This window comes from Sarcophilus harrisii, chromosome 2 (genome assembly GCF_902635505.1).
Source record: "Sarcophilus harrisii chromosome 2, mSarHar1.11, whole genome shotgun sequence".
NCBI lineage: Eukaryota > Metazoa > Chordata > Mammalia > Dasyuromorphia > Dasyuridae > Sarcophilus > Sarcophilus harrisii.
In genome coordinates this window covers 97,714,934-97,834,047 of record NC_045427.1, presented here as the reverse complement: position 1 = coordinate 97,834,047, position 119,114 = coordinate 97,714,934, and the positions used below count along the sequence as shown (strand labels likewise).

General features: G+C 34.4%; 3 protein-coding genes across 7 annotated transcripts; 2 read left to right on the top strand and 1 right to left on the bottom strand.

The window, feature by feature from the left end:
- The first annotated feature begins 735 nt into the window (after positions 1-735).
- On the top strand, positions 736-46,268 carry MTIF2 (mitochondrial translational initiation factor 2). 2 transcript variants are annotated; one of them, XM_003758272.4, is made up of 14 exons: positions 736-1,084; positions 3,132-3,363; positions 3,988-4,108; positions 11,378-11,549; positions 12,384-12,544; positions 13,420-13,596; positions 17,254-17,393; positions 20,870-20,994; positions 24,645-24,849; positions 25,687-25,939; positions 26,341-26,481; positions 28,026-28,190; positions 44,351-44,491; positions 45,749-46,268. In XM_003758272.4, exons 2-14 carry the CDS (start codon positions 3,139-3,141, stop codon positions 45,919-45,921), a joined length of 2,199 nt encoding a protein of 732 aa, XP_003758320.1. In that variant the 5' UTR covers positions 736-1,084; positions 3,132-3,138; the 3' UTR covers positions 45,922-46,268. The 2 variants fall into 2 exon arrangements, with proteins under 2 accessions (XP_003758320.1, XP_012395665.1); XM_012540211.3 differs by lacking the exon at positions 3,132-3,363 and having other exon boundaries at positions 740-1,084.
- Positions 46,269-47,336: 1,068 nt separating this feature from the next.
- RPS27A (ribosomal protein S27a) lies at positions 47,337-49,657 on the bottom strand. Its single transcript, XM_012540209.3, has 6 exons — positions 49,567-49,657; positions 49,408-49,472; positions 48,845-48,899; positions 48,160-48,245; positions 47,849-47,980; positions 47,337-47,521 (listed from the first exon to the last, which is right to left on the bottom strand). Exons 2-6 carry the CDS (start codon positions 49,453-49,455, stop codon positions 47,372-47,374), a joined length of 471 nt encoding a protein of 156 aa, XP_012395663.1. The 5' UTR covers positions 49,456-49,472; positions 49,567-49,657; the 3' UTR covers positions 47,337-47,371.
- A 119-nt stretch (positions 49,658-49,776) lies between these two features.
- Positions 49,777-105,020, top strand: CLHC1 (clathrin heavy chain linker domain containing 1). 4 transcript variants are annotated; one of them, XM_031950485.1, is made up of 13 exons: positions 49,777-50,266; positions 61,043-61,271; positions 61,489-61,756; positions 64,257-64,444; positions 67,239-67,372; positions 68,581-68,782; positions 68,882-68,997; positions 69,410-69,494; positions 79,951-80,057; positions 81,613-81,787; positions 90,512-90,714; positions 95,944-96,123; positions 104,896-105,020. In XM_031950485.1, the coding sequence occupies exons 3-13, from the start codon at positions 61,574-61,576 to the stop codon at positions 105,003-105,005; spliced, it is 1,683 nt and encodes a 560-aa protein (XP_031806345.1). In that variant the 5' UTR covers positions 49,777-50,266; positions 61,043-61,271; positions 61,489-61,573; the 3' UTR covers positions 105,006-105,020. The 4 variants fall into 4 exon arrangements, with proteins under 4 accessions (XP_031806345.1, XP_031806343.1, XP_031806344.1 ...); XM_031950483.1 differs by lacking the exon at positions 104,896-105,020 and adding an exon at positions 100,129-100,449; XM_031950484.1 differs by lacking the exons at positions 61,043-61,271; positions 104,896-105,020 and adding an exon at positions 100,129-100,319.
- Positions 105,021-119,114: the final 14,094 nt, after the last annotated feature.

Below are 119,114 nucleotides of genomic sequence, written 5' to 3'. Positions count from 1 at the left end.
GTCCAACTCACAGTTTGCAAAATTAGAATCTCTTTGTATTCTGGTCCGCTTTTGGAGCACCGAGTTCAATTCTGGTTGTCATATTTTAGGAAAAGCATTGAAAACCCGGTCAAATCACTTCAAGTGAGGGGAATCTCTGAGATTGCCTCCTGCTCATTCATGCATAGAATCGAGGAAAGTACACAGAAGAAAGCAACTGGAGCTCCTACATTATACGTGGGCTCCAGGAACTGGGAATATTTAACTTGTAGAGGAGAAGCAATATTTCTTTAAAAAAAAAAAAAAGAAAGAAAAAAAAAAGAATTTTTTTTTTTTTAAAGACCTGTCACTTAAGGATTAGAAGTTCCATTCGGCCCCAGGAACCTCTGTTCAATTTCAATTCAATCAAAATCAATTTTCCGGGAGGAAATTGCGAGTCAGTAAATAAAGATTTATTCGACGTCTATTGCTAGCCTTGGGAGATGCCCAAAAAAGGGAGATACCAAAAAAAGGTTCCCGGGTGAGAACGATGGTGAAGGATAGATTTATGATTCTCAGAGAGGGGAGAGGCGTTAACAGAGCGGGTAAGGGTTACTCCGCACCAGCACGCGCACGCGCGCGCTCCTGGTCCAGAATCCTGCAGCGGCTTCCTGAGTGGCCCGCCGCTGGGTGGCGCCCATTCCGTGTGGCCCACGGAGGAAGGCCATCTGGCTTTGAGGCGGCGGAACTTCCGCCGGAAACCGGAAGAGACCTTGGGGGGGTCCCAATAAAGGACGGACTGATATCCTGTTCGGGCGCCGGAAGAGGATCTCTGGAGTTTCTTCTGCCGGTAGTGAAACTTCTCTGTTCACCTCTGTCAGAAAGTAGGTTCAGCTCAGCCTCCGCTTCCCAGGCTGGAACACCATGCTCATTTCCTGAGATCCAGAGACATCGATCTGCCTCTCGCGTGTGTTCGCGTCTCCGCGAACGTGGTCTCACGGTCACTGTCACCTTGCATCATGGACTCTGATCCCCGGGGGGGCCTCTGATCCAACCTGGACGTCAGTGCCGATGAACACGCCTGCACACACGTCCCAAACCGCACGAGCTTCCCTTTGACTTGAAGGTCAGGCGAGAATGCTTCGGACTGATCCCTCTTTTCATGAATAACAACGATCATGAGAGTAGCATTTCTGTCGCACCTTAAGATTTTCAAAAAGCTTTGCCTACCTATGTGATCTCGTATTTGGGCCTTAAAACAAATTTGGGAAATAGATTCTGTTTTGTTCCCATTTTACAGATTGGGAAACGGGCTGAGAGAGAAGTTATGACTTGTACAGGCGAGATTTGAACTTGGTTCTCCCTGACTTCCAAGACCAACACTAACCACATGTTTTGCTGCTCCTGTTTTCCCAACCAAATTGCCCTTAAAATGTGTTTTAAGTGAACACAATTGTGTGTAAAGGGCCACGGAGTTTTATTCTATTATTTATTTTATTTATATATTATTATATATTATATTTATTATATTATATTTAGTCAAGGTTTTATTCTGTTTGGTCACTAGCTTAGTAACCATGTAGGACCTGGGTTTTCCATCTGCAAAATGAAGCAGTTGGACTAAATTAGCTTCTTATTTTCTTTTTCTGTCATGAGGACACTCCTTGACTACATTCTGGTGAAGGCTACAGACACCTCGGGGTAACTTAAAAAACAAACAAACAAACGAACAAAGCACACAGGATTACAGTGGGAAAGGGTTATATTGAAATACAGTTATCCAAATAATAAAACAAAAAACCACCAAGTTTGAAGATTCTCCAGGTTAAGAAACTGGACTATGCAAAAATTCCAAAGGGCTTATGACGAAAAATGCTGTCTACCTCGAGAGAGACTGATGAAGTCTGAGGGCAGATAGAAGCAGTTTTTAAGAAATATATATATATATTTTTCATGCATTTGTTTCTTCGGTTTCATAATGGATTTCATGTTTCTTGCCTTCTTAATGGATGGGGGAGGGAGTGAAAGGAGAAGCATTTGGAACGAAAAATAACAAAACAAAAATTCCTGAATTAGTTGATTTTTCAAGTGCCTTCCTAACGATAGATTTGTGGTGACAGCCATGTTATGATGCTTATTGAGTTTTGCACCTGAAATCCAGAAGACCTAAATGAAAATCCAACCCTAGACACTTAGTAGTCCAAGACAAAACCTTGGACAAAACATTTATCTTCGCCTCAAGTTTAGTTATTTGTAAGCTGAAGCTAATAATAACATTTAACTTTCCAAAGTCTTTGAAGGCAAAATGAGATATTTGAAAAGTACCTGGGCAGCTAAGTGGCACAGTAGTACCAGCCCTGAAGTTAGGAGGACCTGAGTTCAAATGTGATCTCAGACACAACACTTTCTAGCTGTGTGACACTGGGCAAGTCACTTAACCCCAATTGCCTCAGCCAAAAAAAAAAAAAAAAAAAAAAGAGAGAAAGAAAAAGAGTCTATGTAAATGTTAGCTGTTATTCTAGAACATGTTTTCTAGTTTCTACCTGCATTTAAAAATTTTTTTTCTTGATTAAAATGTCTTCCTTCTCTGCTAATCTGTGACAATTTCTTCTCTCAAGAATTGCCTCACAATGTGTCATTTAAAAGGAAAGCTTCTTCAGCTAGCTCTGTCCTATTCTGATAACTCAGAAATATGCCCACAGTTCTTTGGCTCTTCCATTTTCTATTCTTACCTAGTTATTTTTCTTGTAATTAATTTTTTTGTTCTTTTGTTTTGTGTTCTCATGTACTTAATGAATAAATCTTAATGGATTTATTTATTAGGTTTTAAGGAATATAGTTCTTGCTAGTTTCCTGGGTTGGGGACAGTGTGGGAGATTCTTGAGAACCTAGGTTTTTTTTGTATTAAAACAAACAAACAAAAAAATAAATGGGGTGGTAAGTTCTGATTATTTTAGAATGGGCCTAGAAAGAGGTGAATTTGTTTAGTGTGAAGAGCCATGAGATTAAAAGATACTTGTTAGAAATATATTTTCAAAATGATTATGCATAAATATCTACTGTAGTTGATATGACAAATGTTTTTTGTTTATAAGATATTTCAGATTTGGGTTGACTATCTTTTTAAGTTGAAGTTTTCAGTATTAAAATATTTTGATTTTTTTTTTTAATAGGAGAAAAATGAACATAGGAATAATACTGAAGTTGGAAAGTCTGATGCTGTTTCCCAATGCTTATAGACAGCTGCATACTCTGTGTCGAAGAAGAGCTTGTTTGTTACAGTGGAAGCTTATGCCCTCCTTTACTTATCCTGTGTGTACTACCCTGTGTATACCACCATCCTGGCAAACAGACACATTCATTAGTGTTGCTTTATCACAATATAGACTTTTAAGTGTCAAGAAGGTACTCAGCGTTTTTTTAGTAGTTATTTTATTATAATGTTAAGATGAAAGTACCAGTGCCATTCTTAAAAATTAATTTTGAATATTTTGTTAAAGACTCCTTATTTTTAAATGCTGGATTCTAGGTAACCTTTTTTTTTGATTGGGTGGGAAGAAAAGAGAAATTTCAGTTGGCCAGAAATACTGATAATAATTGGATAGTGTTTTAAAGTTTACAAAGTATTACAAAATAATACATTATTTCATTTGATTCTCTCAATAACCTCTTATTATCAGTGTCATTATCCTCATTTTGCAGATGAAAATAATAGGCCTCAAAAAGTTAACTTTCTTGTGGTCATGCAACTAGTAATTTTCAAAAACAAGGTTTGAACCCAGGTTTCTCCTGATTCCAAGTCTAGTGCTCTATGCTTCCAGGATGCCATTTTATTACATTAAAAACAGTGCATATTGTCCTAAATTAATAATGTCACAAGTCACTTCCAGCCTGAAAGATGAAATTATTTGTGAGAATGTATGTTTGAAAAGAATTTAGTAGCTACTGTATAAAAAAAGATTACCCACAAATAATGTAATTGTGCCACTTGGATTTCTTTCTTCCTATGTACATTTTTTTTTTAAATAGAGAGAAAGACCACAGAAATCTAAATTACCTTGGAAGAACTCTAAAAACGAAAAACAGGAGGTAGAAGTGTGGAATGGAATGACTGTTGAAGACCTTGCCAGATCTATGAATAAAGATATAGGTGAGCCAGATGTTTTTGTAGGAAAAGAAGACCAAGCATACTGAAGAGCTAGTGTTTCACTTATCATTAGATTGAGACACTCAAGGATGAAAAATGGAGTATCATTTAAAGAATAATATGTTTAAGTGTTTTTCAGACTTCTACAGATTATGGGGTCATAATCCTGGGACAGATTGCCACACATAGTTTTCTATCTTTAGCAAAATCAAAACAAATACTTTTACTCATTTAACCTTTTTCAGAAATTGGTGTAGAGTATTGGAATGAGGCAAAGCCCGTCTTTGATATTCCCATATGATTGTTTTTAATCATTTGTTTTCCTTCATTGATTTAACATTCCGTAAACATTTATTAAACATGTACCATGTGCAATAAACTGTGTTACATTCTGGGGATAAAAATTTAAAAGATAAAATAATCTTTTCCCCCAAGTTGCTAATGTTGTAGGGATAAGAGGTATGCACAAATAATTGTGTAATATAGTTAAGGATATGGTAAGTACATAAGAGAAATTCATTGATCATAGCAATGAGAGATTGAGGACAGTGGGGTAGCTGTTTACTGAGAGTGATGGAGGATCAAAAAGGGCTTTATAGAGGAGGTGGGACTTGAAGGAAAAATATATCAATATATGGAGATAATATAGGAGAAATTGTTTCAGATGTAGGTAGAAAGACTACCTTTACAAATATGTATGGAGATGGAAAAGGGCAGGATGGGAATGGCAGTTCTTTATAGAATGTATGAAATAAGACTTGAGTGGTTGACGATCTTGACTAACTGGACAGGGAACTAATTTGAACAATTAAGGTAGTCAGATTTGCATATTTGGATGATGACTTAGTCAACTGCATAAAGGATAAATTGGAAAGAGATTAAAGGTCAGGGATATCAATTTAGTTCAGGTTACAGGAAATGACAACTTGTCCAATTGTGGTAGCATTGTGAGTATAAAAGAGGGGATGAATGAAGGAATATTTCAGAGATAGAATTGATAGGATTTGTCAGCTGACTTAGGAATGGACCTTGAGGGAAAGGAAAGATCAAGATGAGTGTACCTTTAAGCCAGATGCCTAGGAATATGGTGATATCCACAATAATTTTTTTTTTTTTTTTTTTTTTAAGCTTTAAATCTAAGATTCTAAGTGGAGGAGTTAAGAGAAAGGGCTAGTTTGTGGAATAAAATAAAAAGTTTAGTTGTGAGAATATTGAATTTTAACTGGTGACAGGACAAATCCAGTTGGAGATGTTGAGGTTAGCTTGATGCTTATGAAGTAAGAGGTGAAGTTGTATATTTGGAAGTCAATTGAAAGATAATTTTGAAATCATTCAAGGAAGTAGAGGAGATCAGTAAAGGATAAAAATAGAGGGCTGTGGAGAGACACTTGTATAATATTCATGTTTAAGGAGTTAATGATGAAGAGATGGGAAAGAAAAAGAAGTTAGAAAGAGAACTGGAATAGCATAGTATAATGGAGACCAAATGAGAAAAAAGTTAAACTGTATCATATCTTTGTGAGAGAAGGGTCTAAGAAGATCTGAAAAAAAGCCTATTGTCTTTGACAATTAGGAGTTGATAGACCTTTAAGAAATCCATTTCAATGGAGGACCTGGGACTGTAGCGTTTGCAAGGATAGAGGAATATGCATGTAGGAACTGGGTATTTGGACTCTAGGTTTATTGACTCCCACTGTATTGAGACATTTGTTGGTGAAGAAAAGGGGAAAAGATGGTGGTTAGAAAGGGTAGCAGAGTTTAAGGAAGGTTTTTTTTTTTTTTTTTTTTTTTTTTTTTTTTTTAAATAAAAAGGATACTGGACAATATTTTTAGACAGTAATTAAAGAAGAAAGACAGCAGATACTTGCTGGATCAAGTCCTTTGAGAATCAGAAAGAGGTGAGACCAAGAGCATAAGAGAGGAGTTAGCATTCAAAAGGTGAAAGAATATTTCTTTTAAGACAGTAAAAGATTTGTTTTTGGAAATCTGAAAAAATTTAAAATAAAATTTCACCTATAACATAATTTTGTAATTTTTTTCTGGGTAAGGACAGCATTTGAGCCAGATTCCTTGTTAGAAATGTTGCATTGCAATTTTTTCCTCTTCTGTCATGTACATTAACATATTTTAGTCATCCAGTTGGAATGATAAAATAAGTTAGGAAATGAAATTGTACAGTGTTTCAATGTTATGTTTCTGACTTAAATAATTTATAGAAAAAACAATAACTCATAATGTAGATTATTGAAACAGGAAGAAACAAAGCCTAAACCTTAAAACAACAGTTTTTTAATAAAAATAATTTAATGTGAGTCAATATTTTGTTTAACAGTGAAATTGGTAGAGTTGAAATAATAAAGAAATGGAGTTGTATGTTCTCCATCTCAGTGCATATGGTTTAAAAAAAAAAAAAAAGCTCTTTTATTTATTAATTCAGTATTTTTTTGTTTTTCTTTTTCAGATTTGTTAATCTTTGATTTCCAGAATTTCTATTTTGGTGGTGAATTAGGGTTTTAGGATTTATTGATTTTTCTAGTTTTTTAAGTTGCATGGCTAATTGATTGATTTTTTTTTTTTCCTGTCTCCTGTTGACCAAAAAAAAAAATTTTCCCCTAATCAAAAGCCTTCGATACATCCTGAAAATTCTGGTATATTGTCCCATTGTTGTCATAATATTTAGTGAAATTATCTCTTGTTTTTATGGTTTATTTTTTGACCCACAATTTTTTAGGTTTGTTAGTCTCAAATTAATCTTTAACCCTTTCCTTAATAGCTCTTTTTTTAGTTAGCTTTTTTGGGTTAGATTTGTTAGAGTCTGAAAGAACTACAATGGGTGTCCTGCAATTATGATTTTACTTTTTATTTTCCCCTATAATTCATTTAGAATTTACTTTTAGTTAAATATTTGTTGATTTTTTAGTATTTAAGTGCTATGCTATTTTGAACATTCAATTTAAGTAAGTATTGATATTAATTCACAATTAATTAATATCAATACTGTTAACTTCCAGTAAAATGTAATTTTACTATTTATCTGTGACAGTTAGATGGTGTAGTGGATAGAATGTCAGACCTGGAGTCAGAAAGACTCATCTTTTTTGAGTTAAATCCAGCCTCAAATACTTATTAGTATCTGTGTCACAGAGCTGTGTGACTTTGGGCAAGTCTCTTAGCCTCTATTTACCTTAGTTAACTTACTTAGTTATCTCAAAGTTTTTGTAAGGATCAAATGAGATGCTTGTAAAGGGCTTAGCATGGTACCTTCATAAATAGGCTGTTGTGTCCTGCTTTCTAGAGCCCCCAAGTTGGGGTGACAAAATGTACCATGCTTTCAAGAGCCCCAAGTTGGGGTGATTAAAATATACTGTCTTAGTGGAGAAGTGATGAAATGGGATAGTGAGGATGGTGGAAATGTGGAATCCATTTATTCCAAGGGCTTTTCCCTTAATTTTATACTCTCATACCCTTCTGTAACAAAAACAATACTAGGCATGTGGTAAGTATATACTGTGCACGTGGGACCACAAACAACTTACTGTTGTATGTAGTTTGCCACCTGGTATCACTCTTGCACCTGGTCTTACTCTGCTTCACTCGCAACACAGGTTGTCACCTTCCCTGACTTCTCAGGAAAGTTGAGAGCCTTTAGGGGAGATGGGGAGCCTAAATCAGACATTGTTAGCAGGTTCCCTCTAGGCTGAAGGATCTTATACCTCACCCAGAGTTCCCCCACCATCTGTGACCCTCTGCAATAGGTTTATATGTGTGTGTGTATATATATATATATATATATATATATATATATATATATATATAATAAAATGTGTAATATATTACACATTTTATTTTATATATACTTATTTAAGAAATATAGTTATATATTGCAATGATGATGTATTATGTGAACATATACTATATATGTAAATATTATATAAAAATGATAGTACTACTACTATTACTTCTTTTAAAACCTTACTAAATATTTTCTTTCTTTTCTCCAAAGTTAGTTTGTTAAACTTAGGACTAACCCCTTCCTCAGTCTACATTCTTATGCCCCTTTCTTGTTTCCTCCTGTTTCTCTGTTCAATAAAATGTTATTTTGTGCCCCTTTCTGTGGGGTGTGTGTGTGTGTGTGTATTCACTACTTTTTTAATCAATTTGGATAAAAGTGAGGTCCAGGTGTCACCTGCCTCTCTCAGTCCTAGTTGCTTGTTTGTATGGTCTTCTGTAGTTTACTCTAATTATATAGGATAAATTCTCCCACCATTTTATTCCCATTTTATCTCTATTGTATTCTTTCTCCTTCCTTTCCTTTCTTCAAGAGCATCAAAACATAACAAAACATTCCAAGGCATTCTGTCTTAATTTAATGACATTAGGATTCTGGGAGGGTAGTTGCATCCTGTTTCCTCTTAGAATGTAAGCACTTCATCCTTGTTTAATTCCTTCCAGTTGCTCACTTATGTTTATCTTTTGTTATTTCTCTTGACTTATTTTTATGTCAGAATTTCTACTTTGCTCTTATCTTTTCATTCAGAATGCTTGGAAGTTTTCTATTTCGTTGAAGATCCTGCAGGATTATACTTAATTTTCTTAGGTAGTTTATTCACATAAACTTATAACATGCTTCCTGTAATATCATATTCCAAATACTCCACTCTTTTATCGTACAGCTGCTAAATTCTGTGTGAGCCTACCTGTGTTTCTTGCACTTGTTCTTTTTGTTACTTGTAGTATTTTTTTTTTTTTTTTTATTTGAAAGCTCTGGATTTTGCGCTGTGGCATTGTTATGAGTGTTTATTTTGGATTTTCTGTCAAGAGGTGACTAATGAATTCTTTCTATTTTAACTTTGTCCTCTTGATCTGTTATGTCTGTTCAAGTTTCATTTATGATTTCTTGAAATTTTATATCTAAGATCTTTTTATGATTATTATTTTCAGATAACCCAGTGATTCTTAAATTATTTCTCCTTTATCTGTTTACCAGGTCATTAGTTTTTGACATGAGATTTTTTTTTTTCTTTTTTTGATGTTTTGATTTTGCTTTAATATTTCTTGTCTTATGGAGCCATTAATTTCTATTTTAACTATTTTAATTTTCAAAAAAGTCTACTGCATAGATAAGATTACCTCTATCATTAAGGTATTAATTTTCAGAATTTTTCCTTGAAAGCTCTAATTTTTTCCAATTCTTTTCTAAAACTCTTATATTATAAGATCATTTAAAAAAAAAAATTTTTCTTTTAGCAATTCTAACTGAACTTGTGTCCAAGCTGTGTTTTACCTTGAAGTTTTATTTGTAAATGTTTTTGAATTATTCTCTTCAAGTTTTGAGTCTTGAGATTTGCTGTCATACCATTTTAAGGTGAGATTCTTTTTTTGCTTGTTTATTCATTTTTTCACCCTTGCTCTTGAAGTTGGGGCTTTAATTAGCACCAGGCTCTTTAAAATTCTGGGGAGAATGTCTGGACTTTGTTTTTTTCCCCGATTTGTATTCTCAGGAATTTTGCTTCTCTTTTCGGGTAGTGAGTACTATTTTCTTTAAGGATCTTTGGAATAACTTAGCCTGGTGATTTGCAAGCTTTCAGTGTGCTTAAGGTGGTCTCATCTAATGAAGACTTATTGTTGTACTCCTAGTCTCTGCTTTGCAAGCTTCTTACTCATTTGGCTTGTCTGTGGTTGAAGCTTCTGTCAGCTGTTCCTGGCCCCAACCCCGTCAGCTAATTGGAAGGTTTTGCATATTCAGATAGCCAGATTTGTTTGCTCTTCCTTGGTCTGAGCTCCTTGCTCTTGTTAGATGCAAGATTCAGGCCCAGCTTTGGTATAGATTTAATACTCTATTCCAGGCCCATGCCTAACACACAGTCTGTAACTATTCTCTGAAATATTGTGGCTACAGGTCTCTTGGAAATCCTGCAGGATCTTTGATGCACTTCTAGGGTATTCAGAACAGACCTTCCCGTTGGCTTCCCTTCCTGTTTCCTACCATACCCATTGTGCAAAGAACATGGTATCAGAACTACTTTATTCTTGTAGAAAGCTGCAGGTCCTACTTATGTTTTTTCACTTCAGTGAAGGCGCAGCTGATGTCTTCCTTGTTAGACTGAGTACCTTTATCTGTTTCATGTTGCCTGGGAAAATTATGACTGTGATGCTTCTTTTGGTTTCCTGGCCACTGCTTGGTCTGGTTTCATTTTATAGTTTTTTTGTTGGAATACTTTTGGGAGTAAAGCTGGACTGTACTGCTTTCTTCTCCAGCATATTTACTGTTCTCTCATCTTAGGGCTCTTGTACCCATAGTATCATGTTAGTGGTTAGAAAATCAGCACTCTTAATTGTGGTTTACAGATGTTCAGTTTAGAGTGTTTTTATAAATTTTTACATGCAAATCTTAGGTTAGTAGAGAAAACATTTTATTGATTCTGTAATCAATAAAAGAAAATTATGCAGACTGTTTTTTAAATAAAGCTCTATGTGTAGTAGAGCTATAATTAATTTTGGTGGATCAGGTCTGAAAACTTCTCTAAGTCCAGTGGAACACTATCATCTCATACTTGGTTTATATTATTTTATTTTTTCCAGGTTTTTTAAAAAAAATTTTATTTAAAGTTTTGAGTTCCAAATTCTATCCTTTTCTCGCTCCATCTTCCTGTTCCCTGAGATGGTAAAGCAATCTGATATAGATTATGAATGTGCAATTATGTAAAACATTTGCATAATAGTAATTTTGTTCAAAAAGATTAGAATAAAAGGAAAAAAGTGAAAGAAAATAAAAAACAGTATTCTTTAGTCTGTATTCAGACAACTTCAGTTTTTTTTTTCAGCCAAATCAAAATACTAACTCTTGAATGTACTCCAAAGTTTTTCTCTATATTTTTTTGCTCAAATTTTCCATGCTTGGAATTTTCCTCTTTTCCTTTTTTGATTGTTGAATTCCTCTGTCCATCCCTTAAGGCTCATCTCAAATGCCATCTCATCCTTAAAGCTTTCCCTTATATTTTTATTAGTAGTGACATGACACTTTTTTGGTGTATTTCTAATGCACTTAACAAATAGCTCTGTGTATTATAGTAGTCTTTTTTCATGTTTTATCTCCCATTTGAACCTTAAGCTTCTTCTGAGTAGGGACCTTGTCTTGTTAAACTTTTCCTCCTCTCCAATGCCTACCTAGCCCAGTGCTATTGTGTCTATAGATTTTTAAAATAAATATTGCTGAAATTGAACGTAGCAGTAATCTATTCTTTAAAAAATTCTTATCATCTCTTTCCCTAGATCATGTGTATGAGGCCCTATTGAACACTGCTCTTGACATTGACTTACTGGAGCCTAAGTCTCCCTTAGATTATGTTTGGATTAAGGAAGTTTTAAAAAAATCTGGAATGAAGTGCAAAAGAGCCCAGCTAAAACCAGAAGTAGTCAGAGAAAACAGAGATGCTGTGAGAAGGTAAAACTCAAGTTTACTATTTTTCTATAATAGAAATACCATTCGATCATCAAGGATTTATTGAGTATTTACTATATCGGTTTTCTATGCTACATGTTGGGGATATAGGATTAGTTTCTTCTCTCAAAGAGTTTACATGTTCTAAGAGGACACATCATGTACATAGAAAAATAAACAATGCTAATAAATAGGTAATTCTGGTAAATGTTAGCTAGTTAAGGGAGGATCAAGAAAAACCCATGTAGAGATGGTCTTTGAGCTGACTTTTGAAGAAGACTAGATATTCTAAAAATTAGAGCTGATAGTGCATTCTAGGTTTGGGTATTTAAAATATGCTTTTGGAATTGCTTTATATCTTGAAAATGTGAATATGCTGAGGTAAATTTTTGCTTTTTTAAAGTATCCAAAGCATTTAAAAATAATATTGTTACTTTGGAGATGTGTTTGACTGTTAAAAATGAATGAGGGGGAAAAAAAGGAAAAAAAAATAAATGAGGATTATGTTTCTCAGCTTGCCATGTGTGACTAATAATTCTTAAATTAAAAATTTGTTTCAACAAATATATATTGAATATCTATTTGCCACTGTGTTAGAAATTGTAAGGATGTGAACTATAAGTGAATAAATTAAATAATAAAACTTTCATATATATTTTGATAATGAATAATTTAATATTTAGAAGGAAGTATAATGATGTTTATATGAATGATGATTATGCTGGGATTCATTATTAATTTAAAAGAGCAGATTGAGAATCAGTCTGTGTGATATAACCAAGGCTATATAATGTTTGTAACATTTTTGGAATGAAAATTCTTTCCTATTAATTGTAGACCTGAGGCAGATCCAGCTTTTTTAATCCCAAGGTTCCCAGTTGTTACCATCATGGGTCATGTTGATCATGGTAAAACAACTTTACTTGACAAACTGCGAAAAACTCAAGTAGCAGCATTGGAAGCTGGAGGCATAACTCAGCATATTGGTGCCTTTCTTGGTATGAATATAAATTATTTTTAATGTGCTTAGGAGTGCTATTTGTAACTTTCACATATCAATAACGTGAAATGCAGTGTTTTGATCTAAAAGTATTAAGAGGACAGACTGAAGCACAAACCTACCACTGATTTGGATGAAATATACTTAGATACTTTGATAAATACATGATTCCTTTAATATGGGAACTGCCCCCCCTTCATCTGTGCAGAACACTACTACTTCAATACCTTCTTATCATTGGTGACTTTTAAATTCTTTATGATTTAAGTATTGCAATAACTACAACAATAGTTGTTATCCTCATCACTATTTCCATAGCAGTATAGTATTTGGACTGTTCAGCTGATATCCTTTTTTCTAGCTACCTATAATATGGGTACATTTAGCATTCAAATCCTCTTTCTATTTTAGGTAAATGTATAATAAACTTTGAATTTAAAATCATTCCATAGTTCTAGTTGGATCATGTATTTGTAACCTTTCCTAAATGTTATAGTAAATTGATGTAGTCTCTTTCCCCCTCCTCCTAAAATGGAGAGGCATACAAATATAAAACATAGGTTCTTCCTATTATTGGTTATTCAGATTTTTTTCTCTTCAAATATACAGAGGAATGTTTTTGAATTTTGTTGTGAGCTTGAAATATAAAGAATGCTTTATGAAGGAAGATACTTCATGTGCAGTTTAAAGATGATATGGATATTTCATAATTAAAAAAATTTAATTTATCATTTATACTCTGAATTTTAATTGTTTGCTAAAACAAAAGTATTATTTTAGAGTAAAATACATTCAGTAATGGTACTTATGTTTGTTTAAATTAAAGATGATACATTTTAAATTTCTTGTGTCTTTGGAATTCTGTTTTTATAGTTTCTTTACCAACTGGAGAAAAGATAACCTTTCTTGATACTCCTGGACATGCTGCCTTTTCAGCAATGAGGTCTAGGGGTGCTCATCTCACTGATATTATCATATTAGTTGTAGCAGCAGAAGATGGAGTAATGAAGCAAACTGTGGAATCTATCCAACATGCCCAAAATGCTCAAGGTACTTATATGACTAACCATTTTTCCTTTAGTATCTGATTAATTGTAGTAGTGTTCATGGACCTAGCACAATGTATTAAAACTGTTCTGGTCACAAATATTTTCTTCTAAATTCTAAACAGGAATTTTCATACCACATCAGAGAGACTGCTTACTACTAAATATGTTAAGTTTCAGAAATAACTTGACCTTATTCTTCCTTGATAAAATTGGAATGGTACTTGCCTCTCCCTTTTGAGAGTTAGTTTTGGGAAAATACTGTATACTTTTTTCAGGGGAAGGTGTTTGAGCAATATTGATTTATAGTGCTTGCTTTATTGTCCCTAGAGGGATTTATCCCCTATGTAGTCACAAATCTTGTTTTCAAATTTAGAGGCAATTCTTTCCCTAGTATTTATGAATTTACTTGGTTGACATCTCAGGCACATAATGCTCCTTGCATTTCCTTTATTTTTTTTTTTCCCTTTTAAATATATTTTCATCTATTGACATGTTATACAAGAAAAATCAAATCAGAAGTGGGGGGGTGGGAAACGCAAGGAAGAAAAGAACAAACAAGCACAAAGGTGAAAATACTGTGCTTTGATTCACATTTGATCTCTCTGGATAGGAGTGGCATTTTCAATCTCAAGTCTATTGGAATTGCTTTGAATCACTATATTGTTGAGAAGAGCCAAATCCATCACAGTTGATCATCACATAATCTTGTTGCTACTGTGTACAATGTTCTCCTAGTTCTGTTCACTTCACTTACCTACTTTTACTTTATATGAAAAAAATCTTTCCCTGATAATCAGATCTAGGTTCTTTTAAATCAGACCTTTATAGTAGGACATAATTTTCTTCTGACACAGGTATATTAAAATGTAAGGTGCCAGATATATTTCAATGCCAGATATTTGGATTATTCAGTTTTGTATTTTAAAAATTTGTTTCCCTTCATTATTATAATTGAGAATTCATTGTTCCACATAAATGAGAATGAGTATTAGTATTATTGATGATAATAAATGGACATATTAAACCAGTGGCCAAACTAAACAGGTCCTTTGTCCTAAAGTGGTCCTTTGGTTTGCTAATCTGAAATTTATATTTTTAAAATTCTTAAGAGCATTTACAATGTATTTTAGGTCCATACTTTCAGTAGGAATAATAAGATTGACCATAGATCCATGAAAGCTTTTTAAAGATTTCAGATTATGGTTGCCTAAAACATTTGAAGATCTTCATATTCTTCGGTCTAAATGGACTTAATTATGTGTGTATATATATATATATATATATATATATATATATATATATATATATATGCATTTATGTGAAGGTATACATACACGTACATGTTATGGATATATTTTTGTGTACACATACATATATATGTTTATATGTGTTTTTTACTTATGTGGCTCTCAGGTAATGACAAATTATACATTATATGTGAATAGATCTTTAAATTTCACAATATTTTTTCCAAGATAATGACAAATGTTGGAGGGGATGTGGGAAAACTAGAATGCCTAATACCTTGTTGGTGGAATTATGAACACATCCAGTCATTCTGGAAAGCAATTTGGAACTATGCCCAAAGGGTTATCATACTATACTATAGTATACTATACTATATATATGTATATATATAATACACTATAGTATACTATACCCTTTGATGCAGCAGTATTTCTAATGGGCTTAAGAGATCTGGGCAGAGATCTTAAAAGAGGGAAAGGGACCCACATGTACAAAAATGTTTGTGGCAGCCCTTTTTGTAGTGGTAAGGAACTGGAAAACTGAGTGGATGCTCATCAGTTGGGAAATGGCTGAATAAGTAATGGTATGTGAATGCTGTGGAATATTATTATTCTGTAAGAAATGACCAATAGGATGATTTCAGAGAGGCCTGGAGAGACTTACATGAACTGATGCTTAGTGAAGTGAATAGAACCAGGTGAACATTGTACATGGCAACAGCAAGATTATATAATGATCAATTCTGATGGATGTGGTTCTCTTCAACAATGAGATGATTCAGGCCAATTCTAATGATCTGTGATGATGAAAGCCATCTACACCCAGAGAGAGACTGTGGGGACTGAGGGTAGATCATACCATAGTATTTTTATTCTTTTTGTTGTGATTTGCTTGAATTTTATTTTCTTTTTCTTTTTTACTTTTTGATCTGATTTTTCTTGTGCAGCAAGATAATTGTATAAATATGTATGCCTATATTGGATTTAACATTTTTTACCATGTTTAACATATATTGGATTACATGCCATCTAGGGGAGGAGGAGAAGGAAGGGGGAGAAAAATTGGAATGTAAGTTTTTTCAAGAGTCAGTATTGAAAAATTATCCTTGCATATGTTTTAAAAATAAAAAAACTTCTATAAAAAATGAATTAAAAATATTTTTTCCACATGGCTCATTTCATTTGATCTTTTATTGGGTCTTATGGTAGTAAGTAAGATAGTGAGGAAGAGAGGAAGAATGAAATAATTTTTAAAGACGTATAAGGTGTGTATCTAAGTTATATTTTAATATATTTAACATCTACTGGTCATCCTGCCAGCTAGGGGAGGGGGTGGGGGGGGGGGGAAGAGGTGAAAAATTGGAACAAGAGGTTTGGCAATTGTTAATCCTGTAAAGTTACCCATGTATATATCCTGTAAATAAAAGGCTATTAAATAAAAAAAAAAAAGAAAAAAAAAATAAAGACGTATAAGGAAATACTCAGTGATTAGATTGTACTTAAATGCATTGCCAAAAATTATTTCTGTTTTAGTCCTGTAAGAATTATTTATATTCTTCCATTGTGAAGTTGTATTATTTAGTAAAAAAATACACAGGACCAGGAAATGTGCCACCTATACTTTTGACCTGACTCTGTCTATTAGGAACTCAAGGACCTTGATCAAGCTGGGTGGTAATGGTGATGCAGGACCCTAATGTCTGCTACTAGGGGAGGCTGAGTGAGATTTGAGGATTTTGGTTCTGAATTGCAGAAGACCTAATGTCCATTAGGTGTTCACACTAAGTTTTTCATTAATGTGGTGAGTCCCTGGGGGTGAAAGGCTGACAATCCGTCTATAAAAGAAGAAAAAGTTACTCAAGAACAGGTCAAAGATTATATAACTTTAAACACTGGAACCCACCTAGGAGTGGACTCATATATATTAAGTTTGTCTGAGAGAGAGAGAGAGACCCAGTCTCCAAAAAAAGAAAAAAAAGACCTTGGTGACCGTGTTTATCTATAAAATTAGAGGGATCCCTAAAATTTAATGCTTCTCTATTTCTAATTAGAGCATTTGCATGATTTATCATTTTATGAAAACTCAAGATCCCTAGCAAGTTTTCAGTGAAGTAATCAGAGACTAAATTAAATTAGTGAACTGCAGATGATATAGTTCATATTTTCACTGTTTCCTACTGAAAACCTAGCTCTAGTTTACATCTTTGTATAATATAATAGAAACAATAACTGAAGTCAGTAAAGAATTTCTCACTTTTATACTTATCACTATTAGACCCCAGAGTGAATGTTGTAAAGCCACTGAGTAAAAGAAAATCAGTATGAGGTATTATCATTGTAAGTGAGAGAGGAGGAAGTTGTACTGTAAACTCACTTATCGTTTCATCTTTTTTGAAACTTTTTTTTTTAAGTTCCAATCATTCTTGCTATAAACAAGTGTGACAAACCAGAGGCTGATCCTGAAAGAGTGAAGAAAGAGTTGTTAACTTATAATGTAGTTTGTGAAGAGTATGGAGGTGATGTTCAGGCAATACATATCTCTGCACTTAAGGTAAGTTGTCAATAACTCAGAGATAATAATATTCAAGTGATGAAGATACTACACTAAATTTACATATTTCATTTTTATATTTAAATTTAATTAAATATATTTAAATATTTAAATTTCAAGGTTATCAAGCCCTACCCCCTGGAGTTCAAATCTGATCTGATGGCTGTCAGAACTTGGGCAAATCATTTCACCTCAATTTAACTCAGTTTCCTGAATGGTAAAATGGGGATTGTAATAGCAGCTTTGTCCCAGGGTTGTTGTGAGGATCAAACAAAATAACATTTGTAAATGTCTGGCCTATAGTAGGTACTTAGTAGATGTTGATTTCCTTCCTTGAAAATGCTTTAATATATGTATTTTATGATTCTCTATAACTGATCTGAAAAATAGGCAAAGCTGATAACTGTTTTTTAAAGGTTGTATGGAGCAGGAGATAGAATACTGGCATTGGGCTTCATATTTAAAATAAGAGGTTTGAATTTGATTCCTGCTGAGGTCTTTTCTGATGCTACATATAGAATCTTAAGATCTTATTTTCCCCATTTTGCAGATGAGGAAACTGAGCTTCAGAAATATTAAATGACATACCTGAAGTCCTACTGCTTAGTTCTGGAACTAAAATTAAAGGCCAGTTATCGTAATGGTTTAGTGAAGAGTATAATAAACATTTGAAATTGGAAATATTATAAATAAAATTTTATGAAATTCTAGGAAGATTGAAACAAATCAGGGAAAATACTGGGCTTTGCTTCATGAATTATTGATAGGTAGCACAGTGAACCATACCCTGTGCTTGGACTCAGGAAGAACTGAGTTCAAAATGTAACCTTAGATACTTAGTAGCCATGTGATCCTGGGCAAGCCACTTGATGCTATGCTTTAGTTTCCTCATCTGTTAAATAAGCTGGAATATCTTTACCAAGAAAACCCTAAATGGGGTCACAGAGAGTCAAACTGAAGCAACTGAATGACAAAGTTTGCCCACAGTTTGGGGTGATGACACTCAGACCTAAAGGGACTGATAATTCTGGTTATAAAAAATAACTGGGCAAAATTATGGGTAAATGAAAAATAGAAAGATCAAAGTATTCAGAGTCAAAAAACCTGTGAGCACATCCTGGCTTTACACTTACTAGCTATGTTTTCATATTCAAGTTGTTTTTTTGGTCGTCTGGGCCCCATTTTCTTCATATATAAAATAAAGAGACTGAATTAGATAACATCAAAGTCCCCTCCACCCCAACCACTTTGATTCTCATTCAATACAGACAGTAAAGTAACTACTTCTGTAATACTTCTTTAATCAGGGAACTGTAATGTTCTTTTTTTTCTGTTCGGCCCCACATTGGGCGCCAAAATGTAATGTTCTCTCTAAAATGTAATGTTCTCTGTTTCAGTTTCCTTGGAGGTCTCTGGGAGCAGCCTTCTTTTCAGTTCAGTAATCACCACAGGAGTAGCCAGGGATTAAAGTCCAAATCCTTTATTATCTCTTTCAAAGTCTTGTCTCCTTCACTTGGGGCTTGGCTAGTTTTCTTAGAGGCCTATCTCTCTCCTTGGTTCCGAGAGTTTGAGCTCCTGCAGCTAGTCCTTTGTGTTCTTTGCCACTGCCAGCTACTTGAGGTCCTCCTGAATGTGTCTTGGTTTCTGTGGGGGAGGCAGGAGAACCACTACCACCGTATCTGTCTTCCAGTTCTGATTCTGGCTGAGTTTGTCCAAGTTTATATGCTCTCTTATCTTATGTGTGAATCTTGTGGAACTATATTAAGAACTAAGTACATGTACTGAACTAGAGAACTGTTAAGCACTATGCTAAACTACCATTGTCTCTTATCAATTCCACTGACTTAGCACCTTGTAAGAATCCTTTGTTTCAAGTTCAGAGTTCTGGCATAACAAGGAACTATTACTTTTCTTCTATAAATGAGGTACTGCTACTTACTATAGAAAAACCAAATCTTGGTGCCAATCCTCATTGAAAGCTATCTTTGCCATTTCCTGAGCAGATTCATACTTCTGCTGAACTTACCTAATGTTATCACAAAAAAGAAGTCTCATATTTGTAGCTGTCCAAGGCTTAAAAGCCTCTTCACCTCATTATCCTAAGCATAAATGTTGTACTTCGTGAAGATCTAAAATGTAAATCAAGAAATGAAATAGGAAAATTAAACATACATTTTAGATATGAAAGCTTCTGGAACTGAGAGACAGTTTTTAATATTAAAATAAGAAACTTTCTAAATACTTGAGATCCCAACAAATGAAGGGCAGGTAAAGACAAAATGATAATTTAACTGTAGAAATATAACTATGTATGTGTAAATATGTTTAGTGTTAGCTGATGATTTTGAAAAAGGATGTGTTTGCTATGGGTATTGCAGAAGGTCTTAAATATGAATTTAAAAAACAGCTTAATGTTACTTAGAAGTAGTATCTGATGGGTGGAAGAGCTATCTTTCACTGTATATTAAGTGGCAGGAAAAGACTAGTTAATTAGATGAAAGGAAAACCATGGCATGCTACAGACCTAACAACAGCTATAGTTATTGAAAGTAATAATAGGGGCAGTTACTGCATGTAGTGAGCATCAGATTAGGATTTGTGAAATTTATTATAGTTCTACACTAATTGGTGACTTTTGGTAAGCCAATCAATCTCTCTGAACCTGTTTCCACATATATTAAATGAATAAAATAACGAAATTCTTAAGAGAGATATGTGAAAAGTTTGACAACTTTGAAAGATTTAACTTTGATCAACACAATGACCAAATAGGTTCCAGAAGACCCATGATGGAACATGCATCCTGTGTCCTGATAGAGAGATGATGGTCTTAAAGCAGATAGAGACATATTTTGGGAATGGCCAGTGCCTCGATTTGCTTTGCTTGATTATACATATTTCTTATAAGCATTTTGTTTTTCTTTCTTATTCAAGGGACCGGGGGAGGAAGAAGAGATAGATTTTTCTTGACTTAAAAAATAAATTATAAAAAATACTTTGAAATGCATAAAATTCCATACAGGTGTAAAGTAACATTGTTAGGAGAATGATCAGGGAAAAAAATAATTCAACATACATTGATTATTAAATATCTACTTACTGTTAGGCATTGGGAATATAAAAATAAAAAAAGATGATTAAACACAGGTTTTGGAGAATAAAAACTAATGAAGATAAAAAAATAGAGAAAAATAAAAGGTGGGATATATGTTGGTAACTGATAGAGCTCTATTTAACCGTGACTAACTTTGGCATAGGTTACTTGCTTCCTTTTAGAACTTTTAATCTTGGGCTAACTTATTTTCCTAAAAATTTTCTTTCTAATTGGTTCTTATAATTAATACTTTAAGAGAAAAAATATAATGTGTATTAAAGATTAGCATACTTTCTGTCTTAAGTACAGATATTTCGTGAGTAATTACATCACAGATAATTTTCTGTAATACTTTTTTTATTTTTTTTTTTTGCTTTTTAAGGGTGACAATCTGATGGCTCTGGCAGAGGCAACAGTTGCTCTTGCAGAGATATTGGAGCTGAAAGGAGATCCCACTGGTCTTGTGGAAGCAATAGTGGTAGAATCTCGAACTGATAAAGGAAAAGGGTAGGATTGCCAAATGTATATGTATATATACACATGTACACAAATACATACAAATATATAGTTATTTATGGGTTATTCTTTCTAATTAAGGCAATACTTGGTAGTAATTGTATTGTGCAGCTCTGTTTTTATATTGTCTATTTCCTGTTACTGTGTTTAGTTAGGGTACTATTTTTTTTTTATGGACTAAAAAATTTATTTGTATCTTTGTTTTTTATGTCAAATCAATTTTTTATTTATCCCTGCCTTACCAACAAGTTATCCTTTGTAATAAAAAATAAAAAGGAGGGGGGAAAAAGCAATTCTTTAAACTTCAAAATCAGTTTTAATAGTATATGCAATGCTGCACTTCTATAATCCCCCATTTGTTCAAAAGAGGGAGGAGGTATATTTTCTTAGCTCTTTACTTGGGACCAAGCTTAGTCATTGCTATTACTCAGTTTTCAAGTGGTTTTCTTTTTTTTTTTATTGTTATTATTTTTGGTGGTAGTGGTCTTTTCATTTAGACAGGCATATCACAACTGGTTTTGTTTACTTCATTTTCCTTGATTCATAAATCTTCCTATGCTTTCATTGAATTCTTTGTAGTCATCATTTTTTATGCTGTAATAATAGTGCATTACATTTGTTTATACAGTTTGAGTAAACATTCCCTAATCAATAAACATCTTCTTTGTTTCCTGTTCATTCTTACCACAGATAATGCTTCTATGAACATTTTGGTGTATAAATGTTGTTGACTTTCCCTTCTTCCCTCTTTTTCTTCCTCTTCTCCCTTTCTCCCTTCCACCCTCCTTCCTTTCTTCTCTTCCCCCTTTTTGCAAATCATTCTCTGTATTAGAGTTGAGTTTGTCTTCCCAAGGATGAATTCCTCTATTTCTCTTTTCCCCTTTCCTTCTTGCTTCCCAGTTGAATGAAATGTATTCATATACCCAGTTGTGTGTCTCTCTTTTAATCAGTTCAGGTGAAAGTGAGGTTAAAGTATTCCCAAACCCTTTTTTCTTATTTGTATGGACTTCTGCCTGGTGCCCTGTATTATAATGTAAATCTTTTATCCTTGTTTAGTCTCTTATGATTTCTTGCTCATATTTGTCTTTTTATTTTATTTGACTCCTGTGTTTGTATTTCAGACTTTGTACTCAACTCTGGGCTTTTCCAGAGTGTTTGGAAAGTTTTCTATTTCATTAAAGATATATTTTTTTCTCCCTACAGGATTATACTTAGTTTTTTTCTGGGCAAATTATTCTTGATTATAAGCCTATGTCCTTTGCCTCCTAGAATATTATATTTTGTATTAAATAATTTTTCATTGATGTTTTCTATTTTTTACATTATTGTAGTATCCCTTGTATCCTTTCCTCTTCCTCACCTTGAAACCAATCTGATATCACACACAGTTTTTGTTTTTGAGAAAAGAAAAAAAAATCAGTATAATTGATCAATACTGGAATATTATATTTTTAAGTTTTCATCTTTTTTATTATGGTGGCTGCCAAATCTCATGTGTATTCTTCAGTACTTGAATTCTTTCTTTTTGGCTGCTTGCAATATTTTTTCTTTGACCTGAAAACTTAGGATTTTGTCTATAATGTTTCTGAGAGTTTTCATTTCATTTCTTTAGTTCTTAGCGATCTAAGCAGGTTTTTTTAAATGATGCCTTGAAATAGGATATTGAGGCTCATTTATTTTGGTTATATCTTTCAGGTAGTCCAGTGATATGTCAGCCAGACCAGAACCGACCTCTAACCTGTGGGTTGGCTAGAACCAAAACAAAGCAGGTCAGAGACAGAAGAGTCAGGCCACAAACAGAAGTTTAATTTCAGAGTAAGGAAAGTGATGTTTGCAAAAAGAACCCTCACCCAAGAAGGAGGCCTTAACATTGCTAAGGCTGGAATCAGGAAGGTCTGAATTCAAATGCATTCTTGACTTTTAGCTGTATAACTGGACAAGTCACTTAATCTTGGTCTGTTTTGGTTTCCTCATTTTCAGAAATGAGGAGAGTAACAGCACCTGCCTCTCAAGTTTGTTGAAATGAAATAATTGTAAAGCCCTTAGCACAGTGCCTGGCACATGGCAGGTACTCTATAAGGCTTATTCTCTTCTATATAAATGCTTGTTCTCTTTGTTTCTCTTTCCCTTCCTTTGATTTTGACAACAGCCTTGGGAGATAAGTACTGTTACTCTCCTCATATTTACAGATGAGGAAACAAGCCTACAATGGTTCTATCTTACCCAGGGTCACACAGCTAGTAAGTATCTTGGGCTAGATTTGAACTTAGATCTTCCTGACTGCAGGCCCAGCTCTCTGTGCCACAATACACAATATAGGGCCAATGATTGCTTCCTGCCAACCAGGCCTCATTAAGGTCAGGTTTCCTTCTCTTCCCCTATGGACCTATGACCCCAATTGGTAGTCAGTGACGGAGCTGAAAATTGGCATCTGTTTCTGTTCCCTACATAAAGTTAAGTCTCTTTGTGCTAGATATGAGACTTTTTCTGGCTCTAGTACAGCCCCAGGAATGCCCTTGTTCAATTTAGTCCTGTTGCTAGAAGATCCTGCAGTGCTACTCCTGGCCAGACCCCATCCTCAGTGTCTGCAAATAGAGGCTTGGAAAGTCCCAAACATTCAGAATTGCCAGTATTCTCAAAAGTCATAATGAGTAACCTTTCTATTCCTCTGTTCCCAGCTGTGGGTGAAATCCCAGGACTGACTCCCTATGAGTCTAAAAAATACAGCTTGAAAAATGACTCACTATGGTTTTTTCTTGGATTTCTTTATCAGGACTTGAATATTTTCCAGATTTGGTGGGGAGTAGTTGTTGAGGACAACTTGGATGTATTATTTCTTTCTATTTGCCATCTTGGCTGATCTTTGTTCAAACTGGTTTTCTGATGCTGCTTCCTAAAGATGAAGATTTTCTTTCTATATCCAATTCTCTTCCCATTTCCAACCTTTTTAATCCTTTCATCCAAACTCTTTGACGTCAAGATATTTGCATTAATTGCCCTTTTCCAGGATAGTGAAGAGAAGGGGGCCTAATGTTTGTGGTCATGTCACTGGAAGAATTCAGGAATGGAAGATTGGAAAGTCCTAAACATTTCAGGATTATCATCGATTATCTCAAAAGTTGTAACAATTAAATTTCCATTTCCCTGTTCTGACCTGTATAAAATCCATAGGAGTAGTAAGAGAAAATGATTCAAACTTAAATGATTTCCAGAAATATCATATCTGAGGTTAGCAAGGAAGTCTATGACAGTCACTTCTTATGCTGTATATTTTGGTTTTGTGCTGAGTAAAACTGGAACATTAGATTATTTGGCAGGAACTCCTTTTTAAAAAAAAATTATTGTTGTTGACATTTTAAAAGCAGTTTTATTTATTATTCTGATGTGGTTTCTTATTATAAATAGTTTTGAAATATAGAGAAACAGTTTAGGTTAGAATAGTAAACTTCATTGTATAATCCTAAACTCATTTAAAAATGTCTCAATGGCAATTGAACATCTTGAAATTTGCGTTTTGAAATCATGGAAACATAAATGTGTACAAACATAGTGACATCATCCTAGGGTACAATAAAAAGTCTTGATTATATATGGATTCTGACAATAGGAGTTTTCCTTACAAAACACTTTTTTCTCTTTAGTCCAGTAACTACAGCTATAATTAAAAGAGGAACTTTGAGAAAAGGTGCAGTACTGGTTGCTGGTAAGAGTTGGGCAAAAGTCCGTTTGCTCTTGGACGAGAATGGAAAAACCATCAGTGATGCTTGTCCCAGCATGCCAGTGGAAATTATAGGTTGGAAGGACCTTCCTTCTGCAGGAGATGAAGTTCTTGAAGTAGAATCTGAGGTATATTAAATTTGATACCTAAATATACCTAAATATGTTGCAAATTTATAAAATGCTTTAAATTTTAATTTCTTTACTTTCTTCTCAGTAATACTGTTAAATATATATATATATATATATATATATATGTTTTTTATTCCCATCAGTATTAAAAAGTGAGAGGAATGAAGACTAATAGGTGGACAGGCTGAATCTTGTATTTCTGACTGGCTAATGGTAGGAAATTGAAAGAAAAGAAAGCTATCTAGACTTGAATAGAGCTTCTTTTCAAGGATTTATGGAAAAACATGCAAGAATTGCACAGAATGCGAAGGACGGGCTAGATTGGTGACTATAGCAATTAATGGAGCATCCTCATTGACAATATATCATAAGAAATTTTATCCCTTTTTAGATTTATGGAAGATTTATAAAGGAATTTTATAAATTGTTTAAGGAAGTAACCTTTACATGGTTTCACAATCAGAAGTTCACTAACAGCATATATGATTTCACAATATACAAAGTGCTTTCCTCATAACAATCTTATGAATTCTGTATTTTATTTTAAAAAACCTAGCTTCAAATATTTGTTCTTTTTACTGCCATGATTTTGGCCAAGTCACTTAACTTTTCTAGGCCTTTGTTTTCTAAACTATAAAATGTAAGGAGGAAGGCACACTGTGATCTATAAAGTTACTACCAGGTCTGAATCTGTGCTTCTTGGAGGTTTAAGGATAGGTCTTCTGACAGGGTATTCTTTTTTAGGACACTGGTCTAATTTTCATTGAAACTTTTCCATATAGCAGACACCAACTTCTGCTTCAGTAAATAACACCACCATCTTTTTTTGCAAAGCAAAGAGCACGCGAAGTTGTTGATTGGAGGAAGTATGTGGAAGAACAAGAGAAAATGAAAGAGGATTTTAAAGCAATTGAAACAAAACGAAAGGAACACCAAGATTCACATCGGAGAGAACGTGAGAAGTTAGGATCTCTGAATTGGAAAGAAAGAGGATATATCAAGTATCAAGAAATTAAAAAACTACAAAACATAAAACCTAAAGAGAAAACAGAAGAAGATTTGAATATTCTTCCTATAATTGTTAAAGGTGCTAGTTTGCTAATGTGTTTTGCTTTTGAACTCATTTTTTAGTCCATCAACAAACATTCATTAAGTACTTACTATGTGCCAGGCACTGTGAAAAACTGTGCTTTTTTATTATTTGTTGCACAAATTATTTATGACATTTAATTCTCATGAAGATTTTCCTAGTACAAATATTTGTGTTTATAGTTGTGGTATAAAATACAACTTAGTGACTTACTTAAACCCTTAATCAGATATATTTGTTCTGTTTTTACAGTTGAATGAGTGTTATGTATATAGTCAAAATAAAGAAAAATGAATATAGTTGGCACTTAGCAGATTTTTTGAATTAGATTATTCTAACTTAAATATTTTTGAGTTTCAGCCTTTTAAGATTAATAAATTTTTTTTTTTTTTTTTTAGGTGATGTAGATGGTTCAGTTGAGGCTATTTTGAACATTATCGAAACCTATGATGCTGCAGATGAATGTAAACTGGAATTATTACATTTTGGTGTAGGTGATATTAATGAAAATGACATTAACCTTGCTGAAACATTTAATGGTAAAGTTTCCATCTTTTAATTCACTTTTTTTATTTTGCTAAATAAATTGTTTAGCTATCTGGTTGATATATAAGCTTTTGTCAACTTTTGTTTTTAGTTGTAGGCTTTCTGTTGCCATTTAAGACCTTACCTGCTAGAGTATAAGGGAGCCTCAGGTATCCATGAAGTAGAGTCATGACTCTATTTCTGTTTTTCTTGCTGTCCTCCCTGGAGAGTTCTTCCCAGAACTCACAGGTGTCTAGTAATTTTTTTTTTTTTGGGGGGGGGTTGGGGGAAGAAGAGGGGAGAGAATAATTTCTTCTACCATAGTAGCCCATTTAAGACCTTAGTTTAACAGTTGCCTACTGTGCTTTTTTAATTGATTTGGAAAAGCTTTCTTTTTATCTTAAGATCTACCCTGGTATTTTCCCATCTTTTAGTCCTGATGAACCACTTTGGTGTGAACAGTTTTTAATCTCAAGAAGACAAGGGCCATTATATTATATATATATATATATATATTTTTTTTTTTTTCTGGTTATACATGCACATTAAAAAAAAACACATTCCCTTTTGAATCATGTTAGAAGAGAAAAATCAGAACAAAAAGGAAAAACTACAAGAGAAAAAATGAAAAGTGAACATACTATGTGTTGATTTATATTCAGTCTCCAGCTATATGTCCTTTTAAGTTAATATACTGTGTCGTACAAATTTAACTTGAGATTGCCTTGCCCACTTTACATAGTACTAACATTACATCCCTATACACCAACAAGTGTTTTGGGTAACATTTTCCTTGCTCCCTCCAAATAAGGGGTATGTAGAACATGGAAAAATTATTTTCAATAGTGCTGTCTGATCACTAGGCAAGGATAATTATGGCAAGCCTACTGTGTGCCACCATTATGTTGGATAAGGTAGATAATTTATGTTTTTGATCTGTGTACATATTGATGAACAGCCTTTCTTTTCTTTCTGAGAGACCTTTCTAAATGCTGGAGATATTATTAAAAGAAAGAGGATTTTATTTAATGATAGTTATACATACTTAGATCATGAGGAAATATTTAATTTCAAGAAACTTTTGAACTCCTTAGAAAACTCTTGGATCAATAAGCCATTTCATCTTTGAGCATTTTATGGCAGATTTATATTCAATAGCTTAATAAAGGGGTGGCCAAACAGATTTTAATTTATTAATACATTACTGTTTCTGAAATCACACCAGTAACATTTGCGATTAATTTCTTCCCTTAGGATTCTATAATTTTCCTATCATCAAATGCAAAATTTTGCCTACAGTCTACATTGTTAAGTTTTATGAAGAATTCTTCATTGGGATACCCAGGGAATAAAATTTCTTTCAATTTCTCCAATCACTTGAGAACCTAATAATTATTGTAAAAAGAGTTACAGAATTTCTTACCTCTTCACATCATTTTTTTGCTCACATATGAAGTCAATAATGTGATTAGGAGCTTATTTTCCATGTGAAAGGCAAACAAATATCCCAGTATTTGTGTTAACTAATCCTTGTGTTCTTCTAATTTCTTCCTGTCAGGTGTTGTATATGGCTTCAGTGTGAATGCAAACAAAGTTATCCAACAGTTAGCTGTGAAAAAAGGAGTCAGAATTAAACTCCATAATATTATCTACCGACTTGTTGAAGACTTGCAGGAAGAACTGAGCAGTAAACTCCCTCCCTCTCTAGAAGAAAATGTAATAGGCAAGTATTTTTAATAGCCTTAAAGTTTGCAAAATGCTTTATAAATATTATCTTATTATCCTGGGAAGTAGATACTGCTATTAACTTCATTTTGAAGATAAAGCTAAGTGACTTGCCTGAGGTCACTTAGTTAGTTTCTGAGGCTAAATTTGAACTCGGGTCTTCCTGACATTAGGTCTAGTGTTCTATCTACTATGCCATCCAACTATAATCACTTGCCGTTTCCAAAATTTTAAATATAAGGTCTTTATAAAATCTTTGGGCATTTAAAAATGTTCACAACTTTGAATTATCTGTGAATAGTACATTTGTAAACATTTAGGTCAATTGCATTTACATTATAGGCATAAGATATTACCAATTTTTTATCTGATAAATGAAAAATGACCACCCTGGCATTTATTATTTGATTTTAAATGATATTTACAATTGTTTCCCTCATTGTACACACCCCTTAAATTGTTTAAAAGCTATACAGAAACTTTATGAAAATTTTAGGATCCTAGAACTTGAGATTCAGAAGGGACCATAGTAACTTTCTAATTGAACCCATACCCTAAACGAATTTCCAGGATAGCATAGGTTGTCTAAGCTCTGCTCAAAGACTTACAGGGAGGGTAAAAATACCAGAAATAGAACAGAATCTGTACACACTGTTCATTGATCTCACCAAGGCCTTTGATACTGTCACTTGTGAGGACTTATGGAAAATTATTGTAAAATTTGGTTACCTGGAGTTCATCAATTTCATACATCAGTTTCATGATATCATGCTCATGTCCAGATAATGGACAGTGCTCTTATACTTTCTCAGTCTGGAGTAAAGAAAGCCTGTATGTTTGCATACATGCTTTTTAGTGTGATGTTTTCAGTAGTATTGTCAGATGCCTTCGACAAGGACAAAAAATAGCATCAAAGTCAGTTATTTCATTGCTGTTAAATTATTTAACTCAAAAAAGCTACAGGCCAAGAAAGTGAAGGGAAAGCTTGTGTGTAATTTTTTGTTTGCAGATATGCACTTAGTACAGCTTCTGAGTTGAAATGCAACAAAGTATGGATTGATCTCTGCTGCTTATGCTAATTTTGGCCTAACACAAAAAAACCCACAGCTTCTTCACTAGCCAACACCACACCATTCACATTATGGAACCACTGGTTATAGCAAATGTAGAAATTTTGAATGAAAGTGACAATTTCACTTTCCTTGGCGGTATACATTCCTGGAATGTGCAAATAGATAATAGGTTGCTAATCCTAGCTCAATGTTTGGAAGACTTCAAAGGAAAGTGTAGTAGAGAAGAGGTAACAGACTGCCTCCCAAACTGAAGGTCTAAAAAGCCATTGTGCTTACCTCATTGTTGTATGGCAGTGAAACCTGAATTGCATATCAGTGACATGCCAAGAAACTGAATCATTTCCATTTGAATTATCTTAGGAAAATTCTGAAAATCACTTGGCAATTTAAGATGCCAGGCACTGAGATCTTCTCTTGAGCTAAACTGCCAAGTATTCAAACACTGCTGCAGAGAATACAACTGTAATAGGTAGGTTATATTGTTCAAATACCAAACATATGCTTGCCTAAAAGACTATTTTACAAAGAATCCAACAAAACAGGTGCTCACATGAAGAGCAGAAAAAGTAATACAAGGACACTCTCAAAGTCTCTCTGAAGAACTTTGGAGTTTGTTTGCATGACACTGGCAAAGAACTGCCCACCATGGCATATCTACCTCAAAGAAGGTATTATGCTTTATGAGTGAAGCAGAATTGCAGTAGCTCAAAAGAAATGTAAGATATACAAATTTAGAGATATCTCCACTCCAGATGTTTATGTGGACTATTTGTACCATACTTATGGTAATTTTCAAAGCTGTATTGATCTGTTGAGCCACAGCCACACATGCTGTACCTTGGCTCCAACATAGTGATGTCATTTTGAATCCTCTTCAAAAATGAAGGACAACAATTTAGACAAAATGGAAGATAAATCTGCCACTTCTCTAGCCTATTTCATTTTCAACAGTTAATTTTTAAAAAAATTTTTGCTATTATAGCTTTTTATTTACAAAACATATGCATGGGTAATTTTTCAACATTGATCCTTGCAAAACCTTCTGTTCCAACTTTTCCCTTCCTCCTCTCCCAGATGGAAGGTAGTCCAATACATGTTAAATATGTTAAATTATATGTTAAATCCAATATATGTATATGTATTTATACAGTTATCTTGCTGCACAAGAAAAATCAGATTTAGAAAGAAAGAAAAAAAACCTGAGAAGGAAAACAAAAATGCAAGCAAACAATACAATAACAGAGTGGAAATGCTATTCAACAGTTAGTTTTTAAGAAGCCTTTCTTGACATCAAGTCTAAGCTGTTCTCATGGCAACTTTCATCTGTTACCTCTGCTTCTGTACAACTAGAACAATTTAGAATCTTTTTTTCATGATAGACCTTCAGATATTTGATTATAGCTATCATGATTTTCCCGAGTCTTCTCCAATATTAAACATCTCCACTTCCTTTAAACAAGCTTCATATTACCTGAATTTAAGACTTTTACTATCCCTGATTGCCCTTTGAGACAGCTAACTTATCAATATACTTCTTAAACTGTGGCATCTAAACCTGAACACAATATTCCAAATGAAGTTGGACAGAACAGAGAATGTATGGCTGTCATCTCTCTATTCTTAGGAATTGGTACTTTTCATTTTGGTATTCTTTGCAGATTTGATTTATATCTTTATATAGGGATGGGGATAGGGATTTTATTTGTGTAGGTAAATCTTGGGGGAGAGATCTCTCAGTACAGCTTGTCACTTCTGAAACGTTAAAAACTTTAAGAGAGTTTCCTAGAACACAGAGAGGTTAGGTGACTTGCCCAGAGTCAGACAACTTAATATGTGTCAAGGGGAAGGACTTGAACTCAGATTGTCTTAGTTTTCAACTCAGCACTTTATTAACTCTTTGTCCACATAGAAGAGCTTATCTCTCAGTAGAGACTTTTTGCCACATGATTTTTGAACTATTAATTACTTTTTGAGTTTAGCCATTCCACAGTTGTATTTTTGTCTAATCCATCTCTTTCCATATTCTTTCCAAGAATAATATAAGATGTCTTGTTGCAAATTTGCCAGAATGTAGCTAAACTATGTTTAGTGATCACATCAGAAACAACAATAACAAAAGAAATAGTTGACATGTCCTGTTCTTAAGGAAGCCATGTTAGCTTTTTCTAATCAACTATTCCCTTTCTAAAGGTTCTTGAAGTATCTCTTTCATGACCTAGAATTACCTCTAAATCAAAGTCAAACTCACTAATGTATAGTTTTGGATAGAATTGGGATATTTATTTGCCTTTCCCTATCTTGTGGCAACTCTCCTATTTTTCTTTATCTTTAAAAGATCATTGAATCTAGTTTAGCAATCTAATTCTTTCAATCTGCTAATTCTTTCAATATTAGAGGATTATCTTTATCTGTTCAAGGGAACTTGCATTCATCAAGGGAAATTTAGATATTCTTTTAACTTTTTCCTGACTTAGCTTGTATACCAATTCCCTATCAGTCATTTTTATTCTGTTACCTCCAGTATGAGGGTCATTTTCTTTGGCAAACAAAATAAAAGAAATAAGAATTTATTTCTGACTAATGTCTCCCCTAATCTACTCTCTCTTTTACTCTTTTCCTTCCTATTTTCTTGTTGGGTAAGATGTATTGCCATATACAATTGTTTGTGAACTACTTCAGATGTGAGGTTCTCAAATATTGCCTTTCCCTCTTCAATGCTTTCTCCTAACTTGCTGTATAAACTCTGCACATTCCATTTTTGTGAGATAGTTTTTTCTATTCTCCCTCTCCTTTTCTTTCTCTTTTTTACCTATTTGAAATTATTAATGAATTGTTTTCTTTCAATGAATTTTTGTGCTTCCTTTTCTAAACTGTTGTTCCTTTTTCCATCATTTTCCTGCATAATTCTTTTTTCTTAATTTTTCTTCTACCTCTCTTCCTTGATTTTTAAAAAACTTTTGGAGCTTTTCTAAGAGGACTTTTTGTACTTGATCATGATCCATAATCTAGTTATGATTTTTATCCCCCCAAGTCTCAATGATTTTGGTTAGTTCAAATTTGTATCCTTGCATTAAATCTTCTAGTTCCTCTAGTTCAGGACTTAATAAATTTTTTCACTCATGATTCCTTTTCGCCTGAGAAATTTTTATGCAACTATAGATATGTAGGTAAATAAAATCAAATATTTGCTGATAATAAATCATAATTACATTTAGATTACAAGAGTTACATTTAATTAATGACCCTATGTGGGTTATGGCCCACAATTTAAGAAGCTTTGCTCTGGTTTGTTGCTTAAACTTTGGGCATTTATTTATAAACAGTTGAGACCTTTTCCCCCTAGTGTTTTAGCTGTTCTCTGTGGTATTTAACTTGGGGGATATATATAGGTAGCCTCCCTCCCCCATCTTTCTTAGTTTAAACTCCTTTTGATTAGATTTTTGATACTTGTCAAACATATTTGACAAGCTTTTGGTTTATTTCATCTCTGGCCAGGAATGTGTCATTTTTTTATTTAAAGCTGTAGTACTGAAATCCAAATTCCAATTTTAGACACTATCTTAACCAGCTATTCACTTCCCATTTTCATTTTCTCATCTGCCTTTCTTGCCTTTAGTGGGCAACAATAAGGAAAACACAGCTTGAATCTCTTATGAACTTTAGTTTCTTTCCTGATACTTCGTTAGCAATACTATTTAGGTTTCTTTTGGCAGCGTGTCCATATAAATTACCAGAAATTGTGAGTTGCCATTCATTTTACCAAGGCTTAGGAGGTTCTGTATTAGGTCTTGAATAAATGTCCAAGGAAGACGTTTCATTTGTGTTGTTGTTATTAGGTTGTACATAGTGATCTCAGTACACTTGAGCAGGGAATTATTTTCTTTTTCCTGAAGTCTTTGCTGAATGATAGCTTTTATAGCTTTCTATTATGTAACTTTTTGGAGGATAAGCAACATCTTCAGCTTCCTTTTTCCAGAAGTCTTGATTTCTTTCAAAATGTAATTGTACAAGTGCCTGTTTCATTCTCTTTCTTTCTCTGTCACTCTTTTGACTTCTGAACAAAAGTCAAGATCCCTCTTATTGTTCATATCTCATTTTTTTCCTCTATTAAAACCTTAAATTCTGTTTTCTTGGAATGTGTAGAGTTTTCATTTTTCATCACCTTCTTCAAGCCTGCATTTGGAACAAAGATAACAGTCACTCAACTTTGGCAAGAGATATTATTGCACACTTAGTCCACATCATTGCAATTTCCCCTAATCTTCATAACTTAATAATAATAATAATATCAAAAATTTTAGCCTTAAAAAAATCTTCTTGTAGGTATTTATATCTTAATCTTAAAAACCTAGTTAAACTTTTTATAACCAGTTATAATTTTTAATTAACTTTTGCCTTTTAATTATATGACATTTCTACTCAACTTTCTTCCTTAGTCTCATAACCACCCCCCATCTACCCTTCAGCTTAAGACAACCCTATCTGTTAAAATAAATAGGAAATGATTTCTGATTATATTTCTAAAATAAATAGAATGGTTGAGTAAGGTAGGAACTTCTTGGAGTCCTCCCATATCATTCTCTCCAAATAACTTCAAAATCACCTCAGAACATATTTAGGAGTGGGAAGCAGCTTACCCGCTCATCAGGAAAGATCTGTCTCATTGGGATGGGAGGACAACACAGCAGCTTGACTCATAGCAGGAAGCCTGCAGCAAAGCTCCAAGCCCTGGGACAATCTACCAAAGGTGCCCTATTCCCCAGCAAACCTGCAAAGGCCCTGAAGGCAATTTAGCAGTCTGCACTTTACTGCAAGATCTTATTCTAGTGACCTTATCCACAGTTCAGACTTATCAGCAGGGGCTTCGTCCTATTGCTAACAAGTTGTGAGACCCTGCCTTTGGTTAGCAAGCCGTGATATTTCACATGGGGAGGCCAACAGAGAGGCTTTATCCTTCAATGCAAGCTAGCAGCAAGGCTTTGAGCCCCAGCACAAGAAACTTGGGACAGTGCAAGAGCAGAGCCAAACTCTCACTTAAAAATATCAAATTACAATATAATAAAAAAATATGTAAGAATGAAAAAAATGAAAACAGAAAAACAAAAAAATTTGACTATGTAGTCTACATTTTATACATATTGTTAATATGTATATATAATCAATATGTACTCTGTCTCTGTGTGTGTTACTATGGTGACAACACCAAAGCACAAATTTAGAACAGTGGACAACAGTGTCAAAATGGCTACACATAAAGTCTCTGTAATTTGGTTTTAGGCCCAGAAAGAACTCCTGGCAGAGCTTTAAAGATTTAAATTAATAGAAGTGGAAGAAAAATTGGGAAAAGAAAAAGAATAATGCAAGAGAATCATGAAAAAAAAGAATGACTAGCTTAGTAAAATAAATACCCCAAAAAAGATAGAAAATCTATAAAAATTCACTAAAGAAAATAATTCCTTAAAAAATAGAATTGGCCAAATGAAAAAAAGAAGTACAAAAGTACACTGAAGAGAAAATAAGTACTTAAGAACTCGACCTGGGCAAGTAGAAGCTAGTGACTCTGTGAAACATCAAGATACAATAAAACAAAGTCAAAAGAATAAAAACAAATTAAAAATATGAAATTTCTTAATGGAAAAATGGACTTGAAAAATAGATCCATGAAGGATAATTTTAATTACTGGGCCATCTGAAAGCCATGGTGTTTTTTTTTGTTTTTTTTTGTTTTTTGTTTTTTTCCTTAAAGAGTATGATTTAATCTATATTTGGACACAATTAGTTCTTTCTCTAGGTATGGATAGCATTTTTCATCCACAGCCCTTCAAAGTAGTTGTGATTGTTGTATTGCTGAAAATAGCCATTCATAGTTAAACATTCCACAACATTGCTATTATTTTGCATACGATACATTTCACTTTGCTTGAGTTCAAGAACTTTCTAGGTATTTCTGAGAGCTTCCTGCTCAGTATTTCCCAAAGAACAATACTGTTTCATCATAATCATATATTACAGTTTATTTAGCCATTTCACAGTTAACAGGCATCTCCTCATTTTCTAATTCTTTGCCCTGAGTAAAGGGTTGCTATAAATATTTTTGAACATATAGGGCCTTTACCTTTTTAAAATTTCTTTTGGGATTCATGCCTAGTAGTGAATAGTTAGATTAAAGGATATACATGATTTTATAGTCCTTTGGGCATCTTTTGATAAAAAACATTTATCATTTAGGGAAAAAAAGCCATGATTTAAAAAAAAAAAAAGGCAGGAACAATATCTTGTAAGAAATTAGTAAGGAAAACTGCCCTGATCTTCTAGAACCAGGGGGCAAAAGATAAATTGAAAGAATCCAGTGATCACCTCCTCAAAGAGATATCAAAATGAAAACTCCAGCGAACATAATAGTCAAATTCCAAAGCTCCCAGGTCAAGAAGAAAGTACTGTAAGCAGCCAAAAAAGAAACAATTCAAATATCTTGGTGCTACAGTCAGAGTTACACAAAATTTGGCAGCTTCCACATTAAAGAACTGGAGGACTTGGAATATTTTATTTCATAAAGCCAGGGAGTTAGAATTACAACCCAAACTATCTAGTCAGCTAAACTGAATATAATCTTTCAAGGGATAAAATGTAAAAATATTTTCAAAAAAATATAAAAATTATTTTACAAAATGTAGAACTTTCAAGCATTCCTAATGAAAAGATCAGAGCTGAATAAAAAAAATTTGATCTTCAAATACAAGACTCAAGGGAAACAAAAAGGTAAAAAAGAAACAAGGAAAACAAAACATTCAGTAAGATTAAACTATATTTTTATATGGCAAAATAATATTTATATCTCTTAAGAACTTTATTACCATAAGGATCACTAAAAGTAATATACACAGAGATTGTGTATATAAGGTGACTTTCTTTGATGGGATCACCTCAACAAATAAATAAAATAAAGGGTTTGAAAGACGATTGAAAAGAATGAGGGGAGAGATAGAATGGATAAATTATCTCACATAAAAGAGCTGAAGGGGATGATGGGGTGATGATAGCTTAATCATTAAAATTGACTCAAAGAGGAAATAACATATATACTCAGATACAGAAATCTAGTTTATCCTATAAAGAAGTTTAAAAGTAATAGGGATAAAAGGAGGAGGATGGGGACTGAAAGGAGATGGATTAGGGGAGGCAGAGTGATTAGAAGTAAAACTCATCTGAATAGGGACAGTGTGAAGGTAAAAGAGAGAGAGGGATAGACAAGTTAAAAATAGGATAGAGGGAAATACACAGTTATCATAAATGTGAAAGGGATGAACTTATATATAAAACAGAAGCAGATATCAGAATGAATTAAAAACCAGAATCCTACAGTGTAAGTAGTTTGCAAGAAATAAATTTGAAGCACAGAGACACGCAGAGAGTAAAAGTTAAGGGGCTGGGAATCTATTGTGCTTCAGCTGAAACAAAAAATCCCACCTAGGGATAGCAATCCTGATCTCAGACAAAGCAAAAGCAAAAATATACTTAAAGAGAGAGACAAGGAAGGAAACTATCTGAAAGGTACCATAGACAATGAAGTCAACAATATTAAACATATGCACCAAATGATATAACATCTAAATTTTTGAAGAAGTTGAATGAATTTCAGGAGGAAATAGACAATAAAACCATACTAGTGGAGCACCTCAGCTTTCCCCTTTCAGAAATAGGTAAATCTAACCAAAAAATAAAGAAGTTAAGAAGGAGGTGAGTAGAATTCTGGAAAAGTTAAATATGATAGATCTTGGAGAAAACTGAATGGGAATAGAAAGGAATGTATCTTTTTTTCAGGGTATATGATGCTTACACAAAAATTGCCTATGTATTAGGGCATAAAATCCCTACTACCAAAAGCAGAAACGCAGAAATTAAGTGCATCCTTTTGAATTTATAATGCAATAAAAATTATATTTGGCAGTAGGCAGTAGAGAGATTAAAATTAATGGGAAACTAATCATCTAAAAATGAATGGTTCAAAGAATAATAGAAACATCAGTAATTTCATTAAAGAGAATGACAACAATGAAACAGCATACAAAAATTTATGGGATGCAGCCCAAGTGGTACTTAGAGGAAAATCTGTCTTTAATTGCTTACATCAATAAAATGGAGAAAAAACAGATCCATGAATTAGGCATGAAACATAAGAAAAAACAGAAGTAATTTTAAAATCCTGAATTAAACACCAGATTGGAAATCTGGAAAATCAGAGATTAAAAAAAATTGAAAGTAAGAAAACCAATAAACTAATAAAATTAGAAGCAAGTTTTGTGAAAAAAATGAAAACCTAATAAACCATTAGTCATTTTGAAAAAATGAAAGGGGTGAATTTGCTACAAGTGAAGAGGAAATTAAAACAATTATTAGGAGTTATTTTGCCCAATTATATGTTAATAAATTTGACAATCTAAATGAAATAAAAACCTACAAAAACAGCCCAAATTAAGAAAAAATAGAATACTTAAATAACCCAGTTTTTGAAAAAAATTGAACAAGCCATCCATGAACCTTCTAAGAAAAAATCCCTGAGGCCAAATGGATTCACAAATGAATTCTACCAAGCATTTGCTTTTTTTTTTTAATCAGTTTTTTTTTTATGTGAAACATTTCCATATTAAATCATTTAATACAAGAAGACCTGAATAGGAGAAAGAAAAACAAATTGTGGAAAAATAGCATGCTTTATTCTGTATTTAGTCAAGCAGTTAGTTCTCTGATGGCAGAGAGCATTTTTCGCTGTGAGATTTTGAGATTGTCTTGAATCATTGCATTGCTGATAATAGTTAAATCATTCACAGTTCTTTTAATAATATTGTTATTGTATACGATAGTCTCCTGATTTTGTTCATTTCATGAACTATGCATAAGTTCAGTTTTTTCTTAAATCATCCTGCTTGTCATTTCTTAAAGCACAATAATATTCCATCACAATCACATAACAAAGCTTGTTTAGCCATTTCTCAGCTGATGATCATCCTTTCAATTTTCAATTCTTAGTCACCACAGAAAAGATCTAGTAAATATATTTATGCAAATAGACCCATTTCCTTTTTTTTTTTTTTTTGGATGTCTTTGGATATAGATGTGGGAGTAGTATCTTTGGGTAAAAAGTATAGCAATTTGGGCATAGTTCCAAATTATACTCCAGAATGGTTGGATCAGTTCACAACTTCACCAACAGTACATTAGTGTTCCAGTTTTCCTGAATTCCCTATATTATTTTCCTTTTTTATTGTATTAACCATTCTGATGAGAACATGTGAGATTATATATCAGAATGTTTTAATTTGCACTTCTCTAATCAATAGTGATTTAAAGCATTTTTCATATGACTACAGACAGCTTTGATTTCTTCATCTGACTTAAATTTTGTACATTTAACTCAGTTGAGAAATGAGACCTTTATCAGTTATTTGTTGCAAAATTTTTTCCCTCAATTTTCTGCTTGTCTTTTAATATTGGATACATCTTTCATCCTAAATTCTTTCCTTGTTCATAAATCTGACAAGCTCCCTTAATTTGTTTATAGTATCAACTATTTTGACCATATCTTAGTATGCAGTATGCTATGTTGGCCTACACCGAGTTTCTTCCATATAGTTTCTCAGTTTTCTTAGCAGTAGTCAAATGAATTTTTGTTCCAAATGCTTAGATTTTTGGCTTTATCATATGCTAAATTACTATGGTTATTTACTGTATAATTTTAATCTATTCCACTGATTCACCACTCATTTCTTAGCCAGTACCAGATTGTGTTCATAATTAGCATTTTATAATACAGTTTGATGACCATTTATTAGGGAACAAAAAGCTCAAAGCAAAAGCACCTTCCTCCATGACTTTTATTTTAATTGATTTCTTGACCTTTTCTTCTTCCAGATGAATTTTATTTTTTGTAGTTCTAAAAATTTTTTTGATAATTTGATTGGTATGGCACTGAATAAACAGATTAATTTAGGTAGAATTGTCATCTTTATTATATTGGCTCAGCCTACCTCTGAGCAATTAATATTTTTCCAATTATTTAGCTCTGACTTTATTTGTATGAAGTATTTTATAGTTGTGTTCATATAATTCCTGGGTTTGTTTTGGTAGGTAGATTCTCAAGTATTTTATATTGTCCATAGTCATTTCAAGTGGAATTTCTCTATCTCTTTCTGCTGGACTTTATTGGAAATAAAAATGCTGATGATTTATATAAGTTTATTTTGTATCCCTCAACTTTGCTAAAGTTGTTAATTTCAAATAGTTTTTTAGTTAAATCTCTAGGATTTTCTAAATATAACATCATAATATCTGCAAAGAGTGATGATCTTGTTTCCTCATTGTTCTAATTCCTTAAATTTATTTTTCTCTTCTATTTTTATAGCTAATATTTCTAATATAATCTTATATAATAGAGGTGATAATGGGCATCCTTGCTTCATCCTGACTATTGAGAAGGCTTCCCCCATTACAGCTAATGCTACAGACAAATATTATCATTTTAAGGTCAGCTCTATTTATTCCCATGCTTTCTAATGTTTTTTAACAAAAATGGATACTGTATTTTGTCAAAGACTTTTTCTGCATCTATTGAGATAATCATGATTTCTGTTGATTTGATTATTAATATGGCCAACTATGCTAATGGTTTTTCTAATATTGAACTAGTCCTTCATTCCTGGTATAAATCCCATTTGGTCATAGTGTATGATCCTTATGATATTTACTGTAATCTCTTTGCTAATACTTTATTTAAAATTTTTGCATCAATATTCATTAGGAAATTGATCTCTAATTTTCTTTCTCTGTTTTGGCTTTTTCTGGTTTGGATATTAGCATCATATCTGTGTCATAAAATGAATTTGATGGAATTCTTCCTTTACCTATTTCTCCAAATAGTTTGTATAATATTGTGATTGTTCTTTAAATGTTTGGTAGAATTTGGTTGTGAATTTATCTGCTCTTATAGTTTTTCTTAGGAAATTCACTGATGACTTTTTTTCAGTTTCTTTTTCAAAGATTGGTTTATTTAAATATTTTATTTTCTTTTTTCTCCTAATCTGGGTAATTTGTTTTTGTAATTGTTCTCCATTTTATTTAGATTGCCTATTTTATTGGCATATAATTGGGCAAAAGTATATTCTTTATTGGTTGGAATTCACCATTTTCATTTTTAATAGTAATTTGGTTTTCTTTTTTCAATCATATGAATATATTTCTTTTTCCTTTCATAAAACCAGCTTCTAATTTGATTTTTTTAGCTTTTTTTTTTTTAAAATAATGTCTTCGATTTTCAGAATTTTCAATTTAGTGTTAATTTGGGGTATTTGTTCATTTTTTTAGTTTTTTTTTTTTTAGTTGCATGTCACACTCATTAATCTGTTCTTTATTTTATTGATGTAAGCAATTGGAAATATAAATGTTCATCTAACTACTGCTTTGTGTTACATAAATTGTGGCATGTTTTCTCATTGCCATTTTGATGAAATTATCAATTGTTTCTCTGATTTGTTTTGTGACCCATTTAGGTCAAAAGATTAGATTAATTGGCAATTAATTTTAATGTCTCTCCATTGTTTATTATTGAAGGTAATTTTTATTGTATTATGATCTGAAAATGATACATTTATTCTTTTTGTTTTCACGTTTTGGATCCTTAATCTTTTTTTGTGTGTGGGGGGGTGCTGAGAAAAAAAAAAAAGATATATTCCTTTCTATTCCCATCTAATTTTCTTTAGACACCTGTCATATCTAACTTTTCCCTGAGTTTTATTCAGCTCTTCAACTTCTTGTTTATTTTTGTGGTTAGATTTATCTAATTCTGAGAGGGAGAGGTTGAGCCACATTCCTCCCCACCCCAATCCCCAGTATAGTTTTGCTGTATTATTTATATCTATAATTCACTTAAGTTCTCTAAGAATTTGGATGTTTTACCATTTGGTGCATATATATTTAGTATTGATATTGCTCCATTGTCTATGGTATTTTCAGCAAGATAGGGTGTCCTTTATCTTTTAGATCTGTTTTTGCTTTTGCTTTATCTGAGATCATATTTCCTGTTTTTTTGTTTTTTGCTTCATTTGAAGCATAATAGATTCTGTTCTAGCCCTTTACCTTTACCTTATATGTATGTCTTTGCTTCACATGTGTTTTTTGTAAAGAACATATTATAGGAGTCTGCTTTTTAACCCATTCTGCTGTCTGTTTCTGTTTTATGGGTGAATTCATCTCATTCACATTTATGGCATGATTAAGTGTCTATTTCCTTCCATGCTGTTTTCACTTTTTTATTCCCCTCTTTCTTCCCCACATCCTTTCCCTCTTCACAAGTGTTTTACTTCTGATCGTTGCTTTCCCCAATATACCCTTCCTTATGTCCATTTCCATTTTTTCTTATCTTATCCCTGTCCCTTTTTTCCTTCTTTATAGCATAAACTAGATTTTTTTTTATCTAATTGAGTATGTATCTTATTCCCTTCTTTGAGCCAGTTTTGATGAGAATAGAGTTTAAGCTTTGGCCATCATTCCCCACTCCCTATCTTTCTTTCCATTATAAGAGCTTTTTTCATGCCTCTTAACATGGAATAATTTATCCCATTCAATATCCCCTTTTCTTTTTCCAGTGCAGTTGTCTTTCTCATCCCTTTATTTTTTGCAGATAACATTCCATTAGTCATCTTATATCCACAGCCTCTATATATACCTTCTAATTGCTTATAAGTTACAAATATTATCTTGCCATATAGAAATATAGTTTAACCTTATTGAATCTCTTCTGTTTTCTTGTTTCTATGTTTCCCTTGAATCCTGTATTTGAAGTCCTGTATGGTCAAATATTTTTATTTAGCTCTAATCTTTTCATTAGGAATGCTTAAAAGTCTTCTTTTTTGTTAAATGTCCATTATTTTCTCTTAAAGATTATATTCTATTGCAATAGGTGTGTGATTCTTGGTAGTAATCCTAACTCCTTTGCCTTCTGTTATATCACATTACAAGTCTTCAGCTTCTTTTTTTTTTTTTTTTTTTTTGGCTGAAGCATTTGGATTTAAGTGATTTGCCCAGGGTCAGTTAGGAAGTGTTGTGTCTGAGGGCAGATTTGAACTCAGGTCTTCCTGACTTCAGGGCTGGTGCTTTATCCACTGCACCACCTAGCTACCCTCTTCAGTTTCTTTAATATAGAAGTTGCCAAGTCTTGTGTAGTACTAGTGTATATCTTATGCTATTGCCTTTTTTTCCCCACTATGATTCTCTTCCATTACTCATTTCTTTTTCCTAATTTTTCTTATATTTCTCTAAATGGCTTTAAAAAAAATCCTTTTTAAGCTTTTCCAGGAATTCTTTTTGGGTCTAAGAACAAATTACATTTTTCTTTGAGGCTTCACATGTGCTATTTGACCAAAACAGAGAGGGAAAATTATAGACCAGTTTTTCTAGTGAATGTTGATGTAAAAAATTAAAAAAAAAAATACTATCAAGGATATTACATCAATATATAACAGTAATGATGACCAAGTGTGATTTTTATCTGGAATGTAGAACAGATTCATTATTAGGAAAATTAGCACAATTGACCACATCCACACAAAACCAACAGAAATTATGATTATCTCAATAGATGCAGAAAAAGCCTTTGACAAAGTAATACACCCATTCCAATTAAAAAGCTAAGAGTATACGGATATGTGGAGCTTACCTTAAAATGATAAGTAGTGTTTATCTAATACCATCAGCAAGCATAATCTGTAATGGGGATACGTTTAGAAACCTTCCAAATACAATTGGGGTGAAGCAAGCATACCCATTATCATCACTATTATTCAATATGGTACTAGAAATGTTAGCTTTAGAACTAAAAGAAATGGAAGGAATTAAGAAACAAAACTGTCACTCTTTGCAGATAATATTAAATGTAGAGAATCCCAGAGAATCTATTTAAAAAGTAGCAGAAGTAAAACTTTAGCAAAATTGCAGGATACAAAATAAACCCACAGAAATCATTGTCTCTCTGTTACCAACAAAGTTCAGTAGGAAAAAAATAGTCTATTTTAAATAACTATAGGTAATATAAAATTCTTGGGAGTCTGCTTGCCAAGACAAACCCATATTTGAACATATTTGAACATAATCACAAAATATTCTTTACAAAAATAAAGTCAGATCTAAACAATTGAAAAAATATTAATTTCTCATGGATAGATTGAGCCAATATAAAAATAATCTACCTAAACTAACATTTATTTAATGCCATGCCAAACTACCACAAAATTATTTTATACAGCTAGAAAATATATTAACGGAATCCATCTGGAAGAACAAAAGGTCAAGGATATCGAAGGAATAGATGAGGAATTTAGAGAAGCATGGAAGGATTTGTATGAACTGATGCAGAGTGAAGTAAATAGTATAAAAGAATATACACAATAATAATAAAAACAAACAAAAAACATTAAAACTGAACATTGTGTGGTTATAATGACCAATCTTACTTCTGGAGAAGACATGAAAAAATTTATTTTATTGCTTGGAGAAGTAAAAAACTATGTATAAAATCAGTTTCAATTGGTTTTCCTTGTTTTTTTGTTGAAAAGGAAAGCTAATTGTTGTTAGGGGATACTGAGGAAGAAAGGCAGATGATCTTAAATGAAGAGAAAGCCATGAAACCTAGATACTAATTGAGATTATAAATATCTGAAATTATCATAATGGTACTATTGTTTAAAAAAGATAACTCATTTTTTGAAATTATCATAATGGTACTATTGTTTAAAAAAGATAACTCACTTTTTAGAATTTAAACAAAATTTGAGCTATAATTTTTTTTTTTTTTGGATAATCTAAATATGGTTCTTTTTTCTTCCAAGAGCATAAGAATCCTTTGGTATTATTTAATCCTCACATTAATCAATTATAAAAATCAGTGAAGCCCAAGAATTTAAGATTTGTTTTTTGTACTAGTTAATAATCTTTATATGCCTTATTAGGAAATACAGCAGAATAGCAATGCAAGAATCCCAACATATCAGCCCTTTTAGATTTTGGTACAGTAAATTCTTTTTTTTCCCCTCCTAAGGTGAAGCATCTGTACTGGCTACCTTCTTTGTGACAGTAGGAAAAAAACAAATTCCAGTAGCAGGCTGCAGAGTCCAAAAGGGACAATTAGAAAAAAAAAAGAAATTTAAATTAATTCGTAATGGATGTGTTATTTGGAAGGGTAAGTAAAAAATTGAGTTTCCTTTTTATTATGCAAGATTTTCCTTTTGATTGACTGCAATATTTAGCAAAAGTGGCAATAGAACCAATTGTTAATTGAACAGAATTCTTTTTATGACCCATATTATTCTATCTTCTAATTATTCAAGCAATTGACTTCTTTTTTCATTTGCAATAAAATCTTGGATTTAACAGTCTCTTCTCCTGGGACTTGGAGATCTTGTTATAAATTTCTTATAATTATTTCCTTTGTAATTACTGTTTCCAGTATGAAATGCCCAGTGCTATGTTGCTCTTTACTAACCATCAAAAATATTTCTTATTGTAATCATTACAAGACTAGTATTGGGTTTCAGAATTGCCTTCACTCAACATTTAAATAACCTAAGGTATAGAGGTTTATTGACTTTGAGAGGTTATACATATTAGGAGTTTGAGAAGATAATAAAATTCACTTCCTGGCTTCTAGATTAGAAGTGTTTCTACTATGTCTACTGTTGACCAACAACAAAGGGTAAAACATTTAAATGATATAATCATTTGATGCAAGTTGAATAAAAGCATGTTTATTCAGTGTGCAGGGAACAAAGCAAAGAAAGAGTAATAGATTGTATTTGATTTTGGGATTCCCCCAAAATCTCCAACTGGAACAAATTGGAATTTTATGAAATTTAATAGGGATGAAATCTTAACAAAACTAGAATGATCTGGGAATTATATGGCCAGGAAGTTGTGAGAATAAAGTGCACAGAATGATGGATGTTACATTCCTGGTATCCATGCATATTGTTTTCAATCATGGATATTGCATGGAGGAGCTCTGACTGGAGCTGGAATGGGACCAGGATCATAAAAGAAACTGTAGGGAAGATGAGGAAGATAAGGAAGGGAAGATAAATCCCAAACTTACCTTACCTCTAGTCTTGCTTTATCACTTTTATTGTCATCTGCATGTTTCCCCCATTAGACTGACTTGCATTATATTAACTGTGTTCAGCAGTATCTAGCACAAAGTATCTGTATTTGCTGTTTGCTGGAAGTAGGATTAGACTTGCTCTACTTAGCCTTTGCCCTGATCAAAACAGCAAATTTAAGCTTAGCAAAAATTTGCTATTAGAGCTAGCCCTGAGTGAGAAAGATGTCTTTGGAAGGCGATTTCTTTTTCACAGAAAGCGGAACTGAGTTGGGGGTAAGTCAAACTATCATACTGTTTTAAATCAATTCTAATGGCTAGCATGTTTTTTTGTTTTTATTTTAGGATTGTTAACTTCACTGAAACATCATAAAGATGATGTTTCAGTCATAAAAACTGGAATGGATTGCGGTCTAAGTTTGGATGAAGCAAAAATCGAGTTTATGACTGGAGATGAAATTATTTGCTTTGAAGAGAAAGAAGTTTTACATAAAATTTCTTGGGATCCAGGATTTTGATTGTTACATTAAAAATGTAATTGAACCTAATATTTTGCTTTATTTATCAGAACATCTTTATGTATAAATCTTTTAAGGCTTTTGGGGAAAAAAGTGCTGGAAATTACTAAGTAGTTTATATCTGTAATTGCCATTTTAACATTTATTGGATACTTTTTCAAACCATCCCTTCTGTTGTCCCAAAATTACAGGCACTTAAAGGGCACTGTGGAAATCCTTTGGTGTATAAGTCTTTTTTTTCCTGTTATTTGTGTTCTGGACTGGACTTGTGACCAGGTCTGTATAAAGCTAGCACTTTCTCTGCAGGCCAGGATCACATAACTAGGTTCCTTTTGAGAGGTTTTTAATGGAAGGGAAAAAAGACAAGATTATCCTAATGTAGTTTAAGATCGGATAGCCTTAGGACATTAAAAAGTCTGTGTGGTGCAGTGTGCCTACATGTAAGGTCTCATCTGGTCGCAAACCTATTTGCTTCATCTATAAAAATGAGCTTGAGAAGGAAATAGCCAATCACTCCAGTTCTTTGTTGAGTGCATTTGGGATTTTCTGGGCAAAGTCTAACCTTGTTATAGGTAGTCCCAGAGTAGTTAGCTCTGGGACAAATCAATTGACAATGAAGACAGAATTAAGACTCACATCTTTTGATTTACTTCAGTTGCCTCTCCAATATTGTGACTGTACCTTTCAGATACTTCAAGAGATAGCCAAGTATAATTAAGGTGTAAATTGTTCATTCTTTGAAGGGTATACTTAGAAAATAAAAAAAATTCTTTTTAACAGTGACCCAGACTGAACTTCACCATGAAATCTGAAGCATGCCCTTAGATATAGCAGAAATTAAGCTACTAAACTGAATTAAGAAAAAAAAGTAATTGCAACATTATAAATATATCACCAAATCCTAAAAAATCCCTTACTAACCTTATACACCAAAGTATATTGGCATACTTCCAGACTTGTTGCAGTTCAACAAATTTATTTTCCTTTCCTCCTCTTTGAAAAACACAACCCTTTTAAGAAATATATAGTCAAGCAAAACAAGATTGGCCACATGCAGAAATATCCATCCAAGTCTGCCTGTTAAGACATAGGTAGCATGTTTATCATGGCCTCTTTAGATATAATAGCTTTAAAACTGGGGTATTCAGTTCTATCTAAATATTTTCATATGGCACTAACATAAAGACAGTGATAAATCTATACAAGCAACTATCCTTTGATTAAAGTCTCTTCAAATAAGAATGAGCCAACCTCTGAATGCTATCACCCATAGTATGTTTACCAGATTCATCACAGGACTATTATCACTCTTAAGACACATAAAAGTAAATCTTAAGCATAATGCTTAGGACGATTTAAATGAACAGGAATCTATTGAACATGCAAATATGGAATAAACTTAAGGACGCCAAAAAAATAGTTGACTTTTTTTAATTAACACATATACAATTTACTTGTCTTCTGGTTTGTTGAAGCAGTAGGTTAGGCAGCACTTCCCACAATAATGTCTGTCAAAATGGCTAGCCATAAAGACTCCAGCACCACATTCATCAGAAGGGCACTCTCGTCGAAGGCGGCTAATTTTGCCATTCTCATCGACCTACAAGTCAGAAAAATATTTTAAATTACTTTAAAAAAACACACATTATAGAACAGTTCTACCAACCTACAAAACATTTTTAAGAGCCTGTGCTCAATTTTCTCATACTTGAATTCCCCAAATGCCACCCCAAACTTCAGAAATTCCATGCTATTATGAAGCTTGTTTTTATGGCCTTCATCTCAGAAACCCAATTTGCAAATTATGGCTAAATGGAGCTGAAACAAATGGCCAAAAACAGCAGTACTTCTACTCTAAAAGACAGTAGGCTTAAAAGTTTAAAAAATAAAATTTGGCCAAAAACACCATTTGTAAATGCTTATTTACCTTATAGTATTTGAGAACAGCAAGCTTAACCTTCTTTCTCTTATGCTTGTTCTTTTTGGGAGTGGTGTAAGACTTCTTCTTTCTCTTCTTAGCACCACCCCGAAGCCTCAGAACAAGATGAAGAGTGGACTCCTAAACAAACAAAACAAGCACACTCTTAAGTGCCCAGACCTTCACTAGAAATCATTTATTCCTACATTTTATAAACCCCCCAAACACTGTATAAATATGAATACAATTATCTGTTGACAAAGCCGAGTTGCTGAAGGCTGAGAAAACACTTAGAATTGAATCTATTTGCTATTTTTTACCTTCTGAATGTTGTAGTCAGACAAAGTTCGTCCATCTTCCAGTTGTTTGCCAGCAAAAATCAATCTTTGTTGATCAGGGGGAATACCTAATAAAGACAACCCCAGAAATTATTTTTAGAAAGGCACCTTAAACAAAAAAATTTTTAAAAGCCTTTAACAACCACTTTTATCCCCCCAAAACTTCCAGATATCTTCCTTTATCACTCCCAGATTCGACCACTTACACATGCTCCTTTTATTAAAAACCCAAGATCAGACAAGCTTTTAACCCTTTCTAATTTTCAAAGAAGATCCAAGACCCCTTTGCTATTCCTCAAAGAAGATACTGACCTTTTAGAATTCTCCCTCCTGGTTTCCTTTATATCCCAGATAAAAAAATCCTAATTAATGCATTTCCTAACACCACCCTTCACACTAGTACATTCACATTCCTCTGGGATCGTTTCTAATTCATCTCATCTTTGCTTTGTTTACATATAATAGTTTACTGGTCTCTCCCAACTTAGAATGGAAAGGTCCTTTTTAAAGCAAGCATGTCCCCTCCCATCTTTTAATATTCTTAAATGTTTTAAACAGTAGTTGGTGCATACTAGAAGCTCAAAAAAAAAATGCTTGCTGGCTTGTATTCAATACTCGGATACAATTTAACAGCGGTGGACAGATGCAAAGTATTAAGACAACTTGCCTTCCTTATCTTGTATCTTGGCCTTGACATTTTCGATCGTATCGGACGGTTCGACCTAAGAACAGAACGATTTCTCGGTTTACAATCACTTCCCCCAGAAAATGGGTCTCCCTTTCAAAGCTGCGGGTCTTTCAGTTAAGCAAACACCCACCACGAGTAGAAGGCTTAACAGCGTGAACCATGTCTGCAGGTTTCGCCGCTTATCAAGAGGCCCGAGCAGGAAACGCCTGCCCTCAGTCCCGCTCCGGCCAGAGCTCCCAACCGGCCAGTCCCACGTGCTCCGAGTCCCGGAATCCCTAAGATATCCGTCCCCGCGCCAGCCCCGGGGAGCCAAGATCCGGCGAGTGAGGTCCGAGTCTCAGAGCCGGGGCTTCCCACTTCAGTCCTGGAGAAAAAGCCTGGCGCCCGGAATTAACCGCACTCCTCGGCTTCAAGAAAGGGCCTCAAAATACCTCGGGCTCAAGAGCAAGGTTCAGAACCCGGACCCAGGCCGGAAAACGCGGCTCCGGGTCCTCACCTCCTCTCCGCCCCTCCCCGCGCGTTCAGGCCAAGGAGGTCCGTACCTCAAGGGTGATGGTCTTCCCCGTCAAAGTCTTCACGAAAATCTGCATTGTGGTACCGGGTCCACCTGAGGAGAAAGGAAAGGTAAGAGGAAGGGTCGGAGGAAACGGATGGGAATGAGGTCGGCTCCGCCGCAGAGAGCAAAGCGTGGACACACTCACCCGCTGATGGCGGATCCGAAAGAGAGACCGCCCCGCCAACTCACGGGGTTTCCTACAGCCCCGGCCAAGGACCCTCGGGCGTAGGTGGCGCTACTAAATGCCTAACTAAAATGCCAGCTCGTGTTTTACCTCCCTTCTCCCTTTACTTCCCCTCTAGACATACTTTTTCTGACCTATACCTTCTAAAATTTCTTGAATTAGTAGATTTTAAAAAATATTTCTATAAGAAAACATCTCCAAAAGCTATGATCATAATTAAAGACCCATGGGTTGAGATGGAGCCGGCAGAAGAAAAGGGCCCTTGACAGGTCCCGAAAGAGGTGCATTCTGGGCATTGTAGTTTTTCCTGCTCTTCCCACGACGCAGTTCAAGCAAGTCGGGATTCTAGGTTACCAACTCCTTCCGCTTGCAGTTTACTGGCTATCAGGGTGGGGAGCCTTAGTTCTAAGGTCAGGAAAAGCCGGAAGGGGAAGAGTAGAAGGCAGGAAGAGGAAAAGCAAAGGTGATAGGAGAGAGGAGAAGAACAGGATTTGGGGAAGGGAGTCGAGAGGAAAAAAGAAGGAAGGGCTAGCGCGGTTCCTGACGGGGTCCCATCCCTAGTTTGTCGGGCCCCAGGATCCCGAGCCTACCGAGGGAGCGGGCCCGGAATAGACAAAAAAGACCCGTGGTTGGAAAGGTTTCTCCTGTGTCCAGATTCTAGGTAACACTATGAAAATATCTGAAAATTCAGCCATCTCTGGACCCTTTGCATTTTGTGACTTTTTCAGGCCTGCAGCTCCATGCATTACTCCCGTCAAAAAAAAAAAAAAAAAAAAAAAAAAACGTGTGATAAATGAATAAAACCTTAAAGTGAGTTATTTCTGGTAGCATGCTAGCTCCAAGTTTTAGGCTTCCCGAAGTCGCACGGAATAGTGGGTGAGGTAAAATTGGGGAAAATTCAGTTTTGTTCAGTCTTCATTTGACAATGTTATTATTTTTGTTATCGACGACCATTGCTCTATTTGTGTGTTTTTAAAAATTTGATCTTCACCACAACTCTGCAAGGTGGGAGCAAGATGAGGAAACTGAGGCAGAGAGCGTTTTAAGTGACTTGCCTAGGGTCTCGAAAATGACTTCAGGTCTTAGAGGCAGGGTTGGGACTTGGCATTTTCTCATTCCTGAGTCCAGCACGGTGTGCTACGGACCGCTTAGTCGCTGTCTCTTTTATATATGATTTGAAGGCAAATTTGAAAAGAAAATTGAAGCAAGGATTTCATAGAATTTGGGTGTCACGGTTACATCTGTCAAAGACCTTCGTTTAAAAAGACCAAGGTCTCCCACTCCATCCAAGTTCAACTCCATTCATCCTGATCTATATCTGGCCAATGGACATAGAAGGCTTCAGAGGAGAAAGTGAGGCAGCCCTCCCTCCCTGAAATCCAATTCACTTGCAAGTCATAGCATCACCTCCCTGATAGCATCTCTCTTGGGGTCAAACAAGGACAAACAACAAGAGTTGAAAGAGACCCCAGTGGCCATCTACTCTTACCCAGAAGTGGTCATCTAGCCCTACCTTGAAGTTCTCTGGTTAAAGAACACCATAGTTTTAATTATTAAGTAATTATTAAAATGCTTTTCCTAACATCGACCAAATCAGCTTTTTTTTTTTTTTTTAAACACAGAACATATCAAATCTATCTTAAATCTTTTCCTTTCTCATTCTTTTTATCTTCTGGCTCTCATTAAAACTTGAAAGTGCTAGCCCTGGAGTCAGGATGGCCCGAGTTCAAATTTGGTCTCAGACATTCAGTAGTTGTGTGGTTCTGAGCAAATTTAACTTAGCCTCTGTTTGCCTTAGTTTCCTCAACGGTATTAAATGGGGATAATTGCACCAAACTTACAGGGTTATTGTGAGGATCAAATGACATAATATTTGTAAAATGCTTGGCATTTTTTACCATGTAATAGGTACTCTATTAATGCCAATTTCTCTTGCCCCACTCAGTCAAAATTGTGGTAACTGTTATATAGTGACCTCCAGGATCCACTCCTTAAATGAGTCCATTGCTTGGCTCATAATATTTTTCTCCTGTACTACTCTTGCCTTCATACTAAGGCAATTCAAAAATATATATCGATCCTCTCTCAAATACCTTACTTAACCTCCCGGTTCTTCAACTTATTATTTTATATAGCCTATTCCACTGGACCATAGCTACAATATAAAATATGGTTATATCCTTGGTCTTGCCATTACCCACAAGTGTTCCAGTTTCCATGTTTATGAACTCTACCCTTGTCACCTCAAGCCCGGACTATTGCAAAGCATGTGATGTGTTTATATGGCTCAAGTTTCTTCTCACTCCAGTCTATCCTCCATTCAACCACCAATGTTCTTAAAGCACACTTCTATGTCACTGTTCTAATTCACTAAACTCCAATGGCCCCCTTTCTCCTACAAAATCAAACGTAAAATCCTTTGTTTGGTATTTAAAGTACTTCATAATGTCGTTCCTTTCTACCTTTTTACAATATATCCCCAAAGATTTTTCAAAGAAATTGACCTTGTTTCATGAAAAAAGAAATTCTTATCTTTCTACTCAGCATTTTCACAGGTCTTTCCCCTTTTTTGAAATGACCTTATCATTGCCTTCTAGCTTCTCTTGCTTCCTTCAAGTCTTAGCTAAAATCCTACCTTCTATGGGAAGCCTTTTCACATATTAGTTCTTTTGCCTTTTGTCTGCTAATTATTTCCAGTTTATTTTATCACTTGTTTGTACATAATTATTTGCATATTGCCTCCCCCATTAGATTGTGAGCTTCTTAGGAAGAGACTATTGTTCACTTTTCTTTGTATCCTCAGTGCTTAGCACAGTTCCTGGGCACATTGTAGCCCACTTAGCAAAAGTTTATTCGTTGATTTATCAAATAACCTTTCAGTTTTTCACAGATAAAACTTTCAAATATACTGAGTCTCCTCAGTCAGTAAGCATTTATTAAAGTTAAACCTATCACTTTCTTCAGCTGTACTTCTTACATCTTGGACTAGAAACTATTCTCTTGGTGGTTCTCTTGTGGTTGATTTCTTTCTCAATGTTCTTTCTTAAATGTGATGTTCAAAACTGAATAGCTTTCGTCTAACTAGAGCAGACTACAAAGGAACTTCTATCTTCCTATTCCTGGAAGCTATGCTTCTTAAAGCAGCCCAAGATTGAATTAGCTTTTTCAGCTGTCATCCCATGTTACGATTTCAATCCAGTAAAACTTATGTTTTCAGATGAATTGCTATCTGACCATACTTCCTCCATCTTCTATTTAATAAAGTCAGTTTTTTAAACTTTAGTGTAAGATTTTATATCAGTATTCATTAAAGTTTATCTTAACTCCATCAAAATCTTTTTGGATCTTGACTCTGTCATTCAAAGTGTTACCTACCCTTGGCTTTGTGTCATCTATAAATTTGGTAAGAATGTCACTTGTACCTTTAAGTCATTGATGAAACTATTAAATAGCATCAACTCAAGCACAAATCCCTTTCCAAGTTGACATCAAAGTATATTTCAGTCTGGCCGTTCAACCAATAATTAATCTATCCAGTTATATTATTATTTAGTTTACATCTCTCCATTTTTCAAAACAAATTGCTTTTCTAGGAATATTTGTTTTTTTAAAAAAAAGAAAAATAAATTTTTTAAACGTTTTATTCAAAGTACAGTGCTGTAGTTCTGGTCTTTAAGTTATATGTAGAGATGGAAAAAATGATAGCTGGGATTTTTACTCCTTTTTATATTACAAGTAATTATTATTATTTTTTTTACTCCTATTTGGTAAGAACTGGTTTAAGCCATGTTATTTAGACACAATCCCATGTTGATGCTTAAGAACTCACTGGGATTATTTACAAAATTAAATGAGAGATTTCTGGATATCATAATCCATTATAATATTAAAACACAATATGGGTCATGTGAAAATTTCTTGGACGAAAAGTGGTTGCAAATGGAAAAATACTAAATATATATATAAATTGATGGTCATACAATATAAAATATGACCAGGTTTAGTATGTCAAATATATATACCAGTCACATTTTTATATAGCCTGGTCACAAACATAAATTGTAATACTAAAACCTGTAAACTAAAATCTGTTATGGACCAGAACTCTGAACTTGAAACAAAGGATTTTTATAAGGTACTAAGTCAGTGGAATTGACAGAGACAATAGTTAATCTAATTTAGCATGGTCTAGTATGATTGATTTAATCCTACAAGGAGATGTTATGGGCCAGAACTTGAAACAAGGTACTAAATGAAATTGAGGAGACAATGAATGATTAAATTTAGTTTAGCATTGATTTAATACTACAACAAATACAACAAATTTCCTAGTGATATAATGATTGGTTTATACTCAGTGTGGGGCATATAAACTAGGAGCCTCAGCCAGGATTCTGTCGGGGAGATTCAGAAGCCAGAGAAGGCAGGCGAGAGCTCAAGCTCTTGGAACGAAGGCCAGACTGAAAGGCTCTCCAGAAAGCTGCCCAGCCCCAGGAAGAAGATAATAGAGAATCAGGACTATAAGAAAGCTAACCAGGCCCCAGGAAAGGAGACAAGACTTGGAAAGAGACAATAAAGGATTTGGACCTTAATCCTTAGCTGCACTTTTGGTGATTACCGAACTGAAAGGAAGGCTGCCTCCAGAGACCCCAAGAAAACCTCAACAGAGAATATTACATTTTAGAGAGAATATTACAAAAACCATTCAGGAAGAGGAGAGCTTTATGTTGCTTGCAGTTATAGAGGAAATAGATTTATGCATCTTTGAAGAACAAGATGGGATTTTAATAAGTAGGGAGGAAAGAGGAAAGATATTCCAGGAAGGGAAACAGTATTTTGTTTAAATCCCAACAAACTTTTAAAAAATTAAGTACTTTATTTTGTGAACATTATACTAGGTTTTGGGTGCTATATGAAATTTGGGTAAGATAGTCTCTATACGCATAGAATATGTAATGTAGGAGGATATGATGCTTATACTTCAACAGAACTATAAATGATCTCATCAATGTGGGTCCTTTTACAATTGTGAGCATTACAATCCAACCCTGCTTTCTTATTCAAGTTTCTTAGAATCCTAGATTGAGATGGAGATGTAGTTCATCTAATGCAACACCTCTTTAAAAAATAAAAATTAAAAAAACCTAAAATGAAGAAACTGAGGTGCAGAATGTTCAAGTCATATATGCAGAAAATTAAAGGTCATACTAGGTAATAAGTGGGAGAGCTGGAATTTGGACTTATTTTATTCTGATATCAAATCCAATGTGCTTTTTCTTATACCGCAGTGAATTCCTGTCTGTCTCTTTTTGTAAATCCTTCATGAGGAGTTCCCTTAATTCCAAGACCTTCCTCTAGATCTCTTGACATTATGGATTTATTAGTAGAGTACATAAAAACTGTTCATGGGCCTATTTCTTTTCTATTTGTACCTAGTACACCTTGTCATGTTGTAATGGGCTGAAGCTCGAATTGATGCACAGAAGTCCCAAGCCGTGAGGCTAAATAGTAATTGGACCATACTCTATTAATATATATGCTTGGAGAAAGAATGACCCCCTTCCACTCTTTGTGCAAGTCCTGATGTGTTGTAAAGGAAATGATGATTTTGGTGGGTGGAGGCAGAGGGGTGGAGAGAGGAGCGGAAAGAGACAGCTGGCTGGCTTCTTGTTGCAGCTGCTATCGCGATCCCCCTTCACCTCTGCTGGCTGGGTTCTGTCACGGCTGTCCATATTTCTATCGCAATCCCCTTCACCTCAAAAAGAATAAAAATTGAAGATTTTCCCTTAACCTGAATTCCTGACTCCGGCTGATTTTAAAATATGCGGTCATCACATCATGTAATCCATCTTTTGTGGTGTTATATAACTTTAATTTTTTTCAAGTTGTAATATTCCATGACTTGCAGCCATCCAATATCACCAGAAGAATATGAATGTTAAAAAGATAAGCCTTGGTTTCAGGAAGGAACTTGAAGCCACTTAAAGTGCTGTATAATTTTCTATATGCAGTATTGTTTGGGTCTTTTCCCTACATGGCATTTTCTATTCCAACTCTATTAGAATTTCCTTGAATCACTGCATTGTTGAGAGCAGCCAAGTCCTTCACAGTTAGTCACATAATTTTCTTGTTACTGTGTACAGTGTTCTCTTGGTTCTGTTCACTTCACTCAGCATTAGTTCATATAAGTCTTTATAGGGTATTCTGAAATCAGCTTGCTGATTATTATAGAACAATAATATTCCATATATACCATATATATATATATGAATAATGAATATATATATATATACCATATATACCATAACTTATTCAGCCATTCCCCAATTGATGGTCATCCACTCAGTTTCTAATTCCTTGCCTACAAAAAAGAGCTGCTTCAAATATTTTTGCATATGTGGGCCCTTTCTCCTCTTTTATGATGTGTACATACTACTACAGATCTAGTAGTGAGATTGCTGGATCAAAGAGTATGCACAGGGGCAGCTAGGTGGCACAGCTCTAAAGTCAGGAAGACCTGAGTTCAAATCTAGCCTTAGACACTTAACGTTTCCTAGCTGTGTCCCTGGGCAAGTCACTTAACCCCAATTGCCTCAGCAAAAAAAAAAAAAAAAAAAAAAAAGTTTGAAAGCCTGGTGTAATGTCTGGCCTAGCTCTCTGGAGGATCTCTGGGATTCTTGGTCTTAGTGGAGAAATGATGGAGGGAGGAGACTCACGAGGATGGATGGTCAAAGATGAAGTCCAGAGTCTTTGTGTCTGTGTCTGTGGCTGAGAGACTTCTGTGTCTGTGGTTGAGAGCCTCGTTCCCAACCCTTAAATACTTTAGTATGATTACATTACTACAGCAGCTGAGCATATACAACCAATTCATCACCATATCACATTAAGTATATGTTTAGAGAACATCTCACACTGAATAAGTGCTTAACTATAAGCACCCTGCTGTCCTTGATTCAAGTATACCTTTTCAGAGTTCTGGTCCTCTAAAGACTGGTGGGCGTAATTTCAAATTGCTCTCCAGAATGGTTGGGTCACAGCTCCACCAACAATGCATTCGTGTCTTTTCCCACATCTCCTCCAACATTTATCATTATTTTTTCTTGTCATCTTAGCCAATCTAAGAATTTTCTCAATTTGTTTTTCTCTAATCAATAATGATTTAGAACATTTTTTCCATATGACTAGAAATGGCTTTAAATTCTTCATCTGAAAATTATCTGTTCCTATCCTTTGACCATTTATCAATTGGGGAATAACTTGTATTCTTATAAATTTTAGTCAGTTCTCTATATATTTTAGAAATGAAGCCTTTATCAGAAATACTGCTAAAAATGTTTCCCAGCTTTCTGCTTCCTGTCTAATCTTGGCTGCATTGGTTTTGTTTGTGCAAAAACTTTTAAATTTAATCAAAATAATCCACTTTGCATTTCATAATATTCTCTAAGTTCTTCTTTGGCCATAAATTCCTCTCTTCTTCACAAGTCTGACAGGTAAACTATCCCTTGTTGTATTAATTTGCTCATATTATCACCCTTTATATCTAAATCATGACCCCATTTCTATTTTATCTTGGTATAAGGTGTTAGGTGTTGGTTAGTACCTAGTTTTTGCCATACTATTTTCCAATTTTCCCAGGAATTTTTGTCAAATAGTAAGTTTTTATCCCGGAAGCTACAGTCTTGGGTTTATCAATACTATATTACCATGTTATTGACTAGAAATTTGTCTTTTAAAAGAAAAAAAATAAGGATATTTCCATGTACACAGCAAAACATAAGAAAAGATTGTTATAAAACAATAAATTTCCATTTCAAGAAAAACTATATAATAAATACTATACATTGTTTCCAAAGATAACCAACTTTTCTTTGCTCCTTCTAGGTTTCCTTTTGTTCTCTGTTGTATACTTTTTACTGTATTTTTTCCCCTCTTCTCCCTACCCTAGCCTAAAGAAATCTATGTTAAACTCATAAAAATATAGATTTACATATATCTACATATACTATAAACATATACATACACACACATATATATATATATATATGCTATCCATAATTACACCTATCATTTCTTTCTCTGGAGATGGATAATATCTTACTTTCTAGTAGTAATACTAGATAGTATCAGTGCTCTTGCGTTTTCCCAGTCACCAGTGGAAGGCTATGTGCTAGATCCTATGCATTTTAGCATGGTATTTCCAGCAATTTTGTCAGATGATGTCAGCAGGGATGAAAATAACATCAAGATTACTACTGCAGTGATGGTAAGTCATTTAATTTGAAAAGTCTACAAGCCAAGAGTGAAGCGGTGAGAGAGTTGGTGCATGATGAGTGTGCACTTGTAGAGCCTCTGAAGCTAAGGCACAACAAAGTATTTTCTGCTAATTTTTCATATTTTCATACTAACTTTGGTCTGTCAATTAACACTAAGAAAACAAAGGCTCTCCACCAGTCAGCAACATACCATCCACATAAGGGACTGTTGGTTACAGCAAATAGAGACATTTTGAATGCTGTGGGGTATGCTTTGCACCCAGGGATGTCCACATAGCTGATGAGGTTGACTCTGCATTGCCAGAGCTAGTTCAGTGTGTGAGAGGCTCTGAAGTTTGAGATTGCCTACCAGACTGAAGGCCTGCAGAGCCGTTGTGCTGGCGTCATCAGATGCCTCTGAAACTGGACTGTGTACTGCTGTCAAGCCAGGAGACTGAACTGCCTCCATTGGAATTGGCTTATAGAAATTCTGAAGATCACCGGACAAGATGAGGAGCCAGACCCTGAGGTTGATCTTCAGCTAAACTGCTGGCTAGGTTGTTCAGATGTTTGCCCCAAAGACTCTTTTTAAGAGAGCTCACACAAAGCAAGTGTTCACGTGAATGTCAGAAGAAAGGATACAAGGACACTTCCAAGGTCTCTGGAGCACTAGGGACCTGGAAGACCCTGACACAGGACCACCCTGCGTGGCGTGCCTTCATCAAAGGAGGTGCTGTGCTCTGTGATCCAAGCAGAGGAGCAATAGCTCAGAAGAAACATGAGATGCACAAGTTTAGAGACACTCCAAATGTTCATGAGAATTATTCATGTCTTACCTGAACTTGTATTGGTCTGATCAGCTACAGTTGGATACACTATGGTTTGACCCAAGTATACTGATGTCATTATGGTCCTCTTCAAGAACTAAGGGCAATAACTAATTTTATATACATGTTGATATATGTGTGTGTATTTATATGCATGTGTGAGTATGTATATATGTATACATACTCACACATGCATATAAATATATATATATATATACATACACACATACATGCACAAATGTATGTATGTATACACACATAGATGCAACTTTTCTGTCTTATACTTGTCAGTTTAAGGTCCTTTTGATTATATGTTCAAGTCACTGGGAAACTGTATTTTCTATCATGAGATGTTTCCTGTTAAGAAATCTCAGCTCCAAATTACCTTTCTATATATTTTATATTTGCTTGAATGTGTACATATTAGGTTCTCTTATTCATAAGCTCCTTGAGAAATTTTTGCCCCACTCTTCTGATTGGTGAGTATTTCTCCTGGCTTACAATTTAGCACCGTGGTTTTACCATTCAACTTGATCTTGTTCCTGTTTGATTGTTTACCTTAGTCACCTTGTCACCCTCCTGTATCCTGTGTTTTCCCTTCCCATCTTCTTTCCTATACTCCAACTTGAACTACTGTTGGAATCCAGCTCCTGTAGTGAGATGAAGAGTGTGATAATCAGGGGGACAGGTGAAAGAATTCCGTTAGAACTCTTCAATTTTTATTGATTAGGACCACGAATATACATACCTTAAATGCTTATAGGTTTAATACAAAGTACATTCTATTAAAATTCTTATAGCCTAGCAAAATCTACTATGATATAAATGATTAAATCCCTTAAGTCCCAAATCTTGATAACTTAGAGATGTAAATAGTTGAGATACACATCAGTGTAAAATTTATTATACCATTATCTCAGGTACTCTTCTCCCAAATGCTTTTAGTCTCCTTGTGAACATTCTTCCCTGCCTGAAGTTCAAAGGTTTATCTTTAGTCTGTTGAGTAGTATTTGGATTTTGTTTCACTTACTAGAATCACAATTTATAGTATTACCAAGCATGTCTTTGCTATTAAAAAAGAAAAGAGATATTGGTGAGCCAAGTTTTTTCTTTTTTTTTTTAATTTAATAGCCTTTTATTTACAGGATATATACATGGGTAACTTTACAGCATTAACAATTGCCAAACCTCTTGTTCCAATTTTTCACCTCTTACCCCCCCACCCCCTCCCCTAGATGGCAGGATGACCAGTAGATGTTAAATATATTAAAATATAACTTAGATACACAATAAGTATACATGACCAAAACGTTATTTTGCTGTACAAAAAGAATCAGACTCTGAAATATTGTACAATTAGCTTGTGAAGGAAATCAAAAATGCAGGTGTGCATAAATATAGGGATTGGGAATTCAATGTAATGGCTTTTAGTCTTCTCCCAGAGTTCTTTTTCTGGGCATAGCTAGTTCAGTTCATTACTGCTCCATTAGAAATGATTTGGTTGATCTCGTTGCTGAGGATGGCCTGGTCCATCAGAACTGGTCATCATATAGTATTGTTGTTGAAGTATATAATGATCTCCTGGTCCTGCTCATTTCACTCAGCATCAGTTCGTGTAAGTCTCTCCAGGCCTTTCTGAAATCATCCTGTTGGTCATTTCTTACAGAACAGTAATATTCCATAATACTCATATACCACAATTTATTCAGCCATTCTCCAACTGATGGGTGAGCCAAGTTATGATAAGATTTAAGACCTGGAATGTATTCTTATCTCCTGGCCCTCTACAAACTACCTACTTTTTGCCTTTTGCTCTGGGAACAATAACCAAATTACTGCTATCATTGCTTTTGCAAAGAGTATGTCATTATATTCCTTCTGGTTCCACACATTTTTCCTATGATTTCATAAACTAAAGAACTACTTTCTTATATACTGTCTGTCCCTCACCCCCAATGTAAATTCCTTTAGGGCAGGGACTGTCTTTCTTTTGTTTTTGTATCCCCAACACTATACTTAGAAAGTAGATAATAAGTATTTTTCATTTATTCATTATTCAGGAATTGATATTGCTACAAATTCACCATTCTGTAAATAAACTGGTAATAAGTCTCTCTCAACTTTGTTAGATTGGTCCTCAGATGACAGATATGCAGTTCATCATTGGGCCCATACTTCAGGTTTTCCTAGCTTGGTTGGGCCCTCCAAGTATGTTTCTTTGACATAGCCTTTAAGAAATCACAATCACTTCTGTTCCACAATGTAGTACTTTGTTGTATAGTGTAAGTTGTTAAGATCAAATGAAATAACAAAGTATGTCCTTTTTTTTTTTTTTTAAACTGTATAAATTATATATAGGACAGGCATTAGAAGAACTTAGTAGGAAATAGTCAATGAAAAATTTTGAGCAAAGGTATTTACACTGATTCCAAAGAAATAAAAACCAGCAAGGAAGTGAAAAGAAGAATTAACAAGATGTTCTAGGAGGCATTGCAGCAGTACCAGATCCCTCATCATTGAGGGCCTCTTCTGGAATGGTGACAATGGGAATAAAGAAGATGGAACAAATTTGAGAAAGATTTTGGAGGTAGACTGTTTCCAAACAGAATATATTAGACCATTTGTAAAAGTACAATAATCATAGATTTTTGTGACACAGAGACTTCCATATAAAATCTTTTTATTTCACAAATGAATATTTTAAACTTTCTGATATGAACTGAAAAAAATTAGAAAATTGGCATTAATTTGTTTTATGTTCCTGCTTATTCAACTTTATTCTGATGACATTTTTTTTCTTTCAGGCTTTGATCAAAGTGTTGGTTTTATTGCAAAAATAGGATCAAAATTAAACTTTTATTGGGGAACAAGAGCACAGAGTGTGAAGGAATGTCTGTTCAAGATTCTGCAATAAGTAAACATTTAATTCTCCCTCCTATCATTAGTAATTATGACAAGGAATTTTTGGAAAGAATGCAAAGATATATAATTATAGAAACTGAAAAAGTGGGCTGTACTGATGAAGGACCAGCTGATGAATATTTCATCATATACCGAAATGTATTTGACAAGGTAATATAGTGCTTTAAGAATTTAAAAAATGTATGTATGAATTACAGTTTAAGACTCTCCTCTTACCTTCCAAATTTTATGCCTCTCTCTAATGAAACAGATTCTATTTCAACCAAAGGAAAGAGTATAGTGTTTCTAGAAGTGATAGATATGGAGTACAATACAAATAGATTATAAATCTTGTAGATTATAAATCTACAGTCTTAATCTACTTCTTAATTCAGCCTGAGCCTATTAATTTTTTCTTTAAATAAGTCAGTTTTGATTCTTAGATCAGAACTTGGTTATATATGCCAGCTATATTCTTATTTTATTTTTACTCTAAAATACCAGTTATAGAATTTTTAGATTATCAATCTCTATCGCCTACCAGGAACAACTTTGAAAACAGGAACCTGTTGTAATTTTGTTACTGACATTTTAGCCTAAATTTAATCCAGGAATTTAAGATTGTAGTATTCAATTGAGAGAGGACTGTTCCAAATCTCTTTGGTTTGGTTCCAAACCTCTGTCTTATTTGGTGTATAAGTATAGAATTGGTGAACAAAACATTAGATCACAGTTGCCTGTTGGACAGATTTGACATTGTTCTGTAGTTCTTGAGCCCAGTTATCTTCAGTGCTAGTTATGTGCCATTGCTTAAGCCATCTATCTACCTGCCTGAAATGTTCCTCTTTATCTTCACCTCTGGAAACCACTTCAAGACTCAGTTCAAATGCCAGCTCCTACAACAGATTTTACTGATCTTCCCTACCTCTCTCTGTAAAGGTTTCCAGGAGACTGCTTGGTATCTACTTATCTGTGGATAAGATGCTTCACCCTAGTAGAATGTAAACTCCTTGAAGATAGGGGTCTACCTCATTTTGTTTTTTATCTCTAGCATCCAGTATGATTCTAGTAGGAGAAAGGTACAAGGACCTGTGAGCTCATTAGGTTAGGGAAATCCCAGATGAAGGAATTTCCCTTTGCCTAACTCCACACTTTCTCTGCCACTTGATAGTGCTAATTAGAGGGTAGCTTTGGGAACTGAGAAGTTGGGTGACTTTTTCAGGGTCACATAGCCAATGTGTATCATTAGCAAGACTTGAACCCAGATCATCTTGGTGGCAAGGACAGCTTTCTGTCCACTATATCATGATACCTCTCAAATCACATGAGAATTAAAAGATTTAATTAACTAAATAATTATTTTGTGTTGATAATGGATAGATCAAGAACAGGGAATGATTGTTGTTTGTTTTTCATTCGTTTCAGTCATGTTTAACTCTTGGTGACCCCATTTGGGGTTCTCTTGGCAGAGATACTGGAATAGTTTGCCATTCCTTCTCCAGCTCATTTTGCAGATGAGGAATTTGAGGCAAACAGAGTTAAGTGACTTGCCCAGGGTCACACAGCTAGTAAGTGTTAAGTGTCTGAGGCCATATTTGAACTCAGATCTTCCTGAATTCAGGGCTGGTGCTCTGTCCACTGCACCATCTAGCTGCCCCCTAGTCAGTTTTTTAAAGAGAATTTTGTGAATTTGTAAGAGTAATTTTTACCTGCTTTCCCTACACCATTTTTACAGACTTATAAGATAACCAGTGTGTGGGATGTAGAAGATTCTTACCCAAAATGACTACTCAGAGATCACTCAAAGTAGAAAGCAGAAAGGTTGTTTATTAATACTCATGAGCGGTTCTACCACGAGATAAGGGAAAGAGAAAGCTCATGGTAGGAAGGCTAAAGAAGTAGTAAAGATACACAGCTTTTATACAAGAGATTACATCACAAGTAAGAGAGCATTGAGAAGGGGACAGGGAGGCATCTAATTGGTTGTTGCTATCTGGAGAGATTAGAATGGAAGGTTTCTATTTCCCTCAAATCACCTGATTTCTAAGAAACAGAAAATCAGGCCTTCAGGCTTTAGATAATCAAGCAGACAGTGGTCAAGCTAATAGACTAAATATCAATAAATGTCAAATATTGATAAATGTTATCAGCTCAGGTTAAATAAATATGTTTATAGCTGACCAAAGCTCAAATAAATATGGGCCTGCACATATTATATGTATGCAGGTCATAGGAGAAACACAGAAATAATGAAAATAAAATACAGAAAAAGAATTCCCACATACCTGTAAGTTCTTCACCTTATCTCTCTATTTCAGGTCCAGAATTAAGAAAATAGCCTTTTAGCTTTTAGCTGGCTATAATCAGAGTGTATATTTAGTTTTCCCCACCATATTGTAGATCTTTAAAGATAAGGACTGTTTTAATCTGTCTTTGGCACTTATCATCCCCCCTTCAACAGTACTTAGTCAAATGGTCTTCTATCAGCTGCTAAGCAAATGATAATGATAAATTTAAAAATCCAGTAGCAGTTTAAGTTTGCAAATGTTTATCTGTAAGAGTCTAATTATGGTTTCATATTATTTCAAAGTGATTTATGATGCTGTTTGCAAGGCTTTTGTTTTATGTTCTCTTAGAGTGTGTACCATAGTCAGGAAAATAATGTTTTCAGATAATAGAGCATGTCACCGCATACAAAACCATTCTTACTTCAATCAAACAAGAATATGATTCATTCATTGAAACAATAAAGAGGGGCCAAAGAAATGCATTTTATCTCCATGGAAAGCTGAAAGTTTTGGCAGCAGAACCTACAACACTGGTATATCATAGGAAAAGAGTAGACCAACTTGAAGCAAAGTAAGTATGCTAATTTAGATTAAAGAATTATATGAATTAATGATTACATGATAATTATGCAGCACAACTCCAGCAATTTTCTGTCTTTTTGTTATTGTTATTATTAAACATTTCATTTCGCAGTTCTTATCTATCTCATAAAAGTAATATATTCTGTGTGTGTGTATTTAAAATTAATTTTATTTTAATTTTGAGAATTTTATGATACCCTTTAAAATAAAATAAGTATTCTGGGATGTTATTAAAATCAGTTTGGGAAATCATTGCTTTCTGTAGGTTAATTTTTCACATGCTTGATTTAGTTATAATTTTGAACCTGGCTGTTCTACTTCTATGAAAAGGTTTTAATCCTGAAGTGTTCACAGGTTAATAATATACAGTCAGATGGTAGAATGTTCATTCTTCTGAAATTTTTTCAAATAAATTTTTTTGAGGTGGTCTGGAAAATTGACCAAAAATCAACTTTGTAAGAAGTTTTTTTTTTTTTTTTCTTTTCTTTTCCTTTCTTTTTTTTTTTTTTAAATAACTTTTTATTGACAGAACCCATGCCAGGGTAATTTTTTTTACAACATTATACCTTGCACTCACTTCTGTTCCGATTTTTCCCCTCCCTCCCCCCCCCTCCCTCCCCCAGATGGCAAGCAGTCCTATGCATGTTAAATATGTCATGGTATATCCTAGAAACAATACATATGTGCAGAACTGAACAGTTCTCTTGTTGCACAGAGAGAATTGGATTCAGAAGGTAGAAATAACCCAGGAAGAAAAACAAAAATGCAAACAGTTTACATTCATTTCCCAGTGTTCTTTCTTTGGGTGTAGCTCCTTCTGTCCATCATTGATCAATTGAAACTGAGTTAGATTTCTTTGTCAAAGAAATCCACTTCCATCAGAATACGTCCTTATACAGTATCGTTGTTGAAGTATGTAATGATCTCCTGGTACTGCTCATTTCACTTAGCATCGGTTCATGTAAGTCTATTCAAGCCTCTCTGTATTCATTCTGCTGGTCATTTGTAAGAAGTTTTAAATTAGCATTGAAAACCTTAAACAAGTTTGTAAAATTTCCATTGTCCCTTTCCATACTTAGCATTGTCATATTGGAAAGTTGCATTTGATGGAGAAGCACCTGAAGGAACTCATTTTTACCATCATACTTAATTTTTTATTAACTTTATTTTAACAAAGGAAAAAATTTTAAATGAATCTGTCTTATGAAACCTGACTTCTGCTTCCACATTAATAGTAGGATAATGGAAAATAAGTTTGAAAATGCTAAGAATTAAGTGCTTTTAATTGTATGTACTATAAGTATATACTATATATACTATAAACATAAGTGTAAGTACTATAAATATGAAATCTTTATCCAGTGACATATCATTGCAAAAGCTGAACCACTTCATTATGGATGATCTCACAATGAATGAAACCAGAAGACAAATGGTAGGCAGCTAAGTAGTGCCATAGTGGTGCCACAGGGCCTGAATCAAGAAGTCTAAATTCAAATTCAGCCTCAAACACTTAATAGTTATGTGACTCTAAGCAAGTAACTTAACTGCTTCCAGAAGCCTTAGAATCTTCATCTATAAAATGAGAATATTTCTCATTTCCAGGGTTGTTTTGAGGAGCAAATGAGATAAAATATATCAAATGTTTTGCAAACCTTGAAGCATGGTGATAGTTATTCTTATTAAGTTACAGCTAAATGGAATACTGAATCCTTGAAGAGGAAAGAGAAGATTTGGTAAAATTGATTTTATTGTATAACCAAAAGAGTAAGAAATCTCCGTTCTTGAGATGTTTGGCTGCATTGTCTTACAATGTTCATGAAAAGAATAAACAAAAGACTTAACATGAAGATAATTGTAGCATATATGCTATCTGCTGAAGGAGATAAAGAGTAACAGTATTTCTGTGAAGAGCTTGATAATATCTCCCAAACCAGGGTAATATATACTATGATATTCAGTGATTTCACTGTAAATATTTATAAGGAGAAAGATAGCAAAAGATATGTCAAAAATTATGGGTTAGATTTAATAAAAGGAAACTAAGTCTTGCTGATTCCTCTGACAAAAGGCTATCTTTTCACATCATAATGCTTCTGGTGATGCTAGATGGCTGTAAATCAATCACTAAGGCATCAAAACATGGCTCATCCAAAGAGGAGTAGAGAGAGAGGCATACAATGGGCATGTTTAGACGTAGTTTGTTAATGTATAATAGAAAGGGTTTTACTTATTGAAAAGTTGATTATATAAATAATCTTATAAAATAAAAAGTTTTGTTCAAGTTTTGACTATTTAGAACTTTGGGGCTAGATTATTACATGATCTATGCTTCAATTCATGCTTTCTATTGAAAACATGCCCAGTGTGAAATTTTATTAATAGTTATAATGAGAGAAAAATGAAGTTCACTTTTTCAGGACATCATTTTATTTTTCTTTTTTGCTGAGGTAATTGGGTTTAAGTGACTTGCCCAAGGTCACATAGCTAGGCAGTGTTAAGTGTCTGAGATCAGATTTGAACTCAGGTCCTCCTGACTTCAGGGCTGGTGCTCTGTGCCACCTAACTGCCCCAGGACATCATTTAGTGAATACTCTGCTATCAAACTATCTAAAGTATTATTTGAAACTGATAACCAAAACTCAAGATAACTCTGAATAAAATAAAAATTCAAAATAAAAGTCATTATTTGGTCAATTTTTTGTTTAGCTAATTCTGGTGATCTAAAGAGTTGAATCACTTGAAGGAAATGAAAGAAATCTTTTCTTTTTTTTTTTCTTCAGGATAAGAGCTATTGAAGCTAATTCCTCAAAGATTCAAAAGCAGTTAAAGAAATTAAGACAAGTTAGGGGAAAGAACCTTGTAAGAGAAACTGAACAACTCATAACTATCCCAAATCCTTCAAGACCTATTCCAGGTAGAGTATTTACTTAATATTTTAAAGAGAGTGGAAGACATTTGAATTGTTACCCTTTGTAATGTGCTAAATTCATATCAGGGAGGTAGTATAATGTAATTGAAAGGGAAGAGATTGCAAACACTGAATTTCATTTTTGACAAGTCACTATCTTTTTTGAGCATTAGTTTCCTTATATAAAATAGGATTAATAATGCTTGGAGTATCTACCTCAATGAGTGGTTGGGAGAATCAAATAATATTCACAGTTTTTTTTTTTTTAAATTTAAAACTGAATACAAAATAAGAAAAAACTAAATAAAAAAGAAAGTAAAGGAAAATTAAAAAAATAAAACAAAATATTGTCATATGCTCAGCAGAACATCAAGAAAGATTCAAAATATATAACAATAAATTTCCATTTCAAGAAACATATCTAATAACAGAAAAGATTATATATTCATGAATATACACAATATGTTCACCATCTTTTCTTTGCTTCCTCATAGGTTACCCTTCTATTCTCTGCTGTGCATTCAACTGTTGTGATTGTTTTTTTCCTTTACTCCTATATTTCTTTCTTTTTTGGGGGTAGGCAATTGAGGTTAAGTGACTTGCCCAGGGTCACACAGCTAGGAAGTGTTAAGTGTCTGAGATCAAATTTGAACTCAGGTCCTCCTGACTTCAGGGCTGCTGCTTTATCCACTGCCACCTAGCTGCCCCCTATTCTGATATTTCATTATGTGACTTATATTTGTCATTTCTTATAGTATAATGTTTACAGTGTAATTCCAATGCATTCATGTTACAATTTGTTGAATTATTCCCCAGTTGTGAGGTTTATTTTAAAATTAGATTATTTAATTATTATTTATTATTATATGCTATTATTACATTATATACTATATAGCATATAGTATATTATTATATACTTTTATTAGAGTATTTTAAAAACTTGTTTTCATAAAATTTAATCACTTCTTGATTTCTGACATGATCATAATGGATTGTTTTTTTTCAGATGTATTTCTGGTTTTGATTTGTTCATATATCAACCTTTATTAGTGATACTGCCCTATAGTATTTTTTCTTTACCTTATTGCTGTTGAAGTTATGTCATCTTTTCCATGTTTAAAAAAAATGTTTGATTAATATCTCTTTAAACTTAATGTTTGACATAATAGAAATTTCATAAATAGCTTCTATAATCTTGTTTGCCTTTTCAATAGGCATGACACTAGCAGAATCTGTCAATCTAGATTCTCTTAATGAATATCTTACTCGTCTTGAAGAAAAATATGAAGAAATTAGACAACAATCAATGGTAAAATATATACCACAAATGAAAAAGAATGACTTAGATGAAGAAAAGATCCGGGCATTACAGAGGCGAGATACAGCTGAAGCACTAAACAATAAATTACGATTTCGGTATGAATTTATTCTTTAAAAAGTTTGAAATATGAATTTTGTCATATTTAATATCATATGGTTTGAGACCTAGTATATTGATCATGTTTATCTTTATAGTCATAGAAAAACAGAAATGGTTTTAAGTGCATTTTCTACCTGGATGAAATCTGACATGAGCATTTCATTTCAAGACTACATAATTCAAATAAATAAAACTCAAAAACTTTTGCAAGGTAACTAGTATTTTTTAAAAAAAGAACATAAATCATGGAAGACCCAATTGTAAGGCAAGGACTTGGTCATTATAATTGTAGAAAATTCAGGGATAAGCTCAAAATATGTCTGCAAGCCGCATGATTGAATTTAGCTTTCCTAACATTGTCTGTCTTCAATGAGCCTATTGCTTTAACAGCTTTCAAGTAATAAATAAATAATAGTTATGGATGATGTGACCTGAAGAGAAGACTTTATTAGATCAACAAAGAGGGAGTTGCCAGAGAATCCATGGGGCTAGTGATAATTGTATGCCACAATTGTATGAAATCCTTAAGTTAAATATATACTTATTGGGCTATATTTAGGAGAGAACAGGTTTCCAAAGTTAAATGCATTCTTAAATATCTGTACATGTTTGCAACATTTCAGATGATCAATCACTTGTTGAGGAGTTACTTGAAGAAGACCCGAGCAAGGCTAAGGAAGCTGAAGTGTTACTTGACTACATCGAAAGGCAAATAGAAACAGTTCACATGCATCCAATTAATGAGCTATTGTTTAGTTTTGAAATTTTAATTTTTTTTCTAGCTGGCAAATTAATGTTTTGTAAAATATTTATATTTTAAAAAGTAAATCAATGCAAAAAAATTGCCAGACTGAGAATTTAGATTTTTCAGGATTGACATGATGGTAGTACAATGTTGTGTCATGCTTTCTAGAGCCTCTAAGTTGGGATGACAAAACATATTGTTGCTTTCTAGAGCCCCTTCACCGGGAAGGTTAGTGGAGGAGGTGATGATGAGGTGGGACTCCTGAGGATGGTGGAAATATGGAGTCAGTTTATTCCAAGAATTTTCCCCTTTTTATATCCTCATACCCTTATGTAACAAAACACTGGGCATGTGCCCAGTATATACTACACACAAGGGACCACATAAACACAGAAGGCCAACTTGCTATTGTATGTAGTTTGCCACCTGGTATCACTCTGCTTCAATCTCAACATAGGTTGTCACCACCCCCTGACTTTTCATGAAGGCCGAGAGCCCTTAGGGGAGATGGGGAGCTGAACCAGATATTGTCAGCAGGTTCCCTCTGGGATGAAGGGTCTTATATCTCACCCAGAATTTCCCCACTGTCTGTGACCCTCTACAATACAAGTGGATTTTGTTTTGTTTTTTACGTTTTCTAGTCCATTCTTCAAGCTCCAAGCCAACCAGAATTCTTCTATACTGGTTAATACTGTTGCTTTTCTCACCATGTCCAGTCCTTAATACTTAAGGAGATATATTTCTTCCTAAAGTCTAATTCATTTTACTAATACATAAGAGCTTTAAAGAGATCATTAGCTTGTAAACTTTATAAAAATAATCAATGTGGACACATTAATTAATCTAAAAATATGTAAACTTCATACTGTAAGATGATATTAAGGTTAAATATCATTTAGCTGTTTTTAGCTGTTATCTTATTGAATGCAAAAGTAGGAAGAAAATGCTATATTATACTACTTGAATTAAAATGTGTCACTCTCTTATTTCTTAGCTTCCCATGAATGCTCATTTTGGGATATAAAAGAAAATAATTGTTTTTTGTCACCGGCTGTTATTGTTGTTATCATCATCATCATCATCATGATTTTAATTACCTACTCTCATAGCAACATATCTATTAGTACATACATAGTAAACAATATAACCCTAAATTCTTCACCCTACACATTTCTTCCTCATTTTAGCCACACACAAAGATGATCATCTTGATCTTGCTATCACCCACAAACCACCCATTCTTCTAAATTTATGAATTCTGAGAATCTCTTATCTCATTTCAGTCTATTAGCTTTCCATATTTACCTTTGCCATCCAATTCCCAATCCTTTTCTTTGTTCATACTGAGACCTTCATTCTCTTTTTTTCCTTAAATCTCTTTTAGACTATCACCCCTTCCCTCATTACACTCCCCTTATTTCCCTATCTCAATACCCTGGTAAGTCAGTTCAGCTCTATGCCATCTTCTTGAATCACCAACCCCACCCTATTATACACCAATGATACCCCACAAAGCCTCAGTCTTAGATCACTTCTGTCATCTTATTGTCTTCCATCCTATACATAAGCTGCTGAACAAGGGGCAAAGAGATCTCCCAACTGTTCTCACTGGGTTTGTTACCAATTTGTGTTACCTAACCTCAACTGAGCCTTTACTGCTGCTTGGCAATCCAATTCACCACCACATCTCTTCTAACCCTTTTTATCCCCCCTTCAAACCTTCAGTGGTTCACGGTCTCTCCCAATTCTCTCAGCTAAGAATATTTTACTAAAAAAATTTGCTAAAAATATATATTTGGCTAAAAAAATTTGATGCCCCCATTCACCAAGAATTCTCTCTTTTCTCCTCATCCAGTGCCACTCAGACTGCTTCTGCTGTTATCTCCTTTTATCCTGTCTCACATAAAGAGGCAGCCATTTTGGCTAAGGCAAACCCTACTACATGTACCTTTGACCCTACTCCATCCCATCTCCTTCAACAGATTCCCTCTCTGCCATCACCACTCTCAATCACTTATCTTAGTCTCTCCCAGTCTATTGACTGTTTCCCTACTAACTAAAAATGGTCCATATCTCCATCCTCAAAAAATTCTCACTTGATTCTTCTATCCCTGCCACCCATATACCTCCTGATTTTTGTGGCTGAACTCTCTGAGAAGTCCATCTAAAAGGCCTTCACTTCTTTTCTCTTTTCCTAATTCTGTACAGTCTAGCTTCCATTCAGCCCAAACTATTCCCTCTCTCCCTCCTTCCCTCCTTTTTTCCCTCTTTCCTTTCCTCTTTCTCTGTCTCTGTCTCTCTCTCTCTTTTTCTGTCTCTCTGTTTCTCTCTGTCTCTGTTTCTGTCTCTCTATCTCTTCTCTCTCTTTCTCTCTTAATTACAAAATCCAGTAGTCTTTTCTCAACAGCCATCCTTGACCTCTATTCAGCCTTTGACACTATCAATCACTCTCTTTTTGGTACTCTGTTTAAATCATAAGGACACTGCCATCTCCTGGTTCTCCTCTCTTAACTGTTCTTCCTTCTCAGTCTTCTTTGCTGGATCTTCATTCAGGACATGCTTGCTAACTCTGTCAAGGCCTCCCACTGCACCTAGGCTATCTCCGAGCATCCTGATCCATACCTTGCTACCAGATCTAGATGTACTCCAGAGGAGAAAGTGAGGCAGGTGACCTTGCATATCCCTCCCTCACTTAAATCCCACTTACTAGAGTGTCATGGCATCATCTCCCTGATGTTATAGAACTTGAGAATGAAAGACAAATAACAACTAATTCTGATTTTTGCACAAGGGTCTTTCATGAGGCTTTTTTTCTTTTTCCCTTATTGTCTTTTATTTGGTGATCTCATTAACTTCTATGGGTTTCAACTTATCACCTATGCTGATGATTCTTAGATCCAATTATACATCCTTCCCCCTGTGCTGACTTCCAGTCAATCTCTCATCTCCATCTGTTATATATCAGACATCTTGAGTTGAATGTCTTGTAGGTATCTTAAACTTAATATGTCCAAAACTAAACTCATAATCTTTCTCACTAAACCTTTTTCTCCCTCCAGATTTCTCTATTACTGTCAAAATCAGCACCCATCCTCCCAGTCCCTCAGCCTGGCAACCCAGGTGCTGTCATAACTCTTTCTAACATCTATAGCCAATCACTTGCCAAAGTCTGTTGAGTTTGTTTTTGCAACATCTCTTGCATTTGCTCTTTCTCTCTCCTTGAGACTGCTGCCACCCTGAGATAGGCCTTTGCCTATACACTCCGGATTATTACAACACTCTTGCTGGTTGATTCTCCACTCCAATCCTCTATTCTGTTTCCAAAGTGATTTTCCTAAAGGGAAAAATGTAGCCTGAAAATTCTGACCATTTTGCCTATGCCCCTTACTCAATAAACTCCATTGTCTCCCTGTCATTTTTAGAAACAAATATAATATCTTCATTTGGTATTTAGAGCATTTCATAACCTTGTTGCCACCCCTATCTCAACCTCTCCAGTCTTCTTACACCTTACAGCTTACTCTTCAAACCAGTGACAATGGTCTAATTCTTCTCATCTCAGCCTCCTGGCTTCTCTTCAAGTTCTAGCTAAAATCCTACATTCTACAAGAAACCTTTTTGATCTTTCTTAATTTTTAATTCTTAATACAGAGGTCTCTTTGTCGATTACTTGAAACTTTCGTGTACATAATTATTTGCATGTCTCTGTTCCATTAGATTGTGAACTCAAGGGCAGGGATTGATTTTTTGCCCTTCTTTGTGTCCCTGGAACTTAGCACTGGCATATAGCAGACACAGAACAAATACATATTGATTGATTTATTAGTCAGTAGGTCTGCACTCTACTAGTGCTTCCTTAGCCTTATTTATAGTTCTTACTGCTGAATACTCAAGAATATTAAATAAAAGGGTTAGAAGTTACTTTTAACTTTTAATTGCTTTATTGTAAGGGAGGCTTTGTGCTATATCCTATTAACTCTTCCTTAGTCTTGTCATTATTAGTATCATAATTTATTTAATTTTTCTCAGGCAATTGGGGTTAAGTGACTTGCCCAGGGTCACACAGCTAGGAAGTGTTAAGTGTCTGAAGTCAGATTTGAACGCAGGTCCTCCTGACTTCAGGGCTGGTACTCTATCCATTGCGTCACCTAGCTAACCTTGTCATTATCAAATCTTCCTTAGTTATGTTATTAGACCTTTTCCCTCCCCTACTGGTTTTTTTTTTTTTTTTAACTTATCACCTTGTCTATCTTTTTGGGACATTTTTTGTCATTGGACTTCTCTGTCATCATTCCTTGTACACATAGGTCAACCTTAAAGATTTCATCTTAAGACTATATCTAAAAATTAGAATTTTCTTATTTTTTTCAATTTAATATTATTTGTATCTTTTCTTTGGAAATAATTATTTTATAAGCATATATTATTTTTCCCTCCCACTGCCCTGGTCCCTCCCCTTCTTTTAAGTAATTAAAAAAATTACAACAAATCCAAATAGTCCAGGAAGGCAAATTTCTGCATTGCCTATATTCAAAACCGCATGTCTTACTCTGATTTTTAAGTCCCTCTCTGACATAAATCAAAATTATTCCCTATCATTCCATTAATAGAATTATAAAGTGTAATGTTCTCTAAAATATAATGTTCTCTGGGAGCAGGTTTCTTGGGGGTTTCTGGAAGCAGCCTTAGTTTCAGTTCAGTGTAATCACCCCAAATGCAGCCAGGAGTTAAAGTCCAAATCCTTTATTGTCTCTTTCCAAGTCTTGTCTCCTTCCCTGGGCCCAGTTAGCTTTCTTAGAGGCCTATCTCTCTCCTTGGTTCCAAGAGCTCCTGCTGCTAGTCCTTTGCCTCTGCCAGCTTCAGCCTCCAGTCAGCACAAAGGTGGACAATGGAATGAATGTCTCCTCCTCCAAGAGCTTCTAGTGGGCTTGTCCTTTCTGACCCTGACAGCTCCTCCTTATATGCCCCACACTGAGTATACACCAATCATTATATCACTAGGAAACCATTATTTGTTGTAGGATTAAATCAGTGCTAAACTAGACTTAACCACTATCTCCTCAATTCCACTTACTTAGCACCCTCTAAGAATCCTAACATCTCCTGCTTTCTTTTGTTTTTAGAACATAGGTGGTCATGATCTCCCTGACTTCTCAAGGAGGTGAGAACCCCCAAAAAGGAGGTGATCACACCTTCCCTGACTCTCAAAAAAGGGGTGAAAACACCATAAAAGGAAGCGATCCTGCCCTTGACTTCTCAGGGAGATGAATACACCAAAGGAAATGGGAAATCAAATCGGATTAGCGGGTTTCTGAAGGGGCTCACTTGAAACAGGTATACCTAATATCAACATGGGAGGTATTACATATAATTACATAAATTACACAAGCACATAGTAACATAACACAGGCTAGTAGTGATGTAACAAATAACCTGAATCAAAATGAGGAATTATACATGTCTATAAATCCTAGAAATAGTCCAAAAGGAATCTATTGTCCATTAGTTCATGTGCCAGGAAGCCAATAATTCCTGCTGGTTTTGAAGTCCTGCAATAGTCTCATCAACAATTTTTCATCTCAAGGAATCCAATGATTCCTGCTGGTTTTCAAGTCCTGCAATGGTCTCATCTTGTGTTAAGGAATCCAATGATTCCTAAGGATTTTGTTCTTAGGTCTTCTCCTTTGTTTTGAGGTTTTTCCTCTTTTTCTGTCTCTCTCTGAGTGCTTGTTGCCACCCATCTGTTTCCTTCTCCATCTAGTCCCTTCTATTTGCTACTTGCGGGATTTCTCTCATCATCTGGCAATTACATTGGAGCTGCATATTATGTTGGAGCTGCTCTCACTGGACACTGCCCTTCTGTTGGGTTAAAAAGCCTGTATTCTCTCCAATTGTAATTCCTTTCTGCTATCAGATTGCTTTTTGGATGATTGATCATGTAATCCCTTTCTGCTATCTGATTGCTTTTTTGCTGGTTGATCACATCAGAGTCCTGACCTTCTAAAGATTTGGTGGGTGTAAACTCAACTGCCATCATGCTCCACCCATCTTTTGTATAATATCTTGGGGCTGGGACCTGCCTCTCATTTCCCTGGGTCAATCTACATTCTGAGGCCCAGTGGAAGTCCTTGTGGCATTTTGGACATAGAGTTTTAGTTCTTCTCTCATCCTGTCTTCTCACTCTATCTCTATACCTACAGTGGACTCTCAGATGTCCTATTTTTCCACACTGAAAACAGTGATGATTTTCTCTAAAAGTTCCTTGCTAAGAGGGATTCTGTCTTCCCATTTTCATCATAGTCTGGGTATAATAAGCACTTGTGCCCACTCTGGCACAGCATCTTATGATCTCCGCTAAAGGAGCATCTTTGTGTAGTCCCCATATAATTCTTCTGCAAACCTCATTAGCATTTTCCTTAGCCAGTTGTCTTGTCATTATTTCTGTAGCTGCATTTTCTCCAATGGTTCTTGTGACAGCTGTTTGTAAACACCCACAAAATCAGCAAAGTGTTCATTAGGACCTTGCTCTATTTTTGTGAAGACTTCCCCTCAATCTTTTTGTCCGGGGAGGGAACCCCAAGCTTTTATTGCAGCCTTAGAAATTTACTCATACACTGTTATGGGATAATCAATATGTTCCACCTTTCACTGGGAGGGAACCCCAAGCTTTTATAGCAACAATAGCAATTTGTTCATAAGCTGTTATGGGGTAATTAATCTGTGCTGAATTCTCTGCATACTGACCTTCACCTGCTAGTTGGTCAAAGATGAGTTGTATATTAACTCCAGTTTGCTTATTGCATTGGACTTGAATCCTATATAATTCATGACACTCCAAAAGCCCACAATAAATTTTGTCCAGGTTCTAAACATGGCCTTGCTATGTATTTCCAATCACTAAGGGTTAGGATTTCATAAGCCAAATTATCTAGTAACATCTTAATATAAGAGGATGTAGCCCCATAAAGAGTGTAACCTTTTTTCAAATCCTTAATTTTTTCCAAATCAAAAGGAGTGTATCTTCTCGTTTGTTGACCTGAAGGGTCAAGCTCTTCAATCACAGGGTATGCATTTATTAAATCAGATACATCCTCTCCTTCATTTTTTGCCTTAACCAATGCTTTTTGTAATCTTGTCATAGGCTGCTTCATAGGAGGTGCTGAATGTGTTACTGCCTCTCCCTCTCCTCCTTCTCCCTCTACCCATGAAGGGTTAATTGAGGGAAGTAGGTCAGAGGATGTGGAATGACCTAATTTCTCTTGCTGTGAAGCACCACACTTAAAATTGTACTTAACTCCATTCTTATCTGATTCTTCATCCTTTTCACCTAGTTTATTTCTCCTCCTCCTCCTGCTCTTTCTTCTTTTTCCTTATTCTAGTACTTATAAAATTTCTTATAGCCAGTTATATTAAATTGTATGTATAAAGTGTATTTTTGGAAATTGAGTTTGAATTGGAATTGTAGTATTCACCTAGTTGCTGTCCTATTAATTTCCACTCATCTGGATCCAATTCTTTTTCCTTAGAGAACCAAGAAGATGTGTACTGTACAGTTTTTAAAAGTTCAGTGATCAGCTCCCAAATTTTAATCAAACCTTGGCTTTTCATAAGTCTAACAATGCTTTCTACACATTTTCCTTGAATTGGAAAAGAAGGCTATTTTCTAAACATCAGTTCCATTTTAGCTGAAGTACAATTTTAACCCTTTAACAAAGTTTCCTTGCATATTTTTGTACTAACCCTAATTTCTGGGTTGAGGAGACTTTTCCACTGAAATCATGATCAGAGACTTTTTCACTGAAATCAGGATCCTGTCTATCCCACAGTTGGGTGCCAAAATGTAATGTTCTCTGGGAGCATGATTCTTGGGGGTTTCTGGAGGCAGCCTCAGTTTCAGTTCAGTGTAATTACCCTGAATGCAAACAGGAGTTAAAGTCCAAATCCTTTATTGTTTCTTTCCAAATCTTGTCTCCTTCTTTGGGCCTGGTTAGTTTTCTTAAAGACCTATCTTTCTCCTTAGTTCAAAGAGCTCCTGCTGCTAGTCCTTTGCCTCTGCCAGTTTCAGCCTCCAGCAAGCACAAAGAGACAATGGAATGAATGCCTCCTCCTCCAAGAGCTTCTAGTGGGCTTGTCCTTTCTGGCCCTGACAGCTCTTCCTTATATGCCCCACACCGAGTATACACCAATCATTATATCACTAGGAAACCATTATTTGTTGTAGGATTAAATCAATGCTAAACTAGATTTAACCACTGTCTCCTCAATTCCACTTCTTAGCACCTTGTAAGATTCCTAACCGCAAAGACTTTCAAAAACGGTTTTTCTCTGTAATTTGATCATGTGTAAATTGTTTTCAGAGTTCTGCAGAGTTCACTTTATAGCATTTCATAGTGGTCTTTCCAATTTCCTCCAAAAGTGCCCATTTTATCATTTATCATTTTGTCATTTTCAACCCTATTTAGATCTTGACAGATTTTTTTTATTGAGGTTTGTGTATTCCTTGTTAAGTAATTATATAAAAAATATAGAGCTCTTTTTGTTCTGAAAGGAGAGAATAGATAACTTCATTATCATCTTATCTGAATTACCATGTTATTTAAACATGGCATTGAGTATTTGTTGCTTGGAATCCCAAGTACTAAGGAGACTGTTATCTCTAGACTTTAAACTCAGTTAATATTCTTCTAAGAGTTGATCTTCTGGGCAGGAAACCTTTTTCTCTTAGAACATAAATTGTGTGTATTGGATTACCTGCAATTTAGGGGAGGGAATGGGGGGCAAGGAGAGAAAAATTTGGAACAGAAAATTTTGCAAGGGTCAATGTTAAAAAATTACCCATGCATATGTTTTCTAAATAAAAAACTTTAATTAAAAAAAATGATGAAACAGATAGAAACTAGCCTCAGACTCAGCAAGATCAGGATTCAAGTCTGTCTCTGACAAAATAATAAATGCTGTCATGTGACCCAAACCAAGTCACTTAAACCCTCAATGCTCTAGGCAATTCTCTAATACTACAAATTGTGAAACAAGTACTGATGGGTATTGGTAGAGGAAATTTCTTTTTCTTTTAGTTTTAATTAATTTTTTTTTTGGAAATTTCTTATGGAAATTCTCATTGCCACTTAAATCACAGATTTGGTCCAAAAATAATAAATGCCTCATTCTCTAAAGATATTATTGGGAATTAACTGCTACCTATCAGTAAGTCAGTCAGCTAATATTTATCAATTTCCTGTCACATGCCAGACACTGTGCTAAAGAAAGGCAAAAATGATCCCTACTTTCACATTCTAATGGGAAAGACAACATACAAACAACTATGTACAAATAACATATATATTTGATAAATTGTCTATAGTCTCTCAGGGACTGGGAAAGGTTTTTTGCAGGAGATGGGGTTTGGTGTTGAGACTTGAAAGCAAGCAGAGAAATTACAAGGTGATAATGAGGATGGAGAATGCCAGGGATGGGATTCCACCAGTCAAAATCCTAGGAGATGGGGAACTCAGGGACCAGCAAAGGGGACAATCAATGAGTGGCCCCAGAGAGTATAGAGGGCAGTAATGTGTAAGACTGGAAAGGCAGGTAAGGGCCAGGCCGTGAAAGGCTTTAAAAGCCAAAGAGGATTTTATATTTGATCCTGGAGATGATAGGAGCCACGGGAATTTGTTGAATAGGAAGAGTGATATTGCCTTTTTCATTTTCTTTTCCAAAAGTTGCTGCTAGTATTATTAAAGAAACAATGGCAAAGCATATTGTAAATTCATTGAGCACTTGAGACTGTCATCTTAAACTTACTTAAAGAAGTAAAATATGTGGCAGCTAGATGGCTTAGTGGAGAGAGCCTCCAGCCCTGAAGTCAGGAACCTGAGTTCAAATGCAGCCTCAGACACTTAACACATCCTAGCTATGTGACCTTGGCTAGGCAAGTCACTTAACCCCAACTCCTCAGCAAAAACAAAGAAATAAGATGCTAGCCAACAAATTAATAATAATGTTACAATAATAATAGCTAGTATTTACATAACACTAAATTCTTCAAAGCTATTTACATGTATTACTTCATATTATCTTTGATTCCTACAATAATCTTTTGAGATAGATGTAATTATTATCCTTTTTTTTCAAATGAGAAAATTGAGTCAGAGAGTGATTAACTGATTTATTCAGAGCCACACAGTCAATAGGTATATGAGATAGGATTCAAACTCAGGTCTTCCTGACTCCACATACAATAGTCTACCTATTATGCTACCTTTTAGAATTAGAAATGTAATATTAGAGTGCTTGTATATGATTGTGGTAATACTAGAAATATGTTTGTATATTTTATTATATTGTTTTTTACTTTAATCTGTATTAGACCATTTAACTAATTTTTTTATTGGGGGGGGTGAACATTACAAAATATAATAGGTTCAACGAATTGTTTGTAAATGGCGATTATGAGTCTGCAGCTATTTTTGCGGTGAACAGTCCTAGAGGAATTCTTCGAAACATGGGGACAATGAAGAAATTTAAGGGTAAAGATCTCTCTCTTTCTCTCTGAATCCATCTGAAATTATATATATATATATATATATATATATATATATATTTTTTTTTTTTTTTGTTGTTGTTGTTGTTGTTGTTGTTGTTGTTGAAAGATGCTATGGGAAGGGAGGGGAATGAGTGGACCTGTGATTTCACTGGTAGAGGGAATTCCCTCTAGGGAGCATACTCCTATGAATACAAATTAGCAGTTTATGGTATTAGAGAGATGCCTAGTGCATTGAGAAGTCTAGGGTCACACAACATGGAGATGTTAGAGAAACCATACAGTCTCTTTTAACTATGCCTTGCTGCTTGTCATGGGTATATTGAATGTATAAACATTTTATAAGTTCTTTTTGTTTTATCCATGAGACAGCAAAGTTGTGAACAAATCACTTGACCTTTTTGTGTATAAGCTCCCTCATTGGTAAAAGGGAAGGATTTGACTGGATGATTTCTAAAATCCTTTACAATGTTAAACTTTAAGTTTTAGAGATATTAAGGTGGGTAAACTTCAATTTTTAAAAAAAGATGTTTTAAAAATTTTTTTGATTTTTGGTCAAATGTATTTTGTCTTTGAAACATATGCAAAACTTGATTTTAATTTGACATAAATCTCAAAGGTAAAGTTTTTGAGACAATATGTTAATATATTCAACAAAGGAAAAAAAAAAGGTGGATTTTTTTAATTAATTTTTTTTTTTTTTAACAAAAGTATGCTTCAGACTCCATTAGTTCTTTCTCTGGAAGTGGATAGCATTTTCCCTCATAAGTTCAAGGGCTATCTCTTATGAGGACTTTTCCTTGTTACTCTAATCATTTGAGTTCTTGCTCTTCTTAATTTATCTCATATTTACTTATCACTGCATGTTGTTTTTTCCCAGAAGTATGTAAGAGAACAGGAGAAAGGAACGGCTTTTTCTTTTTATCTTCATATCTCTAGCATTTAATTTAAGTTAGAGCCTTGCATATATTTTTTTTTAATGCACCAATACTAGTGGAATTGAAAAGTTCAATAAGGATATGGAATGAGTTAGCATATTTTGAAAATGACTAGCAATTTCAAATGTTAGCTTACATCAATTATGGTCTAAATTGGAGAATAAATGCTAACCCTTTCTTGAAAATTGGAGTCTTTTAATTATTCTTAAACTATAACATTTCTTCACAAATTTTATTTTATTTTTTATTCTATTTATTTATTTATAATTTATTCATTTTTATAATATTCATTTTTAAAAAAAAATTTCTTCCTCCTTCCAGACCTTACCTTACCCATTAAGAAGGTAAGCAATATGATATTCATTGTAGATGTGGAGTCATGCACCACATGTACCTATATTAGCCATGTTGGGGAAAAAAACCTACAAAAATAAACAAAGTGATTATGTTTCAATCTGCATTTAGGGTTTATTCTCTTTCTAGAGGTAGATAGCATTTTTCATCATCTTTACCAATTTTAAAGTTACACCAAGTATGAAATGAAATAAGTAAATAATACTGGCTAAAACATTTGGCTCAACAGTTCATTTTTTCTCTCTCTAGCTGTTGGTAAAATTAAAGGGAAAACTCTTCCTTTATTATTATTCTTTGAGGCTCTTTTCAGCACAAGTCGTGCTGCTAAAAAATCTATTAATGCTCAGTTGACCCTGGAAGGAATTACCTGTGGATTATCGGAAAAACGGTTGGATCTAGTTATACACTGGGTCACCCGGCAGAGGTAAGTGAAACAGGGCTAAACTTATTTTGACATGGTTTTTAAAGAGTATATACTATTCTCTTTAACATTTATTTTAACCCAGAATTTTGATCACTAAAACAGCAATTTCTTGCTTTAGACCTTTATAACAATTAGTCAAGAAAATCTTACTGAACATGGAATTATTGTTAGATCATCAGCAAGTTGAAAACCACAAGAGGGGTAAGGATAAGAAATCAGATCAAGTTAGTAAACATCTCATAGACTTGAAAGAAGCCAGGGAAACTATGGGAGGGAAATGGAAAAGGGAGAATCCATCTGAAAATAGAAGGAGTTGGGAGATGGAGTGTGATGCTTGAGGAATTGTGAGAAGGTGAATGTGTCCTGTATTGTAGGGTACTTGGAGGGAGTTAATTGTAACAAGACTGGAAAGGTAGAAAGGAGCTGGATTTTGTTGAGTTTTAAAAACTAAACAGTATTTTATATTTAGTCCTGGAGGTATTAGGTTCTGCTAGAGTTTATTTAATACTCAAACGACATGATATGGTCAGACTTGATTTTTAAGAAGATCAATTTTTTCAGTGATGTATAAAGCAAGGATATCATTTAAGAGGTTGTCAAGAAGGTATTCTATAGGAAATTTGAGAAAGAATGAAAAAGTTTAGAAAAGTGTCTGGTGAATGTCAGAGATCTGCAAGAAGATTGCTTTGCTACAGTAAAGGCCCAGTTGAGATAAGGTAGCATAAATGTGTAGTTAATCTACACATTGGCATGGTTTTGTAATTTTTTTCCATCTTTGTTTAGCAGGACAAGAATAGTGGAAAAAGGCAGTGGCTGGTGGGAGTAATCCAAAGCTGGGGCTTGGTAGAGCATGATCAGTGATAGAATAATATGGTAATAGACTCAAAAGGAGAGAAGTCATTTTGTCTCAGCAACAATGGCAATAGCTCTTTCTCATTAAGCCTCAAGAAGAAGCAAATAGAGTTTATGCCTGGATAATTTGTTCTCCTAGACTAGGCATTCATCTTCATCCTGATTTTACTTATGCAGATTGAGTAATCTTTGGAAAGTCATTAAATGTTGTTTCAGATATTTATCCTGATTTTTTTTTTTTTTTTGTGGGAAAAAAGTTATTAAAGAGTTTTAGCTCTGAGATCTTGATCTTACTGTTTTTTGGAATGTTTCTGCAAGGATGAATCCTTTAGTGAAGTTCCTTCTACAGCTGACAATTTTAATAGTAATGAATAATGCAGTTCTCTTTAAACCCAAGTTCATGATTAAAAGAAATGAAGCAACACAGAGTTTGAAAGATTTTTCTCCCTAAAATGCTATAACACCTGTGACCTGTGTGTGTGTAACATGAAAACAGAAAAAGATAAAAACAGAAAACATAGGGAAGCATCAAAGCCAGCAGAGTCAGATTTTGAACTATTGAATGACCAATCATTGAAGAAAACTGTCAAGTTTTTTGAAAGGGAAAAATAGATGATATTGTACTTCCGGATAATTGGAATGAAAAATAAGCATTTATGTTTTCAGAAAAGTACAAAGGCTTGAAATGAAATAAAATAAATTAAGATGTAAGGATTGTTCGGTTCACCATGTAAGAGGTGACAGCAGGAAAACTTGTTGATGTATCCAAGGAATGTAGTAGGAAATTCAACAGTTCCCAAAGGCAGTCATAAAACTACTAGGCAACTTTGTAGGAAAAAAAAAATTAGGGAACACAATATTTCTAAAGCTTCTACTAAAAGATTTATGAAAAGATTCATCAAAAGTTTTCAGAACTATTTACAATGTAATATTGAGGGAACAATAGAATTACAAGAAAAAAATAAGCTGCAGGTAATTGTTTACTTACATAACATGGTACAACAAGGTGTCACAGCAGATAGAGCAGTGAGCTTAGATTTGGGAAGACTTGAGTTCTCAAGTCTCCTATCTCAGACACTTAATTAGCTGTGTGACCCCAAGCAAATCACTTAGTTTCTGTCTCCTTATCTGTAAAATGAAGATAATATTAGGGTTGTTGTGAAGATAATATAAGAATATTTGTGAAATCTTTTGCAACTTTTACAGCACCAACTAAAAGCTATTATTACTATTAATAGCACAACACATTAATAAAGAAATTAGGATAAAAATAGTTAAGAATATAGAGTAGAACACAAAAATCTGAATCTGAATCTTTTCTTGTGCAGCATGATAATTGTAGAAATATATAGAAGATGTTTGGGAGAATACCATTATGTATATTAGTACCCTATTATGAGGGCATGAACTGGGAACAAAAGAAAGGTTGTGACTATAAGTCAGGCAAGAACTCATTGAGGAAGGAAGTAGAGTGTACTGGGTATAGTGGAGTATACTAGGGTATACTAGCAGAGTGTTGTTTGGGTGATAATTATGGATTGAATGAATTTCAAAGGAGAGATTACTGAGATAGGTAGTAAGTAGTAGGGGAAGAGTCAGGAAGTTGCAGGGAGGAGCATTTCCTCTCATGACTAATGAGTTGCAGGGGAAGGGAAAAAGTGAAAGTGCCATCAGGACTAGATAGAGTAGTGAGGTTGACCATGTCTTTAGGGAGGAGTCAGGTCTCTGGGAGCTAAAAGATGGAAAGATAAAGGAAAAGTTTAAAGATAAAAACAAGTTTGTTAACTGGAATAGGCATTCCAGAAAGCATAATTTGAAGTGGATACAAAAACAGATCCTAGAGTCCTGGATCCAGGACTAAGACAAAATTGCCTGGAAAGACTCAGAATCAAGGAAGCCACAGGCACATAGGCAAAATCAAGAGGTCCCCTGGAAATCCCAAGAGTGAGGGCAGAGGCCAAAAATGGGCAGTTTGGATCTGATAATGAGTTCCCTGAGAGGTCCTAGAATCAAAGAGGCTATAGGTCTTTAATTTAATATTTTTACTTGGAAATCCAAGTGTTCAAATACAAATAGTTATAAAGAATGTCTATTTGGTTTTATTGATTTTCAAAGTTAAATGAATAATAAGTCACTTTTACATATGTGAAACACATATGCAACCCAGACCCCCAACCTCTGACATGATGGGCCAGATTCACCAGAGGGAATAATAATAAACCCTTTGGCTCAGACTTCTGACAGGGTTTCTTCTAGAAACATAAAAATCTGACTCATTTTGTTTCCCCAAAATCACCTCTTAGCTTTTCTTCAAATTAATAGAGTATAAAATGTGAAGTAAGTTTTATTTATCCTGACAAAATAAAAAAAATAGGTTTGTATCCAGCAAAGGGCAGCCAGGTAATGCAGTGAAGAGAGTGTGGGCCTGGAGTTATAAGGACCTGAGTTCATATTTATCCTCAAACATTAGCTGTGTGACTCTGGGCAAGTGACATTAATTCTATTTGCCTCAGTTTCCTCATCTATAAACCGGGATGAAGGAAATGGCAAACCACTCCACTATCTTTGCTAAGAAAACTGCAGATGAGGTGATGAAAAGTAGGACACAACTAAACTGATTAAACAACATCTAGGAAATCCATTTGCTCTTTTCCAGAGGGTATTAAACAACCTTCCCCTTTTGTGAGTCTTTCTTTCCCTTTGTATCCATTTAGAATGTCCTAAAAATCACCCTTGGGACAGCCTGCTTAGTATACATGACTTGTGGCCAGCAAAGAGAAAGATTCAGATAATTTCTTCATGTGTAATTCCCTCCTGTGTCAGTCCGACTTTCTTTTGGGAGCTCTACTTCTAGAGTTTTCTGCAGAAAAAGATATCAGGGATGTGTATATGTCTGAAGACCGAGTTAGCTCCCTGGATACCTTAGAATGAGCCGGAGTCAGGATAAGCAAAAGTTCTTGGTCTTTATTCTTGGTCTTTAGGGGTAGAAGTGAATTGGATGGACGCAGGATTTCCACGACCTCCCTTCTCCTCTACTGCCAAAGTGACTCTGGCTTGTCTTACTCCACCCCCTAGTCCCTCCTATAATTCTCTGTATACACTTAAAGATTGAACTAGCACAGGATAGTGGGAAGGGCCATTTTCCAAGCATATGCTAATAGAGTATTGTCCAGTAAGTAATTAGCCTTAAGTGCTTGGTTGTCCGACCTCAGTGCATCAATTCAGAGTTTCAGCCCTTTACATGTATGGGTGCATATTTACACACACACACACACACACACACACATATAATCATGTGTGTGTACACACAATACATATATATGTATATATTTATCTCATTAGGCGTGCGCCAAGAGGAGTCAGATGAGCGCTTTCACTGTGTGTTCTGTTCTAAATAAGTTGATAATTCTTGTCCTAGGTCCTCGCTGTTGTCACTGAAGAAGTCTTTTATTTTAATATTCAATTAAGATTGTAGCTTCAAAGTTGTATCAGCAGTGTTTTCCTTCTACTTAAAAATTTTATTGTGAAATCTATATTCAGTCAGCCAACTGGTAATTATTAAATGTGCCAAGTAATGGAGTGAACAAAGAAAAGCAAAAACAGTCCCTGCTTTCAAAGAACTCATAGTCTAATGAAGGAAATAACATGCAAACAACTGGGTACAAACTCTATACAGGATAAAATAGGGGTAATCTCAGAGGGAAGATACTGAGATTGAGAGGGACTGGGGAATACTTTAGAAGGTGGGGCTTGGGCTGAGACTTGAAGGAAGTAGGAGAAGGCAGGAACCAGAAGTGAGGAGAAAGAATTCAAGACGTGGAACAGAGTGAAAATGCTCAATCAGGAGACAGAATGTTAAGGTTAAGGAGCAGCAAGGAGGCCGAAGGATTGCAAAGTCGGGCTGTGTAAGACTGAAAAGCAGTAATTTGATTCCTTGGGAATGAATGCTAAGGTCCCAAATCAGTGCTGGCCCTTGGACTTGGCCATTACAAAGAAGTAGAACCAAAAAAAGGTCCAAGAAGAAAGAAATTCCTGAGAAAAAAAGATGCTTAAGAATATAAGGTTCTTCAGAATCTCAGTACCTTTGCTCTGAGACTGTCCCCCAGAAAAGAAAAGGCCTCCTCTATATAAGAGGAAAAGAAATAGGGAGGTGAGCTGTAGCTAAGGAGATAGCCACCTGAAGGACAGACAGAGATGAAGAGATATAAAGGCAAATAGTGAAAAGTTGGATTTTACATATGCATGGAGAGATGCATGAATATCTGTGAGGCTTCTGTAGGAAACCCTATCAGATAGAGGCCAGTGCCAGACAGACATACAGATAGAGAAAAAGCCTTGATGAAAGAGAAGAAATACGTTCTGAGCCTTGACCAGAGACTATGAGAGAGAAAATAAAAGTATCCAGCCTGGGGAGATTCCCAAAGCATCGCAGCTCCAAAGAGTAAGTAGGATTGGCACAGTAAGGACTCAGTATATAAGGAAGTGACTCAGACCTTCTCTTTTTTGGCCACTATAAATCCATAGAGAAGGTGGGATTCACTGGAAGGGAGGGTTGCTTAATGCTCTCTGGAAAGAGTACAAGGGTTGTCCCTGGGTACAAGCCCATTTTGTGTTTTATCAGATTACATAAAACCTGTCTTATATTTGAAAAGAGACAAAGTTAGACTTGATGAGAAGATTTCCTAACAGAGCTATCAGAAAATGGAGTGGGCTTCCTTAGAGGGAAGGATCTTTCCAAACTCTCTGGCAGAGGTCTTCAGACAAAGGCTGGGCACTTGTGGGATGTTTGATTTTGCTTTACTGAGGAGTCAGGAGCGGGATTGAGGACATAAGAAGAATCATTGTCCTCATAGCAAGAGCCACTCCCCCCCCCCCCCCTTTTTGTTGCTGTCTTTTGATTTGGGATAATTGGATTTCAGCAAGTCAGAGGTACACAAAGTCTTTGGCCCCCTCTTCCAGAGCCTGTCTGGTGGCAGGACAGAGTCGAGAGGACTAATGATGGCTTGAGGGGTGGTAGCTGCCCTTGGGGTCTTCACTGTCCAACTGGCTCTGAGACCTCCATAACACCTGCCTTCATGGCTGGAACAAACTGTTTTTATCTACCCATTCCACAGGAAATCTTTACATACTTGGGGTATACACCTCCCAACTCACCATAGAATTTAAGGCCCTTTGGTTACCCTCAACCTGATTTAGCCTGTCTGCTGAGACAGTTTACTGGAGTGTGGCTACTGTGAATATTACAGCTTCTGGAGCCACAGGTAAAAGGTAGATCAGGTGGACATCAAAGGGGAAAAGCTGCCTCACCCCAGAAGGGCTAGTCTTTCCCAGACACACTTCACCATACGCTTCTTCCCAAAGACCGGAACAAAAGAAAGGGCTATGTAAGCAGGATGGAATTTGTGGTGAACAAGTTTAGTCATTAAAGTAGGATTTTAGTTTTCTGCTAGGAGGCCAAAAATTTGTTTATGGAGCTTGAAACAGAAGGTTTGGAAGAGGTAATTCAGGAGAGAAGCAGTTAAAATTAGATAATACGAATTTGTAACATTATTAGTTAACATTATTGCAAGAATTCCTCCAGAAGCATTCAGTAGCAAGAGAATAGGAATAGAAAAGGCCAACAGTGGAGTAATATGGGATTGCAATTTGGAAGCTGTTGCAGATAGTATAAGTCTGGCAGTTAGAAACCTTCCAGGAATACTGGGAGACAGCATTAAGGAAATGTCAAGGGCTTTGAATTTCTTTCTTCTGAAACTAATAAAACTGTAGCTAGCTCGCTTAGGATCTTCTGAGACTAGAAGATTGTTATTAGAGCATGAATTGTGATTCTCTTTTAGCCTGCTTAAGAACTATCACTTATCTACAGATACTGATATTGTATGTTTTCCTTGTATATATAACTAAATTATTATTTAAGTGTAATTTATGGAAAACTAGAGATTGGAATTAATGTCTTTTGAAATTTAATGCATTAGTTCTAAAAAAAAAAAGTCCAAAGTGTTTATTTGGCTAACATAATTATTTTTAATAGTATTTTATTTTTCCAAATACATGCAAAGATCATTTTCAACATTCACCTTTGCAAAACTTTGTGTTCCAAATGTTTCTCCCTCTTTCCTTCCCAAGACAGTAAGCAATCTGATACAGGTTAAACATGTGAAACATGTTCTTACTATATTCTAAACATATTTCCATATTCTTCATGCTATGCAAGAAAACATATCAAAAGGGAGAAAAACACAAGAAAGAAAGAAAATAAACAAGCAAACAAACAGAGAAACAATAACTAATGTGACAATACTATGCTTTGATCCATGTTCAGTCTCCATAGTTCTCTCTCTGGACACAGATGACACTTTCCATCCCAAGTCTATTGCAATTGCTTTGAATCATCTTATTGTTGAGAAGAGCCAAATTCATCATACTTGATCATCACATAATCTTGTTACTGTGTGCAATGTTCTCCTGGTTCTGCACACTTCACTTAGCATCAGTTCATGGAAGTCTTTTCAGTTTTTTCTAGAATCAGCCTGCTCATCAATTCTTATAGAACAATAATATTCCATTATACTCATGTACCATAATTTATTCAGCCATTCCCCAATTGATGAACATCACTCAATTTCCAGCTTCTTGCTACTACAAAAAGGGCTACCATAAACATTTTTGTACATGTGAATTCTTTTCCTCTCTTTTATGGTCTCTTTGGGATATAAGCCCAGTAGAAACACTGCTGTATATGCACTGTTTTATAGGCCTTTGGGCATAGTTCCAAATTGCTCTCTAGAACAGTTGGATCACTTCACAACTTCATCAATAATGCATTAGTGTCCCAGTTTTTTCATATCCCCTCCAAAATTTATCATTTTTTCTCTCATTTTATCCAATCTGAGAAGTATGCTATATCACCTCACAGTGGCTAACATAATTATAAAGGAAAAATTACTATAATTATTCACTTAACTTTTATAAAACAACCCCTTCAAAATCATATGATATTAAATAAAAACCCATGTTAATCGTCTCACCATCTGAAACAACTTCACAAAGCGATGGTCATTCTTCTGTTGCTTTTTCATCTCTAGGAGATTTTTTAAACAGTATTTTCCCCCTTTTCTTTCTTGTTAACTCACTATTTTTGTTGTTATCTTACTGTTGATATTTCAGCATCCTGATGGTAATTAATTTTTACTGTAAATTTAGATGTAACGATAGAAGTATTTAGTCACGATTACAGAACCAAATCAAAGGAAGAACAGAATATTAAACACAATTCTCAAGTCCCATTTTAGTTCTATATCCTTGTTCTCATTATTACTTTTGCTATTGTCCATTCAGTTCTCTTAATAAACAATGAAAATACTATTAGATATAATAAAAACTAAACTGGTTGAAAAAGCTAAAAAATAAAATCCACTAATTTTTAAAGTGAGGTATAGAGTCATATTATCATCAACCTATTTTATAGAGGGCAACAAAGTCTAACAAAAAGTTCCAGACTATGAAAGATTCCTATTGTATATATATATATTTTGCTTGATACTTTAAATTTTATTAGAAAAAAAGTAAGGTTTAAAATTTTTTTTATCAGTTTTAACTTTTCAACATCTCTATGAAAAATAAACATCTCCTTCCCTACTAAAAACAAACAAACAAACAAGCAAAAAATAACATCCAAAACCACTTTCAGATGCATTGGCTTAATCAAGTATATTTAAGAGCAGATGAGAAAAATATCAGTTCCTCATTGTTATGGAAAACTTAAATCCTATAGAAAATCAGATTTTATTTTATTGGATTGTAAAATATTTTAGAATTTCATATATTTACCAGCAAATCGCTAATATGAATTTTACTGATGTCTTTTCTTAGGTTGACATTTTCTGAAAAAGCTGGGGATATTATTTGTCAATATGGGGAACAAAATCCTTACAGCAGATCCAAGTGCCTGGCTTTAGCCCAGATTATCTACAATGAATGTGGTCTGCACAAGAAAGCTGTTCTTTGCCTATGTAAACAGGGTCAAATTTATGGAGCCTTGGAATACATTCTACAATTCAAAAACTTTTCTTATGGTAAACAGTTAAATACTTCATCAGTTTGCATTTGTATTTTAGGAGTTTTAATTATAAGACAACATATTTTGGATTCAATTTATAGAATACATGTTAAGTGTACCTAATAATTCAGACATTAAATTGTCTGAACAATTTTACCTTGCGATCAGTAAATGTTTATTGTTCATTCTGATAATCACCATCCATTAATACTACTCATAATATAGCAATAAGTCTTTTAAAGGCATGATTAAAAAATAAATCTTTATGAATATGCTTCATCTAGTAAAGCAAATTATTTGCTTCCTCATTTTGACGTGGGTAATCCTGGATTCTTGACAACTATGCCACTAAAGCACAAGAACTCATAGGATCATAGTTTAGAGCTGAAAAGGATTTAATAGCCATCTAGTACAACCCTCTGCATTTACAGATAATGAAACTGAGTCCTGGAGTGTTCATGCAAGGAATTAGTGGCAGAAACAGGATCTGAATACAAGTTCTATGACTGCAAAGCCAGAGCATATTACCTTGTACCACATTCATTTTCCCATCTTAGTTAGAGAGACTTAATGCTTGCTTGATGAAATATTCTTGTGCGTGTTGCCTGGGACCATCTTACCTAAGTTTAGATTAGTTCATTATCAGAATGTTAGTGGCTTGCCACCTAGATTCCCCTGCTGAGATTCCCATCTTTTCTGTCTGAGTGTGTTTGAATAATATCATCACAGAAGGATGGATTTAGAACTGGAAGGGACCTTTTAGACCAATCTCCCTCATCTTAAAGATGAGGAAATTGAGATTCACAGAGGCTTCACAAAAGCAAAATCATTGTAAAGAAACTTAGTGGCCACTTAGTCCAGTCCAACACAACTCTTAATGTATTAGATGTGTGATCACCCATGGTTCCTTGTTTATCCTTCTTGGGTCAGTTAACAAGTTTAATTCCTCCTGCACATCATAGCAGTTACTTTAAGATAATTATCATATGTCTTCTGTATCTCTCCCAAGAATTCTTTAACCTGAGTTAAACTCACCCAGTTTCTTTAACAGAATCTCTTATCTCTTCACAATCCTAGTTGCCCCCTTTAGATACTCTCCTGTTTGCTTCTGTCCTTCTTAAGCCATGGTATCTAAAAGTGGACATAGCATTCCAAATGAGGGGTTGACAAGGGGAATGGGACTGTCACCTCTCTGTTCCTGGGAGCTCTGACCCACCTAAAGCAGCCCAAGATTGCAATAGCTTTTCTGACTGCCACACCACACTGAAAGCTCATCTTGAGCTTAAAGATAAACTAAAGCTCTCATGTCTTTTTAATTACTACTGCCTGAGCATTTTTTCTCCTTATCTTATACTTGTGATGTTAATTTTTTTGTTGTTCCCAAGTACAAGATCTTACATTTATCCCTACTGAATTTTGCCTACTGGTTTAGTAATCCTGTTATAAAAGAAAATGAGGTTAGTCTGGCATTACTTATTTTTAATGAAGCTATATCAGCTCTTTCTAGGCACTGTTTCCCTTTCTGAATGTTCTCCATTTGTTTAATGACCTGTTCTAGAATGTTCTCAGGAATCGAAATTATGTTCATTAGTATATAGTTTGCAGACTCTATTCTCTTCTCCCCCCCCCTTTTTTTTTAAATCAGTGTTTGACCTCTAATATTGTGATACTTCTGTTTTCTGTGATAATTTCACAATCTGTCAATTCTTTCAAGACCAAAAATGTAGTTGATCTGGGCCAAATGAATTTGTCAAGGGCAGTTCTCCCCTTACTTATCTTGGGTATCAATTCCCAGACCATTGCCAGCACCACCACTACCACCACTATTACTACTGCTACTATTACTATTACTATTACTGCTACTATTACTATTACTACTATTACCACTACTATTACTACTAGTACTATTACTACTACTGCTGCTTCTGCTGCTGCTACTACTACTACGATGACTACCATTACTGTTATCATTACTAATACTATTATTATTACTACTACTACTACTACTATTACTACTATTTCTCTTTTCTTCCTCTGCCCTTCAGTAGACAATCTATCACTTTTAAGACTCTACTGTATCAGTCTGGAGAGGACAAAGTAAAAGATAATATCTACACAGCCTCCTTCATCATCATATCCAATTCCCTCCTTTTCAGAAAGAGTCTCAACTCTTCCTGAATTAAGCTCTAAGTTATATAGTTATCCTTTACCTTCCCTTTCTCTTCTATGTAACACTCTTCTATTCTCCATTATTCTGACAAAGGGGTGTCTTCTTATCTCAACTTCAGATCCTTTTCTTTCCAGTTAAGGCCTTAATTATGTTTTTTTAGAAAACCCTTTCTTCTTCCTAACAATGTGAAATGTGGAAAGGTATTTTTTAAGTACCTTAACCTTTTAATCAAGGAGGGAAATTAACTTAACATTTGGAACAGATACTTGACTGTGATAGGAATATAATAAGTATGACACTTAATTGTGTTGTTTCTGCACAATTTCCCCACTTCCATAATAGTTTAGATTTTCCATTTTATTCGAAACTGCTTATGGATGTTTATACCTCAACCACTTTTGATTAAATCTTTCTTACAACTTCACTCAAATTCTTTGTCTTTGCACTAATAACTCCACAGCCATTGCCATACTCATCTTCCCTTTAGCTTTGCAACTGTTTCTAGTCCTTTTTACCATTTCACTAGTTTGTCTCACCTACCACTCTTATCAGTTTGCTTAACTCTCTAATTATTCCACTTAGCCTTTTCTATCTTCTTTGACTATCTAGCCAATTACTTTTTCCTTCTCCCTCTTAAATCTACCTCTGAAAGTTCATTGAATCTTCCTTTGTTCCCCTCAATTCCCTTTCATTCTTTTTATATCTTCAGTCGGCCTTGGCCTTGTTTCTTTTACAACTCAGAAGTGAAATCTAAGCCAAAATCAGTACCTAGAGATGGTTCTTTGTATTTTCCTCAATTTCTCCCAATTTTGTCAAATATCTCTCCCAAATTGACCTCTGACCCTTTTCATTAGGCCAACTTATTTTGCTCAAATCCCTTTTTCTTTTCCTGTTACTTATCCTATAAGCTTCTTCCACAAAAAAACTGGAAGTATACTTGCTTAGAATAAGTAAATATTAGTAGTATTTATTAGTATAGTAAATATTAGTGGTAGAATTTGAATGGTCTTTTGATTTCAAGTCTAGCAATTCATTTGCCATATTGCTTCTGATGGGCTTTGCAAAGGTTCCTGGAAAATAAGTTCCTAAAGAGAATATGAGGGTAAGTTCCCCCATCCCTTGAAATAAGAAAAGATTGTCCTAACAATTCAGATATAAAAAGTTAAGTGAATGAAAAATGCTTGTTACCTATTGAATTTGTACATAAATCTATGTCAAACACTGAATATAGATAGTTATTAAGTCCAGAATTGAATAGAAGGAAGAGAGCAGACTGGATTATAGCTGAGAAGTTACAGTTAATTAGAGATTAATTTAATTTCAATTCTATTTCCAGTTGCAAAGACCCATATTGTTAACCCATCCCCCCCGCCAAGCTACAATGTACAATTACAAAATTTAGAAAATCATGATTACAGGCAACCTAATAGTCAATGGAGAAATACATAGAAAATTGGTCACTCAACAAGCATTTATTAAGCTCTACTGTATTAGACATTCTGTTAAGCACTAGGGATACAAAGAAAAGCAAAAACAATAGTTTGCTCTTAAGGAACTCACATTCCAATGGAAACAACATGTAAATAACTAGGTACATATAAGATATATATAAGAAATATACAGAGCAAAGTAATCTCAGAGGAGAAAGCAAAAGATGCAGAAAAGGCATCAAGCAGAAGGTGCGATTTGAAATGGTGCATGCAAGTTAACTATGGCATGTTTTTAGTAATGGCCTTAGAACAGAAAATATTATACAAGAAATATATGATAAGTAAAGAAGTTGTGTTGGATTTGCAGTAAGAGTAAGGGGCAATACCCTGAAGGCTCCACTGATGTCCTCAAAATGTAAAAAATCTTAGAAGACCTCTAGCATTTTGGGTGGATCTTCTGCAGAGGATCTATGGATGGACATAGTCAAGAATTATACTTGATTAGAAGTCATGAAATCATCCTGATAGAGGAAATAGCCATATCAGTGAAATCACAAATGCATTAAAGTATTGAAACAGATTATAGAAGAAATCAATTATATTGAAATACAGTTATCAAAAAAAAAACAAGTTCTTAAGAATATCTGTTGTAATAAAAAAAACACAGAACTTGGAGTTTAGAAAACTGTTTTTGAAGCTTGTGTGGGAACAACTTATGACCATTTATGACTAATTGTGCCAATATGAAAAAAAACACTGATCCTTATTCAGTCTCAATTACCCTCTTTTCAAAATGGAAATAATATCTGTGAAGCCCACATAATGATAATAACATTTTACAAAAAAGAAGATGAGAAGCTGGTTTGCTTGAGTCCAGAGCTCTTTCTAATTATATGGCATTGCCAGTCATGATAACTATTTTTTACTAAAAGCCTTTTCAATTGATGACCTATAGTGAAGGGTTTTTTATCTTTGATAATAATAGTTGTAATTTCATGGTTAGAATGGATACTAAATAGTTAAGTTTGAGGCTAGACAAGAAGGGAGCTATACCCTAAGTGGGAGTGATAGAAAATAAGAATATGCCAAGGAGAGGTTAGTTAGAATGTTATAGTATTTTCTTCTTTCTTCTTCTTCTTCTTCTTCTTCTTCTTCTTCTTCTTCTTCTTCTTCTTCTTCTTCTTCTTCTTCTTCTTCTTCTTCTTCTTCTTCTTCTTCTTTCTTCTTCTTCTTCTCCTCCTGCTCCTCCTTTTCCTCCTCTTCCTCCTCCTTTTCTCCTCTTCTTCCTCCTCTTCCTCCTCCTTTTCCTCCTCTTTCTTCTTCTCTTCCTCCTCTTTTTCCTCCTCTTCCTCCTCCTCCTTTTCCTCCTCTTCCTCCTCCTCCTCTTCCTTCTTTCTCTCTTTCTTCTTCTTTTAAGCTTTTTTGGTCTTGTCATAATGTTTTTCTCAATCATCATCTCTAATAATTGAGGAGCAAATAAAAATATATTAGCATTATACAGAACATAGGAAAGACTGAATTTATCCCCTAAAATGAATTCCTTGTATTCTGTCTTTGTAATATTAAAATTTTGAAAATCATAGATTTCTGTATTGTTTACAACATTATTATGTGTGCTTATTATTTAAAAAATTTTTACTTTCAGATGACCTTATGGATATAATAACAACATGTCCCCAAGTTGAATTAATTAATTGTCTTACTCATGAATGGCAGGGAAAACCACCATCTTTATCTTTTTGTCTTGTTGTACTTCATTTCTTCTCTATTGGGATGAAAAAGGCTGGCATAAATTTACTTGAAGAATTACATGAAAATGGGAAAGGTAAGTTTAGCGAAATGTTCTTAATGAAGGAATAGTGGGAGTTATTCATAGAAAATAAAGTTGCTGGTTATATCTTAGTTCATTGAGAACTATGTAGAGAATCAAGACTCTTAAATGTTAACATATACCTGAACCAATCTTTGAAATGAAAAGATTGCCATATCAGTGATTTTAACTAGGCCTGATGCATTTTCTTAGGAAAGTCATCAGAGAAATAAGATGAAATGAGAAACTTTGGCAAACACATCTTAGAAGAAAAGAAAGTAAAAATATATATTCATGTTATATGGGTGAACAAATGTTGGGGAACAAAAACAAATACGATATTGTTCTAACATTTTTTATCTTGTTCAGTATAGATCTTATTAAAATGTTAATTAAAATTATTTAAAATTAATTTGTGAATAACAACACTAATGAAGCCAAGATTAGAAGGAAAATAGAAAATTTTAGGGGGAATTTTACAGCAAATTTCTCTGATAAAAGTTTCACTTCTGAAATATATAAAGAAGAGAGTCAAATTTATAAGACTACAGGTCATTCCACAGTTGATAAATGATCAAAGGATATGAAGAGGCAGTTTTCAGATGAAGTCAAAGCTATTATCACATGAATCTTTGCTTTGAATGACTATTGATTAGAGAAAAGCAAATTAATATAATACTGATATTAATTATAATTAATACCTTACACCTAACAAATTGACAGAAAATATGACAGAAAAGAAAAATGAAAAATGTTGGAAGGGTTGTAGGAAAATTGTGATACTACTTCAATGTTGGTAAAGTGAACTGATAAAATGATTTTGGAGAACAACTTGAAACTATGCTCAAAAGGTTATAAAATTGTACATACCCTTTGATCCAGCAATATTGCTATTAGGTCTATATTCCAAAGAAATTTTAGAAAAGGAAAAGGATCTATATGTACAAAATATTTGTAGCAGCTCTTTTTGTGGTGACAAAGAATTGAAAATTGATAGGATGCCCATCAAATGGGTAATGGCTAAACAAGTTGTCGTAGTGTTCCTCCTTCATTTTCAAGGAGGTATATGATTCTGATGGGATACTATCATGCTATAAGAAATGACAAGCAATATCGCTTTAGAAAAATCTGGAAATACTTATATGAACTCTGATATAAAGTGAAGTGAACAGAACCAGGAAAGCAGAATATACAGTATCAGCAATATTGTATGATGATTATCTATGAATGACTTAGCTATTCTCAGCAGTACAATGATCAAAAATAATTCCAGAGGACTCATGATGACAAATGCTATCCACCTCCATCTCCACTGATAGAGTCTGAGTGCAGATTGAAACATACTTCTTAAAACTTTCTTTTTCTTTTTTTTTTTTTGGGGGGGGGCAAGTTTGTATTTTCTTTCACATGACTTAATGTGGGAATATATTTTGTATGACTGCACATTCATAATCTGTATCAAATTACTTGATTTCTCAAGTCAAGGGAGGGAAGAGAATGAAGAGAGACTTTGGAACTCAAATTAAAAAAAAGAATGTTAAACATTTATACATGTAATTGGAAAAAATAAAATATTTTTAAATTGTGAAATCAAAGAAACAGCATGATCATAAGGTAATAAAATTTAAGAAAATTATTTTGATTCTTATTGTCATCTCAGTGATTTTAACTAGATCTGGTCAAACAAGATGTGGCAACCTATTGGACATATGAAGTGAGAGTGGGGAGTTAGAGATGACACAGAGGTTGTGAACCTAGATGACTAGAAGGATGGCATGTCCTCAACAATATTAGGGAAGTTTAGAAGAGAGAGAGCGGTTCTGGGGAAGCATAATGAGCTGTTTTTAGACAGGTTGATTTTGAGATATCCATTGGATATCCAGTTAAAACGTCTGGTGGATAGCTGAAAATGTGATCAACATAGGCATTTAGGCAAGATATATACATCTGGAAGATGGTAATTGAACCCATGAGAGCTGATGAACCCACCAACTGGAGGGTAAGAGAGATCAGAGACAAGAGCTTAAGGTGGAGGTTTGGTATCCAGAGTTGTTGGGTATGGCATCTATAGTTCAAGCAAAAGAAACTGAGAAGGAGCTGTCAGACAGGAGGTTCATGGGTCTAGAGTTGGAAGGGACCTTAGCGGACCTCTAGTTGGAACTTCCAGGAAACTGAGGCCCAGGAATGTTTAGTCACTTGTCCAACTCACAGATCATAAGCATCAAAGGTGGAATTTGAACCCATGTCCTTTTTGACCAAGAGCTATTGTTCTTGAGAGCAGAGAAAAGAAAATCCAAAAAAGAAGAGCTTATTAGAGATGGATGGTTATAAATGCTTCAGAGAGATCAAAAAGAATGAGTTCTAAGAAAAGATCTTTAACCTTGACAATGAAGATATCATCAATAACTTTGAAGGGAGCAGTGTCAGCTGATGTCAGAAGTCAGACTACAGAAAATTTGAAAGATAGTGAGAGGAATGGAGAGGCACCAAATATATATTTGTTTTCCAGGGGTTTAGCTGAGAAAGGAAGAAGAGATAGCAAGATAGAATGGTATGTAATGGGAATTCTAGGATTACTAAGTTTTTTTTTTTTGTTTTTTAATTTTTTTTTTAAGCATGAGGGAGACTTAGGCAGCAGGAAAGGAACCAATAGAGCAAGAATGAAGATTAGAAAATTTTTGGCAATAATATTTATGATCACTTTTTTTTTATCATGAAATTACTATTCTTTGTACACAGAGAGAGCTGTTAGATATAGAAAGAACATTTTATTGTAATAGATTTTTAAAGGATAATAATATTCTAATATCTGTATAAAGGCTGTGATGTGAAAAGCAAAGAATGATATAGTTGGTGGTCCAATATCAAAAACTCAGATATTACATCTTGCCAAGAGACAATTTAATTTTTAGAATTAAATGAACGTCATCAGCAACTCTTGCAACTGAAACTCTTCTGTTTCGTTTAAGAAAAGAAATTTATCTAGAAGACTCCATAATTCCTCTCTATTCAGAATAAGGATTATTAGTTTAAAGAAATATTTCTCACTATACTTTGTCAGCCACATTAATCAGTATTGTTTTAGAATATTTAAAATAGCTTGATGGAATTGGAATATTGCTGTGGTGTGGGAAATGATAAGTTGGTGGAGTATCATATTAGAAAAATATGAATCTTATTTCCATATTAGAAAAATATGGAAAGTCTTGGACTTATGAAGGAAGATGCTATCCACTTTCAGAGAAACAGGACAAACAAACATAGTGTGGGCTTATAGATGCATATGAAAGTATATGTATATATATACATATATATATACAAATTATTATAGGTATCTATGGATGTGTATGTGTATTATATATCTGTGTTTATAAGTGTGTATATATATACACACACATATATACACCCACATATATTTCTGTATTTAATTGTAGCCTTTTTAGGGAGAGGGAGAGAAGGGGAAAAAAGAACAAAGTAAAAAGTGCACAGCAGAGAACAAAAGAAAACTTACAATGAAGCACAGCAAAGATGGACAGTTCTGAACACAATGTGTGCTATTTATTATGTATATTTTCTTGAAATGGAAATTTATTGCTTTATATTTTGAATCATCTTTTATGTTCTGCCATGCACATGGCAATGTTTTTTTTTCTTATCTTATTTTGTATTTAAGTTTAAAATAAATAAATAAAAGAATTATTTCTCAGATTAAGGGTTATGAGTAGGTTGAAACTAGAACTATAAGGTTCCATATAACTGGTGCTGATTAACTGTGGTGGCAAATTACAAGTAATATGAATAAAGTGAGCCTGGATACTTATCCTAGTTCTTACCTTTATTCTCCTTGTGCACCTAAAGAACTACAGTCAATCCAAGACAAACAGCTTGCCATGGGAGGTGAGGGAAGGGAGTTGATGGGTATAGGGTAGAATTTTTAAAATAAGTACAGGTGATATTGAATAAATGACAGATAAACTATATAAACTACTATTGTTGGTGTTTGTTTGTTTTCCCTCTCAGAGGCAACAGAAAAACTTATGACAACTGATCCATTCTGCTCCTTAGAGGGATGGCAAGAACTGGCGGTTGTGTGTATCCAGAACGGCTTTTGCAAATTGTCCAATGACATCATTTCCATCCTCAGATCTCAGGAAGGAGTATCCGAAATTCCTCCAGATGGGGAAAACATAATGGAACATGTTTTTTGGTAGTTCCATCTCTTCAACAGCTGAGGGAGCTCTAAAAATATTTTATGTCCTGGTTGAGAAAAACAGCCTAAGGATTAGTAACTTTGAATAAATCCAAATTGTATATCCCCAAAACAAATTAGTCCTTCTTTATTGTAACATTGGAATCTACATAGTGTTTTATATAGTAATGTTTTGTTTTCCATTCATATGGTAAGCAAACATTATTTAATGTTTTTATTCTGTTCTTTACATACACACACACACAGAAACACTTGCCCCATCAGTGGATATCTGTTTGGATTTATTGACTCCAACAGGATTATCTTCACACATTTCTTTTTGTCAATGCCTAGTACAGAGCCATGTACAATTTTATATTTTTATATTATAGGGTTAGAATTTTGATCATTTTCCTTCAGATAATTCTTGGAAAATAATATGGTCTGTTAGAGCTAATAAGAACCTTAGAGAACTCTTCAAGCTCCTGGCAGCAGTTTGCTCTGTATAGTTTATGTTATCATGTCATGTAAGCTTTACTAACATAAACTAACATTTAACTGCTGCTTTGCTAGACAGACAGGAATAGTTTAATATGTAGGTAGCAAAAGGACATCTTAGAAATGGAATTTAAAATAAGTACAAAAAGTTTTCAGGAACTATTAAGTATGAATGGATGCATTTTTCTTACTATTACAAGCTTCCAGGTTTATTTTCATTTTCTTCCATTTTTTAGGTTTTGTTTGACTGATTCTTGATCTCATTGAGTCATTCCTCTTGTTTAGTTCTAATTTTTAGTGAATTATTTTCTTCAGTTACTTTTTTTTTTTCCTGAAGCAATTGCAGTTGCCCAGGAAGTGTTAAATGACTGAATTCATATTTTGAACTCAGGTCCTCCTGACTTCAGGGCTGGTGCTCTATCCACTACATCAACTAGCTGCCCCTTCAGTAGATTTTTTTTTCCATTTCACAAAATCTGTTTTTCAAGGAGTTGTTTTCTTTTTCCATTCTGTCAAATCTATTTTGTAAGGAGTTATGTACTTTTTCCATTTCACTAAATCTATTTTGTAAGGAGTTTTCTTCAGATAATTTCTGTGTTTCTTTTAACAAATTCTCCTGAAATGTTCTCATTTCCTTTCTCCATTTTTCTTATAATTCTCTTTTTAAATCCTTTTTGAATTCTTCCAAGAGAGCCTTGTGAGATGGACACCAATTCATATCTCTCTTTGGGGCTTCATCTGGAGATGATCTGCTTTTAGTGTCCTCAGGATTTGAGATCTCTTTTCTTTCTCCATAAAAACTATTTATGGTCAGAGCTCTTTTTGCTTTTTTTGCTCATTTTTAAAGATTGAGGTCTGCTGTTAGGGCAGAGGGGAGATTGTCCAAATGTCCTCTCCTGGCTACAGTGGCTGTGCTGTGTCTGGGTTGGTGCTGACTAATTTCTGGGGCTGGGTAGCCAAGTCCCACATTATACCAGGGCTCACTATTTGACTTTTGTATTTGTGTTGTCTCACTGCTAACCTGCTGGTCTACTGGCTTGCAACCAGGACAGAGTAGCCAACACTGCTATAGATTCCTCCCAGTAGATTCCCCAGTGCCAGAACCCCACAATGCCTTGGGTCTCTGCACTGCAGCCACCTCCCCTCCCCTTCAGTGCTTGATTGAGTCAGACGTTTTCTGAAGTTCTTCCAAAATATCTTCTGCTGGAAATTTGTTACACCCCATATATTTGTGGATTCTATTACTCCAAAACCAGTTCAGACACTTGATTTGGTGTTGGTTCTGAGAGACATGAGGGACAGCTCAGATAAAGATGTGTCTGCTTTCTGTGATCTTCTCCAGGTTTATTTTCTTGAAAATGAGAAACTTGTGGAATTTACTGCGGAATTTTTTTCTTACCTATAATCTTATGCTCATTAGAGGCCTAACAGAAAAATCAGAAAATAAGTTTATGGGCAGAGCTTTTTGTTATATGAAATTGTTGAAGTTTGTAGTTTTGATGTTAAAAGTATCTTTTTATTCAATTACATATATTACTACATATTAATAAGGATTAAATTTTTTGTGATCCCAGAGGCCAGAGCTAGGATCAACAAATAACATTTAAACAAAGTAGATTGTTCCCAACATAAGAAAGAAAACCTTCCTAAAAAATAAAAGTAAGACAATGGAAGGGGCTAGCCTATAGGTTTCTAAGTACTGTGGATTTTTTTAAAGTTTTTTTTTTTTTTTTTAAATAAAAAGTTCACTTTAAGAAATAAAGAATGGCCCAACTTCTCTTCTTGGTACTATGCTATGAAAAGTATTGAGTATGATTATTAGCCAAACTTTCTATTTCAAAGCTTTAGTACTCTGTTTTAGAGTTTAATTAAAAGATGAGCTCCAAACAACTGATTCTTATAAGGACCACAAATAAATGTTAAAAAGATTTGAAAATTAATAACTTTTAACAAGATAACTTTTGCTATGAAATAATAATAACAATGATGGTGACAATAAAATTCAGTTCTTCCTGTAGTATGTCAATTTAATAATCGTTATACTTCTCATACTTAGGTTAATGTTATATATATATATATATATATATAACATATATATATATATATATAGCAATTAGGTTAATGTTTATAGATATTTTAAAAACTGTGTGATTCTTAGACTCCTCAGTCAGGGATTTAAGAACATCTGAGAATATCTGTTTGTTGCTAGCCAACATCATAAAAATATGCAACTACATGAAGAATGTTTTGTATATTGCTAATTCTAAAGATTTTACTTTCCTTTGTCTGGAGTGCCTTCATAACTTTTATGACATATTTACATATTTACATCTCTAAATCCCATTTCTTTTAGTGAATCCCTCCAAAAACCACACTTATCTTTACCACACTTATCTTTTTCAAATCCTACAGGATTCACTGTTTATATTACTAATTTAATGTTTATTAAATGCTACTTTGCATTATTAGTTATCTTTCTATGAGTTTATTTGGTCTCTTCAACTAGATTTTAAGTTTCTTGTGGGAAACAAGTTCAATATAAATTCATAATGTGACAGGACAGTCCAATAAAGCTACTCTGGTTTGAAGCTATACCAAGAGAAACACAGAATTCAAGAGCAGAGACAACAGAATCCCATTGTCCTCTGCTTGGATCATCTGAAGTTTATGTTCAGTTCAGGGTACACTTTTTAGAAAGGCCATTGATAAGCTGGAAGTATTCAGAGTAGGACAACAAAAACTGAGAAGGGCCTTGAGATCATAATATATGAGAACTAGGGAAAGGAAGGGGAACCTAGAAAAGGCTGGAATATTAGACTACAAAAGAGAAGTGGGTACATGTGAAAACTGTTTTACAGTGTTGTGAGTCATAGATCATATCATGGATTTAGAGTGAAAATGACCTTCGAGACCAACTCTTTCACATCTCTGAAATTTCCCAAGTTATCTTGGGGTTTAGTGGCTAAATTTCTTAAGGACTTTTCCAAAAACCAATCTGATTCTCACTGGCTACCAATAGGTCCTAGGCCAAGCCCCCTTTGGTCATTGTTTGAGTCCTGATTGACTCACATTAAAAGTAAATAACAGTCATTTCTGCTTTGGCCAGAAAGCTTAAGGGTCTTCCCCTCCTAGATTCCTGCGTTCATTATTGATTTATTTAGATTTTTTTTTTTGGACTAGGTGAAAGAGATTCTTTGCTTCAATTGTTACCTAGCCTTAATCATTGGATGGGTGTGACCTTTGCCAAACTGACAATGTTGAAGAGTTTAGTTTAAGGCCAAAATCTCACATTTCATCCCATCTCCAGTCCTCTTGATCCATATCTGGCCACTGGACCCAGATGGCTCTGGAGGGGAAAGTGAGGCAGGTGACCTTGCCCAGCCTTCTCTCACATCTGATTCACTTGTTCATCATGTATCCCTTCCCTGATGTCATGGTTCTCTTGGAGAATGGACAAATATCAACAACTGAGGTTCAGGGCTGTTCAGGAATCTATCAAGGATTATATTGTGTAAAAGAGCTTAGATTTGTTCTGCTTGGCTCCAGAGGTTAGGGCTAGGACAGTGGGTAGAAAGTAGTAAAGAAGTAGATTTTGATTTAATGAAGGAAAAATTTCTTGACAAGTAGGGCTAAGCCAAAGTAGTATGAGTTGTCCCAGGAAGAGGGAATTCTACTATAGTATGGCTTAGATGGCCTCTGAAGACTTTTCAAATTCAGCAAAATGACCCAATGCTGGAAAGGTAGGACAATTCCATATTGTAAATGGCCTGGTAATTAGAAGTTTAATAAATACTTGTTGATTGATTCCATTTCTGACAAGAGTATGAACTTTACTCACTAGCCACTAGGAAACCCCTTTACATTTTTAGCTGGAATAATAATAGTAGCAATTAACATTTACATTTTAAGGTTTGCAAAGTCCTTTGCAAATATCTCATTTGATACAACAATCCTAGAAGATGAATGTTACTGATTATCCATATTTTATTGGTGAGGAAACTTGAGTCAGACAGAGATTAAGAAATATTTGCATAGCATTTATTATGTGCCAGACATTTTGCTGAACATTTTACAATTATTTTCTTATTTTATCTTCTCAGCAACACTGGAAAGCAGGTACTATTATCATCCATATTTTACAAATGGGGAAGCTGAGGCAAATAGACATTGCGTGATTTGTCCAGGATCATATAGTAAGTATCTGCAGTAAGATTTAAACTTAGGCCTTCCTGATTCCAGGTTCAGCATTATCTCTACTATACCATCTAGCTTCCCCTAGCTGAATATAACTGATCAGATATACAAAGGAGAAGTATTATTCAGTAACCATTATGAACAATTTGATTGGAGGTCAGAATACCTGTTAGAAGGGTATTATAATAGTATAGGTGGGTAGCAATGGGGGGGCCTAGCCAAGTAACTAGAGAGGAAGAGACTCAGAGATATAAATATCAACCTAAAATTGACAGTTGGAAATTGATGGAATATGTGAAGTGGGACAACAGGAAGAACCAAAGATAAGCCCAAGTTTATTAATGTGAGTATTAATGTGAGAAACTGGGTGGAAAGTAGCACCACAGATAGTAATGATGAATTGAGAAAAAAGAACCGCTTTAGCAAGGATGATCATAAACCCAGTAGATAATAAATATACAAAGGTGCCAGGTTATCAATAACAATTATTAACTTGTTATCTTACTTGGCAATTCACAGGTAGAAAAAAATTAAATGAGTCTCCTTTATTGCTTCTCTGTGGATTGCTAGTATGCCCCCTGAGTAGCAGGTCATCTCTCCTCAGGAGTTAAGGGCTTAACCCTTTCCTACCTGAATTATAATTTTAAATCCTTAAAGTTCAAGTTGGAGAGGAGGGAAAGGGAAGGATATTAGGAATTATAAAATGCCTACTATGTGCCAGGCATTGTGCTAAATTGTTACTCATTTGAGTTCTGATAAATCAGATTTTGATCCAAATAAGCTATTTGATGATCAGCAGGATAAATACAGGGAGGCTTGGAGAGACTTACATGAACTGATGCTAAGTGAAATGAGGAGAACCAGGAGATCATTACATACTTCAACAACGATACTGTATGAGGATGTATTCTGACGGAAGTGGATTTCTTCGACAAAGAGAAAATCTAACTCAGTTTCAATTGATCAATGATGGACAGAAGCAGCTACACCCAAAGAAAGAACACTGGGAAATGAATGTAAACTGTTTGCATTTTTGTTTTTCTTCCCGGGTTATTTTTACCTTCTGAATCCAATTCTCCCTGTGCAACAAGAGAACTGTTTGGTTCTGCACACATATATAGTATCTAAGATACACTGTGACATATTTAACATGTATAGGACTACTTGCTATCTGGGGGTGGGGGTGGAGGGAGGGAGGGGAAAAGTCGTAACAGAAGTGAATGCAAGGGATAATGTTGTAAAAAATTACCCAGGCATGAGTTCTGTCAATAAAAAGTTATAATTACTAAAAAAAAAAAAAAAAAAAAAAATTAAAGCAAAAAACCCAAAAAACAAACGAGCTTTCCGAGTAAAACATAAGAAGTAAAAGAATCTTAATCTAATTTAAATAGCTACCTAGCTCAGTGATCCCCATCTAAAATGGCAGCATGAATGCATCCAGATATCTCTATCTCAAAAAACCAGTCTTCCTAGCTATGTATTTTATACCTTTGTCTCAGCTCTGGAGAGGTCTGCCCTATTCTCAGGGCTGAGATGTTTTATTTGTTCTGATAAGCTGCCCGGCCTAAGACTTGATCTCACTTCCTCTCACCATCTGACCGCTGTTTGCCTAAGATAGAATTCTTGCCTCTGTCCAAACTGTGGCTTGTGGGAAATATTGCTGCAAGGAGTGGCAGCAAAGGAAGTCTAACTTTGCTAAAGGTTTGGAGAGCAGGAATTTGTTTTTGTGTATGAACCTCATCAACAGAAGGTGCTGACCAAGTTGGTTTTAATAGGCAAGGAAAAGGAGTAACCATCAAAGTGACAGACTAAAATACATGGTTGAAAAGAGACTCCAATGAAATGTCTTTATATGAAGCTTACAAAGCAATAAAAGAGTTGGAAAACATGACCTTATTTAGAAAAGCTATTGGAAAATGGAATTATTCAGAGTGAGGAAAAGGCTAGGGGGAAAACCATCAAGAGACATGAAACAGAGGAGGTTGAGAGAACTAGCTCTTCTGTCCCATCATGTTTTCCACTCTGTTCTCTTTACTTCAAATGTGTTCCTTTTTGATCTGTACTTCTTAGAATCCTTTTTCTTCCTTCAAAGTACCACTCAGCCTTTCCAGGAATCTTTCCCTAATCCCTGCTCTCCCTAATTTTTCTTGCATTATATTTATTAACATGTTATTTTTCTCTCCCTTCTCCTATAATAGAATATTGCAGGGCAAATATTGTTTTGTTTTGTCTTTGTGTCTCTAAGGCCTAGAACAGTATCATCTGGCAAATAGGAGATGCTTAATAATTTTTTTTTGAGGCTGCTCTAGACAGTCTTTCTGGCTTTCTCCCCTCCCTAGAATGCTCCCTTCCCATGCTCTTACTAGTGACCTTCCCTGCTTCCTTTAAGTTTTAACTAACACAACATCTTCTTTGCTTTCCTTCTGTTAATTATTTCTTATTTATCCTATTTACAGTTTGCTCTGTTTATATTTGTTAGCATGCTCTCTCCTCTATGTTCCTCTAGAGCAGGGATTGTTTTTTCTTTTTGTATTCTCAACACTAAGCCTGACACTTAGTAAGCACTTAATAAATGTTTATTGATTGATTTAATTACAATGGATAGATTGTCAGGCCTTTAGTCAGGAAGACTTGATTTCAAATCCAACCTCATGCCTAGTTAATTATGTGGATAAACTTGAATTTCACTTTCCTTATATGTAAAATGGGAATAACAGCATCTACCTCTCAGAGTTGTTATGAGGACAAAATGAGATAATATTTGTAGAACTCTTAATACAGTGTATGACACATAATAGGTATTATATAAATGTTAATGTCATCATTATTATTATTAACTGAATTTCATTCCATCTTTGCTTAGAACAGAGCAAAAGGCAAGGGTTTAGCAGAGGAATAGGGAATGTAAATTGGATTCAGGGAAGAAGTTCCAATAGGAAAGGTTTTTAAATATTGGAATGGGATCCTGAGGATGGTTGTAGTTTTCAAAGAGCTGGGGGCTTCCTCATGCAAATAGAATAGTGTTGTCCACAGACAATAGTATTGGGAGAACCTCACCATCAACAGGGGCTTCCTCTTTAACTTTGATTCTGCCTACAGTCTCCTCCATGATGACAATAAACATTTTTAGTGTATATCCATTTCCTAGGTCATACTTTACCTGGGATAAATGACCAAAGATCACCAAAGTTATTGTTACATCTTTCAGAAGAAATCTTGAATAATTTTGAAGTATGAAGAAAAGATGCTTTAGAGAAGAGCCTTCAAAAAGTGGTCTTTTGCTCTACCAAATAAAATGTGTATTGTTTTTGTTTTTATTAATCACTGAACAATAAGCAGAATGGGATCCTTTTGGAAGGAGTTATTAACCCTCAATATAGTGATGTGATGTGATTAGAGAAAAATCCACATCCCAGATGTTAAGGGTTCAGTGCTCCCACCATCACAATCTGGAAAATCTGCATAAATATTTTTGGCCTTCCCTAACAGAGAAGAAGTCTGAATTACTATGTTATTTAAACATATGTTGATATTATACAATACTATATATATATATATATATATATATATATATATATTACGCATTTCTGGATTTCTAAACTTTTTCTGTGTCATCTGCTAGGTTTCATGTATCATCTAAAACTTCTGCAGACTCCCTCAAAGTTTTTATTTAATTTCTTATGGTGACCTGAGATATATTGAAACCTAAAGGGGAAAGTCATAACATGAAAGGGATAACTGTAGTTCAAGATGCCTGTTATTAAATCAAAGCTTCTTAAATTGTGGAACATGATTCAATATGGAGTCACACAACTGAATGTGGGGGGTTGTGAAATTTTGATTTATCATCAGTAAATGTTTGATTTGTATACCTATTATATGTACCTGGGGTCACTTAAAAATTTCTTAGGCAAAAAGAGGTCATAAGCAAAAAAAAATTTAAGAAACCCTGGTTTAAATTATGACATGTAGTTATGTTGACAGTTCATAAAACTTATCCATTGGCCTATGTAACTTACATGAACACTGCAAATGGACAAAAATTGGGGTCCAGAATTAAACAAGAAGAGGAGTATTTAGAAAGTCTTTGAGAAATTGCAAAGTTATTTTAATGGCCACAGACTTTTAATGATCATAGAAATACACACACATATTTGTATATGCACACACAAATGTAAAGCAACATCAGTAGTCTGCCAATGCTGTTATATGAGTAGGAGCTATGAAACAGTACAGTTTCTAAAACATTAAAAATAAGTACAACTCATAGTATAATGGAGAGATGCTTGGTGAAGGTGAGCAGGCTGCAACACATAATGCAAACAAGGAACTACAAAGAAGAATCAAAGGAAAGGAGATCAAAGAAATGTATGATCATAAAAGAAGATGGGCCAATCATGTGATTTTGTTATGTCAGGAAAAGACAAGAAAGATTGTAGTCTTTGGATACAACTTTGGACAGACCCAGGATACCATTTTGGGGGGAGGACATGGCTGAGACACACAGTATAGGTAGTCATAAATAGGTTATAATCTGTATCACTGATGGGAACATTCATATCAGGATCATAGAATCAAATATTTAAATAATGGAATGGAGTATTTATCTGTTAGGTTGCTTTACACTAGGGATAGATCTATAGCAGGGGTTGGCAGACTACTGCCCACAGGCTAAATGTGGATCACCTCCTGTTTTATATGGCCTTCAAGCTAAAAATTATATTTTAAAAAATATTTTCCCCAGTTACACTTAAAAAAATTTTCTTTTTGGATACATGTACATTAATTTTTAAAAACATTATGAATCATGTCGGAAGAGAAAAATCAGAACAAAAGGGAAAAACAACTAGCGAAAAAAAAGAAACAAGAAAAAAGAAAAAAAGTGAATATAGCATAGTTGATTTACATTCAGTCTCCATAGTTCTCTTTCTGGATGCAGATGATGTTTTCTCCAAAGTTTCTTGGGATTGCCTTGGATCACTGAACCACTGAGAAAAATCAAGTCATTCATAGTTGATCATTGAACAGTTTTGCTATTACTGTGTACATTGTATTCCTGATTCTGCTTGTTTCTCTCAGGATCAGTTCATATAAATTTTTTCAGGCCTTTCTAAAATCAGTCTCTTCATCTCTTTTTTTAATAGAACAATAATATTCTATTACATTCATATGCCACAACTTATTCAGCTATTCCCCAATTGATAGGAATCTACTCATTTTTCAACTTTTTGTTACTACAAAAAGAGCTAGTACAAACATTTTTGCACATGTAGGTTCTTTTCCGCCTTTTATGATTTCTTTGGGATACAAACCCAGTAGTAGCTCTGCTGGATCAAAAGGTATGCACACATAGAGCACCAGCCCTGAAGTCAGGAGAACCTGTGCTCAAATCTGGCCTCAAACACTTAACATTTCCTAGCTATGTGACCCTGGGCAAGTCATTTAACCCCAATTACCTCAGGGGGGAAAAAAAGTATGCACATTTTGACCCTTTGGGTACCAAATTGCACTCCAGAATGGTTGGATCATTTCACAACTCCATTGTCAATACATTAGTGTCCCAATTTTCCCATATCCCCTCCAACATTTATCATTATCTTTTCCTGTCATTTTACCCAATCTGAGCGTTGTGAAGGGGTGCCTCAGAATAGTTTTAATTTGTATTTCTCTAAAAAATAGTGATTTATAGATTTTTTTATATAACTATAGATGGCTTTATTTTCTTCATCTGAAAATTGTTCATATCCTTTGATAATTTATCAATTGGGGAATGATTTGTATTTTTATAACTTTGACACAGTTTTCTATATATTTTAGAAATATCATAAACACTGGCTGCAAAAATTTTCCCCAGCTTTGTGTTTACCTTCTAATTTTGGTTATATTGCTTTTGTTTGTGCAAAACCTTCTTAATTTAATGTAATCAAAGCAGTCCATTTTGCCTTTCATAATGTTCTCTAGTTCTTCTTTGGCCATAAATTCTTCCCTTCTCCAAAAGATCTGATAGGTAAATTATACCTTGTTCTTCTAATTTGCATATAGTATCACTTATGTCCAAATTATATACCTATTTTGACTTTGTTTTGATATGGGATATGAGATATAGATATATACCAAATTTCTGACCTATTATTTTCTAGTTTGCCCATCAATTTTTGTGAAATAATGAATTCTTATCCCAGAAGCTGGAATTTTGGGGTTTATCAAATACTAGATTACTATAGTCATGATTATTGTGTCATGTGTTTCTAACCTGTTCCACTGATCCACCACTCTATTTCTTAGAACCATATATTTTTGATGACTACTGTTTTATAATATAGTTTTGGGTCTGATACTGCTAAACCACTATCCTTTGTATTTTCCCCATTAATTCTCTTGATATTATTGACCTTTTGTTCTTCCAGATGAATTTTGTTATTATTTTTTCTAGTTCTATGAAATAATGTTTTGGTAGTTTGATTGGTATGGCACTGAATAAGTAGACCAATTTAGGCAGAATTGTCATTTTTATTTTATTAACTCAGCCTAGCCATGACAAGTTAATATTTTTCCAATTGTTTAGATCTGACTTTATTTGTGTGAGAAGTGTTTTATAATTGTGTTCATATAGTTTGTCTATAATTGTGTTCATATAGTTCATTGGGTTTGTCTTGCCAGGTAGACTCCCAAGTATTTTATTTTGTCTATAATAATTTTAAATGGAATTTCTCTTTCTATCTCTTGCTATGGACTTTGTCATTAATATAGAGAAATACAGATGATTTGTGTGGGTTTATTTTATATCCTGCAACTTTGCTAAAGCTGTGAATTTTTTCTAGGGGGTTTTTGGATGATTTTTTAGAATTCTCTAAATATATCATCATATCATCTGCAAAGAGTGATAGTTTTATTTCCTCATTGCCTATTCTAATTCCTTTAATTCCTTTTTCTTTTCTTATTTCTAAAGATAATGTTTCTAAAATGGTCAAAGGATATGAACAGACAATTCTCAGATGAAGAAATTGAAACTATTTCTAGTCATATGAAAAGATGCTCCAAGTCATTATTAATCAGAGAAATGCAAATTAAGACAACTCTAAGATACCACTACACACCTGTCAGATTGGCTAAGATGACAGGAAAAAATAATGATGATTGTTGGAGGGGATGTGGGAAAACTGGGACATTGATGCATTGTTGGTGGAGTTGTGAACGAATCCAACCATTTTGGAGAGTAGTTTGGAATTATGCTCAAAAAGTTATCAAACTGTGCATACCCTTTGATCCAGCAGTGTTACTACTGGGCTTATATCCCAAAGAGATTATAAAGAAGGGAAAGGGACCTGTATGTGCACGAATGTTTGTGGCAGCCCTTTTTGTAGTGGCTAGAAACTGGAAACTGAATGGATGCCCATCAGTTGGAGAATGGCTGAATAAATTGTGGTATATGAATATTATGGAATATTACTGTTCTGTAAGAAATGACCAACAGGATGATTTCAGAAAGGCCTGGAGAGACTTACACGAACTGATGCTGAGTGAAATGAGTAGGACCAGGAGATCATTATATACTTCAACAACAATACTATATGATGACCAGTTCTGATGGACCTGGCCATCCTCAGCAACGAGATCAACCAAATCATTTCCAATGGAGCAGTAATGAACTGAACCAGCTATGCCCAGAGAAAGAACTCTGGGAGATGACTAAAAACCATTACATTGAATTCCCAATCCCTATATTTATGCCCACCTGCATTTTTGATTTCCTTCACAAACTAATTGTACAATATTTCAGAGTCTGATTCTTTTTATACAGCAAAATAATGTTTTGGTCATGTATACTTATTGTGTATATAATTTATATTTTAATGTATTTAACATCTACTGGTCATCCTGCCATCTAGGGGAGGGGGTGGGGGGTAAGAGGTGAAAAATTGGAACAAGAGGTTTGGCAATTGTTAACGCTGTAAAGTTACCCATGCATATAACCTGTAAATAAAAGGCTATTAAAAAAAAAAAGATAATGTTTCTAGTACAATATTGAATAATAGTACTGGTAATGGTATCCTTGTTTCACCCATTTGTTTCTAGTTTCTCCCATTACAAATAATGCCTGCTGGTGGTTTTAGACAAAGGAGGCTACTTCTCAATTTAAGGAAAACTCTCTTTATTCCTTTGTTCTTTAGTGTTTTTAATAGGAATGGATGCTATATTTTTTTCAAAAGCTTTTTCTGAATCTTTTGAGATAGATCATCATATGATTTCTGTGAGTTTTTTTTTTTATTGATTGATAAGGTCAATTATGGTAATAGTTTTCCTGATATTGAATCTAGCCTTTTATTCCTGGTATAAATCCTACTTGGCCACAGTGTATTATCCTGCTGAAAAGTTGCTGTAATCTCTTTTCTAATATTTTACTGAAAACTTTTGCATCAATATTCATTAGGGAGATTAGTCTGTAATTTTCTTTCTATTTTGGCTCTTCCTGGTTTTGGTATCACTACCATATTTGTGTCATAGAAGAAGTTGGCAGGATTCCTTCTTTACCTATTTTTCCAAAAAGGACAAGATATTGGAATTAATTGGTCTTTAAATGTTTGGTAGAATTCACTTAAAAATCCATCTGGCCCTGGAAATTTTTCCCTAGGAAGTTCATTGATGGCTTATTCTATTTCTTTTTCTAAAATGGGATTATTTAAATTATTTATTTCCTTTCCTGTTAATATGAGCAATTTGTCTTTTTGTAAACATTCATTTCAATTAGTCAGATTTGTTGGCATACATTTGGGCAAAATAGGTCCTAATTATTGCTTTAATTTCTTCCTCATTGGTGATAAATTCACTCTTTTCATTTTTGATACTGGTAATTTTTTTCTTTCCTTTTTTCTAATCAAATTAATCAAAGGTTTATCTATGTTGTTGGTTTTTTCATAAAATCAACTCTTAGTTTTATTAATTACTTCAATAGTTTCAATTTTATTAATATCTCCTTTGATTTTCTGAATTTCAAAGTTGGTATTTAATAGGGAGTTTTAAATTTGTTATTTTTCTGGCTTTTTTAGTTGCATGACCAATTCACTGATCTCCTCTTTCTCTATATTATTCATATAACTATTTAGAGATATAAAATTTTCCCTAATAACTTTTTTGGCCATATCCCATCCATGCAGCTTTTGGTATTTGTCTCCTTATTGTTATTTTCTTGGATGAAATTATTGATTATTTCTGTGATTTGTTGTTTCACTCATTCTTTGTTTTTTAAAAGCTTTTTTTTTATTTTCAAAACATGCATAGATAATTTTCAACATTCACCCTTGCAAAACCTTCTGTTCCAAATTTTTTTCTCTCTCCCTTCCCCCTACTACCTCCCCTAGATGGCAAGTAATCCAATATATGTTAACAGTTGTTCCATACATATTTCCACAATTATCATGGTACACAAGAAAAATCATATCAAAAAGGAAAAAATGAGAAAAAAACAAAAATACAAACAAATAACAAAAAGAGTGAAAATACTATGTTGTGATTCACACTTAGTCTCTACAATCCTCTCTGCGTGCAGATAGCTCTCTCCATCACAAAACCATTGAACTGGCTTGAATCACTTCACTGTTGAAAAGAGCCATGTCCATCAGAATTGATCATCATATAATCTTTTTGTTGCTTTGTACAGTTTTCTCTTGCCTCTACTCACTTCACTTAGCATCAGTTCATGTAAGTCTCTTCAGGCCTTTCTGAAATCATCCTGTTGCTTGTTTCTTATAGAGCAATAATATTCTATAGCATTCATATACCATAATTTATTCAGCCATTCTCCTCCATGTGATGGACATCCACTCAGTTTCCAGTTCCTTGCCACTACAAAAAAGGCTGCTACAAACATTTTTGCACATGTGAGTCCTTTTCCCTTTTTTATGGTCTCTTTGGGATATAGGCCCAGTAGAGACACTGTTGGATCAAAGGGTATGCACAGTTTGATAGCCCTTAGGGTATAGTTCTCTTGCTCTCCAGAATGGTTGGATCAGTTCAACAACTCCACCAATGTATTAGTGTCCTAATTTCCCCACATCCCCTACAATATTCATCATCTTTTTCTGTCATTTTAGCCAATCTGAGAGGTGTGTAGTTCACTTACTAATTCTTTAGAGTTAGATTATTTAATTTCCAATTGGTTTTTAATCTGGCCCTTTATTAAATATAATTTTTATTGTTTTGTGATCTTAAAAGGATGCATTTACTCTTTCTTCCTTTCTACATTTGATTGTGAGGTTTTTACGCCCTAATACATCTTTTAATGTATGTGCCATGTACTGGTGAAAAAAAGAATATACTTTTCTTCTCTATGTCCACCTAGTCCTTCCTTAGTAGTGTTTTGTTTCTAACTCACCCTGCCCCCAGCTTGACTCCCTTTCTATTCCCTCTCCTCTTTTCTCATCCTTTTCTCCCTGCTTTCTAGCCCCTCTCTTTTCTTTTTCCTTTCTCTCCTAATCCAATATTTGTTAAACATGTGCAATTGTTTATTTTTTAATTTTTTATTATTATTATAGCTTTTTATTTACAAAGTATATGCATGGGTAACTTTTCAGCACCTACCCTTGCAAAATGTTTTGTTCCAAGTTTTCCCCTCCTTCCTCCTCCCCTTCTCTAGATGGCAGATAGTCCAATACATGTTAGATATGTTAAAATATATGTTAAATCCAATATGTGTATACATATTTATATAGTTATCTTGCTACACAAGAAAAATCAGATCTAGAAAGAAAGAAAACTCACCTTATCAACATCCATTCAATTTCCAGTTTCTAGCCACTACAAAAAGGGCTGCCACAAACATATTTGCACATGTAGGTCCCTCTCCCTTCTTTAAGATCTCTTTGGGATATAAACCCAGTAGAAACACTGCTGGATCAAAGGGTATACAACATGTGCAATTGTTAAAGTAAATTTCTATATCCAAAAGTGATTGTTATTCCTTCTTTGGGCAAACTGATGAGATTAAGTGTCAGACAATATTTATCTCCCTCCCTTCTTTCCCTGTATTTTAATTGGTCTTTTGTGCTTCTTCATGTGATCCAATTTATCCCATTTTACCTCCCCTTTTCTTTTTTCATATTATAAGGATTATAGTGAGCTATAATCCTTTTTTCTACCTCTTAATATCTTTTTCTTTGATATCATCACATCAGAGTCAATTCATACCTATACCCTTCATGTATGCTCCCTTCCTTTAATGTCCATTAAAAGAATACAGTTCTTAAGAGTTACAAGTATCATTTCCCCATCTAGCAATGTAAATAATTTAACTTTTAAATGGTGATTTTTTTTTCTGTTTATCTCCATGTTTCTCTTGAGTTCTGTGTTTGAAGATAAAAATTTCTGTTTTTTTCAGTAGAAATGTTTAACATCTATTGCCTCCCCTGAAAAATGATACTTATTCTTGCTGGGTAGTTGATTCTTGGTTGTAATCCCAGGTCCTTGGCCTTTCCAGAATATGGTATTCCAGGTACTCCAATTCTTTATTGTAGAAGCTGCCAGATCTTGGGTAATCCAGATTGTTGCTCCTTGATAATTGAATTGTTTTGTTTTGTTTTGTTTTTTTTCTGGCAGCTTGCAGTACTTTTTCCTTGAGATTATAGTTCTGGACTTTTGCAATAATGTTTCTTGGGGTTTTCCTTGTGGATCACTTGCTGGAGGTGATCAATAGATTTTTTTCAATGACTATTTTGCTCTCTGGTTCTAGTTTATCAAGTCAGTTTTCCTTAATGATCTCTTGAAGGGTGCTATCCAAGTGGTTTCTTTGACTGTGTTCTTCAGGTAGATCAATAATGTTTAAATTGTCTCTCCTGGATCTATTTTCCAGGTCAGTTGTTTTTCCAATGAAGTATTTTACATTTTCTTTCATTTTTAAAATTCTTTTTAGTTTGACTGATTCTTGATGTCTCATAAAGTCATTAGCTTCCATTTGCCTGGTTCTAATTTTCAACGTATGATTTTCTTCAGTTAGCTTTTGTATCTCTTTTTCCATTTGATTAATTCTACTTTTCAAGGTGTTGTTTTCTACAGTGGAGGTTTTTTTTTGTTTTTTTTTGTTTTTTTTTTTTACATTGACCAATTGTATTTTTTAAGGAATTGTTTTTCTTTTCCAAGCTATTCTTGCATATCTCTCATTTCTTTCCCCAATTTTTCTTCTACCTCTCTTATTTGCTTCTTAAAATTTTTATGAGGGCTTCCAAAAAGCCTCTTTGGGCTTGAGACCAATTCATATCATACTTTGAGATTTTCCACATGGGCATTTCTTCCTTCCTCCCTTCCTTTTTTCCTTCCTTCCTTTCTTTCTCCTTTCTTTCTTTTGTCCTCTTTTGTGCCTTTTATGATCAAGCTGTGCTCCTGGGATAATAAAGGGGCTTGCTGTCCCAAGCTTTTTATGCCACTCTAAGCCTTGGCTTTGAGCATACGGGTCCCTTGTGTTTGGTGTCTTGCTCACAGCAGAGGGTACCGTTTGCTTTCTAGGCAACAACCTGGTTTTCTGGGCTGGCAGTTTGCCTTCTGAGCTGAGACTAAGGCCTACCCTACTAGTCTGCTCTGCTCATCTTCTGTGAGTAAGATTCTCTCACTGGCTTTCCCAGATAATGTCTTAGCTGGACTGAACACCTTTTTCATGCCAGTGAGACTAATCTTTCTTAAAATTCATCCAATCTGTCTTGAATTGGAGGGTGGTTTTATTCCATTAGACTTGATTTCATGAGTCTTGGTTTCATGTGGTTTTTTTTTAGGAAAACTGGGAAAACTTGAGCAGCTTCCTAACTTCAGTTTTCCATCTTGGTTCCTATTTTACATATTTAATGTAAAAATCATTCTTAGTTCCTGGGCCATAGTTTACTGACTCTAGTTATGGTGATAGAATAGACAATAATAACTTGTTCTACATTTGCTTTTGTGTTTCTCAGAGCTCAGAATACATGGGATGATTAGCAAACTGAGAATCTCTGTCATGACATTCTGCTAGCTCTAGAGAAAGCCAAGTGACAGATTTAGCAGCTGCTTCCACAGGTGTCAATGTCAGTTGATCAAATTATACATTCTGCTCCTGCTAGAACTCTTGTAATAATAATCATGAGATGTATAATAGGTATCATTGTTTATCTTCTCGATGAATGGATAATGAAGATTAAACCGTAGTATTCCAAATTAGCTAGAAAGGTCCAAATACCACCACATAATCTATATGATTCTTGTCCAAGGACCAGTCCAGCCATATTTAGGTGGATTGTCATAAAAAATTTGATTTCTAAGCAGTTGTTTTTTTTTCTATTCTCAACAACTCATAAAAGATATCTACAAGATATAGAGTAGTTTTGATTTGCTATGTGATCTGCCCCAGAAGTCGGGTCCATTATGATTGAAGGACAGATACTTTAAGTATGAAACTAGCTAGGGATTGGGATTGAAAATATGAAAAATGACATAGATCCTACTTTCAAGGAGTTTACAATAAAACGGTTGTGCTAAGACACAACTAAATAGTAAAGCCAAGAAATAACTTTCATTGCTTCTATTGAGTCTCTCTATCAAGTTCACTTTAGGGCATGATATTAGTGATGGACAAGTATTTTCCTTGCTTAGTTGGACTATTTCCTTCAAGAATGTGATGATGGGGACAGTTAGGTGGTGCAGTGGATATAGCTGCAGCCCTGAAGTCAGAAGGGCCTGAGTTCAAATGTGATCTCAGACACTTAACACTTCCTAGTTGTGTGACTCTGGGCAAATCACTTAATCCCAATTGCTTCAGCAAAAAACAAACAAACAGAAAAACAAAACAAACAAATAAAGATGTGATTATGTCTTAGCTCATGAATCAATCCTAGGCTGGGCTGGGTCAAGCAAGCCTCTCACTTATCACACTGGCTTCTCCCTGGCCTTGATAAGATACCAGACACTGAGCTCCTTTCTTGAACTTAACTGCCAAACATTCCAACTTTGCTGCAGACAGCACAAGTCTGTTGGGCCAGCCACATTGTTCGAATGCCAAATGGATGCTTGCCAAAAGGATTATTTTATGGAAAACTCACACAGGGAAAGCACTTAGAGGGTAGTCAGAAAAAGCAATACAAGGACACTCTAAAGATTTCTCTTAAGAACT

Coding starts and splice junctions, on each gene's coding strand:
- MTIF2 (XM_003758272.4), top strand. CDS start 3,139: ATGAACATAGGAATAATACTGAAGTTGGAAAGTCTGATGCTGTTTCCC. Junction 13,597..17,253: donor ACATGCCCAAAATGCTCAAG/GTACTTATATGA, acceptor TTTTTTTTTAAG/TTCCAATCATTCTTGCTATA. Junction 24,850..25,686: donor TTCTTGAAGTAGAATCTGAG/GTATATTAAATT, acceptor TTTTTTGCAAAG/CAAAGAGCACGCGAAGTTGT.
- RPS27A (XM_012540209.3), bottom strand. CDS start 49,455: ATGCAGATTTTCGTGAAGACTTTGACGGGGAAGACCATCACCCTTGAG. Junction 48,246..48,844: donor CAAGATACAAGATAAGGAAG/GCAAGTTGTCTT, acceptor TGTCTTTATTAG/GTATTCCCCCTGATCAACAA. Junction 47,981..48,159: donor CTGACTACAACATTCAGAAG/GTAAAAAATAGC, acceptor TTGTTTGTTTAG/GAGTCCACTCTTCATCTTGT.
- CLHC1 (XM_031950483.1), top strand. CDS start 61,574: ATGTCTGTTCAAGATTCTGCAATAAGTAAACATTTAATTCTCCCTCCT. Junction 61,757..64,256: donor ACCGAAATGTATTTGACAAG/GTAATATAGTGC, acceptor TAATGTTTTCAG/ATAATAGAGCATGTCACCGC. Junction 69,495..79,950: donor TTACTTGACTACATCGAAAG/GCAAATAGAAAC, acceptor AAAATATAATAG/GTTCAACGAATTGTTTGTAA.